The 144,179-nt window shown below is 34.4% G+C and overlaps 5 protein-coding genes and 1 long non-coding RNA gene across 17 annotated transcripts; 2 read left to right on the plus strand and 4 right to left on the minus strand.

The window, feature by feature from the left end:
- Window positions 1-22,889: 22,889 nt before the first annotated feature.
- On the minus strand, window positions 22,890-25,350 carry LOC131621422 (monofunctional riboflavin biosynthesis protein RIBA 3, chloroplastic-like). The gene is made up of 6 exons (XM_058892467.1): window positions 24,954-25,350; window positions 24,628-24,849; window positions 24,231-24,556; window positions 23,942-24,071; window positions 23,558-23,854; window positions 22,890-23,396 (listed from the first exon to the last, which is right to left on the minus strand). Exons 1-6 carry the CDS (start codon window positions 25,296-25,298, stop codon window positions 23,205-23,207), a joined length of 1,512 nt encoding a protein of 503 aa, XP_058748450.1. The 5' UTR covers window positions 25,299-25,350; the 3' UTR covers window positions 22,890-23,204.
- Window positions 25,300-30,463, minus strand: LOC131621421 (pentatricopeptide repeat-containing protein At1g12300, mitochondrial-like). Of its 3 annotated transcripts, none has more exons than XM_058892466.1 (3): window positions 30,332-30,463; window positions 28,698-30,253; window positions 25,300-27,752 (listed from the first exon to the last, which is right to left on the minus strand). In XM_058892466.1, exons 1-2 carry the CDS (start codon window positions 30,349-30,351, stop codon window positions 28,708-28,710), a joined length of 1,566 nt encoding a protein of 521 aa, XP_058748449.1. In that variant the 5' UTR covers window positions 30,352-30,463; the 3' UTR covers window positions 25,300-27,752; window positions 28,698-28,707. The 3 variants fall into 3 exon arrangements, 2 of the variants coding, with proteins under 2 accessions (XP_058748449.1, XP_058748448.1); XR_009289564.1 differs by having other exon boundaries at window positions 25,302-26,715; window positions 27,639-27,752; window positions 28,698-30,424; XM_058892465.1 differs by having other exon boundaries at window positions 28,698-30,424.
- A 7,126-nt stretch (window positions 30,464-37,589) lies between these two features.
- Window positions 37,590-45,045, plus strand: LOC131621423 (UDP-galactose/UDP-glucose transporter 5-like). Its single transcript, XM_058892468.1, has 11 exons — window positions 37,590-37,885; window positions 38,731-38,844; window positions 38,977-39,069; window positions 39,177-39,242; window positions 40,256-40,354; window positions 41,500-41,579; window positions 42,069-42,181; window positions 43,362-43,450; window positions 43,647-43,733; window positions 43,809-43,877; window positions 44,100-45,045. The coding sequence occupies exons 1-11, from the start codon at window positions 37,772-37,774 to the stop codon at window positions 44,241-44,243; spliced, it is 1,068 nt and encodes a 355-aa protein (XP_058748451.1). The 5' UTR covers window positions 37,590-37,771; the 3' UTR covers window positions 44,244-45,045.
- Window positions 45,046-46,351: 1,306 nt separating this feature from the next.
- LOC131621424 (nodulin homeobox-like) lies at window positions 46,352-56,317 on the minus strand. The gene is made up of 20 exons (XM_058892469.1): window positions 56,165-56,317; window positions 56,010-56,072; window positions 53,720-53,781; window positions 53,483-53,608; window positions 53,243-53,401; window positions 52,713-52,796; window positions 52,507-52,635; window positions 51,437-51,655; window positions 50,762-50,887; window positions 50,561-50,656; window positions 50,078-50,233; window positions 49,520-49,808; window positions 49,283-49,408; window positions 49,128-49,197; window positions 48,679-48,742; window positions 48,481-48,555; window positions 47,718-48,257; window positions 47,606-47,640; window positions 47,130-47,263; window positions 46,352-47,015 (listed from the first exon to the last, which is right to left on the minus strand). Exons 3-20 carry the CDS (start codon window positions 53,759-53,761, stop codon window positions 46,744-46,746), a joined length of 2,742 nt encoding a protein of 913 aa, XP_058748452.1. The 5' UTR covers window positions 53,762-53,781; window positions 56,010-56,072; window positions 56,165-56,317; the 3' UTR covers window positions 46,352-46,743.
- Window positions 56,318-62,830: 6,513 nt separating this feature from the next.
- LOC131621425 (uncharacterized) lies at window positions 62,831-109,745 on the minus strand. Of its 9 annotated transcripts, none has more exons than XR_009289572.1 (4): window positions 109,396-109,745; window positions 91,977-92,545; window positions 87,535-91,368; window positions 62,831-63,877 (listed from the first exon to the last, which is right to left on the minus strand). XR_009289572.1 is itself a non-coding variant. In XM_058892470.1 (3 exons), the coding sequence occupies exons 1-3, from the start codon at window positions 109,548-109,550 to the stop codon at window positions 92,274-92,276; spliced, it is 321 nt and encodes a 106-aa protein (XP_058748453.1). In that variant the 5' UTR covers window positions 109,551-109,745; the 3' UTR covers window positions 91,376-92,273. The 9 variants fall into 9 exon arrangements, 1 of the variants encoding a protein (XP_058748453.1); XR_009289571.1 differs by lacking the exon at window positions 62,831-63,877 and adding an exon at window positions 76,455-77,799; XR_009289569.1 differs by lacking the exon at window positions 62,831-63,877 and having other exon boundaries at window positions 77,806-91,368; window positions 91,977-92,390; window positions 92,500-92,545.
- On the plus strand, window positions 107,119-108,855 carry LOC131621427 (uncharacterized). Of its 2 annotated transcripts, XR_009289574.1 has the most exons (3): window positions 107,121-107,596; window positions 107,931-108,097; window positions 108,441-108,855. It is a non-coding gene; the product is annotated as an uncharacterized LOC131621427 (long non-coding RNA). The 2 variants fall into 2 exon arrangements; XR_009289573.1 differs by having other exon boundaries at window positions 107,119-108,097.
- Window positions 109,746-144,179: the final 34,434 nt, after the last annotated feature.

A 144,179-nucleotide genomic window follows, 5' to 3' on the forward strand; every position in this document is an offset into this window, starting at 1 on the left:
GCAATATTGGATGTAAAGCGTGATAACAAAATAACCTATAGGAAGGCTCCTTGAGTTAGGATAGTTCTAAGTTCTTTACCCAAAAAATCCCCTCACAAGGTTAGCTCTAAAGTTTTTGGATATAACGGTTCCTAGAGGCACCCAAGCATGATCAGAATTTCATCATGCGACAGGTAAACCGTCTTATAACGAACTTCATGAATATGCAACCTCTAGGCGAGGTTATTGTATCAATCAGACAAGGAGTGCACCTTGGGGATCGATACATAACTTCTTTAGATGGAACGGGTTCTAAAGGTCCTTGGAGTTAACGGCCAAATCAGATTTTCGCCATGCGACAGGCGAACCGTCTTATGACAAATCTCATGAATGGGCCTCCTCCAAGTGGGGTTTTCGTATTAGCCATTCAAGGTGTTCACCCTGGGGACTAGCACTACACAACCACCTCCTAACTTATGTTTTTTCTCTTGTTTTTCAAAAGCTCGGGTTGAGAGCTTCACTCAAGCATCATTCCCATTCCCACAGATGAATATATATATAGCAATATAAATACAAGTAATAAAGCAAGAGTAAAGAAACATAAATAATACAAGAGTAAACATAAATAACACATGAGCACAAGAATAAGCATAAAGAACATAATTATAAACATAAAGAACGTAAGAGTAAGCAAACAAAGGCAAACACTTAAACATAAACTAAACTAGACTAGGGTTGACTCTCTTAAGATTTCTACTTTTCCCCAGCAGAGTCGCCAATTCTGTAGCGCTAAAAAATACTCAAGGTGTATACACACTCGAAAAGAACAGAGTCGCCACCGATCTTTATTTATTCCAAAATGGAAAGGGAAAATGTCGAATAAAACCCACGATTAAAAAGAAATGGATAAGATGGTCATCGTAACCAAATTAGGGTTCGGGAGTCGGTTAAGCAAGGGGAAGGTATTAGCACCCCTCACCTCCATCGTACTCGATGGGACCCATTTAGTTAGTTTTATGAATGAGTGTTTGCGTAATGTTTGCGTTCTTTAGTTTATTAATCAAGAAAAAATAAAAGAAAGGATTTTTAGGTTTTTTTTTATTATTGTGAAAGAAAAGGAAAGATTTTTTTTTATTATTATGCTCGCCAAGACATTTGTATCTTGTGCCTACGTATTCCCTCGTGCAATGGGAAAGTCAGAGCAATCGTAGTTCGGGCAAAAAACTACGAGTTGGTTGGTTAATTTTATGAAGGATGTTTAACGTTTGGTTCAAAGGATCAAAGGTATTCAAGAGGTGTGCACCCCTTGTCACTTAATCACTTCGATTTAATTAAGAAAGATTTTTTTAAGTTTGATTCAAAGGATCAAAGGTATTCAAGAGGTGTGCACCCCTTGTCACTCGATCACTTCGATTTAATTAAGAAAGAAGATTATCCAAAGGATCAAAGGTATTCAGGAGGTGTGCACCCCTTGTCACTCGATCACTTCGATTTAATTAAGAAAGAATTTTAATATCTGATTCAAAGGATCAAAGGTATTCAAGAGGTGTGCACCCCTTGTCACTTAATCACTTTGATTTAATTAAGAAATAATTTTAATATTTGATTCAAAGGATCAAAGGTATTCAAGAGGTGTGCACCCCTTGTCACTCGATCACTTCGATTTAATTAAAAAGGTTTAAAAACTTAATTAGCACGTTTTAGTCCAAAAGATCAAGGTATTTAAGAGGTGTTCACCCCTTATCACTCGATATTTCGGTATGATTAAGAAAGGAGATTTTTGTGATAAGATTTAAAATGGACTCAACATTGGATCGAGTAAATTTTTATTTAAACGAAAACTTATTCTTTTGGATTTTTAAATAATAAAGATGAGATCTAAACATAAAAACATATTTTTTGTATCTTTAGTTAATATTGGAAATTAAAACAAACATTATAATAAAATCTAAGATTAAAAATAAGAAGGATTAAATAAGAAAGAAAATAAAACATGGGGGTGCATTTGAAAATCAGTGGTGGTGATGTAATTAAAAAACGCATAGGCTTTAATGGTTTGAGCCCAAAAGCTGGAAGCTGTCCCTAAAACCAAAAGCTATTGGGTCGGGTCTAACCCGAAACCCTTAACCAAAATTTTGAAACGGGTTAGAAAACCCTAGGGACCAAACATCTGCCCCTTTCACGAAATCAGAAAACATCCTCTTCCCCTCATCTCTCTCGATTTGAAACAAACGCAACAACGACGAAAGAACCCTCCGCCTCTCTCATTATCGTACTCTCCGTCTCTTGCTCTATTCTTTCAGTTCTCTCGCATGAACAAATGACAACACATAAACCATCTCGAGCTCACCTCTCGATTCAACTCTTTCTCGATATGAATATGTTTCACTCGATCTCTCTCGCGGTACCCTCTCAAATATGCATTCACGATTATCTCTCACATCTCAGACCATAGCAACAACAAATTTCGACCTAACCTCTCTTCAATCGCTCTTAATCGATTTGCTTTCCTCTCTCAGTTCGATACTCTCTTTTTCTCGCTGCGATTCAACAACAACAGAAAGAAACGTTACTCGCATCTCTCTCGATTTCATATAAACAAGATCAACGCAGCAACAACCAATCAATAACGAGTTCAAACAAACAAAACCTTAACCCTTGCAACCCAATACCCCTATTGATTTCAATCAGATCGTTTACAGATACGAGCAAGAGCAACAAGAAAAATAATCAGAAGTTTGAAGTGAGATAAGGGATAACCTAAACAAGTATGAGTCAAAAGCGACAGGGATCCATCAAGCTTGAACTTCAATGGCTATTTTCGAGTAAGTTTCTGAATCTCTTATTCCTTGCCTTCGTCTTCATCTGTTCGATTTGTTTTGTCTGATTCGTCTATCCTTCTGTACCTCGTGTTGCTATGTGCCACGGTTTGGTGATTGTGTATGTTTGTGAGTATTTGTCGTGATCATGGAGTTGTTGGTTTGTGAGTGTAGTTTGTGTTTATGAGTGTATGGTTGATGAAGGTTGAGGGAAGTTGAGCAGAAGTGAGATGGATGGAGGTTCGGTTTAGGGTGATATGAAATTGAGTGAGATTTTGAGTGTATCGAAGGGTTTGTGATGGTGAGGTCTGATTTGAGTGAGGTTGAAAGGTGGGGTTGAGGTTTGAGGGTCTGTATTTGGAGGTTCTGTGTGAAGCTTTTGGGAAGATCATAAGAGTTGTGAGGAAGTTTCCAAGGGTTTGTGGATGAGTGGTTTAGCAGAGTTTTTTTTGAGTTTTCGTTCTATGGTGTTTGAGTTGTTATCTGGGAGTTTGAGTGGATTTTGCAGGTTGTGAACCGAAGGTTATGAGTTGAGTGTGAGGATTAGGCAGAAGTTTTGGTTTTGTTTCTTGGTGGCTGCCCCCTTTTGCTGTCTGTTTGTTCTGTTTTATAGGTAAATCAATGATAAAATGGGGGGAAAATTGGTGGTAATTTGAACTGATTAGGTATACTGATTCATGGCTTTTTGATGCAGGTTTCTGTTGTGCCATTTTAGTGCAATGTTTGGACCTATGTGCTGCAGAATTTTACAGAGCAGGAGCAGCAGCAAGGTTGGAATTTTGTGCAGGCTGCGGTATGAAGTGGACCGCAGAGCTGATGGACAAAGAGCTGGGTTTTTGTTGTCTTGTACAGGGAAGTGAATGATCAGTGATGCGCAAGAATGAAGGATGGGCAAGAAGCTGATCAATTTTAATTTTTGTTTTTTTTATGTAATGGGCCTCCTTTGTTTGTAATAATAATAGAAAGAAAGAAAGATGTAACAAATATTTTATTATATGGTTTCTCTTTTAATTCTAATTCAAATTTGCAATAATAATTAAATAAATGATTTAATCATTAAGCCTATCTAAAAAGAATTTCAAAAGAGGACAAATGCAAGCTAATCTATTAAAAAGTGAATAAAATATGCAATGGTGACGTTGAATTCAAAAAAATCAAACTCAATATGTAAAAATGTCATTGTGAATGATTTTAATACCAAAAATTAAAAGATCATTAATTGACACGATGATAAAATCATTGTGAATCTCGTACCAATTAGAAACGCAACATGTGAAGTTGAAACCTATTCTAGATGCAGATGAATTGGTATGCTAATGCAAATGGATCAGATAAAAAAAACTTAGGTCAAAATTTAGGGTGCGACAACTAGTTGTCACGCTATGCCTTTTGTTCCATATATATTCATGTTGCCAAGACATTCATCCTTCGTACCACCTAGTTGCATGAGAAGGTAGATGATTGCCTAAGCAAACTCATCTTGTGTGAGCTCTATGAGTCATTGGAGTTAGCGGCTAGAGACCTTAATGAGAGAACTAACCCTAAAAAGCCTTTAAATAGGTGGTCATGTTTGGATCTTACATATGTGGCTCGATGCCACTTTTGAAACCTCGATGGGAACCAACATTCCCCATGACCCAGAGGCTCGTGTCGAAGGTCCTAGGATCGCCTAACTCGGTCTTGATGATGGTAAATCTGCTTCTTAAGAGTTTTTGGTACTTACTTCGACGTATTTTATAAATGCAAGACCTTTATTTCGACCATGGATCCCTTTGTCAATCGCCAGTGTGGGCCTGATTGGTTCAGGAAACCATGTCCCCGTCCCTATCGCAGAGAAGAGGGGGAAATTGAAAACATCTTAATCGAATGCTTCCAACCAACTGCATTGTGGAAAAGACTTTGTTCTGCAAAATTTGGGCTAAAAGAAGCTGTTTACCAGCCTAACTTGGTGGCTAGGAAATTTGGTCTAAGTCAACTAATGCCCAAATCCTTTATTCCTGTGTATGATATCGTCTTCTTATCGACTGATGCCGATAGTGAGACTTGGCTTAAGAATGTCATGGAATTTAGCAGGAGAAAGAGAATGAGTCGCATTCCCCTCCAGTATTCCTTCTCCTATCACTACATTAAAGAGTTCAAGGATTGGTGGACTCTCTATTTTAATGGAGTGCATAATGCTCACCTTACGGCGCAACGATTGACGGGCGCTTTTTCCCTTATGTCCGAAGTAAACAAGAAAGGAAAAGGCGAGCATTATCGACATTGTCATGATTCTCTCCTATTTTCTTAGGTAACTAATTTATTTTGTCAACCTGCCTCAGGCATTTCACAAGATCTGAAATCAATAGATACAAACCCTTAAGACACAAGCAACCTAGGAGGGAGGTCTGAATCGACTCAAGAGGCTTCAAAGGTGACATTTTTTCAGAAACTCCACCTTTTTCATTTATCGGCATATCAAGAAAAGATGCTAACCTTTGGTTTGTTCTTTCATGTTCAAAAGAAATGTAGAACTTCATCTGTTGCGGGGCCTTCAAAGAAGAAACCCGAAAAAACCAAGACCATCAAAGCTTCTGCTAGTGGTGAAACCCTAATTCGTACTATTCTCTAGATCTTACTGTTTGAATTTACTTCAATTTTAATTGACGTTTGTTAACCGATACTAGTCCCCACGGAAAGAGTCAACGTTTAATATCAGTGAGGAAGGCTCACAATCTCCTCCACATATCCCTCCAAAGTACCCAATGAGCACTGCGGCTCGATTTAATGGCATTAAATTTGTTGACTGGGAAACAAGGGAAAATCCCTCATTATCTGGTGCGGAAATTGAACACTAGGGAACCTCTTATTCAGTTTGCCTAAAAATCTTGAGTTATTTTATGGGAAGTAGAAGGTGTAACTAGGATGGTTGTGTGGAGGGCTTAAAGAATGTTCTGCATAGTTTGTAGAGGCAGTGATGTAGATAGCGTGAGGGTGTCATAAGGGAAAATGTGATCAAAGAACTTGACATGTCTAGTTGTGTATACTCAATGAGAAATCAGATTTAAACATAAGTAACTATACCACGATTCAACATATCCTATAAAAACTCATGGTTTGAGTTTTGGTTGAAGTTTATAAGAAACATAATGACATAAGCAAGGAAAACATAAGCAACCACAACAACAACAACTAAGCCTTATCCCATCCGGTGAGGTCGGCTACAAGCTACATGGATAAACTTTTACCATAATGTTCTATCAAAAACCATACTTCTATCCAAATCATTAATCTAAAAAATTTTCTTAATAATTTCTCTTATATTTTTTCTAGGTCTTCCTTTTATACTCTCCTTACTACAAAATCCATAGGTCTTCTCTCTACATGCCCAAACCACCTAAGTCTATTTTTCACCATCTTCTTTATTATAGACGCTACCCTGACACTCTCTCTAATATTTTTATTTCTAAATTTATCTCGTCGAGTCTTGCCACACATCCACCGCAACATCTTCATATCTGCTACACCTACTTTATTCTCGTATTGATTCTTAACCGCCCAACATTCAGTCAAGTACAAAATTGCAGGTCTTATTGCAGCCTGATAAAACTTTCTCTTTAATTTGAGCAGTACATTTGCATCACATAAAACACCTGATGTCTTTCTCCATTTCAACAATCCAGTTTGAATTCGATGATTTACATCCCCTTCTATTTCTCTATCATTTTGTATTACAGATTCATGATACTTAAAAACATTTTTAAAGCTCTAAGGTAGAAACAATTGTTGAACTTACATTTCATGTACTCCGTCTTGCTTCTGCTTAGGCGAAAATCACGTGTTTCTAAAGCTTGTTTCCAACCTCTCATTTAACTCCTCCTTTGACTCTCCAAGAAGGATTATATCATCTGCAAAAAAACATGCATCTCGGTACTAGCTATTGGATGTGTTCCGCAAGTACATTCAAAATTAATGTAAAAAGGAAGGGGCTTACGGTTGAACTTTGATGCAAACCAATTGTAATGGAAAAATCGTCTGTCTCTCTACCCTATGTCCGAACACTAGTCGATACTCCTTCATACATATCTTAGATAACTCGAATATATGCAATCCTAACCCCTTTCCTTTATAGGGCTCCCACACAATCTCTTTAGGCACTCTATCATATGTCTTCTCCAAGTCAATAAAGATTAAGTGCAAGTCTTGTTGGTCTATCCGATACTGCTCCCACACATGTCGTAATAGATAAATTGCTTCCATGGTCGACCTTCCTGACATAAAGCCAAATTGATTCTCGGTGACTTGAGTCTCTTTTCTTAATCTCCGTTCAGTCACTATTTCCCATAACTTCATGGTATGTGACTCATAAGTTTAATTTCCCTATAATTTGCACAATTTTATATGTCCTCTTGTTTTTATAGATTGGAACTAAAGTGCTTCTTTTTCATTCATCCGACGTTCTTATAGATTGAAAAACATAAATGAAAATGAAAATAAATTGGATATTTATTATTTAGAGCCTGAAAAGGAGATTTCATGTTAAGGATTGGGTTGGCAACCTGTTTATCAAGTATAGTACTGTTGTTTTCAAAGCAAAACGCCAATATTCTTTGAAAGTCTCTCAACTAAAGAGCTCTTCTAATTTTTACTATATGTCTATGACGTCTCTCAACTGTAGCATTAAGCTGGTGTATATGGCAGTATGGTGAAGTGAGTACCGTGATTGGCGAGGACAGATTTAAGTTTGATGAATTCACCACCGTTGCATACGTAAAGACAATATAGAAACAATTGTGGGAAGAATTTCTGGTGTGGATTCATCCCTCAGGAGATAATTCTCAAAGTCAGAGAGTAAATCATGTAGATCATCAAACCCTATGGAATTTGATCTAGTTTCCAGTGCAACTATGACTCAACATGTGGGTGACCGAATCCACTTCATCTAATGAAGAGTTGATGATGATCAATTCATCAGATAAAGCTTTGTTGGTGGTATTCTAGAGGTGGTATGTTATAAATTATAGTGTTGCAGAATTCTGCAAAGGAAAACTGGTTTTTGACACTTTTTGCACTATACTTCCACTGGTGAAAGATATGCTTTAAAACTGCACCAGACACTTTTCTCACTATACTTCCACTGGTGGAAGATATGCTTTAAAACTGCTATTTTATTGAATTCACCACCAACTGCTCTGTCTTTCTTAACATTACAAATCCTTTATATAAGCTTGAATCAAAACTGACTTAGAAGACAATAAGATGATAATTAAGATGAGGACTCTTTGGTTCTCTCAATCTTAATGATACAATTCTAACATAAAGACAATCATTATAATGTGATGGTTACACTTCTTTCATAATGCTCACTAATAGTGGTGGTTACAACACATTAATTTTAACACTCCCCCTTTATGTGTTGCTCTTTAACTCCCGTTGCTTCTTTAAGTTGCTGAAATCTTCCTCTTGGTAGTGTTTTAGTAAAAATGTCTGCAAGCTGCTCTTCTGAATTGCAGAACACTAACTGCACATCACCATCTTCGATCACACTTCGAATGAAGTGGTGCTTTATATTAATATGTCTTGTTCGACTGTGGAAAACAGGATTCTTCGCCATGGCTATTGCTGATTTATTGTCACAGTGAAGCAGCAGACTTTCTTCTTGCTTTTCTCCGATATATTCAAGTATTCTTCTCAACCACAATGATTGTTGTGTAGCCAAACCAGCTGCCATATATTCTTCTTCAGCTGAAGATTGCGCTACAGTGTCTTGTTTCTTCGAACACTAAGAAATTACTCTTGAACCCAGGCTGAACACATAACCAGAAGTGCTTTTCATGTCATCAACACTTCCAGCCTAATCACTGTCACAGTAGCCTTTAATTTTGAGTTTAAAACTCTTTTCAAACCTGATTCCATGCTCCATGGTTCCCATGACATACCTTAGAACTCTTTTTGCTGCTCCAAGGTGTAAGTGACTCGGTTTACTCATGAACCTTGAGAGTAAACTAGGAGCAAACATTAAATCGGGTCGTGTAGCTGTTAGATAAAACAAACTTCCAACCAAACTTCTATACATGCTTGCATCTACTAATCTTTCACCATCTTCCTTTTTTAATTTTTCATTCACCACTAAAGGAATATCAACAGGTTTGCAGCCATTCATGCCAAACTTTTTCAAAATATTTTCAGCATATCTTCTTTGACAAATAAAAACTCCATATTTATCTTGGTAAACCTCAATACCAAGAAAATGATGCAGCAAGCCAAGATCACTCATCTCATATTTTTTCATCATTTCTATTTTAAAATTTTCAACCATTTTCTTGTTGTTACTCGTATACACCAAATCATCAACATAAAGGGAAACAAGAAGGATATCATCTTTACCTTGATGCTTCATGTTAGAACAAGATTTGTTCTGATCAATTATCTTAGTTTTGATGATAACAATAATATGAATTTTGCTTAAGATAATATGGTACTCTAATCCATTGCAATTTCCTTTTCAGGAAATATATATAAAGAGTACGCATAATTCAGCGCTCAGAAGCTTTGTCTCAAAGGGTTCAGCATGCAACATCAGAACATGGTCTGGAAAGACATCAGAAGATGGTCGAAGCAGAATCAGAACATGGGTCTATGGAAGCATCAGAAGAACAAGAGAACAGAAGCACTGAAGTTCTGATGGTATCACGCTCAGAAGCACTTCAAGGTCAGAAGATCAGAAGATGCTATGCACCAAGCTGTTTGACTCTGATGATATTCAAACGTTGTATTCACAAACATCAGATCAGAAGGAAGTACAAGTGGCTAGCTACGCTGACTGACAAAAGGAACGTTAAAAGCTATTCTAGGCTACGTCAGTAGACACAGCGTGAACAAGGCTCGAGGTAGTTGACAAAAGCGTATAACATTAAATGCGATGCTGTACGGAACACGCAAAGCATTAAATGCACTCAACGGTCATCTTCTCCAACGCCTATAAATATGAAGTTCTGATGAGAAGCAAGGTTAACGATCCTGAACAATACAATTCAAATTAACTTGCTGAAACTCTGTTCAAATCCAAAACTCAGAATCTTCATCTTCATCAAAGCTCACTACATTGCTGTTGTAATATATTAGTGAGATTAAGCTTAAACGTTAAGAGAAATATCACAGTTTGTGATTATCGCTTTCAAGAAGCAATTGTAATACTCTTAGAATTGATTACATTAAGTTGTAAGGAACTAGAGTGATCGTGTGGATCAGAATACTCTAGGAAGTCTTAGAGGTTATCTAAGCAGGTTGTAACTAGAGTGATCGTGTGGATCAGTAGACTCTAGAAAAGTCTTAGAGGGTATCTAAGCAGTTGTTCCTGGAGTGATCAGTGTGTGATCAGAAGACTCTGGAAGACTTAGTTGCTGACTAAGTGGAAAACCATTGTAATCCGTGCGATTAGTGGATTAAATCCTCAGTTGAGGTAAATCATCTCTGCGGGGGTGGACTGGAGTAGTTTAGTTAACAACGAACCAGGATAAAAATAACTGTGCAATTTATTTTTATCTGTCAAGTTTTTAAAGCTACACTTATTCAAACCCCCCCCCCCTTTCTAAGTGTTTTTCTATCCTTCAATTGGCATCAGAGCGCCGGTTCTAAGGTGCAAGCACTTAACCGTGTTTAGAAAAGATTCAGGAAGAGAAAAACGCTTCAGTAAAAGATGGTTGATGAAAGTGAAAAGTCTACACCTACACCTGCATCTACATCTGGCTCTGCTGAGCAATACAATGGTAACAATGGTTATACTAGACCGCCGGTATTTGATGGTGAAAACTTTGAATACTGGAAAGATAAACTGGAAAGTTACTTTCTTGGTCTAGATGGTGATCTATGGGATCTTCTGATGGATGGTTACAAACATCCAGTAAATGCCAGTGGCGTAAAGCTGACAAGGCAAGAAATGAATGATGATCAGAAAAAGCTTTTCAGAAATCATCATAAATGCAGAACTGTTTTGCTGAATGCTATCTCTCATGCTGAGTATGAGAAGATATCTAACAGGGAAACGGCCTATGACATATATGAGTCCTTGAAAATGACTCATGAAGGAAATGCTCAAGTCAAGGAGACTAAAGCTCTAGCTTTAATCCAGAAGTATGAAGCCTTCAAGATGGAGGATGATGAAGACATTGAAAAGATGTTTTCAAGATTTCAAACTCTTACTGCTGGATTGAGAGTTCTTGACAAGGGATACACCAAGGCTGATCACGTAAAGAAGATCATCAGAAGCTTACCCAGAAGATGGGGTCCTATGGTGACTGCATTCAAGATTGCAAAGAATCTGAATGAAGTTTCTCTGGAAGAGCTTATCAGTGCCTTGAGAAGTCATGAAATAGAGCTGGACGCAAATGAGCCTCAAAAGAAAGGTAAGTCTATTGCATTAAAATCAAATATCAAGAAATGCACTAACGCTTTTCAGGCTAGAGAAGAAGATCCTGAAGAATCAGAATCTGAAGAAGAAGATGAACTGTCTTTGATCTCCAGAAGGCTAAATCAACTCTGGAAGACCAAGCAAAGGAAGTTCAGAGGCTTCAGAAGTTCAAAGAAATTTGAACGTGGAGAATCTTCTGATGACAGAAGATTTGACAAGAAGAAGGTCATGTGCTATGAATGCAATGAGCCTGGACACTACAAGAATGAATGTCCAAATCTTCAGAAGGAAAATCCCAAGAAGAAGTTTCATAAGAAGAAAGGTCTTATGGCAACCTGGGATGAGTCAGAAGATGATTCAGACTCTGAAGATGAGCAGGCTAACTGTGCGCTGATGGCGACAGAAGATGACGGATCAGAATCTACATCAGAATCAGATTCTGAAGAGGTATTTTCTGAACTTACTAGAGATGAGTTAGTTTCCGGTCTAACTGAACTTCTGGAACTCAAGTCTCAGATTAGTCTCAAATACAAAAAGCTGAAAAAGCTATTTGAATTTGAAACAAAGAAACTTGAGTTGGAAAATTCTGAATTAAAAGAAAAACTTTTAAAATTATCCAATAATGTTGGATCTCCTTCTGATTCAGAAAAATCCACTCCTAGTCTAAACCATATTCTGAAAGAATATGATTTAAGTTTCAGGAAGTTCTTATCTAGAAGTATTGGCAGAAGTCAGCTAGCTTCTATGATATATGCTGTGTCTGGAAACAAAAGAGTAGGCATTGGTTTTGAGGGTGAAACCCCATACAAACTTGAACCTGTTGATGAAATGAAATTCACATACAAGCCATTGTATGATCAGTTCAAGTATGGCCACTCCCATGATATTAGGCACACTTCACATGCTCAAAGTTTTCACATAACACACACCAAAAAGCATGTGACACAACCTAGGAAATATCATGAAACTCACATTAAAAATTATCATGCTGTTCCTCCTATTGCTTACAATGTTAAACCCAAGTTCAATCAGAACTTGAGAAAATCTAACAAGAAAGGACCCAAAAAGATGTGGGTACCTAAGGATAAGATTATTCCTATTGCAGATATCCTTGACTGCAAAAAGGACAAAGCACAACATGTCATGGTACCTGGACTCTGGATGCTCACGACACATGACAGGAAGAAGGTCTATGTTCCAAGACCTGGTGCTTAAGTCTGGAGGAGAAGTCAAGTTTGGAGGAGATCAGAAGGGCAAGATAATTGGCTCTGGAACTATAAAGTCTGGTAACTCTCCTTCCATTTCTAATGTACTTCTTGTAGAAGGATTAACACATAACCTCTTATCTATCAGTCAATTGAGTGACAATGGTTATGATATAATCTTTAATCAAGAGTCTTGCAAGGCTGTAAATCAGAAGGATGGCTCAATCCTATTTACAGGCAAGAGGAAGAACAACATTTATAAGACAGATCTGCAAGATCTTATGAGTCAGAAGGTGACGTGTCTTATGTCTGTTTCTGAAGAGCAGTGGGTCTGGCACAGAAGATTAGGTCATGCTAGTTTGAGAAAGATTTCTCAGATTAACAAACTGAATCTTGTCAGAGGACTCCCTAATCTGAAATTCAAATCAGATGCTCTTTGTGAAGCATGTCAGAAGGGCAAGTTCTCCAAACCTGCATTCAAGTCCAAGAATGTTGTTTCTACCTCAAGGCCATTAGAACTCTTGCACATTGATCTGTTTGGCCCAGTCAAAACAGCATCTGTCAGAGGGAAGAAATATGGATTAGTCATCGTAGATGATTATAGCCGCTGGACATGGGTAAAATTCTTGAAACACAAGGATGAGACTCATTCAGTGTTCTTTGATTTCTGCATTCAGATTCAATCTGAAAAAGAGTGTAAAATCATAAAGGTCAGAAGTGATCATGGTGGTGAATTTGAGAACAGATCCTTTGAAGAATTCTTCAAAGAAAATGGTATTGCCCATGATTTCTCTTGTCCTAGAACTCCACAGCAAAATGGAGTTGTAGAACGAAAGAATAGGACTCTACAAGAAATGGCCAGAACCATGATCAATGAAACCAATATGGCTAAGCATTTCTGGGCAGAAGCAATAAACACTGCATGCTATATTCAGAATAGAATCTCTATCAGACCTATTCTAAATAAGACTCCCTATGAATTGTGGAAGAATAGAAAGCCCAACATTTCATATTTCCATCCTTTTGGATGTGTATGCTTTATTCTGAACACTAAAGATCATCTTGGTAAGTTTGATTCCAAAGCACAAAAATGTTTCCTTCTTGGATATTCTGAACGCTCAAAAGGCTACAGAGTATACAATACTGAAACATTGATTGTAGAAGAATCAATCAATATCAGGTTTGATGATAAGCTTGGTTCTGAAAAACCAAAGCAGTTTGATAATTTTGCAGATTGGGATATTGATATATCAGAAGTTGTTGAGCCAAGAAGCAACGCATCAGAAGCAGAGCTTCTCAGAAGCAAAGAATCTGAAGATCAAGTATCAGCTTCTCTGGAGAATCTAAGCATTTCTGAAGAACCATCTGTCAGAAGATCATCCAGACTCATCTCTGGTCATTCAGAAGATGTCATTCTTGGAAAGAAGGATGATCCAATCAGAACAAGAGCATTCCTTAAGAACAATGCAGATTGTCAATTAGGTCTTGTATCTTTGATCGAGCCAACTTCTGTTGATCATGCTCTAGAAGATCCAGACTGGATAATTGCTATGCAAGAAGAACTAAATCAGTTTACAAGGAATGATGTTTGGGATCTTGTTCCTAGACCAGATGGATTCAATATAATAGGTACAAAATGGGTCTTCAGAAACAAGCTCAGTGAGAAAGGTGAAGTGGTAAGAAACAAAGCCAGACTGGTGGCTCAGGGTTATAGTCAGCAAGAAGGGATTGACTATACAGAAACCTTTGCACCAGTGGCCAGGTTAGAATTTATTCGTCTATTAATTTCATTTGCCACTCAACATAACATCACTCTCTATCAGATGGATGTTAAGAGTGCCTTCTTAAATGGTTATATAGATGAAGAAGTTTATGTCCATCAACCTCCTGGTTTTGAAGACTCTATGTCTCCTAATCATGTTTTTAAATTAAAGAAATCGTTATATGGATTGAAACAAGCTCCCAGAGCTTGGTATGAACGCTTAAGTTCTTTCCTTCTGGATAATGGTTTCACTAGAGGAAAAGTGGACACTACTCTCTTTTGTAAAACCTTTAAAAGGGATATTTTAATTTGTCAAATATACGTAGATGATATTATTTTTGGAACATCTAATGCTACACTTGGAAAGGAGTTTGCTGAGTCTATGCAGGCTGAGTTTGAAATGAGCATGATGGGAGAACTCAAGTATTTCCTTGGAATACAAATAAATCAAACATCAGAAGGAACGTATGTTCACCAAACCAAGTATGTGAAGGAACTTCTGAAGAAGTTTAATCTTCTAGACTGCAAAGAAGCCAAAACTCCTATGCATCCAACATGCATCCTAGGTAAGGATGAGGTAAGTAAGAAGGTAGATCAGAAGTTATACAGAGGTATGATCGGATCTCTTCTATATCTGACTGCTTCTAGACCTGACATTCTGTTCAGTGTTTGTTTGTGTGCTAGATTCCAATCAGATCCTAGAGAATCTCATTTAACTGCTGTTAAGAGAATTCTAAGGTATCTGAAAGGTACTACTAATGTTGGCTTAGTTTACAGAAAATCTAAAGAATACAACTTAGTAGGATTCTGCGATGCTGACTATGCTGGAGACAGAATTGAAAGAAAAAGTACTTCAGGAAGTTGCCAATTTCTTGGAAGTCATTTGATCTCTTGGTATAGCAAGAAGCAAGCAACTATTGCTCTATCCACAACAGAAGCAGAATATGTCGCTGCTGCTGGTTGCAGTACACAGATGCTCTGGATGAAGAGTCAGCTAGAAGATTATCAGATATTTGAGAGTAACATTCCTATATTCTGTGATAATACTTCTGCTATATGTTTATCTAAGAATCCTATTCTTCATTCAAAAGCTAAACATATTGAGATTAAACATCATTTCATAAGGGACTATGTTCAGAAGGGTGTTATATCTTTAAACTTTGTTGATACAGACCATCAATGGGCTGATATCTTTACAAAACCCCTGGCTGAAGATAGGTTTAAGTTCATTCTGAAGAACATCAGTATGGATTTATGCCCAGAATGAGAAGATGAGAAGTTCTTATGTATGAGTATCTTCTGAAGTGAAAATGGACTATTTTTTTTAATCAGAAGTTCTGATTGAAATCTTTTAGAAAGTATGTTTCGGTTATTACTAACGTTTCATTATCTAAGTTGATTCAGAACCTCTTTTAAAGCAAAACAGCTGTAACGTTTTATCTCGGGATGGTAAACCTGTCGTTACTGTTCATGGATAAGCGCGCGTGCAGTTGAAGGGACGCCGACCATAGGTAACTGTGCTAGTCACCTCATTTGTCTTTATTATCTCTCCTCACGTCACGTAACATTAAATGCTTTTCATCATTTACTCTCTTTCAGTTTTTCTTTATATTCTTCAAACATTTTTCCTTCCCTCTCATATTTTCTCTATTCACTCTATCTTTTTGCATTCATATCAAACCCTACCCGTTCATTATCTGCAAATCCATCATGAACTCCTCATCAAGCCCAGGAAACCATGGTAAAGATCAAAACAACAAGAGGAAAGCTGTTGAAACATCTCCCTCCAAACCCAAAAAGATAAAGATCACCTATGACCCTCTCAAGGTGAATCCATTCGAAGCAATGCTTTCTGGAAACTATTCTAGACGTGTGTTTCATCCCCCTGGTGAAAGCCCTCCATCATCTCCATCTTCTTCCTCATCTTGTTTCCTTCTAGACTCAACTTCCTCTTCATCTAACCTTTCCTCTCCCTCAACCCATTCCGAAGAAATCTCTTCATCTTCACCTGCTGAGAATGTTGTCTCTGATAAAGATTGTGGAAGATCTGCATCAGAACCAAGTCTCCCTGACCCCTCGCCTGGAAGTCCAAGAAACAGTCAATGATGCGCTTCACTCCTTCATGGCATGCTGGCACAGATTTTGTCTTAGCTAGGGTCTTAGGCTTTGGTCTTAGTAGTTTTTCGTTTCCTTGTTGCATCTGCTTGTTAAACATCTTCATGTAATATCTTTTGGTTATCAATAAAAAGTTTCCTTGATTTACATTCCAGTGATTTTATTTGTCGTTTTATTCATCTGAATCTTTTGAATTATTCTTTTTGATGTTATGACAAAAAGGGGGAGAAGATAAATGATAAATGATTTGATTAAATCTATCAGTTGCTGGGCAAAGCTCCCACACATTCACTAACAAGAACTGCAAGTTCTATATGGTTTAAGTGTTTTGCAGGTATAAAGAAGTGAAGAGAATCTTCAAAGCAAACACAAGAAGCAAAACCATGGAAACTGAAGCAAGCTGAGTGCTGTCAAGCTTCAGAAATCAGAAGCAAGAAAGAAGATAGAATTTGATCCATATTTGTCTATTTTGATCTGACAAAATTCTATTTGCTCTGATACATTATTTTAGCCTATATGGCTCTGATACATATTATGTGTTCAAATATACATTTTATGTTCTGACTCGTTCATGCTGACTTTTGTCGTTTAGCTTTTGTTCTGTAACATTTCAGGATGTAGAGATGCTCAGATGATGCTCTGGTACATTCAACAATGTTCTGATACAAATCTAGCATGAAGTGATGTTGGTAGAAATTCAAAGCTCTGAAGCTATCCGAGGGAAGCAGAAATCAGTAGCTGCGAATGTTCTAAAGATCCAGAAAACTCAAGTTCTGAAGCTGTCCTAAATGGAAGCAGAAATCAGAAGCTGTGAATGTTCAGAAGATCAAAGAAATTCAAGTTCTGAAGCTGTCCTAGATGGAAGCAGAAGTTAGAAGCTGTGAATGTTCAGAAGATCAAAGAAATTCAAGTTCTGAAGCTGTCCTAGATGGAAGCAGGAATCAGAAGCTGTGAGTGTTCTAGGGATCTAAGGAAATTCTAGTTCTGAAGCTGTCCAATGGAAGCAGAAGTCAGAAGCTATGAATTCTCTAAAGACAGAAGCTTATATGATCGTCTCTACCGAAATAATCAGGGAAGTTTTTTTATTAAAGTTCTTCGAGTATTTATTTCAGGGGGAGATTATTTATCTCAGGGGGAGACATATTCATATGCTTATGCTATAGCTGTGTAATTTGTCTTTTGCCGTCTGTCCTTTCTGATCGCAAATTCATATCATTTATATATGTTTTTGTCATCATCAAAAAGGGGGAGATTGTTAGAACAAGATTTGTTCTGATCAATTATCTTAGTTTTGATGATAACAATAATATGAATTTTGCTTAAGATAATATGGTACTCTAATCCATTGCAATTTCCTTTTCAGGAAATATATATAAAGAGTACGCATAATTCAGCGCTCAGAAGCTTTGTCTCAAAGGGTTCAGCATGCAACATCAGAACATGGTCTGGCAAGACATCAGAAGATGGTCGAAGCAGAATCAGAACATGGGTCTATGGAAGCATCAGAAGAACAAGAGAACAGAAGCACTGAAGTTCTGATGGTATCACGCTCAGAAGCACTTCAAGGTCAGAAGATCAGAAGATGCTATGCACCAAGCTGTTTGACTCTGATGATATTCAAACGTTGTATTCACAAACATCAGATCAGAAGGAAGTACAAGTGGCTAGCTACGCTGACTGACAAAAGGAACGTTAAAAGCTATTCTAGGCTACGTCAGTAGACACAGCGTGAACAAGGCTCGAGGTAGTTGACAAAAGCGTATAACATTAAATGCGATGCTGTACGGAACACGCAAAGCATTAAATGCACTCAACGGTCATCTTCTCCAACGCCTATAAATATGAAGTTCTGATGAGAAGCAAGGTTAACGATCCTGAACAATACAATTCAAATTAACTTGCTGAAACTCTGTTCAAATCCAAAACTCAGAATCTTCATCTTCATCAAAGCTCACTACATTGCTGTTGTAATATATTAGTGAGATTAAGCTTAAACGTTAAGAGAAATATCACAGTTTGTGATTATCGCTTTCAAGAAGCAATTGTAATACTCTTAGAATTGATTACATTAAGTTGTAAGGAACTAGAGTGATCGTGTGGATCAGAATACTCTAGGAAGTCTTAGAGGTTATCTAAGCAGGTTGTAACTAGAGTGATCGTGTGGATCAGTAGACTCTAGAAAAGTCTTAGAGGGTATCTAAGCAGTTGTTCCTGGAGTGATCAGTGTGTGATCAGAAGACTCTGGAAGACTTAGTTGCTGACTAAGTGGAAAACCATTGTAATCCGTGCGATTAGTGGATTAAATCCTCAGTTGAGGTAAATCATCTCTGCGGGGGTGGACTGGAGTAGTTTAGTTAACAACGAACCAGGATAAAAATAACTGTGCAATTTATTTTTATCTGTCAAGTTTTTAAAGCTACACTTATTCAAACCCCCCCTTTCTAAGTGTTTTTCTATCCTTCACTTCACATACAAGGTATTCTCACTCTGACTTCTTTGAAATCCTTGTTGAATGAAGTAGCTGTCAATTTCACTATACCATGCTCTAGGGGCTTGTTTCAACCCATAGAGAGCTTTCTTCAAGTTGTAAACTTTTTCTTCTTGGCCTTTAGTCACAAAGCCTTGAGGTTGCTGCACATATACCTCTTCTTTTAATTCTTCATTCAGGAAAGCTGACTTCACATCAAGTTGGTACAGGTTCCACCCTTTTTGAGCTGCTAATGCAATAACTGTTCGTACATTATCCAATCTTGCAACTGAGGAAAAATTTTCACTATAGTCAATTCCAGGCTATTGTGCATAGCCTTTTACTACCAATCTAGCCTTGGCTCTTTAAATTGACCCATCTGGATTATGCTTTAATTTGTACACCCACTTTACTCCAATAGCTTCTTTGTCATCTGGCTTTTCAACTAGCTGCCATGTTTTGTTTTTCTCAATGGCATTTATCTCTTCTTGCATCGCATTCCTCCAAACATCTTCTTTGATTGCTTCATCAAAGTTTTCTGGTTCCACAACACAATAGTTGCATCTTGCATAAATATCACTCAAATCCTTCAATTTTATTGGAGTTGAGTTGGGAGATGATGAACTTGAACTTGGTGAACTTGGATAGGATGAGGAACTTGGTGTACATGGGGCAGGTTGCTCATTCTCAGTTGCTGAATTTTGTTGTTGTAATATGATTACAGGGACTGTTTTCTCCTTCATTTTGTCTACTTCCCAATTTCAAGAAGCATTCTCATCAAATACAACATCCCGACTAATGATCACCTTGTTTGTCTTCAAGTTGTAAAGTCTATAGCCCTTTGACATGGAACTATAGCCAATAAATACAAATCTTTCATTTGTTTCTTCCAGCTTTGTTCTCTTTTGTTTTGGAATTTGAGCATAGCAAACCCATCCAAAAATTTTAAGATGGTTCACCGACGGTGTTCTTCCACTCCAAGCTTCAAATGGAGTCTTTTTCCACACGGCCTTTGTTGGACACCTGTTCATCAAATACACAGCAGTGTTAACGACCTCGGGCCAAAAGGTTTTAGGTAAACCTTTCTCAAGTAGCATAGATTTCGCCATCTCCATCACAGTTTGGTTCTTTCTTTCAGATACACCATTTTGCTGAGGTGTATAGCCAACAGTGAGCTGTCTTTCAACACCTTCATCTTCACAAAATTTGTGAAATTCATTTGAGGTGCACTCCTTTCCTCGATCACTTCTCAGCATCTTTATAAATCTGCCACTTTGTTTTTCAACTAATGCTTTAAACTTCTTAAAGATTACAAACGCTTCAGATTTTTGTCTCATGAAATATACCCAAGTCATGCGGGTAAAGTCGTCAATAAACAAGATAAAGTACCTGTTTTTGCCATGAGACAAAGTATTCATAGGACCACACACATCTGTGTGTACAAGTTCCAACACTTGTTTGGCTCTCCATGCACTTTCCTTTGGAAATGGTTGCCGGTGGTGTTTGCCTAGGACACATCCTTCACACACACCAGATTTTTCTTCAATTCTTGGTAGCCCATACACCATCTTCTTTTGATAGAGTAACTTGAGACTTTCATAATTCAAATGCCCAAGTCTCCTGTGCCATAAACACGAGTCATTCTCTTCTCTGGCCATCATGCTTACATTTTTCTCATAGTTGAAAGATAGTGGAAAGCTCCTGTTGCTAGTCATCTTCACAACGACAACACTTCTTCTTTCTGAGTCAAAAATCCTGCACTCTCTATTCTCAAAGTTTAGAGAATAGCCGTGCTCCAGAAGTTGTCCAATGCTAAGCAAATTTTCGTCTAATTCTGGCACATAAAGCGTGTCATGCATGACTTTGCTTCCTTGCTTTGTGGTGACTCCAATGCTTCCTTTCCCTTTCACTTCGACATGTTCTCCATTGCCCAATTTAACTTTTGAGCCAAATGAAAAATCAATGTTTATAAATGCTTCCTTCTGTCCGGTCATATGGTTGCTACAGCCGCTGTCCAAATACCAAACATTTTTACCTTCTTCATGCAATGCTTTTTGACAAGCAAAACACAAATTTCCTTCATCAGATTCTCCTTCTGCGTACGAAGCATGTTGCTGATTTGCAAGACGACAATCCTTTTGAAGGTGCCCGAATCTCTTGCAATTGTGACATTGCGGTTTTCCTTTGTTCCAACAGTCCTTCTCGTCATGAGTGCCGCTGTTACAAATTCTGCACCATTTGTTTGATGCTTCATTCCATCTTCCGCCATTTGCGCCTCTTCCAAATCTGCCACGTTGGTTTCGACCTCTGCCTCTGCCTCTTCCAAATCTGCCACCTCTAGTTTGTATTTGGGGCTTATTTTCACCATTGTTGGACTGAATGTTGAGTTTAGATTGAAAGGCACTCTCAATTGATTTTTCAGAATGTCGTAACATCCTTTGCTCGTAGGATCTCAAAGACCCCATCAACCCTTGAACAGTCAAGGTTGATAGATCCTTGGTTTCTTCTATCACACCCACCATTGGGTCAAATCTTGCTGTCAAACTAATCAGAATTTTGTCAACAATTCTGCGATCTTCTATCGTATCACCATGCGACTTCATCTGATTCACCAACTTGGAGAGTCTGTTGAAGTACTCATTCAGGCTCTCGTTCTCCTTCATCCTTTCATTTTCGTAATCTCTCTTAAGAGATTGAAGCTTCACCGTTCGCACCTTTGAGTCTCCTTCGAACTCTTGTTGTAGGATACTCCAGGCTTCTTTCGATGTTTTAGCTCTCATAATCCTTGGGAAAATGGATAGAGAGACTCCTCTTTGAATCATTCCGAGAACTCCAGCATCTGTGATCTTCTTCTTCTTCAACTCTTCAAGTCGTTGGCTTGATTCTTCAGCTTTTTCTTTTGATTTTTCAGCCTCCGTTGGTGCCGGTTCTTCATATCCGGTTTTGACATACTCTAGAACATCCAAAGATGTGAATAGAGTCTCCATTTTAACAGCCCAAAAATCATAGTTATCTCCTTCAAATAGAGGAACTTTGACATTGCTGTAAGTTGCAGAAGGGTTGTTAGTAAAAGCCATAACTTTTGTTGTTTTTGTTGGGGCTGCAAGGATCTGCAGCTCTGATACCACTCTGTTGGTGGTATTCTAGAGGTGGTATGTTATAAATTATAGTATTGCAGAATTCTGCAGAGGAAAACTGTTTTTTGACACTTTTTGCACTATACTTCCACTGGTGGAAGATATGCTTTAAAACTGCACCGGACACTTTTCTCACTATACTTCCACTGGTGGAAGATATGCTTTAAAACTGCTATTTTATTGAATTCATCACCAACTGCTCTGTCTTTCTTAACATTACAAAGCCTTTATATAGGCTTGAATCAAAACGGACTTAGAAGACAATAAGATGATAATTAAGATGAGGACTCTTTGGTTCTCTCAATCTTAATGATACAATTCTAACATAAAGTCAATCATTATAATGTGATGGTTACACTTCTTTCATAATGCTCACTAATAGTGGTGATTACAACACATTAATTTTAACAAGCTTTAATATAATGAAACTATTGAGAGATGGATTTCGATCCTTTGAAAAAAGCGGGGAAGATGTTCCATAAGATGCATGATATGCACATGTCCCTTGCTTGCAAACATCTTGGTGAAAACATCCGTAGCTTGCTTTTAGAGGTTTTGACATTTCCCAGCATTATGATAAGACTAAGATCTATTGATGACATGATATCATAGAGAACCAATTTATCATGTCTTGTCTAGCGTGTATAACCGCATTGGTGGTGGCTGGACATGTCATGGTACCATCAAAATAGCTACGAGATCACACTCTACAAGTAAAGCATTAAATTGGACATGACATTGACATGCAGGGAAGTTGGAGCCATTCAGTTTGAGGAAGGCATATGAGTGTTTAAGGCCACAACTGAGTTTACATTAGAAGTGATGAGAATTTCAGATGTGGTAGAGAAAGATATGGCTAAGGCAGATTGTATTGCTTTTAGGCAAACACTACTGATATCATATAAAATATCGTGATGAATGGTTTATTGCATTGCTTTACAAAAGATTGAGTACACTTATATATAGAAAATACATAGCCTTACTGTACCACAGAATCAAATTGCATAAAATCATCCTAAACATTAGCTATAACAATTGGTACTGTTATCCATTAAGTAGCAATACATTTAGTAAACTGAATACAATTTCCACAAATAAATTTCATCCTTTGAATATATTTTTAACAGTATGAAAACTTATTATTCTTTCGTATTTATGTGCGACAGTGCATGTGTTTGAAACTGCGACTCTGTAGAATTTTAGTATGGTAGCTTATGTGTTTTCAGGGTGAAAATGTCGTTTGGACTCGAGAAATGGCTTCCAAACGCAGTTCCAAAGACATGTGAATTTCGATTATTTACAATTGAATCATTGAGTTTCTGTAATGATCCTTATATATCAGACCCATAAATATGACCCATTTTGGTCCTTTTTGTTTCTAAGTACCGCTTATTTTGTTCTGTGATTGGTGTTAACACAGGAACACGCCCTATCACAGCCAAACCATATCCTTTAAGACCAACAAACTTTGCCGGATTGTTGGTCATTAGCCTCATAGTTCGAACTCCAATATCCCTCAAAATCTGCACATTCATTATGATTTAGTTAATCATTTTTCAAGCAAAAGCTATGAAGTACTGATGACACAGACACTATACATGACACAGACACTGATACGTGTCAGACACGCCTTAGTTCAAAGGAGTTGTTACTATAGAAAGTGAAAGTGATTGATAAGTCTAACCTGAGCACCGATTCCATACTCACGAGCATCAACAGCTAAGCCCAAATCTATATTTGCTTGGACTGTATCACGACCTTGATCCTGCAAATTATAGGCTTGAAGTTTGTGGCCTAACCCAATGCCTCTTCCTTCATGACCTCTAAGATAAACTAGTACTCCTCTTTCAGCTTCTTCAATTAACTCCATTGCCAAATCTAGTTGGTTTCCACAGTCGCACCGAGCTGATCCAAATATGTCTCCAGTTAAACATTCCGAATGTACTCGTACTAGAACATCTTGACCATCTCCTATGTTTCCCTATGTAATAAAAAAGAAACTATAATCGAGAAAATATGGTTGTGTTTTGCATCACAACAAACCATTTTTGTAAAGAACTTTGTTTACCTTTACAACAGCCACATGCTCAGTTCCATCTAACTTTGAACTATAACAATAGGCTTGAAATAGACCCCATTTTGTTGGAACATCAGATACGTAAGTTCTTTCAACTAGTTTCTCTCGCTTTCTCCGATACCTTGACATAAACAATTATTGCAAATTACTAATTAGTATTCATATTAATTATGATCAATTCTTATTAAACACAATTCATCTGATAAAAGCGGATCCTCTCCGGTGACCCGATGGTCTAGAGTGGATACCGCGTGCAAGACTAGTTTCCAAGATTGCTTACCTTATCAAATCAGTTATTGAGACAATTGGTAAGTTATATTCCAATGCTAAGCTTTTCAAATTAGGCAAAGATGCCATATTTCCATCTTCAACATCAATAACAGCGGTGAGAACAGAAAATGGAGGCAATCCAGCCAATATAACTAAATCCACAGAAGCCTCAGTATGACCGGCTCTTCTAAGAACTCCGCCATTTCTATACTTAAGAGGAAAAACATGACCTGGTTTTCTCAAATCCTCTGATTTAGACTCCGGAGATGATAGAACACGTATCGTTTTTGCTCTATCAGCAGCCGAAACACCAGTGGAAGTTCCATATTTTGCATCCTACAATAACAATTAAATGAGCTACAAAATAGACACAATAATATAAAATGTGATAGTTTAATACTAGTTACCACTGTGATAGTAAAAGTAGGGGCAGACGAATCCTCTTCTTCAGTCTCTGGTGACATAAGAGGAAGATTCAATCTTTGAAGATCTTCTTCTTTCATGCCAACAGAAATTATTCCTGATCCATGCTTAATCATAAAAGCCACATCCTTGGTACTAATAAGAGATGCAGCCTTTATAAGATTTCCTTCAACATTATTGTTTTCATCATCAACAACTACTACAAACTGAAAACAGAAAAAATGCTCTCAAGTAGTCAAGTTACTACATATATTTCAAGACATATATGTTGCCGTGTCAGTATCATGTCTATAACAAACTTCTAACTAACCTTTCCTTCGCGCAATGCATTAAGAGCATGCTCGATGGACGAGTATCCCTTAGAAGGACAATCTGGATCACCTTCGGCTTCGCTCACAAAGAAATCATTAGTTTCTTGTGTTATGTAACTATCAAAAGCTCCCGAGATTGATCCATTTTCATTTCTCTTCAAATCACTATCATCAAACATGTCTTCATTTCCAGCTTTAGAGAATCCAACAGCACAAAAAGCCAAGTTTCTCACGTTGTTCTTCCATAGACCAAATCTTGCACTATGATGAGTAGTGCATGAACGATGCAAGCTATTGGTGATGACGTTGGAAATCAAAGGACGAGGGAATGAAGCAGAGTCCATAGGTAGAGGACTATAAATTTTTGTTCTTAGAAATTTGAGGGAAAAATTGTGGTGTTAATTATTTAATGTCACACATAATATTTATAAAAATGGAAAAATAAGTACACCTCTTGTTATGGATGTGATTCCAGCACGAAGCATTATCCATTAGTCAATGTTTATTTTTCTGGTTATACTTTAGTAACACGTAAGAACTAAGAACCACATTCTTTTGTACTTTAGTTAAGCTTAATAACAAGTGGCGTTGCATGATATAACGGAAACAGTTATGATTAATTAATTTTTGGGTCCTCCTTTGTTACCCTACTAAAAATATTAGGTAACTTTATCGAATTTTTGAGTCCTACTTACTAAAAATATTAAGTAATGTTTCGTGTACCTGTTTAATGTGTTCCTAAATGACTCTTTTAATTCAAAGAAAAACAAACCTTTATTTATAATGTGACAACCATGTTTCATTCACATATTTAACCAATAAAAAAATATAAACACAAACCGTCTCAAAGTGTTTGACATGTTCGACAAACTCAGTTTTTATATTTGAATACATGATGCTATTTCATAGATCCATGCACATTCTTGTCTTTCTGATTTGAGGTACTCTTTACTTTTCATGTTCTTGTCTTTTTATTTTGTTTTATCCTTATGTTGTAGCTATTTGTTAATAGCAACTCATACTCTACAATAATTAATTAAGTAATCAGGTGAAGAAAAAGCAGAAAAAATACATGCATTCTGACAGTAGAAAATTGTTAAACTATTATTTCATGGAAGCAAAGTATTAGAAAAGTACATCAACAATTAACTAGAAATTTTAAATAGAACATTATAATCTCTTTGGCCTGGTGGTCCTATATAACATATCAGACACAATCTCATAGTACTAGTTGTTTTACAGGACCCAACACAACATCAAATCCCCTTTTCTGAAAGGCCTTAGCACAGTGTCACCATTTTATACAAGCACTTGAGGAAGTTTAGGCCATACTAGTTAACTTGCGATTTTAAAAGGAAAAGATGATAAATTGCCCTGATGAACTAGTCTTTACTTTTTTGAATAAGCAAAATCATTCATAAAACATGAGTCAGGCTCAAGATAAGCCAAGAACTCTCAGTCTAATATACACAATGCTTCTTTCACTAAATTTCACATTTTACTACTATGCTACACTTACCCCTCAACATATGTTGCTTTTTTCTAAACATACACAGCAATGCATCATTCATTTATAGCCATACTGAAATAGCTATACCACCAAAGCAAGCCACAATGCCAATATGGTCTTGATGGGCAAACACCACATGTCAATCATGCTGATGCGAATATAATCTTGATGGGCGAACACCACCTGTCCATGAAGCTGATGCGGAGTTAACTGATAAATAGCATCTACCATGAGCCCTTGAGATCCACGACCTTCAATATCACACTCAATAGCTTATCATGCACTTAAATTTTAAGAGCACTGAATGCATATGTACACTGTGTTTATGACTTAAAACCACATGTATTAAAAAGACATACTTCGTTTAAGCAAAATTTTAATCATGTCAAATAATTCTTCCAAGAATCTAATTAAACATCAAAATCAGCAATTTTACAGAAAATATAATCAAGCTTCTTACAAGCATGCAAGTTCTAAATTCTAAACCATATTCCAATAGTCAATACTTCGTTCCGATGCATAATAAGTAGATTATGAAGCTGTACTGGGACCTTTGTAACACATTATGCAGCATTTTAATTTAGCCATACAAACACACTAAGTCATTTTTAGCGTGTTTCAATTAAACTCCAAGCTTGTGTATGTTGTTTACAAGGTTTTGGAGTTTCAAGCTTGTGCATGTCGTGTGCAATGTTTTTCAAACCATTCTTCTACTAAACTACCTCTTAATAATTTCAATTATTATCATTGATCAAGAAATTATGCAGCAAAACAGATTTTCCATGCATCCTTGCGCTCTAGTGCCACTAGTTTACTTCTAATTCTCAATAGTATTTACAACTTAAGTACATATTCAATCATGAAATTGCAATGAAAACCCATGAATTAACCTGAATTATTTCTTGCATTGAAAACCCATGAACTAAACCTCAAAAAACTAGAGCATCAAGTTCCCTTGTGAAAAAGATAGTGGTTGATGATAAGGTAGATATCAAAGGTATTGATGAGAAACTTTGCTAAGATATGTGACAACCTCGGATTGTTTTTTTTTTCTTTTTCTTTCGGCATCTTTAAGTATACCGGATGTGAGAACTAAGAAAATTAAGATTAGTAAAGGATGTCTATTCTAATGTAAAGCAGGGTGAAATTATCAGTAAGTTTTCAAAATTGAAACCTCTCATTCTTTGAATTCATTCATGATGTGGCAGGTTAGCAGCAATGAGGAAGCAGATGATAGAGAAACGTTTTTTGCCATCTTAATGAACTTGAACATACACATCAAGAAGATCTGCAGAGCAAAATGTCAGACTTAATCAAACAATTAACTAAGGGGAAATGATAACTCTGACAACAATTTTTTGAGGTAAGCAATATGTTCTGCTCCAGTAGACTGACATTCCTAATTTTGTTTCTATAAAAGGAATTATAGCCATTTTGTTTCTATGTATGACTATCAAACTACGCACTTGTTGTATTTGCAGCAAACACAGTTATCTCTATACAACAACATTCTTTCTAGTTGCATTCATATGTGACATTAACTATAAGTAGTAATATGGTGTCTGAAAAATTAATGATGAATTGTTAATTGTCCTTTGATTACTTAAACAACGTTTGAAACAAGCCATACCAGTTCACCTTTTTTATTAGGATCCAAAAAATGATATTTCTACATTTTAAATTTTAAATTAAAATCAGGGAATGTTCAGACAAACCTCATTTTCAACATGCTTCTAAACCTATATCAAAATTAAATGGTGTACAGCATTTAATGGATAAGGGATCAAAAGAACTGTTGAAAAAAATAACCTATGGGATCCTATACAAAAGCCTATGTTTCCTCATCAGTGCATACACTCCTTAGGGAAGATATCCCCTCCTTGGAAAAAGCTTATGAAAAATGTCGTAAACTGTTTTCATAATTTCTCTCAAACAATCTCGCAAAACTTATGGCAGTAGATAAGCTTAAATAAGTCGATCGAAACAGGCCCTTAGTTACAAACTCAACCCAACAACACTCCTAAGACAACAAGTATAATATTCTACCAAATTTTATCAATTTTGAACTCACCAATCTATCGGCCTGTGAAGTATAACTACATTTATCAAAAGAAACAACAATAACAAAAGTCCTTTTCCAATTAGGAGAAGCAGCTACATAAATGAAATGATGAAATAAAAATGAAACATAAACTCAAAATAATAACAATGTATAGGTAGAAAAGCATCTTACATATTCGGCATTACAGTAGACCTCTCGTAATCATTTCTCTAAGAAGTTTCTCTGCTTTGTCATTTTCATTTTCTTCAAAGAGAGAAGCAATAAGTATTTCGTAAGTTATAGGATCTGGAATACAACCCTTGTTTTTCATTTTTGCCAGTGTGGTCAATGCTTCATCAAACAAGCCCTTGTTGCAAAATCCATTGATCATAGTGTTATAAGTATAGACGTCTAGAGTGTATCCTTTGACCAAAAGATCTTCAAAAACTTTTTGTGCATCCTCTAGTCTTCCACCTTTGCATAGTCCATTAATAAGAATATTATATGAGACCATATCTAGTTGAATACCCTTCTCTTTAATTTTTGTTAGTAACGCAATTGCCTTGTCAAGATGATTATTTTTGCATAAAGCATCCAATATAGAATTGTACGTAACTATACTAGGTGGTTGACATCTATCCTGCATCTCATTGACAAGCTCTAAAGCATATGATATTCTCCCAATCTTGCACAAACCATCAATAAGAGAATTGTAGGTTATTGTATTAGGAATAATATTTTTGTGATGCATTTCTTGAAAGAGATTCATGGCTTCATCAACCATTTTAATCTTACGAAATCCATTAATCATGACGGTGTAGCTGTAAACATTAGAAGTCACGCCCATTTGGGCCATACCTTTGAACATATCATTGGCCTTCCATACATCATTTACCAAACAATATCCATCCATTAAAGAGTTAAAAGTAAAAACATCAGGCCGGACGCCCTTTCTCATCATCGCAGCCAACACTTCCTTACCTTCTTTCAACTTTCCTTCCTTACAAAACGCATCAACCAAAATATTAAACGTATACACATCAGGGTCCATGTTTTCCAATATAATCTTATTGAACAAACCAATTGCATCTTTCAATTGACCCATAACGCATAAGCCACAAATTAAAGTATTATAAGTGACAACAGTAGGATAAATCCTCTTAGCAAGCATTTCAGAATATAAATCAAAAGCCTCCTTAACAAGTCTATCTTTACACAGACCATCAATGATTGTAGTGTACATTACCGCGTCAGGCCGAACCAACTTCCCATCAACTCGTCTCAGCAACTGCAAGGCTGCTCTTGTTTGTCCAGCCTTGCATAACCCATTAATCAATATCCCATAACAAACTTGATCCAAATGAAATCCCTGTGCTACCACCTTGTCATGAAAGTGCAATGCTTCATGGAGCTCACCTTTGAGACAGTGACCCTTCATGAGTGTAGTCAAAGTTACAACACTTGGCTGATAACCCTTCTTGAGAATGTTTGCAAATACAGAAAATGAAAGAGAGTTATAACCCAATTGACAAAAGCAATTAATCAAGATATTCAAAGTGACTAAATTAGACTTAATTCCGGTGTTGAATTCCAACATTCGATGAAGTGAAACAACAGTGGAGTAATGATTGGCTTTGACAAGGGAACCTAAAATCTTGGAAAATTCGATGATGGATGGAGTGGGATTCTGATTGAGCATGAAATTGAATGAGGAAACGAGATTGTCATGGAATTGAGAGTATAGACGCCTTGAAAGGAAGCATGGAATGAATTTATTAGGGTTTTGAAGTTGAAAATTGGGAATGAATAGAGAGACAATAACGTACCTAGCCTTCGAAAACGACATTGATATGAAATGGAAGCTTCTTAACTCACGACAAGTTTTTGAAATACTGAGATTCGTGATTCTGTAAGTACTACTTTAGTTCAAAAATGAAACTAAATTAATCAACTTTTTGTTCACTTTTTTATGCAAAAACTAATTACTAGCATGATTACATTATTACCCAACTAAAGTCTTATTAGAAGGCTAATTTAATATCTCTAGTTGTAAGTACTGTTTCATTAACTTTCTAATTCAAATTACTTTTGAATGCTTTGAATATTCAAATCATATTATTAACCATAAATTACTATGTTCTGATATTTAGAGAAACTCTACTAAAGTTACTATAATCCCAATAAAACTATCTACATTTTAAAGTAAATAAATATAAATAAATACAAGGGATGTTAATCTTTTCATTTCTATCTAAAGCGTCACAAATTTTTAAGGGATAGACAGAAAAACCAGATTCAGCAAGGTAAAGTGTTTTCTATCATCTAATTGAAATTCGTTAATGGTATTGTTGTTCTTCCTCTTCGCCATAGTTAAAAGTTTGTTGGCCATTACATTGTTCTTACCTATTTTCAAAATATTCATGGCATTTGCAGCTTTCTGTTCATTCAATTGTTATTTCAATCAATTTCTTTAGGTTATGTGCAGAACTTTGAGAAACCAAAATCAACTATCCAACACATGTTAACTGTTCAGAACTTCAGTTTTCGTTCTTCATCTTCTTTCACAAGATCATTATTTAGCTTTGTTATGACTTATGATTTTTACCATATCTATCTCAAAATCATATTACATCTTACCCATTATAACTAAGAATTATATCAATTGAAGTCATGTGACTTTTTTTCATTTTGACTAAATCATTCTCAAAATCATGTCTATTTCAAATTTTTTACAACTATCTTAAACTTTATATTATTGTCAACTTTATCTTTTTATTGATTATAATTGATTGACATCTCATCTCAATACTATTTCAAATAATATCATTTAAACATGCTAGCAATTTGCACTTGTCTTTAATGTTATGGGACACCATAAGTTAGATCCAAGCAACAAAACATGCATAAATGTTAATTTGCATTTGATAAAGTGACACGTAGATCTAGACAAAAAGACATACATAAATTGACCCTTTCAAGGATGAAATATTTTAAATATTAATATATATTCCAATCTTTTCATTGTAATATTATTGAAGAACGAGTTCATTTTTATCTCAAGATAATTTATTATTTAGTAGGTGTTGAATTATCACTCATTTGCACTTGTTTTTAATGTTAAAAATATGAATGGAATAATTTATGAAGTGTCATGGGACACAATCAATTAGATTCTAAGCAGCTAAATAAAAATAAACCTAACTCTCAATTTACAGTAAAATTTTACACTACTATATGATTTTTACACGTGCGGACACACATGTATATTACTAGTTTTTTTGAAAAATGAAAATTATATTTACTAATTATTAATGATAACAATTGTCTACTATCAATATATCTACTACCGATATATAAAAACTAATTACTTACATAATTATATTATTACCCAACTAAAGTCTTATTAGAAGACTAATTTAATGCCTCTGTAATTAATGTTTCATTAACTTTCTGAATTCAAAATACTTTGAATATTCAAATCATTTTATTAACCATAAATTACTATGCTCTCATACTTAGAAAACTCTACTAAAGTTACTATCTTCCCCATAAAACTCTCTACATTCTGAAGCAAATAAATATAAGGGATGTTAATATTTTCATTTATATCAGAAGCGTCACGAATTTTTAAGGGATAGACAGAAAAGCTAGATTCAGCAAGGTAAAGTGTTTCCTATAATCTAATTGAAATTAATTTGTTAATGGTGTTGTTATTCTTCCTCTTCGCCATAGTTAAAAGTTTGTCGGCCATTATATTGTTCTTACTTCTTACCTATCTTCAAAATATTCATGGCATTTGCAGCTTTCTATTCATTCAAATGTTTCATATTTCAATCAATTTCTTTAGTTTATGTGCAGAACTTTGGGAAACCAAAATCAACTATCCAAACCATGTTAAATGTTCATAACTTCAGTTTTCGTTCTTCATCTTCTTCCACGAGCTTCATTTTCCATTCGCTCCAATCTTGGTTTTCCACTTGCGGCGCTTACGGAATCTTTTGGTATTGCTTCGTATTCTTCTTCTTTTTTTGGATTTGGATCAGTTTTTTGTTACTTTTTCCGAATCGATTTTTGTGATTGAGAAATCTGAAGTGTTATTTTTATTTGATTTTTGAAGTTTGTTGTTGAACACAAAGACGAATGAATTGGTTGTTGTTAAGAAGATAATGAATGCTTTCGATAATCACATGGATGCAAAGCGTACTTTGCGTGAGATTAAGCTTCTTAGGTATTTACATCATGAAAATGTGAGTTATCTTTCTCTTCTACTGTTAATATATAAAAACTAATTACCTATATAATTACATTATTACCCAACTAAAATCTTATTTGAGGGTTAATTTTACGTCCCTAATTGTAATTATCGTTTCATTAGCTTTGTGAATTCAAACTACTTTGAATACTTTAAATATTCAAATCATTTTATTAACTGTAACTATTATAATTACGGTTATGCTCTAATACCTAAAGAAACTCTACTAAAGTCATTATCTTTCCAATAAAACACTACATTCCAAAGTAAATAAATGCAAAGGATGTTAATCTTTTCATTTCTATCAAAAGCGTCACAATTTCTCAAAGGACGGAAAGAAAAAACAGATTCAGCAAGGTAAAGTATTTTCTATTGAAATTTGTTAATGATGTTGTTGTTCTTCCTCAATAATGAATGAAAATGATAATTTCTGAAATATTGTTTCTTTGTGATTATGCATAGTAACAGTGAGTCTAAGGTATGATATATGGGATTGAGACCCAGTACTAAAAATCTCGGGGTGCTTTTGCAGACGCTTTGTTTGTGCGACTACAAAATCAATTTCCCAAAGCACACACTAAGAAGTTCAGTGGTGTGTCACTAAATTTTTTCTCGTGCAACTATAACAATTAATTCCCCACAACACAAATCACACATTAAGAAGTTTATGGGATATAATGGCCCATCCCCTAGAAATATCTATCTATGCTTTTCTCGTGCAAATATATCAATCAAATCCCCACGGGATATAATGGCCCATCCCCTGGAAAATAGCCACTTCACAGGCCGCAGTGGGTTGACCACACGTCTACCTCAAACCAGGTTTTCACCTTAAAGAGGAAAGAGGAACCGACCCTTGACCCAAAATAACTCCAGTTAAGTCCAATAAACTTCGATGCAAGATATCGTAAGTTTGCATGGAATCTAGAGCTCTGCATCCAGGATCACATAGATACGCCTCACGCAGGTAAAAATAAGCATCTCAATTCAGAAAAGAAAATATATACTTGTATATTCTTCCATTATAAAGTACTATGCATATAATACATAAAGTAAAGAGTGGCCGGCATGGCTACTCCAACAAAGAGACGCCCTCCCCATTTTATAGCATTTGATTTCGACGAATTTTCTCCCTCGAGATAAGCAAAGGACGGTAAAAGTGCTCCACTTGTTGCAAGGCATTCTCAAGGGGACAAATCTCTAAGCCTTACTTGTAGCCCTAAAACATGTCTATTTTTACTCTGAAAAACCTTTATGGTTGTAGCTTGTTACCTCTAACAAGCTATTCTAGTGAGTATATCTATCCTACCATTTACAACCATTTTTATCATGAAATCTGTTTGTCGTTGGATCTCTCACAACAACAAACTTTTATCTATTTCTAAGTTGATCAATCAAATAAAAAGATTTATAACAAGTTAACAAATGACAAAACCAAGGCATAAAAAACACATCACTTCATATAAAGACTACATTAAACCAACTATTCACGACTTAACAAACAAGTTTTTAGCTCATAATGAGCAGAGTACAGACTATCACGCTGGTTCTTAAGCTAGACATTCTTAAATACAAAGTAAAAAAAGAAAAACAACCTAAGAGCAAATTTTTTTCTTCTTGCAACAAATAATCAATAAGTGACTACTTCTGTCGCCCCAATTCAACAGAATGCTCATGAGGTGGTGAGAAGAAGATACTCTCTGTTTTCACTCAACTTTTTCCTTCACTGGTGTTATTTTCTGTGTATTTCTCTAACAAATGCTAAACTCTTTCCTGAATCTTCAAGTGTTGCTTTTATAGGTGCAAAAACTAGGTCTTTTTTACCATTTTATTGGATCATGGGCTTGAGAATAAATCAAATAAGACTCAAGGTTAAAAGACAACAAATTCCCTCACTTTCCTTCTCCTCTGTACACAATCAGAATCAGGTACAGACATTGGTGTGGGACAAAGTGTAGCATGGCAGACTGTAACAACATAGGTGTAGGCGGCGCTTGTCTTTTTCTGCATGGCGCGCTCTCAGTGGGTGTATTATGTACTGCCTTTTGTCCTCTAGTGCAATTGATCTTAGCCATTCAATTCAAATACTCTTCTATTGCAACTTCAAGCATTCCTCCAATTCAGATTTCTTCAATGCATGCCCTAGGAATCCAGTTAATTGTTTCTCTATTTCTCTTAGCTATTTCTAGCTTTAAGCTTTCTTTTTGACTGCCAGTTGTTGTCACCGACTGTCTTGCCTCAACTCATCATAATTAACCTTGCAACAAGAAATAAACATATAAAAACTATAAAAGAAAGCACCTATTGTGCTATGTGTAAATTACTATATAAATAACAAAAACGCAATAAATTAAACTAACAACTAACAAATCAACAAGCTAAGACAACTAATCATGACTTATAATAACTCATGAAATGTGGGTTGTCATGAATTTTCTATTTTTAAGTCTTCACTATCATGTCGTCAATGTACACTTCTAAGTTGTGCGCTATCTGCTTTGAGAACATCGTGTCCATGGGTCTTAGGTAGGCAGTGCCTTCATTCTTAAGTCTAAAGGGCATGATGTAATAAATATTATCATGATTGGAAATAAATGTTATATTGGGTGCATACGTGAGATGCATCTTAATATGATTCTATCTTAAGTAGAAGTCCATGAAACTCAATGCTTTTTAGCCTAAAGCATCATCAATTAGGCGATCTATGTTGGGTAATGGATATAAAAATTTCGGACATGCAGCGTTAAGGACAGTGAAATTGATGCACATGCGCCATTTGTTTGATTCTTTCCTTACCAATACCATATTAGCTAACCAAGATAGGTATTTTACCTCTATTATGAAATCGACATTTGTCAGCTTTTGCACTTCCTTATCAGTAATTTCTCTTTTCTCTTTGTCAACCTTGTGTTTCCTTTGAGACACTAGTTTCACAGTGGGATCAATGACGAGCCTATGACACCCCACTCTGGTATCTATTCCTAGCATATCCAAGGGTTCTCAGGCAAACAAATCAATGTTCCTTACGAGTAAGGCGACTAACACCCCTTCTTTAGATTAAGGTAAAGAGGTACCCAAACTGGTGACTTAGTGGTTCAAGGGCCCAATATAGACTTCTTTTAGGTTTTCTGTTGAAGTGAGACTTTCGTTTTAGGTCCCTAATCTAGGGTCCCAGCCCGCTACATTTGGGTCCCTAATAAGTTGAGAGCATTTTTCCGAGAATAATGTTGTAGGGAGACAAATCGTCCACCACAAGATACTTCACTTTAATTAATTTGGTGCTTGCCTCTGGATCAAACATTATTCTGAGTGTTATGTGGACCTTTACCTGTACCTTGTTCACTTGGAATGCTCCGATGTTGTCTGGGTCGAGTCGGAGCCTTTGGAAAGCACTCCAAAATAAGATATTTGTTGTGCTAATAGGATCGATCATCACTCACTTCAAATGCCAATTATCATACTGATCTATGATAACCACGATATCATTGTTGCGGAGAAGAACACCAATAACATCTTCATTCGAGAAAGTGGTTATGGATTCTCACTTTCTACCTAGGTTTTGGTAGTGTTGGCAAGTACAATGTTTGCTGCTAAAACCTGTGTGTCCTACTTTCTTCGAGAGGAACTAAATTCTCCCCCGTCGACGAAACTCCCTTGCAACACTGTTAACATTGATATAAGAGTTTTGCTTAAAATTCATCGTGAGAAGATGGGGGAAACAACAATGAGTGTGACCCAAGTCAGTTTTATCGGGCCCCCACGGTGGGCGCCAATTGTACTTGCTAAAAGCACAATACGTGACAACCCTTAATGATTAAGGGCTGTCAGAGGCTTTAGAGTATTTTGTAGGGTTTAGAGCTAACACACGTAGGGAGGTGAGAAGATCTAAGTCTCTAGTATTTATATGAATATGTGATTGTCCTTCTCAACTTCATGGTTGAGATATTTATAGCAATATTGTGCAAGGATCCCAAACTTCTTGAGAATAGCAACCACTTTTGAGTGAATGTGAGAGTTGATAATTAATCCCATATTATTTAGGATATCGTGGTTAAATTCCCCATGACTTCTTCCACACCGTTAAAGGCCAGAGACACATAACTTCCTCCATTTTCCCACATCAGGCGAGATATCTCAGAGATAGATAATGCAATTAATCAACAGACGATCAATCTACAAAACAAACAATCATAAGACTTTATAGACGAAATGATGCATTAGTAGTCTCCAAGTCACCCCTCATGCTCAATCCTAATATACCAATACAAAATAGATAATCAAAACCTAATTGAAGTTATAATTGAAGTTATTTTTATATGATTACAAATTTGAAGTAAATTTTTGTTTAAAGGATACAAATAACCTTAAATTTCATATCATTCTGTTTTTAGTTTTGGTTTTCATGACTCAACTCAATAACTGTTCTAGAAGTGCTAACATATGAGTAACACACAACAATCCCTTTTTTGGTTAACAATTAATTATTTAAGTTTAATTTATATGTACTGACAGTGTAAAATTATTTTATACTTTTATCTCATAGAAAACTAATAAAGTGTCTTGTTATTAAAAATAATTTTAAATGAAAGTGTGATTTATTCTAATACAAGTTGTGACTGGTTGATAGTTACACTGTCAATATATTAACCTTTTTCTCTAATTATTTACCTAATATTCCATTTCTCTAAAATAAATCACATTGTAATTAACACATATAAAATGTCATTTCATTCAACCTTCTCACTAACCATATAATTAATAATTAATTGATATAATAAAATTAAAGTAATTAACATTTTCCTTAATTATGTAGAATACAAATATGAGTTAAAATCTAAGATGGCGTAGAAAGCCATGCGCATGATAATGAGGTGGTGAACTCACTCTTCCTCTCTTTCCCTTTTTAACATAACAGAAATACACACAGACACAAAACTTGGTCTAAGAGTGGGTCCCACTGTCGCTACACTCAATCCATCAATCCGACGCCGTTTATGTTCTTCGAGTTCCACCTATGGCGGAATCACCATCTTCTTCCACCACTGTTAGCTTCAGAGATAATTTATGGAAAGGCATTTTCGCTGTTTCCGGAATCATGCTTACGCTCGTTACCTATGGCCTCTTACAGGTTTTCGTTTTGCGATCTCCATTTATTCTTCAATCTTATTCTCACCTTAATTATCGCACTAATGCATATTATTTATGGCTTAAGCATCGTGTATTGTTAATTTGAATGTGCTAACTATTATTACTATTAATTAATTGGTTTCTGTTACACACATACACACAGAAACAGTATTATTAGTGGCTAATCTTTGTTTAGCGTTTAGTTTATTGTAAAATCAAGAGAAGCATTAGCAACAAAACATGATTGGTTGATAAATTGGTAGTGATACCCTTGGTTTAAGTATTCCCTAATTTCATGCTTAGTTAGCTCTATAATTTGCATGCATTATTACTAGATATAGCTCTCTAGCACCCACCCCTGTCCGATTCCGCCACAAATACTCGTGATTATGTTTAATTTATTCATTTTTTAATTGTTGACGTGTCGGTGTATGTGCTTCACAGTTAGATAGAATTATTTTTAGAATTTAGGGTGGGCACCTAAGGTGTGTTAGGTTTGAGGAGAATGGAGGTGAGGGATAATCTACTTGTTAGGTGATGACTGATGATTGCCTCTACTTATAAATATACTGTCGATCAGAAACTCTTAACAATTAATAGGCTGATACAAAATTACTTCATAATATGTTTTGATTTAGGGTTTTGGAGGATTAAGTATACTTTTTTATTTATTTATTTATTTATTTATATATTTGAGATATTTTTTTAAAAAATTGAAAGAATGACATGATAGATGGTCATATAACATTTTAATCGCACTTAATTCGTTTTTATAAACATTTTATAGCTTTTTTTAGAAAAGAAAACAAGATTTGTTTAGTGAGTTATAGATATTTGTTCCTGCAGGAAAAGATCATGAGAATACCATATGGAGCAGAAAAGGAGTATTTCAAGTATTCACTCTTTCTTGTTTTCTGCAACCGGATCATGACGTCTGCTGTTTCGGCTGGTTCTTTGCTGGCAAGTATATACATTTTATGCATCCTAAAATACTCACATCTTTACATGTAGTTTACATGTTTTGCAGTATTTGAATTGGGACACATCTTTGTTGTGGCTTCATTTAATCATAATCTTCAACATTTGTTATAGGCAAGTAAAAAAGCATTAGATCCAGTGGCTCCCATTTACAAGTATTCCCTTGTGTCAGTATCAAACATACTAACCACAACTTGTCAGTATGAGGTATGAGACATAGTTTTGTGTGCCTGTTAATTTATAAGAAATTGGTAACGTTAATGGATATAACTTGCATCCCATATATACTGAAATCACCATTTTTCTTACTCCAGGCCCTCAAATATGTTAGTTTTCCTGTTCAGACTCTTGCGAAGTGTGCGAAAATGATACCGGTTATGGTAGGTCAAACTTTCATGCTGCTCCCAGTTATGTAAATTTTGTTTACAATAATGACTGCGTAATTTCTATATACATTACCCCTTCTCTTTTATTTATCTTATTCCATTATCTGTAGCTTATTTTTCACCTTGCCAGTCACTACTGCTTCTGTTGACTAATAATAATAATAATAATAATTATTATTATTATTTATGTTGTTGTTGAAAAATGAATGTTCATGCTGTCTCTTTGTATGCGTGTGCGTCCTCAATGTTGTGTAATATCTGTTATTATTGTGCTCTTTCTTAACTAAATAAATGGGGAAAGGGAAAAAAGTTGTAAAGGCTAAAAAGTGTCAAGTAGATACTAGAATGTTTTTTTTACCTCACAATCTTGCAATCATTCAATGATCTCAAAAATTGAATATAGTTCTTGAATTGGTGTCAAATACTTGGCCTGATTCTCCCTCTCTCACCATCTTTATTTTACAGATTAAACAAGGGAAGGAGAAATATTTCTAAGCATTGAATATTCACATAATATAAATTCACCATGACATGAAAGAATCATGTATATGCTCCAGATTCTAGACTGTGATGTTAAATACGATACATAAAATTGATCGATTAATTTATTTTCAAAGTTGACGCAGTCTATCCATGAAATAGAGAATTCGGTGAGGCAAGGAGTTGTGTTGTGGGGGTTGTAAAGATGTCTAAGAGATTACTGTACATGTTTCAAGAATTATAGAGGATATTTTACTTGTTGTACAAGTTGTTTATTAATGTAAAAGGATATTTTATGTACAGATTGTAGTATAACTTGTATTTTTGGTTTGAACATTTATTCCAAGGACTTCCTGTATTTTCTTATGAGTTCTACAGTAGCAGAGTTTTTTCATAGTGGAGTCGGTGTAGGTTTTAATTTATCTTTCTTACATCATATGTCAAATTCCATGAATCTTGTTCCATGTTTTTGCAAAGATTGACTTATATACCTTTAATCTGTATTCTTTCTTTTGTATCTTATGCAGGTCTGGGGTACAATTATCATGCAGAAGAGGTACAAGGGACCTGACTATTTGTTGGCTTTTTTAGTTACCCTTGGCTGCTCAGTATTTATCCTATATCCGGTAATTGTTGGACCTTTGATCCTAAGAATTTTCTGTTGCTTTACTAGCATTCTTCTATATGTGTCTATGTGGCTGAGGTAGCATAGGTTAAGATTTAAAAGGAAAATATTTTCACGAAATTAAGTGTTTAGTAGTTTAATATCTGAAACAAGAAAAGTTTTAACTCTCCCTCTCACTCGTGATAGCAAGAGGGCCAGCAATAGCGGCTGAAGGACTGGCACCATTGATGTCATAATAGCACTACCACAATAGCCGAGTGACTCAAGCAACGAAAGAGGACTCCAATCATTGGTCTAATCTTGTCGAAAGGGATTTGGGTTCCTGATCCCAATAAGGAAGACCCACAATGGTCGATGATCAGTTATTATAAAAGTAGCCATCAACAGATATTGCATTGCATACAGTGTTAACCCCCTATGTTGAAATCTAACAAAGTAAGCATCGTTGTAAAAATGCAACTATGGAGGGCTTACATGGACAATGGCTGTTCACAATGTTAATATTTCAAGCACTTTTCACGTCCAAGCATCATATTTGGTTGGGGCGTTGGGTAGCTCAGCTAGTTTGAGCTAATGGTTAAAAGAGTTGAAAGAGTTAAATGACTGGGGTTCAAATTCTTTGGTGAAGGAGAAAATACCAACAAGGTTCAAACTCTTTGGTGAAGGAGAAAATACCAACAAAACAACTGCTAATATACAATCATTTGCATATCCAAAAAAACAACCTTGGTTTAATACTCATAAATTAGGACCATTTCTTGGTTTACTTCTCACAAACACCCATAAGAAAAAAATGTTTCTAAATATAAACCTCCTTTGAAATTACTAGATGTCTTTATTATTGTTTTTTTCCCAGATATAACCCTAATCAATATACTAATTTGTGTTAGAATATTAAAAGTCTAAATACATTTATACACAAGATAATTTAGTAATATTCTCACACAAAATGGCCACATTAACTACACTACCACCTTTTCTTAATATATGTGAAACTTGCAATGGGAGCTTATAGTTAGGGATGGAGGAAGTATTACTTTCTTACTATCGAGTCTTGATTCATTATATAGTCACTGATGCATTATCACCTAATATGCTGGCAACATTCTTTAATAAGCTAAAGAAATTATCGTGCTTTTATTGTAGGCAGGAACAGACCTAAGTCCATACAGCAGAGGAAGGGAAAATACAGTTTGGGGCGTTCTTCTAATGGGTGGCTATCTTGGGTATCACCGCTAAACTTAAAATCTCTTCCTATGATTAGTGATTATATGTATTATTATATACTGTATGGGAAAAAAGTCCAAAAATTAATTCTACCTTCATTCATTGTGGACACTGAATATATTTTATTTGTCTAACTGTTTTCTCTGCTGGCAAAACATAATGAAAGTACATTGTCGCCATAAAACTTTGAATAAGTTCCCATGTATAATTTTACTTCTCCATCTTAAAAAGTGTAAAATTATTATGGGCAAATATAGTCATTGTGAACCGTATTTGTTGGTTTGAGCTGTACTGGTTATTTGAAGCTGCATTTTATAGTTAAAACTTAAAACCTCCTTTTATACTTAAAACTTAAATCCCCCTTTTATAGTAATCTGCATTTTGAACTTTCTTCCAGGCTCTTGAGTGCATGCTTATTTCAACTTATTTTAAGAATTTATATGGTTCATAAACAAGTCCTCCATTGTATCTCTTTTTTTTTGTTATAGGTTTGATGGCTTTACAAGCACATTCCAAGATAAGATGTTTAGAGGCTATGACATGGAGATCCATAATCAGATATTTTATACGACATTGTGTTCTTGTATTCTTAGTCTGACAGGTTGGTTTAAGAAGTTCAGTGAATTTTTGTATTGAACATTATATTTTGTCAAATTTTCATTCATATCTGATAGGAGTCCTACATTGGATGAGATTTGGTATTAAAATGTGTTTATATGTGGAGGTAGTTTTCAACTTATAAGTTTGTTTCATAAAATTGAGTTAGGTCCAATCCAAAATTTAATACGGTATTAGAGTCTATTCAAAATTCATTTCATTGGGCCACCTTCTATTAGGTTACTGCTATCAAACCACTCGGTTCACGCTCCATATGTCTGTCTAGTCTAGAGCGTGAGGGGTGTGTTAAGACTCACATTAGATGAGATATGGCTTGAACATGTGTTTATAATGGAGAACAACCTTCGCCTTACAAGTTGGTTTTGTAAGAATGAGTTAGATCCAACGCAAATGAAATGAAACTAAATAAAATGAAACTGTGACTAAATTGGAGCAAGCTCCTCAAAAGATGGATAGAAATGAAAGAAAGCTATCCTGGACTGAAAGATAGCCAACCTCACTCCCCGGTAACCACCACACACCAATTTCCTCAATTACAAGATGCCCTCTCCAAGTCTGTTACGCCCTCTAATAAACTCCCTCTGATTCCCGTTCACTTCCTGCCCACTCCCCTTATGCCACCAGTCTCATTCATTTATATTGCAACCCATTTCTAGCGAGTATTTTCAAAATTTTGCATCCTATCCTCCTAGTGTTTTTGAGTCTAACATATCTTACTCGGTAAAGCAACGATTCATTTGCTGGAGTACTTGAGGGCAAATGTTTGCGATGGATAAAAAATTCTAAAAGTCTTGGATGGTCTGCTCAAACTACAGTATATAACTTACAACTGAAGACTAGAAGTTATTAAATACAATAATGTTTGACCCTGGCAACCTTTGCAGTGTCGTTTCTTTTATTTTTTAGCCTTGCTTTCTCTTCTTCTACATGCTTACAGTTCTCCAACAAATACTCCCCCCAGTCCCAACTGCTAAAGAACTACTAACTAGTAACTATCGTGATTCGTGACAACCATTATTCTTAGTTTTATAAACTATCTAGACTTATTCAATTCAAATAGTATTTTTTTCTTTCTGAAATGTGGGTTCTCATACATTTTGGTTTAGCTTTGTTTCTCTTCAAGCTTCAATGCTAATCTAGTGATATTTGATATTTTTTTGTAGGTCTTATTGTACAAGGACACATGATACTAGCAGTAGAGTTTGTATATCGGCATCATGATTGTTTCTTTGACATAGCATTACTTTCGACTGTAAGTAAATGACATCTGTTTTAATTTTATATTGCATTCTCGTTTTCTGTTTGTTTTAAGATATTTTTTTAAACCTGTAGCAATATACCTAAATAAAAAATTTTCTTCTTTTTTGGCTTCAAAAGCAAAAACAAGAAGATTTCCCCCTTTTTAGCATTTATTTCATTGGAGTTTGTTTTATTATTGGATTACACAGGTTGCAACAATTAGCCAATTTTTCATTTCCTACACAATTCGCACTTTTGGTGCTCTGACATTTGCTACCATAATGACCACAAGACAGGTAAATGTAACTCTCATTTTCCCTATAATTGTGTAATATTTCAATGTTTGTAATTTTTTATTCGAAATGTTGCAGTTGGTGAGCATTATGCTGTCGTGTGTTTGGTTTTCTCATCCTCTTAGCTGGGAGCAGTGGATTGGAGCAGTAAGACTTTCTTATATTTTCTGAATATTATAACGAATTGAGTTATGTTGCACTTGCACTCCAAGATCACACCATTTCTTTATCCTTGCTTGCACTTAATTTGATTAAAATTGAAAAACTGACCCTGTATATTGATCAAAGCTTACACTTGAATGTGTGATCCAATGATACCAACCATTTCCTAATTTAATGATAAGCATTGTAACGCCATTACATTGTCAGGTCATTGTCTTCGGCTCCCTATATGCAAAAAGTTTCTGGAAGAAAGTACCTCAGAAGACAGCATCCCCAAAATCATCCGCAGTAGAGCTTGTTCAAAATGAGGAATCGAATGATTTGAAGGATGATTTGAAGGACAACCCGTGACTGAGATAGAGGCAAAGCATACTGACCTTACACCTGACAATGTCTGAAGGGATTCAATTTAAAGTTCAAGAGATACACATTCAGTATTACAGATGTGGTTTGACTTAAATTCAGACAGCACCAAATGCAGCTAGATTCCTGGATTTTGACAATAGAGAACTTGAAAAGGATGTTGTTAACCCTACAATTTTCCACAGGGGAGATCAATTATGGACCTTACTAAAGCCAAAAGATGTTTAATGATCGAGATATGTATAATGCTTTGCTCAAGCAAAGTTGTTTTTGTTCAGTTTTTTAGATGTGTTTGAGGGAAAGATGGGAGGTTTGTAGTAATTTTGGGGGTCAATTATTTACTTAATTTAACATCATTATTGGCAATTTATTTTATGATAGCATAATCTATAAACTAAGTGTGCAAAAATATAACTTGCATATATTATCGCAAAACTATAACATGCATTACTGAATGGATTTTTCAATCATACAAAACATCTTGACAACTGTGGGCATGCTTTTTTTCCCTACATTACCCTCTGTTTCTAACATGTGTCTTTTAATATTGTTCTGCACTTTAAAAAAAAAAGAAGCTTTGAGTAATAAGCAAAATTCAAATGTATCCTCATTTTTCATTGAGCTACTCGTTCATTTACTCCCCTAGTTATAGAAAAAAAAGTAGTTAATATAACTGAAACTCGAAGCAATGATAGTTACAAAAATAGTATTGGGGCCGACGGACGTCGTGGATTGGAAGCAATCAATGGAGAAGATGGTGTACCCGTAGACACTCTGATGTTAAAGTAAGTATCGATTGTAGAGGCACAAGGTTTAGGGTTAGAAAAACGAATACCTCACCCTTCTATAGAGAAGGGTATTTATAGGGAACCCTTCTGCAGGGCCAATGGACTCCATTATGGGCTGAAAGTCCAAGTCCATAATGGATGACCACCAGGATTTCCACGTGCACGCGGGGTTGAGCAGCACGTGCTCACCATCCTGCGTCAACTGTTCTGTGATCTTCGGAGGCGTGGGCGGAGGCGAAGCTACCTGTTACGGGAGGCAAAACCGTCTTGCTTGCCACACAAGACATGGGAGGCAGTTGATGACGTGTCCTTGGTGAGGAGCACGTGGGAAACGTGCTCTTCATTGGCCCTAGCGGATTGGGCCAGTGTATTGGGCCATCCTCGACGCGGATGTGGATTGGACTCTGCTCGACGGTGGACTAGCTTCGCGCCTAGTCCAGAACAAATACTAAAATCAAACACATCTCTTCATTGGCCCTAGCGGATTGGGCCAGTGTATTGGGCCATCCTCGACGCGGATGTGGAATGGACTCTGCTCAACGGTGGACCAGCTTCGCGCCTAGTCCAGAACAAATACTAAAATCAAACACATATATTTTTAAAAATTTATAAAATCCAAATTAAATGCTAAAATCAAGCTTATATTTAAAATAAATAAAAAACTATAAAAAGACTTATGAACAATGACATAATTCTATTAAAGTTTTTCAAAACAATAGTTTCATAATTTTTTTTATGTCATTAGGTAAACTTAATTAACTCAATCCAAACAAATTCTTAGTCTCATTTATCTTTTATTCTATCCAAACATAAATTAAATCATTTATTTAAGTAGGTTGAAATAAATAAATTTGTAAATAGATTAACGTGTCAATAAGTCTATGAAATAACAAACTAAATTTGCCAAAGCATAAAAGAATTACTTATATATCTTAATAATGACTACCACACCCTTGTAAAAAAAAAAAAATCCAAAATACTCTCTAATTTTAAAGATGTATCTCAGAACATATTCAATTTTAAGTGTGACTTAGTTTTAACGTTTTGAGTGGAGATGCATTTTTGAAATCCGATAGACAAATTTATTCAGCCCATTCTCACTCCTCATTATGGTATCCTTTAAAAAACAAAAACAAATTTGAGTCAACTCTGAACTCAAATTTATTTTCTTCTATTTTTGTCAAACCGACTTTAAGATTGGTTTTTCATTTGATTTCCATCTTTTGCTCACTCATGATTGATTTTCTTGAAAAAAAATTAATCCTTTTCAAGCAATTCATTTAAACAAGTAACCCTAAGATACAAATGAAATCTTAACATAAAACTATTACTTCTAACATAAAATGGGCTAGATTTGTAAAGGTAATTTACAGTGAATTTACATCCACTATTTCCTTCCAAAAACACCACTATAAGACCCTAGCAAACATTTTTGTAACCGGCTATGCCCCTTCTACTTTCTACAAGTCCCTTCTCTATTCAGCATGATTGTTTCTTTTTGGTAAGTTTGCTATTCTCAGCTAATGTCTGTCTATGGAAATATAAGACATAAATACATGGATTTGGAACTTTCTCAGCTAACTTCTATGGAAATAGAAGAAATATAAACACAGGGATTTGGAACTGCATGGAATATTGATAATTACAGCAGGCAGCAAAGGAACAACTGCAGGCGCTGAAGCATCACGAACTCAGACTGATCACAACGCCATCATTTTGTTCGTAGGCCATATTACTCTCATGACACCAAACTTTGTATGAGCCTCAGCAAATGTTGAGCCAATGGCTTCTGACGTGAAGGGTAGCTGCAACCCTTTATCAACCCTGAGCTCACAAACATCCACAACACAGACTCCGAATCCATCTACGGCGTTCCCATCTAAGGCCTTCCCATACCACTCACCCTGCACCTGAAATACCTTTCCTCTGCCAATCTCCTCTCCTTGCTGGCCGACAAGCATAACATATTGACCTGCATAACAACGACCAAATTATGGACATCTACCATTTACAAATTCAGAAAATGAGGCCTAGGTTGATCTAGTTTCACACGACTAAAGATATTTTCTTCCATGTGATGCATTACCTGGACTAATAGGTGAGTCACGGGATCCAAGTACTGCCCCTTTCTGCCTGTCTGAGACTGGATTGTCAACATCAGCTGTTGCTGGTCGAACATCCTTAGCTGTGCGAGCTAGCCTAGCTTTTCGATTATTCAACCTGATATGGCAGAAATGACATTCTATTACAACCATTGCTTAATATTCAGTATCCAAATAACATTTCAGACACCAAAAAATATAATTGTATAATAGTATTCAGAGACCATGCTTCATATATTGACACCTTAATTGATAATAGATCAGCTTCAGATAAGATATTAAACAAAGACTCAGTAGAGTTTTGGTCAAGAAACTTTATATATAAATTGATTCTAGATATTTCATTATCTGATTCTGTATAGCAAATAGGTCATGTATCAGTTCCTGAACAGAGAAGCATGTAGTGCAATGAGAACAATAACTTAAACAAACTAGTATATGACAAGCTAATAAGGCATACCAATTTTTAAGCTGCGACGATGTAACCTCAGAGCCCTGAAAAACATGCAAGAAAGTCTCAGCAAAACATGTCAATGAAAATCTACTGAATGGCTGAGTCACATTTAACATACATTCGAACTTAATTTATCAGCCCATGATTGAAGTAAAGCTGCATTTCGCTGCATATCGGGTTCATCCAAGAGTGCCCTCTCTATCGTTAACACCTGTTCTTCATTCATAATAGTTCGCTTTCGTTTTTTCCTCTGTGCGAGCTCAATCTTTTCATCTTCTGGATTTTCAGCTGCAAATTTTTTAAGACGCTCATTTGATTTTGAAAGTTCGCCCTTATCCATATGAACAGCAACACTCTTTCCTTTTGCAGAACTGGCATCTGAACCACTTGTTTCAATTCTATGAGCATCCTTGTCAGTATCTCTTGCTCCTCCTGATGCTGTTTTACCAGATATGCCTTTATTTTCTACATGACTTTGTCGATTTAAGCCATTGCCTTGAATTTTGTCTTCAGCTTTGGAGTTATGTTGTTGCAAGTTTGGATATGAAGAATTCTCCGACATTCCTTCCTTGATTTTACCACCCTTCTTATCAAGATCAGCAGGCTGCTTACCAGTTAAAGTTAAAGGCAATGAGCGTCCCCCAGCACTTTGAGCCTCCTACAGGAAATCAAACTTCTCAGATCACTTTGTGAAGACAAACTACATGGTAACCATATAATCCAATAATCCAATTCGAAAATTGGATTATTTGTTTATTTAACAGTTTAAGGCATTCTGTAGCCCTAAAGCGGGATTATATTTAATTACACTTTTGAACATTCAGCTAGACAATGTTTATCATTTAATGTGTTAAGCCGAAAATAAAAATCATTGCAAATACCTGATACCACTCATTGATGTTGAGTTTAGAAAACTTATCCCAAGATGATTTGTCAAATTTGCTATCTTGAGTTTTCTGGTAGAATGGTTGGGCACATTTATACATCAATTAAGAAAGGCAATCAATGACCAGAGGAGAAAAAGAGATTGAACAGAAAAAGACAATATTGACAGTTTGAACTTAAGTACGAGGATTTACCTGAGCCTGATTTTTCCCAGATCCATTTGAAGTAAATCGTGATTGCAATTCGCCAAAAAACACCCTACAAAAGTTCACAGGTAGAAGTTGTTTACTTACCGGTGAAATTATAAATTATAATGCTGCAACTTCAGGAGTAAAATGATTGGCAGAAAAATGTTTCATGCGCTAACGGGGAGTTGAAGTTTGGGAAGGAGATGACAAAGAACAAAGTCATCATTATCCTTGAAAATACTTATTTAAAATAAAACAATTAAGGAACTCTTCCAAACCTCTTTCAATTTTAATCAAGTGGCATAAGGACTTGACATATTGCTCATGCATGAAGTAATGTATTGAATATATGACTCATGCATGAATAATTATGCAAATAACATTTTAAAATCAGCCATGCTAAAGTAATAGGGCAAAGTGCTACAGCGACATTTCTGAGAAGGACAAGTAGTAACCTTAAAAGTTGTATATCCTCCACATTTAAGAAGTTCGGAATCAGAGATTCTGCATGACTTAACAACGAGCCTACAAAAAAAGGTTAATCGTAAGAAAGTATAGATATGTTGCTCATATTTCTGCAAGAATAATTATATAGGAGAACAATCATTACGGAGGTTCCTGCTAGCAGTGGCAGCTCTAGGAGCATCAGAATCAAAAGAAAACTCCGGCAGCAAGTTAGATAGATCCATGTTTAAGCACTCGAGGACTTTGAGCACAAAAAGGTTCCTTTCTTGCTCTGTAGATTGAAATTACCAAAAAAAAAGGTTTATTTATATGAGGAAATACATCTTTCTATACAACAATAATATTTGACCAAAAATGTATGGAGTGTTGACAAGGAACCAACCTTCACAAACATTGGGAACAAAACAATGAAGATTTGCAAAGAACTTGATAAATAATGATGTCCTATTATGTGCATAAGAAGCTTTAAGCATGCTGTTTGGGGTTAGGTTGAATTCCAAATCTGTGGCTTCCTTTACATCCGGCGAAGTATTATGTAAAACCCATCCAACTGCAGCAAATATATCATATTCAAGATTTGCGTCCTCCTCGGTGTCAGGAAGGTTTGATGAGCACCAACAGGATAAAAAATCTCCATGGGGGAGTGAAATTATTGCTGTCAGAACTTCAGTCTGGAATCACATGCAAAGAAACAGTCAAATTACAACCACAAAATGCACATATGACAAATCGAAGGAGATGCGTATATATTAGACAATAGACATTGTCTTGGATAGAACATTATGGAAGAATTTGATTCATGTAGCCGACCCCACTTAGTGGGATAAGGCTTGGTTGTTGTAGTTTTACAAACAAAACATAATGATGCTTGCTAGTTGCTACTACCAAGTCTATAATACTAAAACAGGTTAACTCTATTGTCTTTAAAGGATCGACTTACAAAACACTGTATCATGTAAGATCGAAAATTTGAATCATCGGAGAAAATGTCAGCTAGACGCATTGCATTGAGCTGTACAAATCCCATTGGTTGACTTCTGTCAGCAGTGAGTTTCCCGGGATTTCTTCCAAAGTCTTTCTTCAACAAGTCAAAAACCTATATCATGAGAACCATATTAAAAAGCAAAAACCTGATAATAAAGAAATCAAAGTGCTAAATGGCACAAACACGTACAACAGACAACCATAGAACAATGCTAATTTAAAGATTTTCTGAAGAACTCGTACTTTCACTCAGAAATTCCATCCCAGATGACGAGCAACATGCCCATAGATAATAATGAAATGATGAGAGTGGCAGAAAAATTCAATAAGGTAAATTATCCCGCTATAACTTTTGCAAGCCAACTATCAGCTAAATTCCACTAAAACAGTGCAAATTATCTTCAACAGATCAAATTATTGCCATTTGCCAAAAACTAACCTCTAATGCAACAGATTTTGACAATTCTAAACTCTTTGCTGAGCTAGCTACTTCGTCAAGATAAGATATGTTTTCTGCTTCACACAAACTCAGCAACTGAGAAATGAAAGCAGCGAAAGTATTGTTAATGATATGCATAAATTAATAAGTAGATTAAAGATAAAAGTAGGGATTTATAGCAAACTTTTCCATTTGACTTACAATAGAAAGTATTTTAGCTTTAAGCCTAGAAATAGCTGCTGTGATTCTATTCGATGCATGCGGTTGAATGTGTAACTTCAAGATGGATTGGGCAAGCAAAAGAATGCCCCCTTTTTCACACAAGTCCTGTAATTAAATGAAAATCATGTATTAAGCACAACTTTTCCGATCAATAAAAAAATCAATTCATAAGATTAAGCACCATATGTAAAATAGTTTATAAAGAATGAGCACACATTACAAACTGATGTTGTGGGATTGGGTTAGGCTCAACCAACTAAAAAAAAACCAAAAATCAACTGAAACAAACAAAACCATAATATAAAAGAGCTATCCAATTCCTCCACAGACCTAAATTACATTCCTAAAAGGTAAAGCACCACAATGAGTCAAAAAGGTATAAATTGGTGGTGAGAGAAAAGGTGGTGTAGAAGATAGTAAATGATATAAACATATAATGGCTTCCTTTATTGAGACAACATATATAACTACTCGAATTTTTACTAGAAAAGGTATTTAGTGGGATTTATTTATTGAGCTTTCCAATTTTAATAAACTGTATTGCAACTGAGAGACAAAGGATGTAAATGGGCATCCAATTTCATACTGCTCTCATCTCAAAAAAAAAGTTTAGATAGACTGCTCAAATTTATGTAGTAAGTTTAGTTTGGAAACCTTATTCTTAAGAAGGCGTTCTTTAAACATTTTTTGCTGACATAATGACTGAAGAAACTGTAAAGAAGCTTCACACTGCTGGCAGAGATGATAAACTCTTCTTTCTGCTGTCAGATTTGATTCCATGGAAATATCCTTATTATAAGCTACAAGTGTAGTCTCAAGAGACCTAACAACCACACGAACTGATACAAAAGCCGCATCTATAAATATGTCAACCTGTCATAGAATTCACGATTATCCATAGCAAAAGTATCATCAGCTAATAAATAAATAATATTGACTTCCAGAAAATGTAGTAAGAAATACAATTTGTTGAGAGAAGTGAGTTTCAGAATGTATCAAATCATTCAAGAGCTTTCACCCAACAACTTAAGCTTTTAGGGGGAGTTGGTTCATAACAGAGATTATACATAAAAAATAATTTAGCTGATTAAAAAAAAAAGATGTTTGCAACAAACACATTGAAAGATATGCTACTTGGAATGGTATTTTCAGTTAAAAATTAATCTTTGGCATAAAAAGTTCCTTATTATCAGTGTTAGGAAAATATAAATTTGACAAAGTTATCGAACAAGATTTTGAGGTCTAAGAGCATGCAAATGTTTGGAGACAAAGTATAAGTAAAGAACAAACATGATGCACAAAATCACGCGAATTATAAGGGGATTCAACTCGTAAGTCATATAGGAAACTTTGTGAGTATAAATAATGGAGAGATTAAGACAACGACACAACAGAAAATCAATTTAGTTTGTCAAGGATACCGACCATAGAACCTATATACTTACTATGGAAACTAACTGAGATATTGGAATAATGAAAAAGAGGCTTACACATGGTTTTTATGATTTGATAGGATATTGTAGCCAATCCTACTCTATAGAATACGGCTTGGCCATTACCTTGTTTTTTAGTTTGATATGTAATAGTTAAGAAAAAAGGATTTGAAATAGTTACAATAATATAAAAAAAGTATCTCTTTTTTAACCAGTTACCACAAATTGGCACAAACAAAATACTGTTTTTGTAACAAGCATCTAAACCACGAGGTGGAAGTGATTTTGTACCTTGGGGTGTGCAAGCAATACATGCACAATATCTCTCCACTGTGTTGAAATAAACCCGGTTATTAGATATAAATTGCATGCTACGAGAGTTGAATGCATAATGTGCACATCACTAAAAGCATGGTCTTCCTGCAACATACATGCAAAGCTCAATATGGAATGACAACACAGAAGATCAACATTTAAAAAGCAGAACTGAGAAAGACCTGTCTATAACCAGCAAGAACAGTTAGCATGAAGAAAACCACTTCAATTAGTTGTCCCGCCACTTTTACATCATCTAGAAAAATCTGCATTCATATTCTAAAACAGTAAACAAAAATAGGAACCACGGTTTAATACTCAAATTAGGAAAATGAATATCCATAGGACACCGGTAAAGGTTATATTCTGCAAGCAAACAAAATGTATAGGATTGTGAATACAACGTTAGTCTTTCTTTGCCGAAATATGACTACAAATTGGTGAGAACAGTAATGTAACTTGGGTGTTCATAGTAAAATCAAGTCAGCCTCTCTCTCTCTATAGTCACACTGTCAATTTAGTACACTAAAAAGAGTCCAGCGCTGACCAGCAAAGCATTATTTAGTACACTAAATGCTGTTCAAACTTTTGAATTTTTTTGTTAAATATCATTCTTCAACATTCTGATAACATGTCTTTTCCTTACAATGAAAAGTAATACACAACCACAAGAGAGGCAGAATACAATAAATGTGAGTTAAAAAATACGAACCTGCTCAAATTTAGAGTTACGGGAAGATAAATCACACAAGGTATGCAATAGTCGAACACCACATAACAAATATCTGAACAAGCTCTCATCTCTTTTGGATGATATTAGCGTCGAAGCAAGGTGCGCTGGAAGCAATCCCGCAAGCTTTTCCAAGTCAAGCTATACACACCACAAGCAGAAATAAGAGTCTGATAAAACACAAGATGTAAAATCGCATTATAATACTAAGTATGAAACAACCTTCAGCAACAATCCTGTTTCAGTACGGTAGTTGATAGTTAAATTTTCGGAATCCTTCAATAAATTGTTAAAATCCTGAGAGGTAACACCATGTAATTGCTTCACTGATGGTGTCAATTTTAACACCTGTTCAAGTAAGTAAATTTATATATAATTCATGCTTCAGCCATTGAGAAGGATAAAGGGGGACAAAAGAGCATTGTGGATCCAAGTTATATTTAAGTGGTGAACACTTACCTGTACATCATTGCTTGATGCCTCTTCCTCTGCAGTCTTCATTCTTGAAAATTAATCGGAAACTGAGGAAGCATATGTTAGCGCGACACATATATATAGCACAAGCAATCAGTATGCACGGGCATAACTTCTAGGCGTTAAAACATCGCTAATGTAATGTTTCATTTTGAAAGAACAGTAGACAGTTCACGCCAACCATACTATAAAGACTGATGGCAAAAAGTTTGTGGAGCTAGAACTATTGTGATTATTGATGGGACCAAAACTTATATAGCAAGCATAGCTAGAGAAGACGAAGGCTCATAACCAACAAAAAGTATTAGAATTTGAATTGAAACTACCGGGATTGATGTCATGGACTAAAACTAGGGTGGGGGTGGGAAACAAATTCTGATGAAAGCAGTTACTGCAGATGAATGCATCATGTCCAAATTTAATATACACTTGTGACTTGACAATGTATTATCTCTGCCCCCATAGCCTCGAAGCCGGAACGACCACCAGAGCAATCAGTAGTATACAGTATATGTAGAGTGTATGTTATATTTCTATCATGCATGTTGTATCATTTGAAAGGCTTATATCACAGCCTGTTTGATTAGGCGATTTAGCATCATCAGAGTAAAAATATAGGTTTATAAATGGGGGAAATCCTCAAGTTGATTTTGTAGGGATGAGTTAAACCCAACCCACACATTCTAATAAAAATATACTATGAGATTTTCTGAGTAAATCTTAAGTGTTAGCAGAATGAGATATATACCAAAATACAGTTTACCAGAAGAATAGAGAGGGGTCATAGATAGGTTTTGGACAGTCTTGTTAAATAGCGGTTCTATAACATAGCAGAATTTGAACAAATCACTCTTGTTCCCCAATACGTTTAGTACAAAATATTGTCAAATAACAGCTATAACAGCACTATAAATCTAGCCTAGTTTTTTCTTTTCAGAGCCAAAGTTAGTAGTCAAAATTGTTAGAAAGTGGGTGGGGATCAAATCCAGCATCTTATACTTCCTAACCCCCGAATCCCTCACCCATTACCACCTTATGACTACTGGAACTATAGTACTGTTAAGTATTTGACAACAAAATCTTCCATTTCTTTCCTAGATTCTGATCCTCCAGTTCTGTCATAATTCAAAAGCTATTATGCTAATGACCATTGATAGGCCACCCCATGAAACAATTGGATAAAAGTAATTAGATTCAAATCTTATAAATAAACTCAATAAATTGTATTATTTAATGAACTGTTTTTCTAGAAACATATCCACCACCCATGAATCTATGGATTCTTGATGGTATGATTGATGATGGTTTGCCCTAGGCATTAAAAAGCGAGAGCCTCGCTCCATCTATATTTTATTGAGCACCAAAAACAACTCTTCAAATTTATGAAATTTAATTGGATCTCAGATTTAAGAAAGCAATTTAAATCAACAAAATCTCATTTAATTCCAAATCTTACAATATTAGTGGAACACCAGCAACAATTATAAACCAAAGTAAGTTAGAAATTGTCAATGCCCAGCCCTAGTTTTACAGTTTCTCTCTAAATTTTCTTCTTCATTCAAGAGAGAGGGGTGGTTTGGGTCATTTTATGGCCTCGAAACACCCCTCTCCGTCATTTCCCCCTCATCTCATCTAAATAAGTGGTTTCCAATAGATCTGAGTTTTTTCTTTCGTGATCTGTGTCGTCTGAGTGCAGTGTTGTTTTGTTCGTCGTTTTATTACAGCCTTGTTTAATTCTCCATCTTGTTGCAATGTTCGTGTTGGTTCTGATAAACAGATCAACGATTACAAATCATATTCAATCAACAATTTTCCCGTCAACTCACAGATCCAGAGACATGAGCATTCCGTTCACTATAAGCATTCCAATTTCACCATTTTATGTTATTAATTTGGTATTCCGAGTTTGTTCGCAAATTCATCCTTTCTAGTGACGTCGAATTTAAGTTATTATCAATAAAATCAACCAATTTAATTTCAATATATGAATACATTTTTGTCTTAGTAAAAAAAAAAAAATCCAGTCCACAACAAAACACAGCATATTTTCTTTCATTTAAGCCTATTCCTATAATAAATTCAAGCCTAGTTAGATTCTAACATTAATAAGCCATGAAAATGATCAATTGCAAATTAACATTAAATCAGCGGGAACAACGAAATTATGAAATGATTAAATGATAATAATGCATAACAAAAAAAAGCATTTATGAAACAACAGAATCGTAACTAACGTGATGAAAAATTGCAGAGAACGAAATTGAAGAAAACGAACCTGGAAGAGCAACAAAGCAAGTAGATTGAAGAACCTTTGGCTGGGTAGAAATGCAAGCTACAACTAGAAGAGGAAAAATTTCAGTAAAAACAGTTACATAAGAAAATGAAATTACTCGTTAAGAAGAGAAAGAAAGTTGAAAAGAGAGAGAGAACCTGGAAGTAGAATTGTAGAAGAACGATGTTAGAGTGTGACGGAGGAGTGTGAGTGTTACGAGTATATATAATATGTAATAAAATCATTTATTGAAACGAAAAGGAAAGTAGAAAAGTGAAAGATTACAATGAACTGAAGCTGGTTTTATGCAAACGGACACCAGATTAATTGTGTTTTTGTTTTTTCATTAAAAAACTTCTAAATGAATCTACTGAGAAATTAAAAAATTTAATTGAGTAATAAATTTAATTATAAAAATCTGATTTTATTAACAAGTTTTCTACTTTATTCTTCTTAAAATAATGAACAAATTTGACCAATTTATATAAATTAGGAAATATATAAATAAAAAAGAGAAAATTGAATTTTTAAAAAACTATCAGTTATAATTATTTTAAAAAATAAAACTGAGGTATTTTTTATGATTTTCTCTTATTTATAATATAATTATTAATATTCGATTCGTTTTTATCAATTTGGGGCTGATTTGAAAATTCTATGTATAGAGACATAGATTTTCCCTTATAAGATTATTGATCTTTTATTGAAATCAGTCGTTATTTATTATGATGTGGTCTTGCAATATTAGATTTTTTTAAAAAACTTTTTTTATTTTTCTGAAAGTCAGGTGACTTCTCATAGACAATTATGCTAACTCATGTGACCGTTTATTTTCTTAACATAAATAAATATTATATTTTATGATTAATTTCTACCTAAAAAAGTTTTTAAAATATCAAAATCTTTTTTATTTTTTTCTACTCAAAACTCGTATAATTCAAAGAACTACTATGTCACTTCCAACTCATGTTTTCACTCAAACCCATAAAATTACATCATCATCATTATTCAACAGCTTGAAATAATTTATGACTCAATTTTTTTGAAATTTAAGATTTTAAAATTTTAAAATTTCAAAGATAAATTCAAAATTTCTATATTTTCATAATCGAAATTTTAGGAAAATCTCATATTTTCCTAATTCCAGATTTTTAAAATCTTATCTTCTAAAAATCTATTTACTCTTCGTGTTTTTTTTCTTCCCTAATCAAAATCGATTTTTCATAGACACATTAGAGCTCTACCGTCTTCAAATACATAAATTATTGTTAGGAGTGTTCATGGGTGCGGTCGACTAATCAACTCAAATGGAACTAACTTATAAATTATTCGAACATCGCTTATTTATGGATATATTCAATCCAACCCGTATAGTTTTGAATTAGATATGGGTTTGAGTTTCTCAACCGATAGACTCAACTTGTTGATGTGACATTAATGATTTCTTATTTTTTTACTATTATTTTAAATTAAAATATAAAATTAATATATCACTACAAATTACAATTTTGCCAAAAAAATTATTCACCACCAATACTACTACTAGTCCAATAAATTTACATAAATTTAAGATTAAGTGTTGTTTCTCATTTATTTTATAGAAATGATCAACTTTATGGAGTTTTCGACTATTATTAAGTGTTATGACATATGGATAAATTTTATTAGACATTATATAATGTGTTTCATTTTTTATTTTTTTGGAATCAAATATATTTTGATTAACCAAAACAATTAAGTACACAAGCGATCCAATATATCTAGCCCAGAGAACAAAGCAATGAAAATAATCAACACTTAGCTAAGCTACATCATCAATCTACCAATATGAGCTCTAATCTTAGGTTGATGCCGAGCTAAATACACAAGAAGGGGGGTTGAATTGTGTTCTTGATAACTTATGCTCTTTTTAAAACCAGTTTCAGAATCTTGTGAGTGCACTTGTCCAATAGATGTTTTGCATGAAGTCAAAATTTAGGAAATTATTAGCATTTATGTTCATTGAACGGTATCTCTGAGTCATTATGTGCGCCTAAGCATTAGGGATCTTAGAATGCATCCAAAACATGTTTGAGAAAGGTATCATGCATTAAAAATGGATTACATTGCATCAAAAATCAGTTTCAGGCTTGAAAAATCATTTTTCACTCAAAAAGCAAGTGTATAGGTCGACACATACAAGGTATAGGTCGAAACATGTACTGCTGCATTGAAGCCCAGGGTTTCTGGAAACATGTGTTGACACATGCTGCATTTGAGGTCGACACATCCTGAAGAAATTCCTTTCATGTGTTGACACATACGATTTTCAGGTCGACACATGTTCTGCAATTTTTAAAACCTGAAGTTTCTGTAATTTTGTGTCGACTAATAACCTGCTACAAGTAGACGCATGTGTTAACACATACTGTTGTTTTTCAGAAAACTTGCATTTTTTCACATTTTTGGATCTCCCTTTTGCATCTAACTTGCACTGCTATAAATACATCATACATCCATCTTTCCAATTTGATGAAACTATAAACATAAGATTTTTCATCATCTTCAAACTCTATGTATATACACAAACAAAGTATACATAATCATTCATTGTTTGGGTGCCATCTAGACTTTGTTGATAACGTTTAACTTAGGTTGGTTATAACGTAAGATTGAATTGAGAATCATATGTGGTTCCATCGGAAAAACTGTGAGGGTTTTTACCTCTAAGATCAAAGTGTGGATTTGGTTGGTTTCGACAAGATTTACGCAATTAGATTCGATTGAGTGAAGAGATTTGAAGAACGGGTGGTTCTTGCAAAAAAGTAGCGTGAGGCGGTGAATCAATTGGTAATCTTGGGACAACAACTCACAATTTGGATTCGACCGAGTGAAGGATTTGAAGAACGATGGTTCTTGCAAAGGAGTAGCGCGAGACGGTGAATCAATTGGTGTTTGTTGGGTGACTTGATCAGACTCAGATCAAGGGAAGATAAGTGCAAGGATCAACATCAAACATAGGGTTTGTAGGGCTGGATCGCTTGACATCTCTTGTAAATAATTTTTTTGCATAGTAAGATTGATATCTCAATTCCAAATTAGAATTGGGGGAAGACGTAACTGTAGCAAGGAAGGACGATCAATGAATTGCCTAAACAAATCCTCGTGTCCTCTCTCTCTCTCTCTCTCTATCTATCTATCTCTTTATTTCTCTTACATTTAAATTTCCATTATCAAATTGCTAAACATATTGATTGAGCGATTGATTCGTAGTAAAATTTTGAATTTTTTTTTATAATTGTTGGGTTATTGATATTCTTGTAATCACTTTGATTGTAAGAGGATTTGAGTATTAACAAACTTGAAAGAAATTTCTGAAAAATCAATCGCACACCAAGTGTTTGATAATTTGACACTGTATTGTTTTGTGTTTAAATTGGTTGGAAATTGATTAGCTTATGGATACTTGAACACTTAATTTGAGAATTCCATTGTTAACATTGATGGTCTCATTATCATACCATCTACGGTAGCGCATATCCGAGTTCCAATAACTTGTTCAGTTTAGACAATTTTCGATCTAAACGCGAAACTTCTGCTGGCCAAATTTTATACTCTTTTTAAAAATCTTAAAACTTGTAATTTTGAATTAGGGGATTTATTCACCCCTCTATATAAGGTATCGTCGTCTAACAAATCTAACCAAGTTTAGATTCTAAACTGGAGTATGCAACATCGGAATATTTAAAGTACAGAAGCAGTAAGTAAATCACACACAATAATTATCCTGGTTCCTCCCAAACTGAGAGTAGTCCAGTCCCCTTGCCACGCAAGAGCTTTTTCATTCAACCAAAACCTGATTACAATTTGCATAGGCACACCCGTCCAAGTTGATTACCTGATTACCTGTCGAGCTGGAGATATGCCCCTTCCGAGCTGGAGAGTATGAGTCGGCCGGCTAGTAGGCGATCTGCCGATTTGAGGGTCTTCGAGGTCAATCCTAGTTCTTATTCGTCCTATACTCTGTCTACCCTTCTATCTTGTGTTGGCTTGCCTTATTGGCCTAAATATTTCAAATATGTATAGGGGACATCTCTTAGCCTGAGATTTTCGACTAAGCCTTTTTTTTACATAAATGCGAGATACGAGGTGAATATAAATACTAAGTGTAGGTAGCTAAGTTATGTTGTCAAAACGAAGTTGCAAATTTGATAAGTGGAGTTTTCGACATATATTATTAGATAACTTGAATACATTTTCGACAATGGTAACGATTTGAAGCAGTTCAAGAATCAAAGACATGTGGAAACACATCAGAAGACAAAAACCCGTGTAGCAAGAAACATGTCAAATTCTGGAGAGATAACTGTTGTTGACAGCTATTGATGTACATAATATATAAGTAGATTTTGACTATTTGAGAAGGTTCCCATTTCATTTTGTTTTCTTTATAATTTACGCATCGATCCAAGTCACAGAGATAAAGAATTTGTGAGAAATGTATGAATTTGCGTCCCACTCTTAATTCAAACATTTTTTATCCAATTGCTTTAGTATTTTTCTTTATTTAATTTATCCATTTAATCACTTTTGCATTTACTTTCTGGAATCTTTACATTGAAACCCTTTTAACATTATCATATTTTTTCAAAATGTTTAACACAAAATGTCATATAAGATTTCCAAAGTTGATCTTGCTAGTAAATTAAAATTTGTGATTGTTTACTAATAACACCAATAAGCACTATTATACATTATGTACTAACTTGATATTCTCTCAATTTTTTATTGTATGTTCTTTTAAAAAAACATTTGTATCAAATTATAAGTATTTTTGAAATATACTAAATAATTAGTGCTATTTTTATTATATTATTTATTATTTATTATTTTTCTTTCAATATTTTTAATTTATCATCTTCATATTTTTATTGAAGAATAAGTTTGTAAAATTAATCTTTCATAATTTTACATAGACTTAGACGGGAAAAAACAAATCATGTTCATGTTGAATAAGAGAAGAAATATTTCCACAACTTATTGTTCATTTGAATTCTGAAGCCTTTAAAGAAATATCTGAAAAGACAAAGAAAATAGAGCATCTAAAGTTGGCGGCTGCAACTACGCAGCAGGAAATATTAGTGTTGCTGAAGTCGCTAGAAGGATGGTAAATTTATTTATTTATAATTAACTTATCATTTAGATTTTAGATTAATTATAACTAATGATTTTTTTAATTTATTTTTTAATTTAATATAATTAGCCTGAAGAGTTGGGAAGAACTCCGCTTCTTAATGAGATCCATGTGGAGACTCATCTCAAGAGAAATGAAGAGTTTGTTGATGACCGCTCAAGAATCACTCAAGTAAGTTTCTTTTTTATATTAAGTTATTTTATTTATTTCTTTTATGCACCTGCCTTATTTAAATCATGATAACATTTAATTATTTTATAGGAGGAGTATGATAAACACTTGCCTTTAACTTGTCAGAGCATCTTGAAATACCTGGACCGCCACCGGGATATCCTACTAACCCTAGTGTGGGGTTTCGAACTTGATATGATGTATTAGGCGGAAAGAAGAAAAATGGGAAAGTGTTTGGTTCTGGAGGGTACGTCAAAACTATCAAGCGACGTGATATGTGTTTTAGAATGAGACTGAATGATAGAAAAACACTTAGAAAGGGGGGGTTGAATAAGTGTAACTCAAAAACTTGGCAGATAAAAATATTGAACACAATGATTTTTATCCTGGTTCGTTGTTAACCAAACTACTCCAGTCCACCCCTTTAGAGTTATTTACCTCAACTGAGGATTTAATCCACTAATCCAACTGATTACAATGGTTTTCCACTTAGATACCCTCTAAGTCTTCTAGAGTCTACAGATCACAACTTGATCACTCTAGGAAATCCTTTTACAATCAATGTAAAATAAATGTTTACAAGAGTATAACTTGCTTCTAATAAAGCTGTAATCACAAAGTGATATTTCTCTTAAGTTCTATTTCTTAACACTCACTAAGATATTACAAGGTTGTGAGGTTGAAGATGAAGTTCTTTTTGCTTTTCAGTTTGACAGCGTTTCTGTTCTTTTGTGCAAGAGAGATGTATGCTGCTTCTGAATGGAACTTCTATACATAGGCGTTGAGAGGAAATGACCGTTGGGAGCATTTAATGCTTTGCGTGAATAGTACAACGCTGCATTTAATGTTTCACACTTTTGTCAACTACCTCGAGCCATGCTTTTGTTGCTTTTACTGACTTTGCCTTTTGTAGCTTCTAACATTTCTTTTATCAGTCAGAGATTTGACGTTATAGCCTTTTCATCTTGTACTTTATTCTGGACTTAGAATGTGTAGATAACAACATTTGAAATTCAGAGTCTTCAGATTTGGTGCAGATGCAACTTCTATCTTCAGACTTTGAAGTGCTGTGAGCGTGATACCATCAGAGCTTTAGAGCTTGTACTTTTGACTACCATCTTCTGATGCTTTCCAGATCATGTTCTGATTCTGTAGGACCATCTTCTGATGTCTTGCCAGGCCATGTTCTGATGAAGCCATCCAGAACTTTTGGGTCAGTGCTTCTGAATGCTGATTTGTGCATACTCATTTATACTTTTCCTGAAATGGAAAACGTAAAGGATTAGAGTACCATATTGTCTTATACAAAATTCATACTTAATGTTATCATCAAAACTAAGAATATTGATTAGAACATTTCTTGTTCTAACAATCTCCCCCTTTTTGATGATGACAAAAACATACAGAATTGATATGAATCTGTATCTAGAATATCAGATGAACAAAGACAATACACAGATATAACATATAAGCATATAATTCAGAGTGTGTGAATATGTCTCCCCCTGAGATTAACAATCTCCCCCTGAAATTAATACTAGAAGAATTTATAAATAAAGAACTTTATTTTTCCATTTCAGTTGAGACTTTCACGTTGAATTTTGAACTTCAGATCATTCAGAGCTTCTCTTCAGAGATTCCATTGGGCAGCTTCAGAGCTTTGAATTTCTCTTTGAGATCACTTGTATCAGAGCTCTAACTTCAGTCTTCTATTGGAGCATCAAGAAGGCTTGATTGTGTTAGGGCTATCAGATCTTGAGACTTTTTGTATCAGAGCTTTAGGCTTAACAAAGCATTGCTTGCTTATGATCTTGAAGCTTCAGAGCACTAAGCTTGCTTCAATTCTTTATTACATTCCTGTAAAACTATCAAAGACAGAAAAACTGGAAATATAATTGTTAGGAATGTTGAGACTTAAGTCCAGCAACTGATATTATAAATCAATTCAATTATCACGTTTCTCCCCCTTTTTGTCATAACATCAAAAAGTATAAAAGATTCAGATGAAAGACACACAAAGTGAAGAAAGAAAAATATATTTCATTAATAAGCAGAACAGAGTATAAAGTAGGTGCAATAAAAACAGATGCAAAAAACAAAGAAAAAAACAACTAAGACACAAGACAGACTACGACTGGCTAAACTTAGAAGCTAAGGCGGCCAGAAGGTTCTTAATCTCAGAGGTGTCTTCAGCTTGCTTCTTGGAAGTTTCTTCTTGTTTCTTCATCCAAGTTCTGATTTCCTCGTTGGTGTCATCTTGCATGTCCAGACGACTAGCCAAGGTAGCCTGATTCTGTTGGAGTTCCTTCAGAGTGTTCATCAGACTTTGAAGTGCTTTGAGCGTGATACCATCAGAGCTTCAAAACTTGTACTTCTAACTGCCATCTTCTGATGCTTTTCAGATCATGTTCTGATTCTGCAGGACCATCTTCTGATGTCTTGCCAGGCCATGTTCTGATGAAGCCATCCAGAACTTATGGGTCAGTGCTTCTGAACGCTGATTTGTGCATACTCTTTTATACTTTTCCTGAAATGGAAAACGTAAAGGATTAGAGTACCACATTGTCTTATACAAAATTCATACTTAATGTTATCATCAAAACTAAGAATATTGATCAGAACATTTCTTGTTCTAACAGAGACTTGATGATGGTGAAGGAACATCAACTCCACTTATGTTAACGGCTGAAATGCTTGCACTACTACATTTTTGGCCTACGGCCACGCTAAATTTTTCCACAGCCCTGGAACTGTGGCTAAATACACGCTTTTGCCATGGTTTTCAAATCGTAGAAATATGTTTTAAAATATTGAATCCGGAGTGTGAAACTGTGGCCTTTACCTCAGTTGCCACGGTTATGTAATAGTAGATATTTTAAGCCGCAATCAAAAAAACGCAGCCTTATAATTTTCAGTTCAAACTATGGCCAAAGCCCAAAAAAAAACCCCTCCAAAAGTTCCCTTTTTTTTTTCCGTTTCCCTCTATATTATTTTATTTTCTTTTCTATTTTTTTTAATTAAAAAAATAAAACAAATCGAAAGAACTATCCTAATACTCCATCTATCTCGTTGCGCCACAAAAATAGAAAAGAAAAGAAGAAGACGAGACCCTAGATATCCATCTCCATCTCCGCTGCTGCTGCCACCTCCATCTCCGCTTACAGGTTAGTTCATCACCTTCATCTCTACTTCACCTTCATCTCTGCTTCAAGATTTCATCGAAACCCTAGTTTATGCTTCAAGGTCGAACCCTAACTTTCATCCCAAATCTTCATCCCAGATTTCACCGAAAATCTAACTCTCTTCATCCCTTCATCCCAAATCTTCTTCAAGATTTCACTGAAACCCTAGTTTGTGGTTCGATCTGATTCTAATGCCATTGTTTTGCTTTTATTAGATGATAGTAATTTAACTTAATCACTAAGTAGGACGGTTCAGTATATTTGAATTCATGTTTGTTTCTATCCTTAGATTCTGTTGAGCAGTGATGGATATATTTGAATTGCATTTGTCTGCAAACGCTATTGTCTGCTAACTACTATGCTCTCTATATTTATATGTAATTGAGTAATTTCTTTTTGCTTTGCATGGGTTGTATTGGATCGGGCCTTTGATGAATCTAGTTAATTTGTCACATGCAGGAAACCGCAATTTTTTTAAAGTTTGAAGACCTGTTGAATATTTTCTCTTGCCCCTCCTGATTTGCAGGTATTTGAATGATTTTTTTTTTAATTCCCTCAAACTTTTGTATTTTTTTCTTCCCCTCTGGTTGTTTGAGTGTAACAACAAGCAACATAGGTTGGTATTTAATGTAAGAGGGACTAGATATATGTTTTTTTGTCTGTTGTGTGCTGATATGTGTTTACAAATTGATGTTAATGGCTGAATGGACTTGTAAAACAGTCTGGATATGTTATCAGCAGTTCCATTTCCTATCATCAGTTAAGACTATCACTTGCTTTAATTGGCCCTGGGCTTGTCCAGCATTGTAGTTCATCTTTTGTGAATCCATCTTTTATGAAAAAGTTGAGTTATAAACTAAATGAATATGAAATAAAGATTAAGTGTTGTTTGTACTTTGTATGTTTATGATGTTTATTTCTCAATGTCAATTGGAGTTTAAATAGTTTCTCAAATCATTGCATTATTCAACACGTGTACAATTTGAGATTCACTATTTGCTCCTTCATATACGTTTTCACAAGAGAATATGTCGTATGCTACTATTCTTAGAAAAAACTTAGGCACTTAATTGGTCAAAAATTGCATGTATGTGGAGGAGATTTATTGATCATAACTCTCATCACTTTCCTTAATTAGCTCTTATGGATAAATTTCTTATCGACTAATTATTATAGAGAAATTTAAATTTCATGTTATGGCTGAAATCAGTGGTACAAAACTGTATTCACTAAAAGTAAAGATGGTCAAAATTTATTTTTCTACCTATCAAATTCGATTTTAATAAAAATGTAGATGTTCTGTAAATTTGAATGAAGGTTAATTTAATCTCTAAGTATATCACTTCAATTAGGAGTAATTAAGATAAGATTAGGTTAGATTGAATAACTTTAGTGTAAACAATATTGAAACAAATTACATATTAATTTTTTTAGATAAATGCTAATATCCCGATTCATTGTGCATGTTAGATGGTTAGGTTTTAGGTATTGATCATAACTAGTTTGACTTATTTATATTTTATTTGTGGAGTGTTGATCAAAGATAGTTTTAAAGATAAAAGTTTTAAGTATTATGAGTTTGAGAAATATGTTAGGCGATCTAACAAATGGCCTAGCAATTCAAGTGAGGGAGCTTGGAATTTTTGAAGAGTATATTTGCTAGGCAAGCATATGCATCGCCTAGGGAATTATGGAGGATAGGGACTAGAAAATACTTAACCATTATAGGCTCTGTTTTCATTTTTGAACATTGGCAGGTACCAAACTTGTAATATACATACTGGTTCTGTTTTTCACTATTAGACACAGAAGATGCCATAACTTATGTGGGTGGCTTCAATACATTTTACATGTTGAGATGCATGTTAATAGTTTCTTTTTCTAAATTTCTATATAAAATTGGCTTTGCTCTAATTTCCATGCATCACATGTATAGAATATTGCGTGCTTAACATAAAAAATGAAGTAATTGTTTGTTTTGTCTTTCATAGATTTGCTTGGACAAAGGATCACACGGCAAGAAGATTGATTTTTCTGAGCAGGTTTTAACTCCTCTTTTATTTTTGGCTTAATTTTGGTTGATGATTTTGAAACTGTAATCATTTCACCTAAAGCAATAAATAAATGCACTTTTTACTTGTTATTGTTTATCTGCATACTACAGTAATCAGTAATCATGTTAGTGCTTTTGTTACCTAATTAGTTGTAAATTAGGTATAATGTATATACAATAATTCTTGCAGATAGCCATTCTGGTTCCAATACAAAACCAGTTATTGCATTAGCATTCTATATTTGATGGGAAAGATGGAAGCAGATTCGGGATATCAAAATAAACTTGGCAGCCTCCCTTAAGCTGCTTGCCATGACTAGCCAACAAATGAGCACAACCATTTGATTCATGATTATGTTGCACAACCATGACTAGTAATTCTATTGATTTTGTTCCAAGTACACTTATAAATTCTAAATAATATAGAATGCTGGACAAGTACACTTATAAATTCTATTGATTTTGTTCCAAGTACACTTATGAATTCTGATATACTTGTTTATTATGAATCCATTAAATGAGCCTCTAAAGTTGTAATATGCTGAATGATGTTTGGAATGATGTTTATTTCAGAATGGAGATGAAGAAGATTGTGATGAAGATATGGAAGAAGCTTGTGATCATGAAGATGTGGAAGAAGGTTGTCCTGAAGATGTGGAAGAAGAACAAGGAGAAGTTCAAGAAGAATATTAAGAAGTTGTGTTTTATATTATCTAGCTAGCTAGTTCTTAGAACTTTTTTTGTTATTTTGGGATGACTCTTTGAGAGAAAATTGTATTTAATTTAGCTCTTGTTTTGAATCCCATGGTTGTTTTGAATTTGGGATGACATCAAAACTTAGTATCCAACTTATTAGTGGCACTACAAAAAAAACTTACTTTTGACGTTAATGTTAATTTGCATGTAATTAATTAGATTCTAATCATCAATATTATTGTTAATTTTATATATATATATATATATATATATATATATATATATATATATATATATAATGACATATTTATGTAATGATACAGATATATATATATATATATATATATATATATATATATATATATATATATATATATATATATAAAATGACATATTTATGTAATGATATAGATATATATATAAAATGACATATTTATGTAATGATACAGAAATAAACCGTGGCAAGATAAATGGTTTAGAATGCATAACATATAACAACGGTTTTAAATCTGTGGTCATAACCAAACCGTGGCTATATCTTGAACCAAAAATGTATGTTAAACGTTAAATTGAAACCGTGGCTTTACCATATGGCCACAGTTTTGTAATCATGGCAAATATAAACCGCGGCCTTAATCAAACTACCTAAACCGTGGCCTATAAAAGCCACGGTGGTCAAAAAAACGTGGTATATACCAATAAACCGTGGACTATACTTTAGGCCACGGCCGCATATCCCACAGTTGGATTTTCGTGGCCAAACTGTAGCCTCAACGTTACGCCACGGTTATTTTCCATATAGCATCGGTTTCTTGGGCGTGGCAGAAGACCTTTTTTCTTGTAGTGTTGAAACTGTGATAAACTTAGCGAATACCAAGGCAACACGCCAAGTAACATCAAGGAATGGAAAAATGGAAGAAATGAAGATAAAACAAATAGAGATGTAGGAAGAAATGAAGAGAAGAGAAACAGAGATGCGAGAAGACATGAGGAGGCAAACAATGGAGTATCAAGAAGCAATGCAGATTGCAAATGAGCGGGCACAAATAATTGATCAATTTTTTGCCTCACAAAATGCTGGTGGTGGATATGGTAAAGTTAGTGGATATAGAGGAGTTGTTGGGAGGAAGATGAACGAGAAGATGAAGATAATGTTTGAATACGATAATTTGTATTTTTAAGTTTATTTCAAATTTATTTTAATTTGCATGGACAAGTTTATTTTAACTATGTTAGATTTAATTTTTAATTTATTTTAATTTTAATCATGTTCGATTTAATTTTATAAAATTTTAAATTATATATTTATTTATTATATTAATGTCAGGGAGGTCTGTCGGAAAAAAATTCTTGCAATTTGCTAGGGGGTTAATCTCAAGTCAATGAAAAGCGCTTGCAATTTGTCAGGGGATTAATCCCTAGCTAAATGTTGACATAATACAACACCACACTAAAGCAATTGCACCACCCTGTACCACTACTCTGGGTCTATGCCTACACGACAACAAGGTGATTGCATTTTGCAAAAGGAGAAATCCCAAACAAAATAGCTAGGTGACAAACCCCTCGCAAATGATTTGCAATGATCTATTTAACTAGAGAACCTTTTCCCTCGCAAAATTCTATTTGAAGAGTTTTTTTTTTTTGGCTTAATGAGAGGTTAAACCCCTGACTACTCAAAAATTTTCTTGTACGGATGATAATCATTACATTTTTTAATATATATAAAATTATCAAAATAATTTATAATATAAAAGAAATACTATATAGTAGTAACTTCCATATTCTCAGCCTCTATTCCATGTTTATAAATATTTTATGTTTAATTAATGTTTACATTCAGAAGACAATACAATTATGTAGGGGTGATCAAAACCAAACCAACCCAATAGAACACCGCAAACCAAACCAAATCAAACCGAAACCGCAAAAAACCGCATTTGATTCGGATTAGTTTGGGTCATTTTTTAACAAAACCGCACAGTTCGGTTCGGTTTGCGGTTTGTATTTTGTAAACCGAACCAAACCGAATCAAACCGCATTATGTTACAACCTAAATTTTACTTAACTCACATCCAACGCAAACTTAAACCTAATATACATTAGCCTTATGATTACGAACAATTTTTTCATCCTTACACATATAATTTCAGTCCCGATCTTCTCAAATCTCTAATAACATTATCGCACCTTTTTTGCCACATACATCTTCCCTCCTCTTCTATAATCTCTACTCTCTTATATTCTTTCTTTTTCACTTTCTCATTTTTATGTAAATGTTTCGTATTTCAGTTTCATTTTTATCGCACATCTTCTTCTCTAATCTCTCAACATTTTTTTTTCTTTTTCACTTTCACTAATCTTTCGTCTCTTTTATTTTTTGTTTCATTATAATAACTTTTATATTATTTTATGATATTATTTTAAGTTTAATATTCCACTTTTGTTTAATTTAATTTTTATATATTAAATGGAAAATTGTTGTCAAAATATGACGAGTTTTGTTGTTATTTGATAGTGTATGAATGTCTAAATATAAAATTATGTTGTCATCTATATGTGTATGTATGGCTCAATAAAATATTTGTAAAAAACCGAACCAACCGAACCGAACCAAACCGCATTAGTTTGGTTTGGTTAGGAATTTTTTTAAAAGCCAACCGAACCAAACCAAACCGCACTATTTTTTCTCTTGCGGTTCGGATGATTTTTTTCGTCAAAACCGCCCAAACCGCACCGCAAGCACCTCTACAATTATGTCGTAAAGAATGACAATGTTAGTGTAAAATTGAGGAAAAAATTACCGAGACAATAAAATAAAAATATGATAAATATGATGATTCAAATTATTCATAAAAAATCGCTGAATTGAGAAACTGGAGAACACAAAATGCAAATAAAAAAAAATAAAAAACTATATTAAACCTTATTGAATAAGCAAAACAAAATTAGACTGCACTAGCAGTCGCAACAAAATTGAGAGACTAGTTCACTTTTACCAAATCAAAACCAAACCGCGTGTAATTAATTTCATTCCACCGTCTCTTTCTAAAAATACTCTTTCATAGTACATACTTAGAAACCATCAAACATACTGTAAGTGTAATGTAGACGAGAAGAAAAAGTCGGAAGCTGGATTTCATTTTCTGTACTAAATTTTGGTACAATGATTAAAATTCCCCTAGCTATATAAATTTACTCTTTATGACTACTAGTAAATGTGTACATAGAATAATGATGATTGATGCATGACCTAGCTTAATTGCCATCGAAATTTCCAGATCCAAAATAATCTATGTAGGAAATGTGTACATGGAATAATGAGGCATGACCTAGCTTACATAACTCAATTTTGCTATGAAGATTCATCATTGTTGGTTTAGAATAACACAAATATTAAATAAATAATAATATGATAAATTTATTGCTATTTATAGTCTTAACTTAATGCATGCTTCTTTTTCTCAAATTTAACCATGCAAACACTTTTTTATATTGTATTATTTTTTCTTCTACGATGATAGGGAAATTAGCACACTTAATTTAAAACTAAAATCCATAATGCATTTCAATCACTCGGTTGTTCTAAATTAAGAAAATTATGTTGGCAATATCTGAACCTACTACCGCGTCTGTTGTCTTTATTCCCCACAAGCTGACAAAATTAAGTTCCCACCTCAATCAATTTCAAGTGTTTCCACTTCTATAAATACCCCTCACCCTCAAACTCCAAACTAGCTAGAATCACTTTTTACAAAAAATCAACTTAAAACTTCACCATACACATTAACTACAAACAAACAAACCCTTCAAATGCCAAAACCTAGAAGCTTCTTTTTCTTCAAACCCCCACCACCCAAATCACCACCACCACAATTGCCACCTTCCTCACCTCAGAACCAAACCTTCTCCGATGCAATAGTTGACGAAAACATTGAAACCGCTCACTCTCTCATAACCAAATGGAACTCCATTTCAACATCTTCTAACTATTCTCTTTTCACAAACTCTCCTCAAGAAGCCAAACAGTATCTTAACGCTGTTAAGAGGCTACAATACGCTATGATGTACCTCATCGCACGTGATTCCACCTCTCAGAAACTCATCAAAGCACAGTCGTTAATGAAACTCGCCATGAAGAAACTAGAAACAGAATTTTACAGAATATTATCACATAACAGAAACCGTTACGGCTCGAAATCACTCTCAGTTGAATCCACCGTCGATCGTCAGAGAAGTTTTAACAGTTTTAACTTCTCCGACATCGACGATGAATTCTCTGATGAGGACTCATCATCACTAACAACTGTCGAATCGAATTTGAAAGCTATTGCAGAATGTATGATCTTCACCGGTTACAGCAAAGAGTGTGCAAATGTTTACGTAATTGTGAGAAAATCGATTATGGATGAAGCTTTGTATAATCTCGGAGTTGAGAAACTGAGTTTCTCTCAGGTTCAGAAAATGGATTGGGAATTTCTTGAATGGAAGATCAAGTGTTGGATAAACACCGTTAAAGTTGCCGTTAACACTCTCTTTCCCGGTGAGAGAATACTCTGCAATTACATTTTCGATATGCCGGAGACGGCGGAGAGGAATATTGCATATTCATGTTTCACTGAGATTTGTAAAGAAGGCGCTATAATGCTGTTTGGATTCCCGGAGAACGTTGCAAAGTGTAAGAACACACCGGAGAAAATGTTCAGAATTCTTGATTTGTATGAAGCAATCTCTGATAATGTTCTGCAAATTGAATCGTTATTTGCATCGGATTCAACCTCGCCGATTAGTGCTCAGGTGATCGCTTCAGAGTTGAGACTCGGTGAATCCGTTAGAACAATGCTGACTGATTTTGAATCGGCGATTCAGAAGGAAACTTCAAAGATTCCGGTACCAGGCGGAGGGATTCATCCTCTCACGCGCTACGTCATGAACTACATTTCACTTCTCAACGATTACAGCGACGCGCTCTCCGATATCTTCTCCGATTGGCCACAAACCCCGTTACCGGAATCTTACTACAAAAGTCCATCTCACGACGAGGATAATCCACCGTCGGAGATTTCAAAGCGTCTCTCATGGTTGATCCTCTCGGTTCTCTGCAAACTCGACGGAAAATCGGAACTATACAAAGACATTGCACTGTCTTATCTCTTTCTCGCGAATAACATGCAATACGTCGTCGTTAAAGTGCGAAACTCGAATCTAGGGTTTATTCTCGGCGAGGATTGGTTAATCAAGCATGAGATGAAGGTGAAGGAGTATGTTTCCAAATACGAGCGCATGGCGTGGAGTAAAGTCCTATCGTCGATTCCGGAAAATCCAACGGCGGAGAATGCGTCAGTTATTTTCCAGAATTTCAATGTGGCGTTTGAAGAAGCGTGCAAAACACAGTGTTTGTGGGTCGTACCCGACCCGGGAATGCGAGACGAAATAAAAGCGTCGTTGGAGTTGAAGGTTGTTGATAAGTATAGGGAGTTTTACATGAAATATCGGGTCGGGTTGGATTTGGTGGTTAGATATTCGCCCGAAGATTTGAAGCACTATCTATCGGAGATTTTGTGTGGTAGCGTTTTGTCGCATTCTCGTGACCACTTCAAGTTCAAAGTTTGGTGAAGTTGGAAGAGCTGCAGGCAATGTATGGGCCCACCTTGTGATTAAGACAAGAAAATGAGCCTAGTATCCAACGACAACAATGACATAGTGTTAATATGCTGCTACTATTGTGCATGGTTAGAACTTAGATGTAGACATATAGTTCTTAACAAAAAAACAATTTTGTAATATGAAAATACTTTAGGTAGGAACTGTCCTAAGTATAGTATTTGAAATATTCTTTTTTTAATATAAAATAGTGAAATTCTTTTACACTAATTACTTAATGAAATCTTCAATTTTTCTCGATTTTGTAATTTATTTATGTTATTGCCTTTTAACATTTCGGGTTTTATTTTATGGTTTCAACATTTTTTATCACATGTTACACCAAAATGTGTATAAATGCGATGTGAATTGATTCTTTTTAGAGAATATTTAAAAAAAAAAATCAAACTCAAACCTCTAAAATTATATCAAACGCGTGCACGCCCACAAAGCACACCAACACATAGTAGATTTTAATAAATGATTTTATCTTGACATATTTGTTATTGCTCACAAGATTAGAATTTCTTTTATAATTAATCATTTTAATCACATATTTGATTAAGTGTATTTGAGTGAATTGATGGTATAAAATTGATTTGATTAAAAAGTAATTTATATTTGAATTTATTTATATAAAAGTTAATTTAACAAATAATTTAATGCAAAAATCATAATTAAATTAAAAAATTATAAATTATTCTTTTAAGTAACATCAATTCAAAAGACAAAATCAATTCTCCATTATAAGAATCAAATACATCAAAAATCAATTTGTACATAATGGATTATCTAGTTGACCCCTCCCTTGAGCATCTCGCATCATTTGGATTTCATGTTTGTGGGTTGCGCACATCCGAAAAAAATTGCAATGGTTAGATTACCAGGATGATTCCTCCCTTAAGCATCTCGTCCCATTTGGGCCTCATGCACAGGGTTGTGTACATCCCGAGATATTTCCGTGGTTGGCTTGCCCGACCATTCAGAGGAATTGAGTTAGAACAAGTTATAACTGTAAATAGACCACAACCCATTTTCGAGTTTGAGCACGATGATGACCACACTTAGCGAGATAACCGAGCATTTATGGACATTTATCATATGAAGTCAGTGTATCTGAACATGTTTCATCAATGCCATAATGATCAAATAAGTGGCTATCAAAGCCATTTATGATGATTAAATGCATTTATATCTCCTTTCTCTTATCAGGCTTAGGGGAATCAATATAAAAGAAATGTACGTCAACCAAAATAGAAGACTCAACTCTCAGATAAACCTTACCTATTACGACTCTTACCGACCAACATGAGTAGAGTTACCAACTAGTGTTCTTGCATGAACATTTGACGCCCACTGTGGGGCTCTGGTAAAACGTGTATGGGCAATACAAAAACATTTCAAACTATTTTTCTCGTCCTTCCCCCATGACGAAAGCAAACCCCAACGATCAAGGATCACACGCAACCGTGAAGGAATTACTAACCGTCGTGGAAGACATGCGTCATCAGAACGATCTATTGTAGAGCAACGTGCACGCCCTGCAGCAAAATCAACATCAAACTCCACCAAAAGCGAAGAATTGAAGGATTCGGTCGACCCACAACCTCTTACATTGGAAATTTAAGACGATCAAATTCTGGATAATTTGAAGCGACCTACCTCCATTGGCCACTTTTGATGGCAAAAGTGACTCTCAACATATCATAACAGTAAACACTCAGATAGAAATCATTGAAGCTCCTAACTCACTGAAATACAAGATGATGACAGGTACATTTAAGGATGTTGTCTTATGCTGGTACACAAGCCTTCTCAGGTTAACCAGCTACCAAGATTCAACTAGGAAAATGATACATCAGTTTTCTATCACGAAACACATAAACTTATTTACCACAAGTATTTTTAATGTTCGCCAAGGGTAGAGTGCATCGCTCTGAGAATACATGACTTGTTTTAATGAAGAAACTATTAAAGTCGAACATTCTAATGAAGAAATGTTTGTTGGGGATTTTTAGATTAACCTTAAAGCTAGGCATTTCAACGAGTCCCTAACCCAGAATTCGACGATAATAATGGTGAAGATAATGGCACAGGCATATTGTTACATTAAAGGGAATGAGAGTAATGCAAAGAAGAGGACAAGGGATGTGAAAGAGAAGGAAGCGTCAAAATCAGAAACCAATGGGCAAAGAAGATATCGAGATCAAGTACCCCCGCAGGAGAAATCAACATTCAAGACCAATAGGAGGTCGTATCAATATTTCACCGTGTTGAACACAAAACTTGAAAGAATTTTGCAAGAGATCTTCCATACAAAGATCATTCATAATTTGAACCGCCCGAAGGCAATATTATGTGGACGGATACCGACAAATGGCGCAAATACCACATAGTACATGGTCACCACACTGACAACCGTCACCACTTTAAGTAGGAGGTTGAGAAATTGACATAGAGAAGTCACCTTCAAAAAATTATGCAGAAGGTCCATCGACGCGTAAATAGAAGAAGGTCTCCATAAATTAAAGTCCAAGGAAAAAACTTATCCAATTAAGAGGGCCCGAAGTATGCAGGAGGAGCGGGGACAGAGTGCAACATGCTATATGTTAAGTACAATAATAGGTGGATTTTAATATGGAGGTGAATCCAATTCATCCAGAAAGAAGTATGCTTGGCAGGTGATGCATGTTTCCAGTGTTCCTCCCACCGAGTAAAGATCCTCAGTCTTGACAGTCAGTTTCTGTTATAGATATATTGAAGGTATAATTCCACATAAAGACGATTTGATGGTGATTAATCTCCAAATTCATGATTGGAATGTGAAAAGAGTACTGATTGATTTTACGAATTCGACAAATGTTCTTTATTGGGAATCTTTCCAAGAATTTAAGTTAGACCCGTAACTCCTCCAACCATTCCAAGGATCATTAGTAGGATTCTCAAACGAGTAAGTACAAGTCATGGGTTACATCACCATCAAGACCACCTTCGGGATGAATGGGAATGCGAAAGCGATAAAAGTAATATACATGGTGATAAACACCCCTTCACCTTACAACATGATCATAGGCAGACCGACTTTCAACGCTGTAGAGATTATACTGTCGCTACTATATATAACCATGAAGTACCCACTATGCAATGGGCGAGTTGGAGTAGTTAAAGAAAACCATGAATTATCGAGGCGGTGCTGCAAAGACAGTCTGGAGTTGAAGAAAAAATTCAACGAGGAGTCCATCCCTAATAAACATATAATACACTATGTGGACCTAGATCCACGTGGAGACATCCAGAAGAAAGTCTAACTTCCATGGATGAACTAAAAACTATTTACATAGGCATTGAAGATACCAAATTACCCAGATTAAGATGATGCTTCCAGAATATGAAGAAGTGGAGATTGTGAAGCTATTGCGGGAGAATGTAAACCTTTTTGCATGGGCGCTCACACATATGCCTGGGATAGACCCTGATGTGGTTTGGCATTTACTATCCATAAAGCTCAGGGTAAAACCTGTTTCCTATAGGAAGCAAAAGGAAGGTGAAGAAAAAAAGGTTAGCTACAACGACAAAAGAGGTAAAAAAGTTGTTGGTGGCGAGGTTCATCTAGGAAATCAAGTACCCAACATGGTTGGTTAACATAGTGATGGTGAAGAAGAATTCGAGAAAGTGGCGAATGTGCATGGATTTCACAAATCTGAACAAAGTATGCCATAAAGACCCTTATCCATTATCCAGCATTAACAAACTTATTAATGGTGCTTTAGGTTTCAAAACTTTAAGCTTCATTGATTCCTATCCTAGTTACAATTAGATTAGGATGAGCCCCAATGATGCCCCGAAAATAACTTTCATTAGAAGAAAAAATCTTATATAAAATTCAGGAATAAAATTTATGAGCAAAGCTTTAAACGAGAAAAAATAGGCTATTCAGGCTCATACATCATGATTTATCAATACGAAACCAAATAAAATTACTAAAATATTTTTAGTACCTAAAAAATTTAAAGAACTAGCAGACCCTACCAACAAAAAGATTAGGACATTAAAGACTCATAGGCCTCAGGAGTAGACTCAACAACCATCTCGCCTTGTGGATCTTGCATCACTACGACATTAGACTCATCATGTATCTAAATAGGGGCGACAAATTGAGTCTTTGGGGAAGCATTTTAATTAGTATTTAGATATGGATTAACTTCATCCACTATACAATTATCTACCACAACCTCGAAGTAGTCCATCTCGCCTTCGTTGAGATTGGGGTAAAGGCAGAGAGCCCGAGATTTGGCCTTCTCAAAACCTTGATCCTCACACATTAGACCAGTCATATGATCCTCCTCAAGGTATTTACTAAGCTTCTCAACAATTACTTTGAATGAAGCTGCTTCTTGGTGGACATGAGAGAGTTTATCGTAATGAGACTTACAATTGGTCTTAAGAGACTCTTTCAGCTCCTTGAATAAGTCACACTCTTTTTGGGTAGACTTTATATACCTTTCAAGACCAATGATTACGTTGTTAGCCGAGGACATCAAAGTTTTACAAACAACTTGAGCACTTTTCATTTTGGAAAGCTCAAGCCTTAACTCATCTGCTTGTTGGCCAGATGAATCAGCGACCTCAAACATAGCTCACCATAGGATAACACCCTTCATAAGATAGGTGCTCAAATGTTGGAGCAACTTTTAGAAACCCGGGAGCGCGAATTATTGTGACAGGGACAACCTTAATCACGACGCCTCATGGTACATTTTTTTATTTTCTTGGTAACTCGAGTCTGAAGACCATTCGAATCACTATGATGCACGGTAAGTGGGCTTTGGCTTGATCCATAAACACTTTCTTCTCAGCCACCGTAATGTGTGTCACCTTCATTGCATAAAAAATGTTGAATAAGTTAGAAGCAAGATAAAGGAATAACAAATAGAATGACAGAAAAGCTGTTATATCGAGGAAATCACCCAATTTATATAGGTTACCTTCATACTTGAACAAGTCACACACTCTCATGACACAAAATTTCTTGAAGAGATCACCAAACTCTCTCTCAATGGCACTCAACTTGTATGGGTCATAACTCATAATAGAGATAGGGTCACTAGTTTAATTAAAGGGAAACTGGTATGTCTTGTCCTCATCATATACAACTTCGAGACAATGGGCATTACCTGTAACTTAGAGGAATGGTCCATCCATGCATAGCACTCATGGGAAATCAACCTCCTTTATACACGTCTTTCGCCTATTATAAAGAAATAAAATACCAATAGTCGGCATGATATTAAGACCCCAACAAACAACCTCGAATTCCCGGGAAAAGGCCTAGCTATTATGATAAGGTTGAGAATGGGAGACATTCAGAGCTTTTAGAACTTCAGACTAGAAAATGACAAACGGGATACCCTTACCGAAGTCATCAATGACACCCGGGTAAAAATAGAAATACTCGTTAGACACGTCAGGAGGCCACCGCTTGCATACTTTCTCACCAGCGTAGTGTTAGAACAAGATTTGTTCTGATCAATATTCTTAGTTTTGATGATAACAAGGATATGAATTTTGTGTGAGATAATGTGGTACTCTAATACATTGCAATTTCCCTTTCAGGAAATATATAAAGAGTATGCACAAATCAGCGCTCAGAAGCTTTGTCTCAGAAGGTTCAGCATGCAACATCAGAACATGGTCTGGCAAGACATCAGAAGATGGTCAAGGCAGAATCAGAACATGGGTCTATGAAAGCATCAGAAGAACTTGAGATCAGAAGCAGTAGCACTGAAGTTCTGATGGTATCACGCTCAAAAGCACTTCAAGGTCAGAAGACAAGAAGATGCTTTGCACCAAGCTGTTTGACTCTGATGATATTCAAATATTTTATTCACAAACATCAGATCAGAAGAAAGTACAAGTGGTAGGCTACGCTGACTGACAAAAGGAACGTTGGAAGCTATTAAAGGCAACGTCAGTAGACACAGCGTGAACAAGGCTCGAGGTAGTTGACAAAAGCGTGAAACATTAAATGCAATGCTATACGGAATACGCAAAGCATTAAATGCGCCCAACGGTCATCTTCTCAAACGCCTATTAATATGAAGTTCTGATGAAAAGCAAGGTTACCAATTCTGAACGAAATTATTCTGAAAGACTTGCTGAAACGCTGTTCAAACTCAAAGCTCATAAACTTCATCTTCATCAAAGCTCACTACATTGCTGTTGTAATATATTAGTGAGATTAAGCTTAAACGTTAAGAGAAATATCACTGTTGTGATTATAGCTTTTAAGAAGCATTGTAATACTCTTAGAATTGATTACATTAATTTGTAAGTAACTAGAGTGATCAAGTGTTGATCAGGATACTCTAGGAAGTCTTAGCTTGTGTCTAAGCAGTTGTAATTAGAGTGATCACGTGGTGGTCAGGATACTCTAAGAAAGTCTTAGCTTGTGTCTAAGCATTTGTTCCTAGAGTGATCAGGTTGTGATCAGGATACTCTAGAAGACTTAGTCGCGGACTAAGTGGAAAACCATTGTAATCTGTTGCGATTAGTGGATTAAATCCTCAGGTGAGGTAAATCACTCCGTGGGGGTGGACTGGAGTAGTTTAGTTAACAACGAACCAGGATAAAAATAACTGTGCATATTGTTTTTATCGTTCAAGTTTTTAGAATACACTTATTCAAACCCCCCCTTTCTAAGTGTTTTTCTATCCTTCAATTGGTATCAGAGCGCCGGTTCTAAGGTGCAAGCACTTAACCGTGTTTAGAAAAGATTCAGGAAGAGAAAAACGCTTCAGTAAAAGATGGCTGGTGAAGTTCCAACAAATCCAGCTGCATCTACATCTGGCTCTGCTGAGCAATACAACGGTAACAATGGTTATACTAGACCACCAGTATTTGATGGTGAAAACTTTGAATACTGGAAAGATAAACTGGAAAGTTACTTTCTTGGTCTAGATGCTGATCTATGGGATCTTCTGTTGGATGGTTACAAACATCCTGTTAAAGCTACTGGTGTAAGGCTCACGAGAAGCGAAATGACTGATGATCAAAAGAAAGATTTCAAAAATCATCACAAATGCAGGACTGTTTTGCTGAATGCTATCTCTCATGCTGAGTATGAGAAGATATCTAACAGGGAAACTGCCCATGATATATATGAGTCATTGAAAATGACCCATGAGGGAAATGCTCAAGTCAAGGAGACTAAAGCTCTTGCTCTAATCCAGAAATATGAAGCCTTCAAGATGGAGGATGATGAAGACATTGAGAAGATGTTTTCAAGATTTCAAACTCTGACTGCTGGATTAAGAGTTCTCGACAAAGGCTACACCAAGGCTGGTCATGTAAAGAAGATCATCAGAAGTTTGCCCAGAAGATGGGGCCCAATGGTGACTGCATTCAAGATTGCGAAGAATCTGAATGAAGTTTCTTTGGAAGAGCTGATCAGTGCCCTGAGGAGTCATGAGATTGAACTTGACGCTAATGAACCTCAGAAGAAAGGTAAGTCTATTGCCTTAAAATCTAATGTTAAAAAATGCACTAACGCTTTTCAGGCTAGAGAAGAAGATCCTGAAGAATCAGAATCTGAAGAAGAAGATGAACTGTCCATGATCTCCAGAAGGGTAAACCAACTCTGGAAGAGCAAGCAAAGGAAGTTCAGAGGCTTCAGAAGTTCAAAGAAATTTGAACGAGGAGAATCTTCTGGTGACAGAAGATCTGACAAGAAGAAGGCTGTCTGCTATGAGTGCAATGAGCCTGGACATTACAAGAATGAGTGTCCGAAACTTCAGAAGGAGAATCCCAAGAAGAAGTTTCATAAGAAGAAAGGTCTTATGGCAACATGGGATGATTCTGAATCAGAATCAGGATCAGACTCTGAAGGAGAGCAGGCAAACTTTGCGCTGATGGCGACAGAAGATGATGGATCAGAATCTACATCAGAATCAGATTCTGAAGAGGTATTTTCTGAACTATCTAGAGAAAAGTTAGTTTCCAGTCTAACAGAGCTTCTTGAATTAAAAGCTCATCTTAGTATCAAATACAAAAAGCTGAAAAAGCAATTTGAATTTGAAACTAAGAAGCTTGAGTTGGAAAATTCTGAATTAAAAGAAAAAGTTTTAAAATTATCCAATAATGTTGGATCTCCTTCTGATTCAGAAAAATCCACTCCCAGTCTGAATCATATTCTGAAAGAATATGATTTAAGTTTCAGGAAGTTCTTATCTAGAAGTATTGGCAGAAGTCAGCTAGCTTCTATGATATATGCTGTGTCTGGGAACAAGAGAGTTGGCATTGGTTATGAGGGTGAAATCCCATACAAGCTTGAATCTGTGGATGATATGAAAATATCATACAAGCCTCTGTATAACCAATTTAAATTTGGCCACTCCCATGATATTAAGCACACATCACATGCACAAAGTTTTCACATAACACACACCAAGAAGCATGTGACACAACCTAAGAAATATCATGGAACTCAGAATAAGAAGTATCATACTGTTCCTCCTGCTAAATATTTTGCTAAACCCAAGTTCAATCAGAACTTGAGGAGAACTAACAAGAAAGGACCCAAGAAATTGTGGGTACCTAAGGAGAAGATAATTTCTGTTGCAGATATCCTTGGCGGCAAAGAGGACAGAAAGCAAAATGTCATGGTACCTGGACTCTGGGTGCTCGCGACACATGACGGGAAGAAGGTCTACATTCCAAGACCTGGTGCTTAAACCAGGTGGAGAAGTCAAGTTTGGAGGAGATCAGAAGGGCAAAATCATTGGCTCTGGAACCATAAGTCTTGGTATCTCTCCTTCCATAACTAATGTACTTCTTGTAGAAGGATTAAAGCATAACTTATTGTCCATAAGTCAATTAAGTGACAATGGTTATGATATAATCTTCAATCAAAAGTCTTGCAAGGCTGTAAGTCAGAAGGATGGCTCAATCCTATTTACAGGCAAGAGGAAGAACAATATTTATAAGATTGATCTTTCTGATCTTGAGAAGCTGAAGGTGACTTGTCTTATGTCTGTTTCTGAAGAGCAATGGGTCTGGCACAGAAGATTAGGACATGCTAGTTTGAGAAAGATTTCTCAGATTAACAAACTAAATCTAGTCAGAGGACTCTCAAATCTGAAATACAAATCAGATGCTCTTTGTGAAGCATGTCAGAAGGGCAAGTTCTCCAGACCTGCATTCAAGTCTAAGAATGTTGTTTCTACCTCAAGGCCGTTAGAGCTCTTGCACATTGATCTGTTTGGCCCAGTCAAAACAGCATCTGTCAGAGGGAAGAAATATGGATTAGTCATCGTTGATGATTATAGCCGCTGGACATGGGTAAAGTTCTTGAAACACAAGGATGAGTCTCATTCAGTGTTCTTTGAATTCTGCACTCAGATCCAATCTGAGAAGGAGTGCAAAATCATAAAGGTCAGAAGTGATCATGGTGGTGAATTTGAGAACAAATTCTTTGAGGAGTTCTTCAAAGAAAATGGTATTTCCCATGATTTCTCTTGCCCTAGAACTCCACAACAAAATGGAGTTGTAGAGCGAAAGAATAGGACTCTATAAGAAATGGCCAGAACCATGATCAATGAAACCAATATGGCTAAGCATTTCTGGGCAGAAGCAATAAACACTGCGTGTTATATTCAGAATAGAATCTCTATCAGACCTATTCTAAATAAGACTCCTTATGAATTGTGGAAGAACAGAAAGCCCAACATTTCTTATTTCCATCCTTTTGGATGTGTATGTTTTATTCTGAATACTAAAGATCATCTTGGTAAGTTTGATTCCAAAGCACAAAAATGTTTCCTTCTTGGATATTCTGAACGCTCTAAAGGCTACAGAGTATACAATACTGAAACATTGATTGTAGAAGAATCAATCAATATCAGGTTTGATGATAAGCTTGGTCTTGAAAAACCAAAGCAGTTTGAGAATTTTGCAGATATAGATATTGATATATCAGAAGTTGAAGAATCAAGAAGCAAAGCTGCAGAAGCTGGCAGTCTCAGAAGCAATGGATCAGAAGATCAAGCTGCTGCATCTTTAGAGAATCTGAGAATCTCTGAAGAACCTACAGTCAGAAGATCACCTAGACTTGCTTCAGCTCATTCAGAAGATGTGATTCTTGGGAAGAAAGATGATCCTATCAGAACCAGATCATTTCTTAAGAATGACAATCAGAAGCAGTGATCAGAATCAAAAGGCGTAAAGTCTATTCATTTTTTTTACAGCTGTCATCCATTATCTGATGGTGAACACGTGTCTGTACGGTTAGTACAAAGCGTGCAGTTGAAAAGACGCCGACCTAGGTAACTGTGTTAAATCATTTCATTTACAATGTTCTCTCTCCTAATGTCATTTCTCATTAAATGCATAATGATTTCTTTATTTTCAAATCATTTAAATAACCCGCTTCATCTTCATTCCTTCTTTTTCCCTCTTTCTCTCTCTCTTGTGCATCCCCTTCGTTGCATTTTTTTAACCCTAGTTTTTGATTTGATCTCAAAGCATAATCATCATGAACTCATCTTCTTGTTCATCGAACTCAAAAGAAAGGCTCACTTCTACACAGATCCTTCTACGCAAATATGAGTATGCTCCATTGAAAACATGCTTAATACCCACGAAAGAACTGGAAGTTCTATGTGAATCTGTTGTGGACATCAACAACTTAAAAGCAAATGGCTTTAAATGTGATGCAAGAATCTTTGAGCAAGGATGGTCTAAGTATCTTGATAGATTGGTTGGTCCAATTTATCCTGAACTTGTGAAGGATTTCTGGGTACATGCAACGGTTACCCCAATTGCCATCATTTCATTCGTGCTAGGGCATGAAGTGGTTATCACTGAAAAGCTCATCAGGAAGCTGTACAATCTGAATGATGAAGAAGGTTGGTCTGGTTTTCGACATGCATCAGTTGATTGGTCTAAAGTTGAACATCAAATCTCTCAGACTTTTGGAATTGACTCTAATAACACAGGCACCTTAAGGCCGTTTTATAAAGTATGGGCTGAGATTATTCTGGGTTCCCTTCACCATAGAAAAAGGATGCTCTCCTCCTCCTACATCAGTCCAGATCACAAGTACACTCTTTTCTGCATTGGCAAAAAGACTGAGATCAACATCTCTCATATTCTGTTTGAGAATCTGAAGACTTCTATCTTTGAGTCAAGAGAAGACGAAAGGGCGAAGTACCCTCATATTCCAAGAACGACTATTCCTTTTGGAAGAATGATTTCAGACATTCTGATTGAAAGCAAAGTGCTGGACTCCATCAGAAAACTCAATGCGTCCCATTTTCTTGGAGTAGTTCAAGGTCCCATTTTCAATGGCGTGGATTTGTTCAGACTGGAACTCAGTCAAAATGTACCTTCTGTGTGCACAAGCTTTCCTGACATTCTGTCAAGAAGAGTTGCTGTTGAAGATTTTGCCTATTTGTTTCAAAAAGAACTGCATCAGGTTGTCAAGCTTTACCTGGAAGATTGTGTTAGGAAGCAATCAGATATTGATCCTGCTTGGATCCGTGGCAGAGTACTTCCGTCCAAGGCTGATCTTCTGAAGAAGGATCAGAAGGAACTAAAGGCTAGGCTAAAAAGAAAAGCCCGAGAAGATGAGGCTGAGAAAGCCAAGAAGTTGAGGGTCACCTATGATCCTGACAAGGTGGACTCTGACGAACGAAGGGATAAAAGGATCAGAGATTCCTTTCGCAGAACCAGATCTTCTTCTTCTGTACAAACCTCCAGGCAGGTTTTTACTCCACCTCCTTCTGTCCCTAAACCATCTTTCCAATCACCTCCATCTGAACCAAAAATAAACTTCACCTTACCAAATCCTTCTCCATCATCCTTCTCCTCTCCCATTCTAAACCCCACACCTTTAAGTATTCTTCCCCCAACTCCTTCTGATAAATCTTTCTCACCAATTCCCTTTACAAATACTCCATCCTCTTCTCAATCTATCATTTCTGATATTCCATCCTCATCAATCATTCTCTCAGATATCCCTTCTTCCTCATCCACCGCACCTCCACCTTCTATATCCCATCCCTTACCTACCAGAAAATCCAAACCTTACTGTCTTCTCTACCCTGACTACAAATTCACCTTCAATCCGCCTGAACCTGAACCCTATACCTACCTGGAACTTTTCAGACATGAGGTGATTAGCAGTCTAGACCTTCTGAAGGATGCATTTCTAAATGGTCTGGATGATGTTTCTACAAGAAATCTCTGGAGAAGATTTCGCAAGGATTTTCAAGTAGAAGCAATGGGAGTACAGAAAAGACTAGTGGCTGCTGCCCCTGGTTACCCTGGTTACCTTCTGGAGGATGATAATGGTATATACTACCATCCTCTCAGAAATTGTGTTGCTGCTGAGGAGAAGCCCTTTGTGGATGAATTGGAAGTAGCAAGACTTGCTGCTGCATTGGAAGCCAATCCTTGCAGGGAGATTGTGGTCTGGATACCTCAATATCCTGTTCTACTTGGGGATTTCAAGACCCTCTTTGACTTTCTGAGGGAAAACCCTTCTAAGGAAGACCCAAGCTTGGTCATTCCAGAAGTTGTTGACCCACCAGAAGTTGAAGGTCCTTCTGCCCCCAGGAATCTTGCTGCCATTCTTCAGGCACTTGAGAATGGAGATTCTGAGATTCCAGCTGCAGATTATGGAGATGCTTCTATGCAAGAAGCAGATGTAGAAGATCATGTTGCTGAATCAGTTCCTGTTGAGGAAATCCCTGCAAATGATCTATCTATGGAAGCTACAGATCACAATGCTATTCCTGTGGTTAGAAGCGGTGAAGCTTCTTCTGATGAATCTTCTCGTCTTGCAAGGACTCTGGAAGATATTCAGAAGAAACAGGATGAGCAAAGCTCAGTCAATGCTGAGTTTAGAGCCTTCATGGAGAGGCAAGATGGATACAACAATGTGGTTCAAGAGATGCTGGTTAAGATCCTGTCAAGGCTAGGGTCGTATTAGATTGAGTCCTTGTTGTTTTGTTTTTGCCTTTTGCTGCATCTGTTTTTGTGCATCTTGTCTTCCTTCTCTTTGTGTACTTCTGTACTTGTCTGGTTGAACTTCAATGAAAATCATCCTTTTTCTTCCGTGTGTTTCTTTTTGTTTTTTATCTGAATCTTTTATGTTTTTGATGATATGACAAAAAGGGGGAGAAATATGTGATAAATGATTTGATTTAATCAGTTGCTTTACTAACAGAACTTGCAAAGTTCTATGTTTTTAAGTTGTGTTGTTGCAGGAATCGAAGATTCAAGATCAACATAAGAAGCAACGAGATGATGAAGCTGTAGCAACCTGCCCTAAAAATTAATATTTAGAGTCGCCACCTATTCTACCAAGGCGAATAGGAAACCTACGCAGTTAAGAGATCAGGGTAAGATACTATATTCAGGTCGAGGGAAGGTGTTATGCACCCTCAACCCTTTCCTATTGGCTTTGAATCTAAGGTAAAGGTTTATAGCAAAATTACAGAGGTTAATAGCTAAGGAAATGAGAAGGGGAAAAATTGAGATTTTTGGGAAGGAGACTCGCCTTGTTGCCAAGTGCCTACGTACCTCCTTATGGAGGATCAGAGTCTACGTAGTTCGGGTACAGGGTTGTACGCCTTAGAATTGATTATGGAAGTGTTTAAAGGCTTTTTGAATGGCCTATCGTAGTTTGGAAATGCAAATGTTCGCAAGGTATTTTGAATTACCTTATCGTAGTTTGAACATCGCAGTATTGAAGAGATGAAAATCTGTAGTTTGAAGGAGTGTTTTAAGATTTGGGCGTACAACCCTGGTTTAATATGTTACCGCTAGTTGCGATGATCAATAGGTTTGATCACCATAGTTAACGGATTAATAGGAATTGCTAATTATTCTAATCGAAAGATTCGATTATCACCATTAGCAAATTGATGTGTTTTAACAGATTATTTGAATTGTTCCGGGAATTGAATTATTTTATTATTAACCATCGCAACCAATTAGTTTGATTAAAACGATTAATAAATTGACTCTAACCTAAATTAAATTAGATTAAATTGTCCATAAACCAAATAAAATCTTTTTTTGGTTAAACTAACTAATTAAATAAATCAAATGGAACCAATGAAGAGATAAATCCAATAAAATCTCACCACCGATATCATGACACATGTTCCGTTAAAAATAAAACAACAAAATGATAAAACAACTTAAGAAACTAAAACAAACCAAGGATGCTCTTCTAATTTTTCTCCATATCTCACGTTTCTTCCAAATTAAAAAGAGAAACCCAATCATTCGGTGACACATGGCATGTAGTAGTAATTAAAATAGAAAAACATAGCTATCAATACCAGTAACGATACAACACAACAATGACACCACTTCCTCTCTCACACATAATATCGTTAGATGGCAAATCTTAAAAAAACAATAGTAATACTTATAACGCAAAAAGAAGAAAAAACAATCCGTAAAGTTATCTTCTTCCTTTTATCACCTTCTTTCTCTCAAATTAACCATTATAAATTTCTCAAAAATCAAGCCCAGATCAAAGTCAACATAATAACAAACACAATAGCTAACCGACGGAAAATGAGAAACATACAAACTCACCATATCAAGGATTCCATGGTGGTGGACTGAGGATCTAAAACGTCAAAGGGAGGCTGCCTCGAAGGTTGGCTCGGTTGTGTGTTGCGAGATCGATTTCGCCGGAAAAGGTACTTCGTGGATCTGCGTCGGAGAGCAGTGTGGTGGTTGGTGCGCATAGAAACTGAGGGTACGATTTGGGTCTTAGGCACGGTTCAGATTAGCGAAGTAACATGCTGTGGTGATTTATGTGATAGCATGTAAAAATTAAGGGGTTTTCTCATGAAAATTAAGGGTTTCTCTTGAATGTTAAGGGTGAGTATGTACGTGAATAGTGTGTAAAATAAGGATCAGAGAATTGTCTCCCCCCCCTCAAAATAGGGTTGTTAGTTGTGTATTTATAATAAAAATTAGGGTAAGGAACGGGCTTGGATCTATTATATTTTCACTATTTTAAATCTAATAAAACTATAAATCTAATAAATCTACAAATAAATAAAACTATAAATTAAAACTAATACTAATATAAATTTAAAAATGAAAATATAAAGAACTATATTTTTGTGATTTTTTTCTGAATAAATAAATAAATAAAAAGAGGTTAGAAACAAACATTATAAAAATAAAAGAAGAAAAGTTAGAAGTGAGATTCGAACCCGGGACCTCTCGATCGCACACTCTTATCCTTAAATTCTTACAGACTGCACCATATCAATTATTCGAAATAAAATGACATAGACAATTTTAAGAGGGCAAATTTTGGGGTATGACAGCTGCCCCTGTTCAATTTTCTTAAACCTGAAGAGTTAGATAGGCACGTCTGCCTATCGTGATCTAAAGGTAGAAGATGATTGAACACTGAAATGCCCCGAAATTTGCATTTGTTGGGATGAAGTTCCATGGGAGATGGGCTCCAAGATGCCATCCAAGGTAAATTCCCCTTTCTTTCAGAATGTGAAGCAAATGCTTCTTGGAAGGAACCACGTGTTTTGATTGTAGCATGGCCTGAAAAGGAAACCTTAATTTTATGCAATGTCATGATGCATGTGATGTATGATGCAGTGAGCTTCTCAAAATAAATGAGAGCAATGTATGTATATGCATTATGTATGAATGAGGTATGTAATTGAATGATGCATGACTGTTAGCTATGTTATTTGAAGCATGTTAGTAACTTTGAAAAAGAAAGATAAGACCTTTGCTTGTTATTGGTGAAGTTTTGAAGAAGATCACTGCCGAGGGACTAACGTGATGAATAACCGTAGCTAGCAATAGCGAGGGTTCGCCGTTTGCTGTGTAGAAGATAATCAGCTTGCTATAGCGCTAACAAGCTTTGCAGTTTGTAGGTAACCCACTTACTATAGTTCTAGTAAGTCGTCGCAGTTGGTATACCCATTCACTATCGTAGTTTCAGTAAGTTTATCGTAGATGGTGTAGCCCACTTACTATAGTTCTAATAAGTCGTCGCAGTTAGCCATACCTACTTACCAAGCTCACCTGCACCAATGGGATCCACCTGCCCCGGTTCGGACAAGTTTACCTGCATAGAAGATTGTTTGTTATGGTTCTAGCAAGTTCGTCTGCATGAAAAAAGATTCACTTGCTTGGAGACTCGCAACTCGAGGGTTGGAAACTAGGCTTTTTGTAGTATGTGAATGCGCTAGATGATATGTATATGCTAATGCGTATGTATATGTTTTATGAATGAAATGAACAACAAGGTTGCTATCATCGGTAAGGTTACCAGGATACATCAATCAGGTGATTGGGGGTAAACAAGCAGTAAGGTTACTGTCATCGGTAAGGTTACCGGGATACATCAATCAGGTGATTGTAAAGTAAACAATCAGTAAGGTTACTGACATCGGTAAGGTTACCGGAAATCATCAATCAGGTGATTGGGAAGAATACCTCAGTAAGGTTATTGGCATCGGTAAGGTTACCGGAAATCATCAATCAGGTGATTGGGAAGAATACCTCAGTAAGGTTACTGGCATCGGTAAGGTTACCGGAAAGCATCAATCAAGTGATTGGGAAGAATATCTCAATAAGGTTATTGGCATCGGTAAGGTTACCGAAAGGCAGGTGGACAATGTGGTTTTGCACCAGAGTAATGACTTGGATGTTTTGATGTATGGGATAATGCTTGTGCTCATGCATATGTTGATTGATGTAGTGAGTGGAACGAGATAATGTCTTCTATAAGACTACCTAAGAAAGGTTTCCGGAATGGATATGAACATTTGTCTTAAAGAAGACTACCTGAAAAGGTTCTTAGCAAAGGATGAGGAATGTCTCAAAGAAGACTACCTGGAAAGGCTGAAAAATGTCTTACAAAGACTACCTAAAAAGGTTCTTGGAAAGGACAATGAATGTCTTAGAAAGGACTACCTAAAAAGGTTTGTAGAATGTCTTAAAGAAGACTACCTGAAGAGGTTCCTGAAAAGGATGACAATTTGTCTTAAAGAAGACTACCTGAAAAGGTTCCTGGAAAGGACAATGAATGTCTTAGAAAAGACTACCTAAAAAGGTTTGTAGAATGTCTTGAAGAAGACTACCTGAAGAGGTTCCTGAAAGGATGATAAATTGTCTTAAAGAAGACTACCTGAAAAGGTATTTAGAAAAAGAATGTCTTGGAGAAGACTACCTGAAAAGGTACTTAGAAAAAGAATGTCTTGGAGAAGACTACCCTAAAAGGTACTTAGAAAAAGAATGTCTTGAAGAAGACTACCCTAAAAGGTACTTAGGAAAAGAATGTCTTGAAGAAGACTACCTAAAAAGGTTCTTGGAAATGACGATGATTGTCTTAAAGAAGATTGCCTAGAAATGTTCTTAGAATGTCTTAAAGAAGACTACCTAAAAAGGTTCTTAGAAAAAGAATGTCTTAAAGAAGACTACCTAAAAAGGTGTGGTATAATGCATCAACCAATGTATGTAATGCATGATTTATATGTATTTGTATGATGCCCCAATGATAGGTTGTTGATAACCAAAAGCGTGTATGGTTCGTTGATGTTGTAAGGTTGTTAGATGAGGTGGGGTGTGATGCTAGCGCTGTCATACCCTAAATTTGTCCTACCCCTAACTTATTTCTAACTGGCTTCGACTTTGCATCCATGTACATACCTTCCATTAGGTCATCTAGCATAACTCATGCATTCATTAATCAATAAACTTGACAGGAGATCAAGGTCATTGATAAAGCGGGGGTGTTGCGTGGTTTGGAGTTCTTATCTCTGGCAGACTCGTTTCTATTAAGGTTTTCAATTGAACCATGGATTGAGGTTTACTTCCTTATGCTTGGAATTATCAAAGACATCCTGAGTGTATACGAGTTTGACTCACTTGATTACCGGAAGTACAAATCATTGACTTTGAATTTTAAGCAAGAGTTCAGTATGGAGCATGTTGGAACTTATGAATCATTTCAAGATGAAGGACATTTGGTATAACTTTTAGATTTGGTCAAAGTCAATCATGAAAAGTTAACCTTTTGACCAAAATCCATACAAATCTACTTTGGCTTTCTTCATCTTATCATGATGCCATCTGATTCAAGTATTGTGAGAGTAAAGTGATGATTTGACAGTTCATTTGAGTACATGGAGAGAACAAATGTGTTTCAAGTCTTATTTGAAAAAGGAAATTACCACTGCATTATCAATTATTCCATCAATTAGAGTGCTTAAACACCTTCATTACACTTTCTCATGTCTCAAAATACGATACAGTCGGCATTACATACATACATTACATTCATCAAAAAATAACAATACAATTCATCATAAAATGGCATTACAAAAGACCACAGCTTCCACACAATTCGAGACCGTTGCTACCCGCGTCTTTAAACCAGCCCTGTATATGAAAACAAAAGAAAAACAAAGCATTCAGTTCAACCATATAAACCCAAACATATGCATACCATACATCCATCAAGAACCATACATGAAATCCAATCCACCCTGCATTAAAAGACCGAGTAAACCGGTTCGGAAAAAGATTACAATTCTCTGCATTCAACATACAAAACTAAAGGCTAACTCTGTACAAAACCAGACAGCATCATTCAAATCACCAAACACTTGCATTCATCACCATGGTATTCCATTAACTGTCCTAACAATAATCAAATAAACAAACTTATCACTATCCTAGTTACATAGTCATGCATCCATTCTTTTAACTCATTCAGATTTTGAACAATTAAACCACCAGCATCACTATCATACCATATGCTACTAACTCCTGCACAATCCAGAAAAGTTTCTAACAGTTCAGTCCTCACCGCGAGTTCATAACAGTACATATGTTCATACAGTCAAACAGTTTACACTTCCAACAAGCCAAAGCAAATTTCATCAGCCATATAAACTCATACATCAACCATCACAGTCCTAATCCTACCATCAATACTCAAAAACAGTGTGTAACCATTAGCACCATACTTTAAAACCAATACATACCTCAAAACAGTCTTAGCTCAGCCCTTCATGTCAACTTCTGGCTGTACCGAAACCTTCGTCTACCTCTCCGCGACCTAGTCCCCGTCTTTTACATTGCAGCCCATCAACCTGTCACCATCTGCAAAGGAAACCGCCTTGCATCCATAATCATAAGGCAGCCCCTGCAACATTCAAATCCACACACTCAACAAGGTAAATGCCATACCATAAATTCTGCAAAACCAAAACTAATTCAAAAATTCAGTTTATACCTGTACCAAGTCAGTTCAATGCAAGCTCAGCTTCTGAGACCCTTAATTAGCTCAATGTAAACCCTGCTCCCAAAGTTTGCAAAGCCTTAAACAATCCGGTTCCTATCGGTGCTCCTTCCAAGCCATTGAAGAATTTGGTCCCTGCATAATTCACCATCGCCACCTACATCAATTCAAACAAAGTCAGCCTCAAAGAAATATCACACCAACATTTCTCCACCAAGATTCACGCAACCCGCAAGTGTGGTTCAAAATAGCAAACCAGTTCGTACAGAGTATGCCAACCCACTGCAGCCATCACTTTTGAAGGTATCAAACCTGCTACAAAGCAAAACAGAACTCAGCTCATAAACCTTCAAAACAAAACCTGCAAATTCCCAGTTTTGATTCAATACAAAAAAGAACCATCCTAAATAACTAACAGGAAACCAGAAAAATCAAAAGAAACATATTAGTCCCACATTCAAGGAATTGAAAACTATGCTGCAATCATATCAGTCCCACATTCAAGAAATTGAAAAAAACCTTACAAGCTATGATCCTGAGTCCCACATCTAAGAGCTCATACTGATTGCCCAATCATTGCCCTATAAAATCAACTTCACCCACCTAGAAGTCGACACCTAAGCACTATCAGCTTTCATCATTGTCTCGCTTGCAGACTTTGAAGAAAAAGTGAAAAGCTTCAGTTCAAACACTCTCACTGCCACCCTCACCACCACCATACGCTCAAAACAACAACTCTTAGAGCTTCAACATCTGGAGCTCTAAGCAGCGAGCTAAACCTCCATCACACCTTCAATCATCATCTCTCAGCTCTCATTCACTCACAGCACAGAAATTACAAAAAAGGAGAAGAAAAGCAAAAGAAGAAACGGAAAGCACGAAAAGGGAAACAATCAAGAATCACCTGAAGAATTTATCATCTTCCTCAACTGCGTTTTCACCAAAGCAAAGAGCCTTCCCTCTGGTGTTCTCGGTGCTTCATTGTCAGCCTTCATTTTAGGTAAATCTTCAGTATCCTTCAAACCTTATGCGCTTTCAATGCTTCATTGTTGTTAAGGTTCAATTTTCCTTTGTATCTACTTCAATGGCTGAATTTGTGAGTTTTCCTACTTTAGGGTTCGTCTTCCCCTTTTTTTTCGATTCGTACATACGCGGTTTCCTCCCAAGAAATTGACGGTAGATTCGGACTCAGAGCGGGTTTTTAGGTGTAGCTTATGTTTAGGTCTTGTTGATTGAGAGGGCGGAGACGGTGGTTCACGGAGGGGGATACCGACGCCGTTTCTGTGTGAGGATGGGGATGAACGAGTAATCTCAATAGTCATAACAATAAAACCCCAATTTCCCCTTTATTTGTTAATTAAAAATGATAAAGTCTGGTATCAATACTGAACAATGTCCTTGGGCCATATTACTCACGGCACCCCCCACTGAGCCCAAAATCATCTTTCTTTGGCCAAACAAATTATGCAGCTACCAAAAAGCGCCCTTGGGCCTGGTTCTGGATGGGCCACGCGCCCGTTGCTTATCACACCCCTGGAATTCAGTTTACACCCTCTCTTTCTTTATTCTTGTTATGGATTCTTCTTGTGTTTTAATTAGGTTTTTTACTATTTCTCTTTTAGATAATAAACACTAATTTTTACCATAACTCTTAGACTTTAACGCCATTATTTTGACATAAAAAAAAATAATAATCACAAAATATTTTGGACTATTTTTGGTTTGATTTCTTTTGCTCAATTCAAATTCTTTCACAAAAATGATCATTTAAAAATACTGGTTTTAGGCTACTTTGTTTTAGTCTCTTACTTGCAATAGTTCTTTCATAAAAATCAATATAAAAAGATAATAGTACTTTTAATTCACTTTTGTGCTATATTTTGATTTGTTCTTTTTCATGCTATTTTCAATATTCTACTTTGTGACTTAAATTTGCATGCTTCTTTTACTCCTAACCTTAGGTAGAAACCATGATAACATTAGGTTTAGAAGTTAAGCTAGTCCCCTACTTTTTCATCCTTTTTTCTTTCACAACCATAAAACATCTAAAAATACTTGAATACAAATCCCATAAAAAATACCAAGAAAACGCATAAAAAAATGACTAATAAATACTTTGACTAATAAAAAGGGAATGATAGCTTGTAACTTCCCTTGCTTAAGGGATGTTCGAGTGCTTGGAGCTCCCTTGCTTAAGGGTTCCATTCAGGCGTAAGTTCCCAACCTTTAAAAAACACAAACCAAAGAGTAATTCGAGTTTCCCTTGCTTAAGGGATCTCCTCGAAACACTCAAACTCTCTCTCTCTTCTCTCGCTTTCTTAAGGGCACCGTTATTTCCGCTCCGTTGCATCCTAGGCTGTCCCCTTGTGCAAGAGTGCGAACGTTAACGCCGCCCAACTAAAAAACACAAAAACAAACAGAAACTTGTGAGCCGAACTACGGCGCTCTGATTCCTGAAAAGGATACGTAGGCATCAAGTCGCGGGGCTTGAACGAGCACACTTGTAAATAGTCCCTTCTTTTCCCCGTATTTCTTTTACATGCATTCACATTTAGACATAGACATAGACACACCCTTTAGATAGAAACAAACATAGGTGGATACCAACGAGTACGATGGGCGCGAGGGGTGCTAATACCTTCCCCTTGCGTAACCGACTCCCGTACCTTGATTCTCTGGTCGCAAGACCCTGTTCTTTCCTTTGTTAGGTTTCCTGGTATTCCTTTCCCTTATGGGATAAATATATTGGTGGCGACTCTGTTCATTTTTCGCGAGCGTGCGACAAGCGCGACTTCCCAATACCTGTTTTTTGAACTTTGTAGTTAGGAGAAAGATTGATACGAGGTTGTAAAGCATGAAGACGCCTTTTCCTTTTGTTGTGCGTCTTATGGATTTGGTATCCATTGCCCCAATATTTTCGTGGAAAAAGATGCTTATGAGGGAAATGCCCCAGGAAATAACCTTGTCATATGTTTTGACGTTTAGATTGAAAGGTATGCTCTTGATCTCCAGGATATGGAGGGTTATCCATAGTGTTATATCCTTTTGAATTTGAATTCTTCCCATGTTTGACATGCCCCTGTTTGTTATTGCTTTGAGGTGTGCCCCAAGTCGATTGAACTTTAGGAAGAGTGCCCCTAGTTAATAGGATGTTCGATTGCAATGCCCCTATGATCCTTGAAATTTTGCCCCTGTTTAGGAGAACCCTCTAGATGTGGTTCCCCCGTGCAAGCGTCTTTATTAGAAATGGTAGCCTTTGTGCTAAGTGTATATTCGTGGATGGCGTTGTACCCTTTGAAAAGTAACTCCAGTGCGATGCGTATGCAAGTTTGAAATCGAAGTCCATTATGAATTAGGACTAGATGATTAGAAATGAATGCTTGAAGAAGCGTAGTGATTAGAAATAGTTTTAACAAACATAGGAGTCAGTATAACTGAATCCTGCTTAATATGCTTTCGTGGTTAACCTTGCCTCAATTAGGACTTTTAAATGCTGTAACTTGGCCTGGTTCATGTTTTAAAAAACAATGGATATAAGGCTCAAAATTTTATTTAACCCATCCCTTTCTCCTTGATGTTCTCCAGATCCTAAAGTTCGCCTAATCCAATGGATGTGCTTTGTTTGTAAGAGAATTGTTTCAGTTTCGATGTTAAGCAGAAGCCTTAGTAGAGATCCAAGCATTGATGAAAATGTTGTAGAGATCCAAGCATTGATGGGAAGCTTCGATGATTTAGCAGTCACAAGTTTATCCTTTGTATTTCACCTTTGTTTTGTTTTATCCCTTATTTTTGCATGAACCCATTCCTTTGAATTTGATCCATCGGGATGCCCTAAATTTTGCCTAAGTCATTTTTGTTTTCTCTTTATGGGATTTTTCATTTTGACTTAGCAGGCGTTTTTTTCTTTTGAATTCTCCTTTGGAAATATTAATCCTTGGATTTTGAATATTGTGACTGCCATGTTGAATTTGATTTGTAAGCTTCGAATTTGATACTTCCTCGATCTTGAATGATGTATTAAGGAAGAAGATTGTTGTGAATGTTATCTCCATTGCTTCCTCAATCTTGGATGAATGCAAGGAAGAAGATATGCTTGAACCATTGCTTTGCTCTGTGCTTGAATCCTTTGCTTGGATTGATTGATTCTCTTGACAACAAAAAATACACCATTGAATTAATTGAAATCTACCCTTCCCCTGGTTAAAATCAAGGTTTTTTTGAAAAAGTAGAAACAAACTCCAACTCCTGGCTCGAGGGGGTGACGAGGGATTAACATCCTTATATCTCCACTGTTTGGGATTTGAAACAATGCCTGTACATCTCGGCTCGGTCTTACCTTGAAAGCATACGTTTGCGAGACTTAGTTATTTGTATTCGTCATTCTCCCTCAAGTTTGTTAATAATTGAAAGTCGAAATTGAAATAGAATAGAAGGGTGCGAGTGGAAAGTCGTAGTAGTGCAAAAGCAGAGTGAAAGAATTGATTTCAAAACATGCATGATTATTTTATTGAATTACTATTCGAAAGGTACAACGTTTTACATCAAATAGCTTTTTGTGATTGTAGGAATTACAACTAGAAAGATAAACCTATTAATCCTAAGGGAAATCTCCTTTGTGAGTCCGTTGACCTTGCTTTACTCCTTAGTTCCTAGACTTGTAGAAGTAAAAGGGTAATCTCGAATTCTCCTTGGGCACGTCAAACCTGTCGGAAATAATTGTAAGCGGTGGGTTTTCATCGTATCGGAACTTCATGAGTTTCCTTTGACTGAACCTCTTTTGCCTTTTTTCTAAGAACCATTTGCAGCCTTCAAAGTTTGTAGATTGATAGAAAAACCTATGGCCTTTTTGCCCCTTGGTATGGAGTTGGCATATGTCGCATTCCCTCCATCGTAGTCACGCATTTTTGTTCAGGGTATTGCCCTAGTTGGATTAATCCTTGCCCCCAGGTTATCGTAGAGCGTCCTTGTAAGTTTGCTATGTTCGTAGATGAACCCCTTTATGGCTAGATACCCCTTGAGTGTATCTATGAGGAAACTTCTTTGTTGAACTAATCCTTGCTCGAGGATAACCTATGTTGTATTTACAAACTTGTTACGAAAAGGCATGGACATGTAGCTGTCATGGCAAAAGACATCCTTCTTTTTTCCTTAGCAAGACGAAGATCTCTTATCCTCCTTTCTCCATAGTTTTTTTTTATCCTTTGATTTTTTCACGAGTCTCGGGAAACCGGCTAGCATGGTAAGTATAGATGCGGGCGAAGATAGAAATGTAAATGTATGAATGCATGAAAATGCAAATGCGGGTGTATGCAAAAGACTCCTTTATTTTTTGTTATTACTCCTTGTATGTAATGCAATGCAGACGTTCGATAGATATAATCCTAAGGATAGCCTATGCGGATTTAGGGATGACATTAGACTCTAATGAAATATTTGCGAGCTAGAGGTTATAATACGCCAATGGGAATCCCTCAGATTAAGGGGTACGCGGAAAGTAGCAGATGATGACCGTTCAGGACAGTCACCAAGTCTCATGACCTTCGCGAGGTCGTTCGACGTGTACTTACGAAGTTGTCCCTCGTGGGAAGGTTCTCTATGCGGAACACAACCTATCTAAGGACGATATAAGACGAAGTGAAATCCCTACAGGCTAGGGAATGCATAGATATAAGCACATGGTGACCGTTCAAGACAGTTACCAGCTCTCATGGCCATCGTGAAGCCAATCGACGTGCGTTAATAAGGACGTCCCTCAGGAGAAGGACACATTATTGTAGAAACACACGAACGTAAAAGAAAATCCCTATTGGCTAGGGGGTTCGTAGAAGCAAGCGCAGAGTGACCGTTCGAGACAATCACTATATCTCATGGCCATCGAGAGGCCAATCGACGTGCGTTAATGGAAATGTCCTTTGTGGGAAGGACACGTAGCTACAGAAATTCAAGGATATAAAAGTAAAATCCCTACAAGCTATGGGATGCATAGGCGGTGATATCCTTCGTGGGAAAGACGTGGTCTTTAGAAATTAGAGTCCCTACAGGCTAGGGACCATGTAGGGATACCTGCAAATCGAAACGCATAGATATTCGAAGTATATAAATTGCAAACATATAAAGAGCACAGAAGCACAAAAGTCCTAGGTTCATAGGTTCGACGTAGCGGCTCTAGGGAGCCTACCTTTTTATGGGTGGTTCTAGAAGGTCTCATGGGGTCGTTCGTAGCCTCTGAGACTTTTTGTCTCTTCGGATTTTAGAACAACTCATTTTATCCATGAGGTTCGAATTCTTGGGGTAGGTTCTCGGAGAGATCAGCCAAGCATCCAGTCCTGCCCTCAACAAAGTCAAGCCTCGTTTTGGACATTTCCGAATACTCAACCCACTCCGAGTGGAGTTATCAATGAGACTCGTAGGCGATTCATGTCCCCTATTGATCTCAAAGTTAACTCCCACACTTAGGGTTTAACACAACATAAAAAACAACAATGCAAATAATAATATAGGTAAACATCTTAAGGCAGATAAATAAACATTTAAGAAAAAACAAAAAACAAATAAATGAAAAAAATAATTTAATATTTATTAAAAGATGAACCTCCCCCAAACCCTAAAAATGGCAAGTTTGCCAAACCCTAAAAAAACTTGCCAAACCTAAACCCTGCCAAAACCTATAGGAGCATAGTATTCACTATTAAGTTTTCCCCAGCAGAGTCGCCAGCTGTAGCAACCTGCCCTAAAAATTAATATTTAGAGTCGCCACCTATTCTACCAAGGCGAATAGGAAACCTACGCAGTTAAGAGATCAGGGTAAGATACTATATTCAGGTCGAGGGAAGGTGTTATGCACCCTCAACCTTTTCCTATTGGCTTTGAATCTAAGGTAAAGGTTTATAGCAAAATTACAGAGGTTAATAGCTAAGGAAATGAGAAGGGGAAAAATTGAGATTTTTGGGAAGGGGACTCGCCTTGTTGCCAAGTGCCTACGTACCTCCTTATGGAGGATCAGAGTCTACGTAGTTCGGGTACAGGGTTGTACGCCTTAGAATTGATTATGGAAGTGTTTAAAGGCTTTTTGAATGGCCTATCGTAGTTTGGAAATGCAAATGTTCGCAAGGTATTTTGAATTACCTTATCGTAGTTTGAACATCGCAGTATTGAAGAGATGAAAATTTGTAGTTTGAAGGAGTGTTTTAAGATTTGGGCGTACAACCCTGGTTTAATATGTTACCGCTAGTTGCTGATAACACGAAAATGTATCGTTTATTTGGCTCGATTTATATCAATTATTTCCTTATTTTATCTTAATTATGTTATTTTATGTTGGTTTTATGCTGGTATTTCTATTGTTTAAGGTTTTACGCTCATATTGAGACTATTTGTGAAAAGGAAAGAAATTGAGCTAAAATCACTACTATTTGTGCCTAAAATATGGAAAAGAGGTACTGTAGTGAAGTGGAGGTGCAAATGGAATGAATCAAATGTGAAGGGTGAAAATACGATGGATCAAGTGTGGAAGCCCAGCCCACGAAGGAGCTGAAGCTCCCACTATGAAGAAGCTGAGACGCCCGTCTAAGGGCCCAATTGCATGGAGACGCCCGTCTCCAAAGTTCTAGGGCCACGTCATCAAAGGAGACGTCCGTCTCCCAAGCTCACCCACGTTCATAGGCCACATCACATGAAGGAGACGTCCGTCTCCAACAATCCAGCCACTTTGAGACCCACGTCTCAAGACTCGTTCAAAGATAGTTTAAATTTGAAGGCCCACGTCTCCGTTCTATACTCCACCAACCAAGTCTTCCTATATTTTCTCAACTTCCCACTCCACTATCTCCACTACTTCTCACGTGATGCTGAATGTAACTTCCATTGCCATTCACTATATAAAGGGTCTTAGCATTCATTTGAAGGCATCCAAGTTTTAGGCGCGGAAGCGCTGATCATAGTTTTAGGCATATATTATCACTTTGTAAAAGTGGTAGTTTCTCACATTGAGGAACTACCACACCATTAGTTTTCGGCCTACAATTTATGTACTCTTGGATCACAATCTTGCCGACATTATTTCAAAGCTTCATTCAAGTTTCAAGATTTGTTTTGTTCGCAATTTAATTCAAGTTTATTTCGTCTGCTTTACTTCCAGGTTTATTTATTTGCAATTATTTTAGTTTTACGTTCTTATAATATTGTTTTATCATTATTATTATAATATGGTTAGTAATTATAATTTCATGTTTAATAATTATAATTCCATGTTTAATAATTATAATTTCATGTTTGTTTCTTTAAGTATGTCTGGCTAATTTATTTAGATGTCGGTATGTAAAGTATTCTAACCAAAGGGATCCGAAATAAATTGGCTTAATTATGTTTTATTAAATATCACTTGTTTTTGGTTTGTATGTCTAATTTAATTAGTAAGTCTTAAAACCAATAGAGCGAAAGTTTGAGGTCTTAAGACGGTCAAAGGTTAAAATCAATAGAGCGAAAGTTTGAGATCTTTAACTGGATAGTAGACATAGGACATTAGTTTTAAGGATGGCGAAAGCGTATTAAAATAATTAGAACTTATTTATTTTCAAAAAGTGTTTTTACACCCGCGCGGGATGGCGAAAGCGTACGTTAGGGATATTAGCATGTTCCGAGTCAACAGAGCGAGAGTTTGAGATTAGGAGATTTAAGTAGATAACGACTTCATAAAATAAGCATTTTATTAATTACGTTGTTTTCAAAAAGCGTTTCTAAATCTGGTGGGATGGCGAAAGCGTACATTAAGAGTTAGGATCGTAGTCTGAATCAATAGAGCGAGAGTTTGAGAGGAGGACTTTTAATCAATAGAATTAATAAAGATCTTTAATTGAATTAACACCATAGCCAATGGACCTTCGGATCACCTAAGTTAGATGAAATACATACTGATATCCGTTTGTTATTATATTTTATCTAGATTTAGGATTTTAGTTTCCCAATTTATAAAAAAACTCAAATATCATTAGCCTTAGCTTTACATAGTAACTTTAGATAACGGTAGGTCGATTTATAGTCCCTGTGGATTCGATATCTTTTAAAACTACACGACACGACTGTGCACTTGCAGTTATCCCGACTAATAGACACGCAAAGTCGCGATCAAGTTTTTGGCGCCGTTGCCGGGGACTATTCAAGTCGATATCGTAACTCTTTTAGTTACACCGTAGAGACTAAGGCATTTTTTTTCTTTCTTTTCATTTACTACTATGTATCACCCAAACTTTTTCTATAACCCCCACTCCCAGTATTTCGAGGAATCACCTGGATCCTATAAATCCGATCTCGAAATACTATTGGAGAATTTCAATGCTGCGCCACCAATTCATTCTCACCCAAATTACCTCTGCAACTCCCAATCTCAACATTTCGAGGAACCACAAGAAACCTACAATCCAAACCTCGAAACATTAATTGGGGATTACAATTCGAAACTAGCTTATCCTCAACCGAATTCCCTCTACAATCACCAATCCCAACATTTTGAGGAACCACAAGAATTTTATAATCCCAACCATACCCATCCTCAACCGAATTTCCTCTACGATCACCATAATCAATATTTTGAGGAGTCTCCAGAACCCCATAAATCCGACCTCGAAATGATAATGGAAAATTTTAATGAAACATCTATGATGACAAGGAACTTTGTGGAAACACAAAATGCGACGCTAACCTACTTCGAGGAACCACAAGAATCCTATAACTCTAACCTTGAAGCATCAATAGAGGATTTCAATACAACGCAAACTTATCATCAACCGAATTTCCTCTACGATCACCACGCCCAACATTTCGAGGAGTCGCAAGATTATCATAAATCCAACCTCGAGATCTTAATGGAGGAATTCATTGAAGCACAAACTCTCTCTAGGCTAGAATCTATGATGACGGAGCACTTTGAGGAAACGAAAAATGCAACGCTAGCTCCCTTTGAAGAACCTCAAGAATCCCATAATTTTAACTTCGAAACATCAATGGAGGATTCCGACGAGATGCTAACTCACTCTAGATTAGAAGCCATGATGGATCACTTTGTAGAGACACAAACCGTCCAAAACCAAGAGTTTATCAAACAAAATCTTCAAAACAATGAAACCCTTAGGCAACTGACCACTATGGTTGAGTCCCTCGTGACTCACAACATGGCATTAGAGACTCAAATCGCTCAACTTGAACAAAAGACACTAGGAGACTTACTTGAGGAGTATATTGACATAACCATTAGTGAAGAACAAATTGAAATTCCTGAGGAGAGTGATAATAAGATTGAGGAGAGTGATTATGAGATTGAGGAGAGTGATAATGTGGTTGAAGAGATTTCTAGTGAGAAAAGAGTGGAGATTGAGAAAAATCCACCAACACCATTTGAAAGGGAGGTTGTAGAAGAGGTAGAGAGGGAAACACCTATTGTTATTCCTCTTCCCTATACCCCACCGATTTCTTTCCCGCAAAGTTTTGTGGAAGCTAAGGTAGACTCCAAATCCATAATGTATGTGAAGGTATTGGAAAATATCAACACTAATGCACCCTTATTTGAAGTCTTGCATAAAAAGAGAAATTTAGACGACCATGAAACTAAGGATATCATTAGTGATAAGAGGGTAAGGTTAACCTTTGAGGTGGTGGATAATATCACTGAGCCTGAACTCGAAAAACTGATACTTAGGATAGATCCAGAACCGCCACCACGATTTCAAAAGAATGAACCACCCCACAGAAGAAAGAAAAGAAAAGGTGAGGGATATGTGAGATGGCTTGATAAGTGGCCATGGAAAACGAGGTTTGCTAAAATTTCAATCGAGGAGTCATTCTCGAGAGAACCACCTTGAGTGCTTGCACTCTTAAGCCGTCGAGCTATCGACGTTAAACAAAGCGTTATGTGGGAGGCAACCCACGAGTTTTCAGTTTAATGTTTTCCTTTTATTGTTTGAACTTGCAGATAATAAAGATATGGATCGCCTGTCACGTCTCGATCATATCTAGGCGAAAAACCTATAGATGATCATCTCAAAGATGAGAGGGTCTCCATGCACATTCCTACGAGTGTTGCTGCTGGTGGTGACACAAATTGATGAGTATGATAGGAGAAGGTATTTCCTCTGGACGCGGAGTGGATTTGGTCGTGATAGCCCGCCGGTAGCATCCATACAGGTTCTGTTTTTCCTTTTTCACCTTTTATCAAAACATTGAGGACAATGTTTGGTTTAAGTGTGGGGGAGAAGCTTTACCGCTTTCATTTTTTACTTTATTTATTGTCTTCTAGTTGTGTTGTCGAGTCTTTATATGTGATTTTCAGTTGCTATTGAATTTCCCCTGAAATTTAAAAATTTTAACCTCCAACCAAAAATTTGAATTTTGACGCATGGCATACACACTCTGAAAGTATAGAGGTTGTCACACTTTAGGCATTGTTAGAAAAACTTGGAGATGTTTCAACAACATCGATACCGTCCTGACACCCTAAACCCCCTCTTTATGTGATATCAATCTGGATGCCCATTATGTCGAGACCTTAGGCTCAAGTTTTTAAAGTAGCTCTTAAGTAGTTTATATTAGCAGTCGGCACCATCTTAAGCACAAACTACGTAGGGAGTCGATGAATATAAGTGAATGATCCTGTTTTTAAATGATTTAATTAAAGAATAGCCTTCTAAGTTAGGTGACCCTCACCCGGTCATTTAGCCCAACGGTTGTTAAGCCAATAAGGATTTAATAATTAGAACCCACTGTTGGTTGGCCTAGAGGTCACTGGTACTGGGCTTGGTAGGGTGGACTACGGTCCGATCCCCCACAACCGCAGTTGGGAAAGATGGGGCTTCGCCATTTAAAAAAACCAGAACCCCGTGCTAAAGAAAAGAAAAGGATCATAGTCGCTAACCGATTTCCCTACTATGTGCGTGTACAGATAACGGGCTTAATGTGATTGCGCTTGAATGAAAAGAGTGAAATGAAAAACGAGAGATATAGGTTAAGTTATAATGGCATAATTCGAATTGGTTTGTATAAGGAGGGAGTTTTTGAACATTGTGTCGTTACGATATCCTTAGTGTTGATATCTATTACCTATCGATGTAACATTTGCCTAACACAAATATGATTAGGAGTCGTGTCATGCCCTTGTTTCGAATCGAGCTTAATTATTTCTTTTACCGTGTGGTTGATTGCTTGAGGACAAGCAATGGTTTAAGTGTGGGGATATTTGATAACACGAAAATGTATCGTTTATTTGGCTCGATTTATATCAATTATTTCCTTATTTTATCTTAATTATGTTATTTTATGTTGGTTTTATGCTGGTATTTCTATTGTTTCAGGTTTTACGCTCATATTGAGACTATTTGTGAAAAGGAAAGAAATTGAGCTAAAATCACTACTATTTGTGCCTAAAATATGGAAAAGAGGTACTGTAGTGAAGTGGAGGTGCAAATGGAATGAATCAAATGTGAAGGGTGAAAATACGATGGATCAAGTGTGGAAGCCCAGCCCACGAAGGAGCTGAAGCTCCCACTATGAAGAAGCTGAGACGCCCGTCTAAGGGCCCAATTGCATGGAGACGCCCGTCTCCAAAGTTCTAGGGCCACGTCATCAAAGGAGACGCCCGTCTCCCAAGCTCACCCACGTTCATAGGCCACATCACATGAAGGAGACGTCCGTCTCCAACAATCCAGCCACTTTGAGACCCACGTCTCAAGACTCGTTCAAAGATAGTTTAAATTTGAAGGCCCACGTCTCCGTTCTATACTCCACCAACCAAGTCTTCCTATATTTTCTCAACTTCCCACTCCACTATCTCCACTACTTCTCACGTGATGCTGAATGTAACTTCCATTGCCATTCACTATATAAAGGGTCTTAGCATTCATTTGAAGGCATCCAAGTTTTAGGCGCGGAAGTGCTGTTCATAGTTTTAGGCATATATTATCACTTTGTAAAAGTGGTAGTTTCTCACATTGAGGAACTACCACACCATTAGTTTTAGGCCTACAATTTATGTACTCTTGGATCACAATCTTGCCGACATTATTTCAAAGCTTCATTCAAGTTTCAAGATTTGTTTTGTTCGCAATTTAATTCAAGTTTATTTCGTCTGCTTTACTTCCAGGTTTATTTATTTGCAATTACTTTAGTTTTACGTTCTTATAATATTGTTTTATCATTATTATTATAATATGGTTAGTAATTATAATTTCATGTTTAATAATTATAATTCCATGTTTAATAATTATAATTTCATGTTTGTTTCTTTAAGTATGTCTGGCTAATTTATTTAGATGTCGGTATGTAAAGTATTCTAACCAAAGGGATCCGAAATAAATTGGCTTAATTATGTTTTATTAAATATCACTTGTTTTTGGTTTGTATGTCTAATTTAATTAGTAAGTCTTAAAACCAATAGAGCGAAAGTTTGAGGTCTTAAGACGGTCAAAGGTTAAAATCAATAGAGCGAAAGTTTGAGATCTTTAACTGGATAGTAGACATAGGACATTAGTTTTAAGGATGGCGAAAGCGTATTAAAACTAATTAGAACTTATTTATTTTCAAAAAGTGTTTTTACACCCGCGCGGGATGGCGAAAGCGTACGTTAGGGATATTAGCATGTTCCGAGTCAACAGAGCGAGAGTTTGAGATTAGGAGATTTAAGTAGATAACGACTTCATAAAATAAGCATTTTATTAATTACGTTGTTTTCAAAAAGCGTTTCTAAATCTGGTGGGATGGCGAAAGCGTACATTAAGAGTTAGGATCGTAGTCTGAATCAATAGAGCGAGAGTTTGAGAGGAGGACTTTTAATCAATAGAATTAATAAAGATCTTTAATTGAATTAACACCATAGCCAATGGACCTTCGGATCACCTAAGTTAGATGAAATACATACTGATATCCGTTTGTTATTATATTTTATCTAGATTTAGGATTTTAGTTTCCCAATTTATAAAAAAACCCAAATATCATTAGCCTTAGCTTTACATAGTAAGCTTTAGATAACGGTAGGTCGATTTATAGTCCCTGTGGATTTGATATCTTTTAAAACTACACGACACGACTGTGCACTTGCAGTTATCCCGACTAATAGACACGCAAAGTCGCGATCAATTGCGACGATCAATAGGTTTGATCACCACAGTTAACAGATTAATAGGAATTGCTAATTATTCTAATCGATAGATTCGATTATCACCATTAGCAAATTGATGTGTTTTAATAGATTATTTGAATTGTTCTGGGAATTGAATTATTTTATTATTAACCATCGCAACCAATTAGTTTGATTAAAACGATTAATAAATTGACTCTAACCTAAATTAAATTAGATTAAATTGTCCATAAACCAAATAAAATCTTTTTTTTGTTAAACTAACTAATTAAATAAATCAAATGGAACCAATGAAGAGATAAATCCAATAAAATCTCACCACCGATATCATGACACATGTTCCGTTAAAAATAAAACAACAAAATGATAAAACAACTTAAGAAACTAAAACAAACCAAGGATGCTCTTCTAATTTTTCTCCATATCTCACGTTTCTTCCAAATTAAAAAGAGAAACCCAATCATTCGGTGACACATGGCATGTAGTAGTAATTAAAATAGAAAAACATAGCTATCAATACCAGTAACGATACAACACAACAATGACACCACTTCCTCTCTCACACATAATATCGTTAGATGGCAAATCTTAAAAAAACAATAGTAATACTTATAAGGCTTAATACATCCTTTAGTCCCTTAGTTTAATTTTAGGTTTCACTTTAGTCCCTTATCTAATAAACGTTCCTTCTAACTCCCTTAAATATCATTCCGTTAGTCATTCTGGTCCTCTCTGTTAAATTTTGTCAAATTCCGTTAACTTATGTGTGTGTGGCACTCCAGTTGGCATTGATTTGATGACATGGAATTATATTATTTCTTATTTTAAAAACCATAAAAAAAACTCATTCACCAAAATGTAGACATTCTCTTAAACGAGTTTTCTCTTCTTGCCCTCAAACCCTAGCACTCTATCGCCCTTTTCTCTGTCCTATCTCCGACCACCATATCTTTCAATGAAAACCCAAAGCAATATTCAAACTCCTTATTTATCCCATGGCCTTCCTAATGAATCGATTGAATTTCTATTTCGGAGAACATCACCGTAGGCCACCCTATCGTCATGTCCGGCCTTGCAATTTCAAACGAAGAAAATGGACCATCTTGGAGTCTCTTTGTGCGTAAGATCTTCGAGAAACCAAACCGGGACAGATTCGAGTTCCATTTCTTCGTATTCTTCCAACTCTGCCAGTGACCACCACACCGGATTTGTTTAGGTAGCTGCGAGTTTCATCCCTTCCTAGAGTGAGTGTCATATGTTCTTAAAATTCTGATTTTGTGCTCTATTGTTGAAAAGAATCATGTTGTGTTAAAACCCTAATTCCTCTTTTTCTCAAATTATGATTGAAGAAGTAATTAGTATGTTATAACCACTTATGATTGAGCATAATTATTTGTTTTAGTTTTCTGACACTTTTTTGTGTTGGTTGTAGAAACGGTGTTTATATATTTTTCTGAAGTCATGTTTGAAATCCAATACAGTGTGAAAAGGATTGTTTTCACATCTTCTATAAGTACTATTACTGCTAAAGACATCAATGGAAAGTTGAAATCCTTGAGTTTTGTTTTGTGGTGACAGGTTTATGCACTTTCAAAGCTTCTCACAGAATAAGTGGCATTTAAATTCGCAAAAGAGAACGGTATCGATCTTGTTTCAGTTATAACAACCACTGTTGCAGGCCCTTTCTTCATTGCTAATGTACCGGCAAGTGCTAAAGTTCTACAGTCACCACTAACAAGTAACAGGTGATTTCATCATCAATTATGCATGTCATACTTACATTCAGAGTCATTAGTGTAAGTATATTGCTATCATAGCTAACCTGTCTAGTAGTAATGTCAAATAGAGGCAATACTAGCACTACTGTGTAGAGTGTGATTCTGATTTAAGTGTATGTTTTTGTTGAATTCATTATTGTTTAGTGAAATGTTTAATAACATGAGAATATGATCTTAATGTATAGTGCATTGATGAATATTTTCTTTGGGGGTTGAAAAGTATTTGTGACTTCTTTTCTCTTGTTGTATGCTGATTCTCATGTGGTTGAAGAGGAAAACTCAATTTTCAAGTATATGTTTTTTATGACAGATTTGATTTCTACTTGCATTTTTGTTCAATCTGTTTATAACAACGAAAGGAAGAAGAAGAAGAAAGGAAGAGAAAAAAGTGTTGGTTCTGTTCTTTTGAAGGAATGAATATAGAGTGAATGTGTCACTAAGGGAAAAGGAATTAATATACATGGTAGAAGCTACTGAATTGAAGTCATTGTGGTTCATTGTGATTGTTCTATTTTGGCAGGTATTTTGGGATAAAGATGACAAGAGAAAGGGAAAATACAATGATTAGTGGACACCATATAATGTGTATTGAATATTAGAAGGATTTATAGTGTAATGATATATGTAGTGAATTCTTGTTTCTTATTCATGGTATTAGTGTTTTATAGTGTGATATGATTATAAAGTTTTTGTAGCTTATATTAATGGCTCAATTGTGGTGTTTATGTCCAGGATTTACAAAAATTTTAGTAGTAAAGTGACCTCTTATTTTTTTTAGAAAAGCTTATCCGAGAAAAGTTGCTGTATTTTTTTTTTACATATTATTAATAATTTGCGGGGGTTTTTAACCTCCCAAAACAAAGTTTTCGTAGTTTAAAAAAATTAATTTTTTAATACATATGCTGAGTCACAAATAAGCCTTGTTGTCATGCCAGATCATCCAATTTAACGCTTTCACATTTAAATTAACAGAATGGATCAATTTGGGTAACGGAAGTTTTGTTAAGGGACTTAGTTGTAACGTTTATTATATAAGGGACCAAAATGAAACCTGAAATTAAGTTATGGGACTTCAGGACTAAATAAGCCTACTTATAACGCAAAAAGAAGAAAAAACAATCCGTAAAGTTATCTTCTTCCTTTTATCACCTTCTTTCTCTCAAATTAACCATTATAAATTTCTCAAAAATCAAGCCCAGATCAAAGTCAACATAATAACAAACACAATAGCTAACCGACGGAAAATGAGAAACATACAAACTCACCATATCAAGGATTCCATGGTGGTGGACTGAGGATCTAAAACGTCAAAGGGAGGCTGCCTCGAAGGTTGGCTCGGTTGTGTGTTGCGAGATCGATTTCGCCGGAAAAGGTACTTCGTGGATCTGCGTCGGAGAGCAGTGTGGTGGTTGGTGCGCATAGAAACTGAGGGTGCGATTTGGGTCTTAGGCACGGTTCAGATTAGCGAAGTAACATGCTGTGGTGATTTATGTGATAGCATGTAAAAATTAAGGGGTTTTCTCATGAAAATTAAGGGTTTCTCTTGAATGTTAAGGGTGACTATGTACGTGAATAGTGTGTAAAATAAGGATCAGAGAATTGTCTCCCCCCTCAAAATAGGGTTGTTAGTTGTGTATTTATAATAAAAATTAGGGTAAGGAACGGGCTTGGATCTATTATATTTTCACTATTTTAAATCTAATAAAACTATAAATCTAATAAATCTACAAATAAATAAAACTATAAATTAAAACTAATACTAATATAAATTTAAAAATGAAAACATAAAGAACTATATTTTTGTGATTTTTTTCTGAATAAATAAATAAATAAAAAGAGGTTAGAAACAAACATTATAAAAATAAAAGAAGAAAAGTTAGAAGTGGGATTCGAACCCGGGACCTCTCGATCGCACACTCTTATCCTTAAATTCTTACCGACTGCACCATATCAATTATTCAAAATAAAATGACATAGACAATTTTAAGAGGGCAAATTTTGGGGTATGACAGAAGCAACTCTTTAGAGAATCAAGCTCTTGGATTCTTGAAGCAAGCTGAGTGCTAGGAAGCTTCAGAATCAGAAGCAAGAAGGAAGAATGATCAGAAATTCTGATAATAGAATATGATCCAAATCATTGTCTATTTGCTCTGATACATTGTCTATTGGATCTGATATATTCTATATGGCTTATATGGCTCTGATACATATTTTGTGTTCTGATACACATTTTATGTTCTAACTCATTCATGCTGACTTTTGTCGTTTAGTTTTGTTCTGTAACATTTCAGGATGTAGAGATGCTCTGATGAAGCTCTGGTACATTCAACAATGTTCTGATACAATCTAGCATGAAGTGATGTAAGAAGAAATTCAAAGCTCTGAAGCTATCCGAGGGAAGCAGAAATCAGAAGCTGTGAATGTTCTAAAAGATCCAGAAAACTCAAGTTCTGAAGCTGTCCTAAATGGAAGCATGAATCAGAAGCTGTGAATGTTCTGAAGATCAAAGAAATTCAAGTTCTGAAGCTGTCCTAAATGGAAGCAGGAATCAGAAGCTGTGAATGTTCTGAAGATCAAAGAAATTCAAGTTCTGAAGCTGTCCTAAATGGAAGCAGGAATCAGAAGCTGTGAGTGTTCTAGGGATCTAAAGAAATTCAAGTTCTGAAGCTGTCCAATGGAAGCAGAAGTCAGAAGCTATGAATTATCAGAAGACAGAAGCTTATGTGATAGTCTCTACCGAAATAATCAGGGAAGTCTTTTATTATTAAAGTTCTTCGAGTATTTATTTCAGGGGGAGATTATTCATCTCAGGGGGAGATTGTTAATCTCAGGGGGAGACATATTCACATGCTTATGCTATAGTTGTGTAATTTGTCTTTAGCCGTTTGCTCTTTCTGATCGCAAATTCATATCATTTATATATGTTTTTGTCATCATAAAAAAGGGGGAGATTGTTAGAACAAGATTTGTTCTGATCAATATTCTTAGTTTTGATGATAACAAGGATATGAATTTTGTGTGAGATAATGTGGTACTCTAATACATTGCAATTTCCCTTTCAGGAAATATATAAAGAGTATGCACAAATCAGCGCTCAGAAGCTTTGTCTCAGAAGGTTCAGCATGCAACATCAGAACATGGTCTGGCAAGACATCAGAAGATGGTCAAGGCAGAATCAGAACATGGGTCTATGAAAGCATCAGAAGAACTTGAGATCAGAAGCAGTAGCACTGAAGTTCTGATGGTATCACGCTCAGAAGCACTTCAAGGTCAGAAGACAAGAAGATGCTTTGCACCAAGCTGTTTGACTCTGATGATATTCAAATATTTTATTCACAAACATCAGATCAGAAGAAAGTACAAGTGGCAGGCTACGCTGACTGACAAAAGGAACGTTGGAAGCTATTAAAGGCAACGTCAGTAGACACAGCGTGAACAAGGCTCGAGGTAGTTGACAAAAGCGTGAAACATTAAATGCAATGCTATACGGAATACGCAAAGCATTAAATGCGCCCAACGGTCATCTTCTCAAACGCCTATAAATATGAAGTTCTGATGAAAAGCAAGGTTACCAATTCTGAACGAAATTATTCTGAAAGACTTGCTGAAACGCTGTTCAAACTCAAAGCTCATAAACTTCATCTTCATCAAAGCTCACTACATTGCTGTTGTAATATATTAGTGAGATTAAGCTTAAACGTTAAGAGAAATATCACTGTTGTGATTATAGCTTTTAAGAAGCATTGTAATACTCTTAGAATTGATTACATTAATTTGTAAGTAACTAGAGTGATCAAGTGTTGATCAGGATACTCTAGGAAGTCTTAGCTTGTGTCTAAGCAGTTGTAATTAGAGTGATCACGTGGTGGTCAGGATACTCTAAGAAAGTCTTAGCTTGTGTCTAAGCATTTGTTCCTAGAGTGATCAGGTTGTGATCAGGATACTCTAGAAGACTTAGTCGCGGACTAAGTGGAAAACCATTGTAATCTGTTGCGATTAGTGGATTAAATCCTCAGGTGAGGTAAATCACTCCGTGGGGGTGGACTGGAGTAGTTTAGTTAACAACGAACCAGGATAAAAATAACTGTGCATATTGTTTTTATCGTTCAAGTTTTTAGACTACACTTATTCAAACCCCCCCTTTCTAAGTGTTTTTCTATCCTTCACGTAGTAGGTCTCCAAAATAATATGAGCCTAGTTATCGGTATTAGATAATACCATCTTGTGAAGACAAGTTTCTTATAAAGATATTTTGATGAAGACAAATTTATATAAAAAGGAAAAGATTCAACAATGGACTAAGAGTTTCAAGACAAGTTTTAAGTCTCTTAGCAAGGATGATTCAACGGTATGGTTTAACAGAATTAATTTGATTAAGCTATGTAATTTGGAATTTAATCAAGATAAGTTAAGGTACACTATGTTTTGATGGTATAAACCTTAGATGCTCAAAGAAAAAGTTTCAAAATCATTTTATGCATTATTTTCAAAATGGAAAAATATGGCACCGTTAAACTTTGAAATTTTCTAAGTCCACGCGAAGCTAATAGATTAACCCATTCCAGTGTAATCGATTAACAATGCTTCTGTTTGATGAGAACTTGAATTTTCTATAAGGTTAATCGATTAAACCCTTGTTAAAGACATCAAGATAATTATTCACCATTCCATTTCCACATATTTTTGAATGTTAAAGCTAGGGTAACTGATTAACTCATATTGTTAATTGATTAAACTCTGTTTCAAGTGGAAAAATACTGAATCATTGCATTGTTTTTTACCTCTCTTCATCTCTAAACATTTTCATAATCATGATGATTATTCATAATCATTTTCCAAAAATTGCTTTTTGAAAATCAAAAGGTGCATGGATAATTATAGATAGAGGAAGTTTTAAATTCAAAATTACGTCTTTCCTGATATATTTTTACCTTGTTCAAAATATTTTAATAGAATTTTTTTTTCTACTGCATAATTTCATATCAGATAAAAAGTTTCATTCTCTTCTTTGAGCACTTAAGTTTACATATCATTTGATCGTATTGTTTATGGAAAGGGAAGAATATTTTTACAAGTGTTTGAAAAGTGATCAAACAATCAAATGTACACAAAATATATTACATTTGTATCAGTCTGTTGTAAACTTGTTTATCAAGTTGTGAAAACAAGTGTGTAAAAGACGAAGTAGGGTTCTTTCTCTTAGATTTTAAAACCATAGAAAGTGGAATGCTTTCTTAATTGTGTTAGAATTATGTAAGAGAGTATAATGTTGACTATAAAAAGAATTCTAACATAGTGAAATCTTTCATAGGGTGTGAGGGGACTGGAGTACTCTTGTTTGGAAAGATTAACTAGGATAAACCAGTAAAAGTAAACTAGTAAATTCTCAAGGAAAAAGTTTGTTGCTTTCTGAATAAAATTTCTAAAAATCTAATTCACCCCCTCTTAGATGCACTAAATACTTATATCTGGCATCAGAGCAAGTTATATGTAACATGTTCCTAAGATCCAAAGAATGGCTTCTGCAAATCCAATTTTTAGAGACAATAGTAGCAACAATAATCCTCATTTGTTCTATGATGAATATTATGATTTTTGGAATATCCGTATACATTCAAAACGTGAAGCACAAGGAGAAGCAGTTTGGAATGTTTGTAGAAAATGATCCTTTCATTCCCACAAGTGTTGTCAGTGGCATTGGTACACCCAATATTAAAAGTTCGTGGGATGAAGATAATAAGAAGAAATTTCTCTATGACAAGAAAGCAAAGATTCTTCTTCAAGTAGCACTAAGCATGGATAAATTCTTTCGTGTTTCTCAATGCACAACAATGAAGCAAATATGGAATACGTTAGAAGTCACTTGTGAAGGAACCGTGAAAGTGAAAAGATCAAAATTGAACACATTATCTCAAGAGTATGAAATGTTCAAGATGTAGCTCGAAGAATAAATTCTTAACTTGCATAAAAGATTATCACACTTGAAAAATAACTTGGCGGCGCTTGCTAAGACTTTTTCTAATGATAAACTTAATCTTAAAACTCACAGATCATTAACCAGGGCATGGCAACCGAAAGTGACGGTGATATCGAGAAAGAAGAGCCCATCAAAAATGATGTCGCAACATTATTCATAAAACTTAAAGAGCATGAGATTGAACTTGGAAGCCTAGAGAAACATGAGAATCAAAAGAAGAAATGCAAAAGTATTGCTTCAAAAGTTGATTCAAGGGAATAATTGGAAGAAGACTTATCGAATGAAGATGAGAACTTCATTCATTTTGTAAAAAGGTTAGACAAGTTCCTCAATAATGATAAATCTTTAAACTTTGCAAAAAGGAATAAATTTTTCAAGAAGAAGGAAGCTTCTACGTCAATCCAAAATTTTACTTGCTTTGAATGTGGAAAGCAAGGACACGTGAAGGATGATTGTCCAAAATTTGCTAAGAAAAGTGGTCATAAAGGGAAAAAGGAATAAAAAATAGCCTACATAGCATGGGAAGATAATGAGGTGAGTTCATCCTCTGATTTATAAAATGAAGAATTGATGAAGAACATGAGATTAGTAACAAAAAAATTCTTATGATTGTCGCGGCAGAAAAATTGAGATTAAGCATTCCTTTCCCTTTGGATTTAGCCCCAAGAAGCAACAAGCAAGCAAAGCAATATGATCAGATGAATCCAAAGCCTTAGATGAACCAAGCATCAGATGAAATTCAAGACCCCAAGTGTATCTGATGAACATTAAGATCACAAAGCATCAGATGAATCCTAAGTTCAAAAGTTCAACTATTTATCAGGACAGTGCCAAGTTCTCAGATGAAAAGTCCAAGGTCTAGATGAATTCTTAAGTTCTCAGATACAAAAATCTCCAAGCAAAGGAAAAGTATAACCTAAGTCCAACAAGTCCAAACTCCTCAAGCATGGGATAATAATACCAAGTTCACACAAAATTATTAAGAGTTTTTAGGGTTTTGTCATATTTAGATGTTTTTGGTCTTTTGGCAAGCAAAGAGAAAACAATAAAGACAAGATGCATAAACATAGTGACAATAAATAAGTGACATGAAATGTAAATGGCAAATGATAAAAGATATTAAAGTAAAGGTGCATAAAAGTAAAGTTAGCACAATTAATTTTTTTTATTAATATATGTGGTATCCAACCAGTCAGATCGACTAATCCACATAGCGGGCTTTCATCCTGCGTAACCCTTGAGGATTTGGGATTTTTTGGTCCCAGGCACCATCAAACTCGAGAAGTTAGCACAATTAATAGTCAATGTTAGTATTAATTATCAATTAACCGATTCGGGACAATTTAACGCTATGTTAAGCAATTGTAAGTGTACTTATATAGAAGTAGCACCTATATGAGGCCGCTCAATAGCAATTTATGTGTCATACATGTTAGAGAAATGATAGAAATCATCCTCCTAAAATAATGTAGCACAAGTCAAAACAAAAGAAATGAAAGAAGAAGAAGAAAAGTGATCAAGCAATAAGGCAAGGGCATGAGATCATTACTTCAATCAAACTTCTTCATAATACAATGAGATGAAACTTATCATTAATCCAAAGTACTAAAAATGATCAAATAATTATTTAATGATATGTTTGAAATGATGAAAGTTAATTCAATCAAAGTATCAATTCAAAGTCCAAATGAACAAGATGAAACATCAATCAATCACAATTGATCAAAGTCAACAAAAGGTCAGAAGCAAAAACAAATTAAAATAATAAAGAAATCAATAAAAGGTTTTTGAAAATGGTTTTAATATGGAAATGAAAAAGAAAATACTAAAGAGTTATCAAAACATCATATAAATGTTCCAAAAAATTTGAGAAAATCACAAATAAAATAAGTATTCAGACCTCAAAAGAAGGGATAAAAAATGCTTCAAAAAGATGGAGAAATATATGTTTACAATTAATTAAAAAGAAAATAAGAGAAAAATAATAAAAAATATTAAAAATCATTTTTAAATTCTGAAAAAACATATATGATATAAAATATTTTTTTATGAAATTAAGGAAAAAAGAAGATATTAAAAAGCTCTTAGGAGCTATTTTTATAATTTTTGAAAGAAAAGGAAAATAAATGAATTAAAAAAGAAAATAAAATGTTAACGACTAGGTGAAGTGGTACGCGCTGATTGGCCAGAGGATTCAAATTTTGGTACCAATGCGCGTGAAGCATCGTCTTCAACCCCCGTCCAAGTGATTTTTGCAGAACATGAATTAGTTGTTTTAAGCTTAAACTTCACATGTTTTAGCTTCAACTAACACCATCGTTCATGTCTCTTTGCTGATGAACAATTTATTTGTTCTGAGTCAAGATAATTTTGCAGAAAACATGAAGAACTCTAGTTCTTCAAAGTAAAATTAAATGACAAATATGATAAATAAATTTTAGTTATGTGAGGGCTTTTGATCAATGAAACAAGACAAAGACAATGATAACTCGTTTGAGTAGTATAAGAACTCAATACTGGATGATTTTGAGATTCACCTGGTACTAGAGGAGTATCGCCAGGAGCTCGCTCATGTACACTAGGCATATGTTGAAGGCTACATGACATGGTTCTATAGGGTGTCACACCCTATCATGATGCTCGTCGCTCTTGAAGAACCACCTAGGCAAGCTAACCAGGAGGTATTTGAGGTTTAGGATGAACATGCAGAGAGTATGACGGTCGTATATCGGTGGGTTGTAGAGGTGGGTAGCGGAGCCATAGAGGCATGACGCTTTGAGGATGGTTCTTCTCTGTTGGTCATCGTGGAGACTGTGGTTGCCATGTTATGGAATGATGTGCAGTACAGGCAGCGGAGGAGGCAGGCGGTTAGACATATCTAGTAGTTATATTGGGATGTATTATTTTTCGGTATTTTCAAATGTATTTTCGGATAAATGTTATGTATGAATTTTTTTGACTTTTTTTTTTTATTAATGTATGAATTTTTAACCTCCTTTAACTTTAATGTTACTTTGATTTTGCTTTAATATAAGTTAGTCTCACAAAAATCGAATGTTTAGACAATGATGCTGATATGATGTGAATCAGGGAGGATTCTGGAGATGTATATCTGAAATAGTTCCCATGTATTTACCATGCTATCGAAAAATTTCAGGGGACATTTCAGAGATGTTTATCCGAATACACCAAAATACCATACGAAAATGTATTTCCGAACTATATTTTGTTCAAAATTGTGATGGATCTTAGAATAGCGGGTTGTGATTTGGGTGCGTCCGAAGATACATCTCCATACTCACGAAAAATAATTTTAAATTTTAAAGAGTGTGATATGCTTACACGAGGGTCTATTGAGCAATTTCCTTCAATGAATAAAAATGGGCTCATTTAAAAGAAAGTCCGGTATATATACGCCATTTGAAAACATATTTAGAGGAGAATCTATTTGATACCCCACGTCCCTCCTACACTTCTCATTGTCTAAAAAATACTTTAATTTTATTTTACCACTTATAATATACACATTTGAAAATTTACTAGTTTGATAAAAAAATTGTATTTTTTTTCTTTTGATGGATAAAAATGTAGAATGCTCGGTAAAAATTTAAAATAATAATTCAAATTTTACATATTAAAATTCGCTACCGCACATTTCATGTTTTCAAAATTTCAGAATAAATAAAAATGTTTTTCAAATGATTGAATATTAAGAACGTACTTATCATTTTAGATATTTGACTATCATAAAATATGCAGAAAAACCATACCGTATGTATGTAAAAGGAAAATATGTGAAACCAAAAGTTAAGTTTCAAATACATTGAACATTAAAATAAAGATCCACTATTACAAAAAGTTTTATACCATAAAAAAGGAATAACTTTTGTGCAAAAATTTAAAAATATTTAGTGAAGAGAAAAAGGTTCATACACTGACAGTGTAAAATAATTTTATACTATCAATCAATCACAATCTTGTATCAGAATAAATCACATTTTAATTTAAAAGTTCTTTTAATGATAAGGCACTTTATTAGTTTTCTATTGGATGATAGCGTAAAATAATTTTACGCATATAAATTAAACTCTTTAGTGAAATAGTTGTATGCATTTTTTCAATTTTTAATTAAATTTTCAGATTTTAATTTTTATTGGTAAAAAAACAGTATATGTTATAGTAATAAATAGATATAAAAAGGTTGAAAATCAAAATTCATGGGGATGTAGCTTAGATGGTAGAGCGCTCGCTTAGCATGCGAAAGGTATGGGGATCGATACCCCGCATCTCCATATTTTTATTTATTTTGTTACTTTTAAATTGAACAATCAAATTAATAAGAAATGAAGTACTTATTGATCCTTTCGAGAGCTTGTTTTTTTACCCCCTGTAATATGAGCGTGTTTTGGTTTACCCCCTACTGTTGCCAAAGCCAGGTTTTGCCAACGGTTTTTTCGAAAAAACCGTTGCCAAAAGGTAGGGAGGGGGGAAAAGTAAAATTCGCTAATATTACAGGGGATGAACTACTATTAACCCAAAATTTTATCATGGAATTAAAAAATACTCCCTCCATTACTTTTTATAAGCAAATTTGACTTTTTAAGTTCATTCAATAAATAATATATTTAGTTCTGATGAATAGTAGCAAAACGCTTCAGAAGCATCTGAAGTTATCACTCTGATACGAAGTCTGAAGAAACTAATCTGATGACTAAGTGCTGAAAGACTCTGAAGACGCAATTCTGAAGACTCTGAAGACTTGAAGCTCTGAAGATTCATGTTTTTAAAGACAAAGGGCACTGAAGACCAAGTGCTGAAGACTCTGAAGACTGTGAAAACTCTGAAGACTTGAAGCTCTGAAGATCCAAAAGCTTATTTTCTTTCTTCCAACTCATGTTGTCAGCCTCTGAAAGTTCAAGAAGAATAGAAGATAATATTATGTAGTACGAGGTACAAGGTACAGACGAATGTTTTGTTCCACTACTGAGAAAGGACGGACGTTGCATACTATCTTGTCTCCCACTACGATCAAGCCGCCAAACTTCTGGAAGTTCCAGAACTGCCCTCCAACAGATATATTATTATATTGGCTATATAAAGGGCTTGAAGACTCAAGAGAAAGCTGCTAATTCACGATCATATCTAATCTTGAAAGACTGTTCATAGCTTTATACTCTTAAGTCTAGAATTTAAAATATATTGTTTACACTTAGCTTGTGTAGAAGCATTTATACCGTAAACAAACTCTGATTCAAACATTTGTTTGATTGTGCCCCAAGAGACCTGTTGGTCTGAAGTCTTGGGAAGTTTAGGACTAGAGAGTCTTAAAGGTTGTTAGTCACTTGTTGTTGCTTGTGCAGGATTGTTAGTCACTTGCGGTTGCTTGTGCAGGGTTGTTAGTCACTTGCGGATAGCTTATGCATTGTATTGTTAGTCACTTGCGGGTAGCTTGTGCAGTGTTAGTCATCGGCGGTTGTCAATGCATTTGTAATCAGTTTGGTTATAGTGGATTAAGACCTCGATTGAGAGAGGCAAAATCACCTTAGCGGGTGGACTAGACTAGCTTAGGAATTTCTCAACTGAACTAGTATAAACATACATTGTTCTTTCCTTCTTTCACTTTATAGTTATTATCAAGAATAAAGAGTTTGTTGAGGGGAGTTGTTTTTTATCAAAGTTTTATTTGTTAAAAATCCTATTCAAATTCTCCCTTTTTAATGTTTTTCACACCTTCAAGTATTATACAATTTTTTACATAAGATAAATTGATTTCTAAAGTCATTATGGTGGATAGAGTTATTGTCTTGATGAATGCAAATGAAACTCTTTCTTAACTATGACAAAACTTAGAAGTTGGTGTGTACTGAAAATTATTCTCAATCAATTGAATTTGAAAATTTCTTTACCCACCTCCCTACGGGGTCACCCCAGCGAAAACCTCACTTTACCCCTGCTTTGGAAATGCATTTTCGAAATATTTTTTTTTCTAAATTTTCCCAGACTTCGGAAGTGTATTTCCGAAAAAATCCCAAAAATTGAGATTTTGATTAATTCGGAGATGCATCTCCGAAAAAACAAAAAAAAAATCTAAAAATCCCAAAAATTAATTTTAGGATATTAATTAATTCATATATCATAAATTTGATATAATTTATGAGTAATGAATAATAATAATTATATATTTTGATATAATTTATGAGTTATGAATAATAATTATTATATATTTTTATTCTGATTCATATTTTAAAATTTAAAATAATTTTAATTAAAAAAACTAAAATAATTTCACTTACAAAATGAGTTATAATTTTTTATTTATATATTTATAATAATTATTATGTATTTACAAAAAAAATTAAAAAAATGAGTGTTTTAATTTATATATTTATATAATAATTATAATAATTATTATATATTTATAAAAATTATTATATATTTATATATTTATATATTATATAATTATATATTTCACTTATAAAATTAATAATTATTATTATATATTTATATATTTCTATTCTGATTCATAATTAAAAATGAGTTATAATTTTTTATTTAGTTTAAAAAAATTAAAAAATATTTTGTCAATTGATGAATAAATTTTATATTTAACTCTATATAATTCAAAATGTACTTATGAAATTAAAATATTTTGTAAAATAATTTTAAACTTTAAAATTGTTTAGAAAATTTTGATTCACCTTGATTTTATTGATTCACCTTATTTTATTGATTCACCTTGATTTTATACCTATTAATTGTATTGATTAACCTTGATTTTAATTTTTTAATAATTATTGAATTCTTTCGGAAGTGTATATCCGAAACATTCCAAGACCAATTTGGTCTTGGAATATTTCGGATATGCATCTCCGAAGACACCCCTCTCCAAAAAAAGATATTTTCGGAAATGCATCTCCGAAAACTCAAAAAAGGGGTGTTTTCGGAAATGCATCTCCGAAAACTAAAAAAAGGGGGTGTTTTCGGAAATGCATCTCCGAAAACAACATTTTTTTGTGTTTTCGGAAGTGCATTTCCGAAATAAGACAAATTTTGAAAAAAAAAAAAAGCGTTTTGGAAATGCATTTTCAAAGTAAGGATATTTTGGGTTTTTCACTGAGGTGATCAAGAAGATAGAGAGGTGGGTAAAGAAATAATTACACTCATCTTCATCTTCAAGAATGCGAAAATGTAAAGACAATGATCACTATATTTCATTATCATAAAGCCAAAACACATTCATCTTCAAAATGGTGAAAACGTAAAGACAATAATCACTATATTTCATTGTCATGAAGCCAAAGGATCAACTGAGTTGGAAGTAACGTTGGTCAAATCTACACATGTCATTTTAACAACATCGAAGAGACTATGGAACGTCTTGTTGAACTTGATGAAAGTACAACTGGTTTAACTCAACCATAATTTATATCAAAGATGTTTATATTGTGTTGAGGTTGCTTATGTTGTTTGTTGTGTCAAAGTTATTTGACTATTAAAATAATACAAATATATAGCAAAAGTAAGCTAAAAATAGTGTGGAAAGCAAATGACTTAAGTAATAGATAAAGTTAAAATATGTCAAAAATAACTTAAGTAAAAAAGTATAATAAGAAACAACTAGGTTAGACATAAGACATAAAAACAATATGATACACAAATAAGATATAGAATGATCAATACACAAATAAGATCCAGAATGATCAATCTTGTGTAATGTCTCCTGTAGATTTAAGAAAACTAGTTACAACTAAATATACCAAAACATCCTTTAAGTCATTTTTCTAAATGATTTCACATTAGTATTTTTAAGACTATATTTGACATTACAATCATGGTTTAATATAAATTATTTTAATAATAAATATAACTCTTTGTTAGGTTAAAGTAACCTTTATAATAATTATTATATAAAAATCACATAAAATAATATATTTTCTCTCTTCCCAACAAGTAAGCTTCATCTCACTCTACTATCAATTTAAACAAAAATCTTCATACTGGAAATATTATTAATATATGACAAATATTTGTCAGAGATAATTATATAATAAAAGAAAATTTTTGTTAATATATTTTCTCCCTTCCAACAAATAAGCTTTATCCGGTTTTATTAATAATTTAAATAAAATATTTTTAAAAAATATTTATAACTCCGGCGCCGGATCATCCTCGCGTAGCTCAGCAGATGGCACCGAAGATTCTACAACATCCGTCAGTGGAACATAAACAGATGTAGAAGAACTGCCCCGTCGACGTCTACGAGCGGCGGACATCTCTGAGGAACCCTCCGCATCATCGCGAGGCCTCCATGATGCAGTAGTAGATGGAGTAACCCTCTCAACTGGAACAGACGGAGAAGGCCCGTTATGAAGACGACCTGACTAGAACAGGTGTAGCAGGTACATCGGGTGTATCAGGTATCTGTCCTAGAACGGTAGCTTCATCCGTCACATGTGATTCTACACGCATCCGTTCACGCTGAACGGATGCGTGTTGTGCAGTCCTCCCATGTATAATTCTGTCAGGATGGTCGGACATAATGTCTGCATCATCATTTAATAAAATCGAGTAAGTTACTAGGTACTTATAACAAGAAAAAGAAAGGAAAAAAAATCAGCACAGAACCTTCCGTAGATGCATCTACGGAAGCGTCTTACATTCGAAAAAATGGGTTTCTTCCGTAGGTGCATCTACGGAAGGACCCAACGTTCCACTCTTCCGTATATGCATCTACAGAAGATTCTAAAACCTTCAAAACGCAATAATGGCGTATGGTCACTGTTGCAGAAGGTTCAAAACCCCTTTTTAATGGATTGATCGTCCATTTTACACTTGGAACAAGACCTACATTATAGCTAAACCTTATTTCTAACACTACTCAATCATTCCTACACCTAAAAATCGAATTCAATCTCTACTTTAAAAAACTCTAAAATAACTCGAAACCTAAAAAACTTACCGATTAAATGTAGTTTGGAACTTGTTGGAATGTGTTGGTAGTTTACCTTGACGTTTCCGACCGAACTCGAGAGGAAAAAATGAACTTGTTTGGAAGTTTGTTTTTTGAGTTTGAGAGAAAGTGAGGTTTTAGAAATGAGAAAGTGAAGAATGAGGAAGAGGAAGAGTCTGACGCGAATATAACATCAAATACTTCTGTAGATGCATTTACGAAAGCTTCCGTATGTACATCTACGAAACAAAACAACGTTAAACAAAAAAAATGATGCTTCCGGAGGTACATTTACGAAAATAGAATAATTTTGTCAAATGACTGGTGTGTGACAGATCTAAGGGGTGAGATGAGAAATTCTCATTTAAAAACACATGAGATTTTTATTTATTTATACATAAAAATCATGGAACAAATATACGTCATTGAATTAATTTTTTTTATAAAAAAAGCTCTCTTTAAAAAAGTGAGCTTCACTTGGATGCAAGTTTGCCTGCCAATATAAAAAATATAATTTTTTTTTATCAATGATTGTTATTAAACATGTATTTGCCACTAATACACAAAAATATATAACAAATATTTATATTGTTACATAAAAATTTGTGAGATAAATATTTGTTATTGATTACTATAAAATAACACAAGACAAATATTCTTCAATGCTACATTAAAAAAAAAAAAATTAGGACAAGCAATTGCTATAAATAAATATTTAAATTAAATTCAGTTTAGATTAACAAATTTTAGTTGCCTGCGTTTTGTCTTTCTAAAATGAAATATAAACAGGGCCGGCCCAACACATATTGTGGCCTGAGGCGAATCTTAAAATGAGGCCTTTTAAATTAAAATTAATTTTTAATTAAAATTTTATTTTACGAGCTTTTTGAGATGCAAAATCATTTATTAAATTATTGTAATCGATTTCATTTAGTATTTCCTTTTCAATCGATAATAAAGCCAATCCATTTAATCTTTGTTGAGACATTGTTGATCTTAAATAAGATTTTATTAACTTTAATTTTGAAAAACTTCTCTCGGCAGATGCAACAGTTATAGGAATTGTTAACATTATTCTGTAAGCAATATACGCATTTGGAAAAGAATCAAGTCTCTTTATATAATTAAGTATATCAATTGGTGTATCATTTTCTACTTTTATTATATCTTTTAAAATTTGTAGTTCTATAAATAAATCTAATCCATCAATATCAATTTTGTCATTATGCTTTAATGATCGTTCAAGGTTGAAACAATTCTCTTTTAAATTTTTAACTTCAATGGATTTTAACATCTTAATACTAAATAGAAAACCAAAAATATCACTATATATTTTAAATTGTTCGAATCTACTTTGAAATGAAGTGATTGCTTGATCTATTATATATAAGAAGTAGTCAGTTTTAAATGATTCTTCAGGAGATTTTACAACTTCATTGTTAATAATTTCATCAAATTGTTTCTTTCTACGAATAATACGTTTTTCACGAAATTTTGGTTCTATATCCATTTCAAAAGCAATTTCTTTTGCAGAAATCATAGCATTTTCAAACCCATTTTCCCTATATTTTTCAAAAAATAAAATAAGCCCTTTTAATTGTTCTATAGCAACATCAATACGCATATCTTTTGATTGCATATTTTTACTAATAGAGTTTACTGCAAATAATATATCATACCAAATAATCATGCCTAATAAAAATTCAAAATTTTCAAGCTCATAAGTTGCTAAACATTCTGCTTCACTTTTTATTTTAGGTTCATCGATAATTTCACATAATTTCAACAAAGCATCTCTTATTTGTAAAGTTTGAAATCTCAAGGCTTTCACACTTTCAATACGACTTTCCCAACGTGTTTGTGACAATGATTTAAGTGTTAGGCTAGGGATATGATCTTGTAAAATTTTCCATCTTTTAGTAGACGAAGAAAATAGTGTGTATATACGTTGCAACACTCCAAAAAAAGATGTAGCTTTTGGACAACAATTAGCCATGTCACAAAGTAATAAATTTAAACCATGACAACCACATGGAGTATAAAATGATCTAGGATTAATGTCTAAAAATCTTTTTTGCACTCCTTGATGTTTTCCTTTCATATTAGACCCATTATCATAACCTTGTCCTCTTAGGTTATTAATATCAAGGCCAATAATATTTAGGCTAAATTACAGTTTTGGTCCCTTTGTTTTGGGTTTTCCACGATTTTGGTCCCCCTATTTTATTTTTAAACAGTTTTGGTCCCCCATCCCAATTTTGATGCAACTGTTCATGCACTGTTCAAGTACGGACATGTACTGTTCATGTACGGACATGTACTGTTCATAGACAAAATTGGGATGGGGGACCAAAACTGTTTAAAAAGAAAATAGGGGGACCAAAATCGTGAAAAATCTAAAACAGGGGGATCAAAACTGTAATTTGGCCTAATATTTATCTCATTTATAATTGCATCAAAAAGACCTTTTCCAGTTGTATCATTTACTATTAAAAATTCTAAAAAATGTTCACAAATTTGTACCAGAGTAGAAGAAATATCAACACATCGTAAGACAAAAGTCATTTGTTCTTGATGACTTATATCAGGAGTGCAATCAAGTATAATTGAAAAATACTTTGCATTTTTAATTTTTTGAATAATTTTTGTTTTAATTTCATTTGCTATTAAACTTATTAATTCATTTTGTATCTTATGCCCAAGGTAATGGTTATGAATTTCTTTATCTTTAATTCGACGAATGTGCTCTTGCATTATAGGATCAAATTCAACAATCATTTCAATAAAACTTAAGAAATTTCCATTATGTTCTTGATAAATCTTTTCATTTGTTCCACGAAAGGCTAAATTATTTTTTCCAAGAGTTTTAACAACTGCAATTATTCTAAATAAAACATTTCTCCAATGTTCTCTATCTCTATTTATTTGTTCTTGAACATGAATGTCAATTGTTTTATTTTTTAACAATATTGTTTATAAATCAACCCATGAACTCATATTATCGATGTGTTCATTACTCATCTCATGAGTCGTCAACTTAGAGTTCATATTTTTCCAATCCTTAATACCACAACTTGCTAATTTGCTTGTACTAGAAAGAGTATTAAATAATTTACAACAAAAACAAAATACTTTATCCAAATCTTGAGAATATATTAGCCATCTTCTTTCACGTTTTCCAAATCTTGAGAATATATTAGTCAATTTACTATTTTTCTTCCTCGTTTTATATTAAAAAATTATCAAACGGAGATAAACGTGAAAGAAGATGGCTAATATATTCTCAAGATTTGGATAAAGTATTTTGTTTTTGTTGTAAATTAATTAATACTCTTTCTAGTACAAGCAAATTAGCAAGTTGTGGTATTAAGGATTGGAAAAATATGAGCTTTAAGTTGAGGACTCATGAGATGAGTAATGAACACATCGTTAATATGAGTTCATGGGTTGATTTAGAAACAAGATTGTTAAAAAATAAAACAATTGACATTCATGTTCAAGAACAAATAAATAGAGATAGAGAACATTGGATAAATGTTTTATTTAGAATAATTGCAGTTGTTAAAACTCTTGGAAAAAATAATTTAGCCTTTCGTGGAACAAATGAAAAGATTTATCAAGAACATAATGGAAATTTCTTAAGTTTTATTGAAATGATTGCTGAATTTGATCCTATAATGCAAGAGCACATTCGTCGAATTAAAGATAAAGAAATTCATAACCATTACCTTGGGCATAAGATACAAAATGAATTAATAAGTTTAATAGCAAATGAAATTAAAACAAAAATTATTCAAAAAATTAAAAATGCAAAGTATTTTTCAATTATACTTGATTGCACTCCTGATATAAGTCATCAAGAACAAATGACTTTTGTCTTACGATGTGTTGATATTTCTTCTACTCTGGTACAAATTTGTGAACATTTTTTAGAATTTTTAATAGTAAATGATACAACTGGAAAAGGTCTTTTTGATGCAATTATAAATGAGATAAATATTATTGGCCTTGATATTAATAACCTAAGAGGACAAGGTTATGATAATGGGTCTAATATGAAAGGAAAACATCAAGGAGTGCAAAAAAGATTTTTAGACATTAATCCTAGATCATTTTATACTCCATGTGGTTGTCATAGTTTAAATTTATTACTTTGTGACATGGCTAATTGTTGTCCAAAAGCTACATCTTTTTTTTGGAGTGTTGCAACGTATATATACACTATTTTCTTCGTCTACTAAAAGATGGAAAATTTTACAAGATCATATCCCTAGCCTAACACTTAAATCATTGTCACAAACACGTTGGGAAAGTCGTATTGAAAGTGTGAAAGCCTTAAGATTTCAAACTTTACAAATAAGAGATGCTTTGTTGAAATTATGTGAAATTATCGATGAACCTAAAATAAAAAGTGAAGCATAATGTTTAGCAACTTATGAGCTTGAAAATTTTGAATTTTTATTATGCATGATTATTTGGTATGATATATTATTTGCAGTAAACTCTATTAGTAAAAATATGCAATCAAAAGATATGCGTATTGATGTTGCTATATAACAATTAAAAGGGCTTATTTTATTTTTTGAAAAATATAGGAAAAATGGGTTTGAAAATGCTATGATTTCTGCAAAAGAAATTGCTTTTGAAATGGATATAGAACCAAAATTTCGTGAAAAACGTATTATTCGTAGAAAGAAACAATTTGATGAAATTATTAACAATGAAGTTGTAAAATCTCCTGAAGAATCATTTAAAACTGACTACTTCTTATATATAATAGATCAAGCAATCACTTCATTTCAAAGTAGATTCGAACAATTTAAAATATATAGTGATATTTTTGGTTTTCTATTTAGCATTAAGATGTTAAAATCCATTGAAGTTAAAAATTTAAAAGAGAATTGTTTCAACCTTGAACGATCATTAAAGCATAATGACAAAATTGATATTGATGGATTAGATTTATTTATGGAACTACAAATTTTAAAAGATATAATAAAAGTAGAAAATGATACACCAATTGATATACTTAATTATATAAAGAGACTTGATTCTTTTTCAAATGCGTATATTGCTTACAGAATAATGTTAACAATTCCTATAACTGTTGCATCTGCCGAGAGAAGTTTTTCAAAATTAAAGTTAATAAAATCTTATTTAAGATCAACAATGTCTCAACAAAGATTAAATGGATTGGCTTTATTATCGATTGAAAAGGAAATACTAAATGAAATCGATTACAATAATTTAATAAATGATTTTGCATCTCAAAAAGCTCGTAAAATAAAATTTTAATTAAAAATTAATTTTAATTTAAAAGGCCTCATTTTAAGATTCGCCTCAGGCCACAATATGTGTTGGGCCGACCCTGGTCTTGAGGATTCATCCTTAGGAAAATCTATATCGATAATTTTAAGGGGGCCTTTTTCTACTAATAAATCTCTCAAATTCGTACTAATATTTGTCCATTGACTTGGATCACGTATATTTTTAGCGGTGTCTACTCTATCAAGTTCTTCTATTAATAAATCACTATTTGTATTTTCATCATTGTTTAAGTTGTCAACTTCATCTATATTGTTAAGTTCTTCTTCAAATTTACCTTTTTTGTTTGTTTTGATAAATTTATCTAATGCTCATTTTTGTGATTCAACTAACGATTCAATTCTTTTTTTTTCTTCAATTTTGAACTTCCTGATTCAAATTTTCGAGTTGACATTCTCCTATTCTAAAGTAAAATAATAATATTTTATCTTACACACTAATATAAAACAAATAAAATTCACAATAATAAAATTAAAACAAATAAAATTAAAAAATAAAATATGAAATAAATAAAACCTGTTTTTATAATGCTTCTCTAAACTTGGCAAAACTAGAATGAGAGATGAGAGACAACCAAAACTAATATGAAAATGATGTGGGAGGGATGAAAGTATAAAATGAGGAAGAAGCAATGGAGTAGTCACGTACAGTAAAAAAAAATCGGCATCCATTAGTATTTAATATAAATTGATTTGAGAGAGAGAAACTAGTATTAAATGAATGAAATCATTACATTAAAAAGAGACTACTGCCTACTAGTGTATTGCTAAAGTGCAGTGTATATATTAAAGAGGCTTTTTACCTTCTCTATGCGTGGCAACGGTACTGTTAAAGATTAATCATTCATGGCAACAGTATAATGTACACTAGTAAAAATTAATTTTTTTTAGGCCCTAGGCAAAGGCCTCACTTGCCTAACCTATGGGCGGCCCTGAATATAAAACAAATATTTGTCAATGATTATTATAAAAAAAATACGGACACATATTTATCAATGTTAATTATAAAAAATGAAACATATATTTGTCACTTAAGTATATAAAGTATGTGAAATATATATTTTTATTTATCACACACACACATAATAGCAAAAAAAAAAAAACATTTATCACATATTAATTTGAAAGAGCACATAACTAATATTTGTCAATAATACATAAGAAAGATATCTAAAAAGTATTCATTAATAATATGTTTAATTGATATGTATTTTCAATCTAAAATTCACAGAATTTAAATTAATCCTCACAATTTTTTTTTTTTGAATTTAACTATGACTAGATTGTCACAAGCCAAAATTGTTTCTTATTTGGAATCGCATCCAAAACTTTTAAACAATATCTTAAATTTTTACCACTAGACTAATAAACATTCATGACAAATAATTTCAATAATTTCTAGTAATTTTAAATAATTCTAAATTTAAAATAAAAAATACAATTTTTTTATCAATGGGGTGTCAAACATAAGTCCGTTAAATAATAACCACGTTACAACTAGACAAATCAATTTCTATTAATATTTCTAATGATGAATACTTAACTTAATAATTTAAAACAAACATTTACTTGTTTCAAATAACACACAAATAAATAATTACTAATTTTAAATAATACACAAATTTAAAAATGAAGTTAATAAAATGTAAATCCTCAATATATTTAATGAAATAAAAATAAATTAAATAATATTTAATTTAAATTAAATAACACACAAATAGATATTTATTCATTTAAAAAAAATTCGTATTAAATAATAATTAATTATTTTAATAGGAAATCAATTAATTGTTAAAATATTTAATCAATTTAAATTAACTAATTAATTAATTTTTAAAATTATTTAGTTAATTCAAACTAAATAGTGATCAATTAGTTTAATATTAATTCAAATAAATATTAATTTATTTCTATTTGATAAATTATATTTAAAATTTATATTTTATTAATTTTATTTTTAAATTTATGTATTATTTCAAATTAGTAAATATTTGTTAGTGTGTTATTTGAAATAAATAAATGTTTGTTCTAAATTATTAAGTTAAATATTCATCATTAGGAATACTAACAATATAAATTGATTTGTTTAGTTGTAAAGTGACTATCATTAAACTTGAACGAATTTAGGTTTGAGACCTATCGATACAAATTTTGTATTTTTTGTTTTAAATTCATAATTATCTTTTTTTTGAAGGACTAATTTAAATTGTGTAATTTTGTAAGAGACTAAAATGAGTCTTCACTAAAAAGTTTTAAACCATCAATGCATTATAATTATTTAAATTTATTATTTTATAAGAAGTTAAAATAAAAGAAAAACATTTTAAATAAATAAGCCGCTGTGATTAAACGACAATGTAAAATACCTTTAAGACGTCATCAATGCATTTCAATTAAATTCTTAATAATACATATAAAAAAATTAACTCTTCATACAATCCAAATCCACTCAGTGCGCTGCATCATGGAAATTCTGAGCAGGGCGAGGATAATAGCTTTTGGAATTTTTCTATAAATAGAGAACTTAAGCCATGTAGTAAAGATTCCATTTTCAGTTTTCTTATTTCAATATCATTGAAATAGCTTAAGTAGGAGAGAGGAAGTAAGGAAGAGGAGCTGAATATGCATCAAGAGTCGAGATATCATCGTTGATACTCGTTCATCTCAATTCTTCCATTGTGCATCAAGCTGTCATGAGTAGCTAAATCCCTCTCTTGTTGGGATCGGTTGTAGTTCATCGAAAAAGTATGTATTTTCTTTGATCAGGTGTTATATGCAATTTATGTATGAATCATTATTGATGTTATCTTTGTTTCATCGTTTATTTCATGAATTGAATTGATATTGACAAATATGATTCTAATCTTGATCCAAGATAATCATCTATTAAACTCTAAATGCTATACATGGATTTAGGTTTAATATCCACCTTAAGGTATCGTATGTTTATGTTAGCGTATTGTTTAATAGGATGAGAAATCATCGATTAAACCATAAGGTAGAAATCTCATCTGATGTTTAGATATAAACGCCGTTTGTGAGCGATACGTGATGATATTGAAACATGTTTACATGATTTATAGATTGTTAGCATGAATTTGAATCTTGTTTTTATTACAAAATCATGTTATGTCGCATTTTGTAAGAACATACTTTCTTGCTTAAATCATGTAGCAAAAACTGGAAATGTGAGGAGAACTTCCATTGTGCACTGAAAATGATTTAAATGGATGATAATCCTTGATTGAAACTCGTTCAATTCATGTTTAATTTGGAAATTTTCCTTGAAATTCTTGTGGAGCATAAAGAAGATCAAGGCAATTTTTTGTGTTGAGCAAAACTACTCAGCCAAATAGCCTCATCATACTTTGTTAGTGAGTGAGCATTTGTGAACCCTTTGAACCTGAAAAACCAAGGAATGGATCAGTTTTGAATATTACACAAATCACTAAGAAAACCACTTAGTGAACTTGTGATGTCTACTTAAAATGAAAAGAAGAATGCATTATCAATCCATTCCATCTTATTTGAAAACACAACTAGAACAACATTTATGAGAGAAAATCATGATTAAAAGAGCTGCACTCATGAAAAGAAGTAAGTTAGGGAGAAATTGCTCATTGTACAAAATAGAAAAAGAAAAGATGCAAAGTAACAGAAGAGAAAGAAAGAACGATACGAAGATGGAAAAAAAAGAAGAGAGAAAAAGAAATGCAAGAACAAACTATTGCATCATATAAAAATTATGGGGTGAAAAAGAAAAATGGAAAATATCAAGGTATGAACAAATGAGTGATGCTCTTCAATAGCATATACAAATTTGAACTCAATAGCCTTAGGAAAATCACCTACCATTTGAACCTTGGCTAAGATACAACCATAGCAAGCCCTTAGTGATTTATGCTCTCAAGAATTTTTCAAAACATAAATTGCTCAAACGAATACATGAATTGATCAAGATTTTGACAAGGTTATTGGATGAGAGTACCCACTTACCATAAAGTTGAAAAATTCAGAGTCTTCATCCCTTTTATGAAGAAGAGTGATAGGTTGATTCAAGTGAATTAGTGTTATTGCTTTTTGAGGACATGATGTGATCTTTGTAGGAAAGAACTTTCACCAAGTATGATGCAAGAAAATCAATCTTACAATTGATAAGAGTCCTTTGTTTTGAAAGCTTCATGCTCTTGATTGAGTGCAGACAAGAGTTCAAGTTGGGGAGAATTTGATAAGTGGTCAAGAATGAGTACTAGACGACCATATCTTAACACTTAAAAGTTCCATTAATACGAATTCTTTGACAAAAAACCATTGTTTTAATTAGAAATTGAAACTTGGTAATGTAATGGTTACTTGTTGATCTTTGATTTGAATTAATGCAGGAAAAATCACTCAATGCAAGTCCAGAAAGCAAAACAAGAGGACTGACTCGCTACAAGCTCACTGCAGCACAAAATAACGAACAAGAGAATCAAAACACGAGCAGGATGCTACAAGTGCGCTGCAACACGCTTTAGGAATTTCAAAAACAGCAAAAATACAGTGAGGTCTCGCTGCCAACACGCACGTAGCGCAAGTGCGCTACAACACACTTTTCTGAGCAGAGCGCACTAAGGCGGCAAGACTCCAAAAGGAGGTTTAAGAATCCTTCAAGGCTAAGAAATAATGGTGCACTGTAGCATGGAAATTCTGAGCAGGGCGAGGATAATAACTTTTGAAATTTTTCTATAAATACAGAACTTAAGCCATGTAGTAAAGATTCCATTTTCAGCTTTTTTTTATTTCAATATCATTGTAATAGCTTAAGTAGGAGAGAGAAAGTAAGGAAGAGGAGCTAGATATGCATCAAGAGTCGAGATATCTTCGTTGATGCTTGTTCATAAATGAAACTCGCTTTTGCTTACTTGCCAAACAATGTGAATACTTTCTCAACTTTGCATCGGAAACACCATACAACACATTCTTCTTAGCCAAAATACTCAAACATTTTTCACTCATATGACCCAAAAGCTTGTGCCATAATTCGGATGCGCTATCATTGTCACAAGTGTTGATGTAGCACTTCAAAATCCCAAGTTGGAGGACATACAAGTTCGAATTCCTTTTTCCTTTAGCAATCACCATTGAGCCTTTCTTTAACTTCCATTCATTGCCCGAAAAAGAATTATCATATCATTCATTATCCAACTTTCCAACGAATAAAATATTGAATCAAAGCTCCAAAATGTGTTTCATACCTTTGAGAACTAGAGTAGTCTCATTGCTAGTTTCGACACAAATATCTCCCATTCCGATGACATTAGCTTTCCCATTATTTCCCATATGAACAACCCTAAAGTCACCGATCTCGTAAGTTGAAAAAAGATCACGTCTCGAGGTTACATGATATATACCACCCAATCCATCTCATCACATGATAGATTGACATTCTCGACACAACTATCACAAACAATAAAGAAATCATCAACAATATCAATTTCTTCATTATTGTTACCTTCCTTTTTGTCGTTGTTGTAGTTCATCTTCTTGTTTTCCCCTTTTCAACTTACGACAATACCTCTTTATATGTCCCTTTTCCCCATAATGATGACTCTCAATATGAGAGAATCTATTAGAGCCTCCTTGTGATTTACCACGTGAAGTACCACAATTACTTAAACCTCTACTTTGATGTCTCCCCCTTGATTCGGTAACCAACACCTCAGAATATGAAGAAGAACCTTATGACTTACGCCTCAACTCCTCATTCAACATACTACTTTTAGCCAACTCCATCGAGATGATACAATTCGGAGAGGAGTTAGACAAAGATGTCCTAAAAGTCTCCCAAGAATTAGGCAAAGTATCAAGAAGCCACAAACCTTTTCATCATCAAAAGTAAGATTCATCTTCGACAATTGATTTAGAATCCCTTGAAAAGTGTTCAAGTGATCGATCATTGGTGAACCATCATTATACCTCAATGACATCAATTGCTTGAACAAGAGCAACTTATTATTTCCCGTCTTTATTGCATACAACTCCTCAAGTTTGGTCCAAAGAGAGCGAGCATGAGTCATCGAGCTCACATGATTCAAAACATTATCATCCACCCATTGGCGAATATAACCACAAACTTGTCTATGCAACAAAGTCCATTCTTCATCACTCTTTCCATCGAGTTTTTCATTTGAGAAAACCGGTAAGTGAAAACCTTTCACATAAAGCACATATTCCATTTTTCTTTTCTAAACATTATAGTTGGAACCATTCAAACTCACCATCCGAGATGTGTTAGTCTCCATTGTTACACAAATCAAACCACGGCTCTGGATACCACTTGTTGGAAGGAAATCACAAACGCAACGAAATAATTCAACAATACCAACTTTCCCAAATATCAATGCAACTTAGAGACAATCAACAAAAATACATCAAACAACACAACACAATTTTAGCGTGGAAAAATCTCCGTTAACTAGGAGTAAAAAACCATGGGACCCATATGCCACTTGAAATCTCCACTATAATCAATAATGAGTACAAACAAGGTTCTCTCTAACACTAGTTAGAGGCATACATAAACATAATCAAGATTTACAATTAATCTTGGAATACAACAAGAATCAAGAGAGACAAAACAGCCTAAAAACACCAAAAATTCCGACCTCAAAGATGGACTCGACAGACTGACTTAGAAAACTCCGAATTCAATGAAAATCGTTCAAAATATGCTCCTATGAGTCATGAATGTTATGTCAAAATTTCAGGACGATTTGACCGTTGGATTTTGCGCAAGCTCCGATTTAGTGGAACTGCTCTGTGCTGCAATAGGACTGCGGAATTTCACTCTTCTCTTTACTTTTCTTGTTTTCTCTCTCACTCAATAAATAAATAAATAAATAAATAAATAAGCTAATCCTCTTTGTTGAATGATAACAAAGGCTTATACACATGAGTCACTGACCCACATCTAATAGGACCTTTCCAAATAGGAGGGAAAGCCCAGCATCAAAGTCCATGTTCTCTCAATCTCTAAAATTCCCATCATAGCTTCATCCTCCACCTATAAAAAATAAATAAAATTTATCCATTATAAATGAATTTTTTTAAAACTGACGAAATTTAACTTTAGCTTTTGTTGACAAATACAGAGGTTACTATTTTTACTAGTTTCTAATAATCCGTAATAAAAGTGTTGCTGTTAGTAAGAAAAAATCATTTCACATGTATTTTTATTTTCTTGAACAATCTATATTATTGTTAAATTTTTTTAGATTTAGTGTTATATATATATATATATATATATATATATATATATATATATATATATATATATATATATATATATATATATATATATATATATATATATATATATATATATATATATATATATATATATATATATATAATAACAACTTCATGAGATTATTATTGCCAAACACAAATTGCATAAGATAAGATGTGCTAATGTTTTCCTAGCTGTAAAACAACATTTTTAGGTAGAAATGTTTCAGACTGGGACATACTAAAAACAAAAAAGATATTTTAATTCCAACACAATTGTTTATACACAGTTTGAAGAAACGAAACAGGGAAAAATAAATAATCAAGCGAAATGATCAGAGCAACCAGGGTAGCTCAAACATTAACACACAGCTATCAATTGTGAAAAACAATTAGCCTCCATCAAAGACAGCTGAGCAACCAGATGCAACTTGCAACAATAATACATATATGAGCTACTATAAGGAGAAAACACAAATATTAACAAAGGAGGAGAATACACATCAAAGTCTACACAAGCTGTTGCGGAGAAAATTGTCAGTAAAACTTGGAAATTATTTCACGTATCATTATATTTGTGATTATTTAAAAACTATTAAATTTAGTTGTGGTTTTTGCATTTTGTAGGATTCTCTAATTGAAGAAGCTGAAAAGGTATCTTTGTTACACATGAACGTAAGATATCTTAACAGCAGCCCTTGGAACATCTGAGCATGGCGGCCGTGTTCGTGGTGTTGGAAAACACCATAAACAAAGCACTTACTTTGGAAGGTCGTCTTCACGTCAAGGACAACATATAGATGTAAATGAACAACTTGAACAACTTTCATCAAAATTGGAAGCAAAACTTAGAGCTGATTTTGATCAAAAGTGGGTTGAAGAGCGTAAGGCGTTGGAACAATTTTTTATGGAGACACTTAAGTCTATGGGTTTGTCGCAAAGCACTGATAATGCTAAATGCATTGAAAAAATGGAATTAGTCGAAGCAAGCGGAAAAGGAAGTTGTTCAGCTGCAAAAGGAAGCACAAAAGATGTTGAAGTTGACGATGTTCAGAGATTGTTACTCATGGTTGTGAAAATGACTGACAACCACTTGGAAATGGATTTAAGTCATTGTAACTCTGCCATTAATTTTTATATATTAGCTAAGTGTATCAGAGAGTTGTTGATGGGTTTTCATTGGCTTGACGTGTCTACTCTGCAAGTTTGGAGCACGTAAATACATTTTCTTCTTTTATTACTTTCAATAGGTTATATCTCCCATCACTTTGAATCTAATGTTTATTTTAAAATTATTCAGGTATATTCATCGTCTATGTATTGATAATTCCACATCAGAAGTGTATGGAATTATGGACCCTGCTAGGTGTATGTATTATGATGATGTGCCGAAATCTTTAGTAGATGTTAGGCAATACGTACAAGATAAGTTGATGTCGCAAAACAAAGTTTGCTACTTACTACCACTTGTTCATGGGTAAGTTTTTATGAAATTCTGTTTTCTATTTTTTAATTTTGATAACATAGATATTTTATTTGACTTTTGTATTTTCATACACATGTACAGACAACATTGACAATTATTTGTCTTGTGTCCAAGAGAGAATACTGTGGTCTTCTTTTGTTCACTTAATTGGGATATTGATAAAAACACGAAGAAAATTATTTCAACGTAAGTTTATATATCTTTTATGTGAATTTTGTTATAATATAGTATATATCATATATATACATAACTTGTTACAAAAGTAATTTCATATTTTATGTGGCTGAATATGGATTTTTATTTGAATCAGTGCTTTTGAGGTTCATCAAATTTCAAATGGCAATAGAAAAAAGGCTATTACATGGCTTAAGCCCAATGTAAGTGTGATGTAAATTATAATTTTATATTTAATTTTATGATAATTATTCATTAATTATGTCTTTCATTTTGTAGACAAAGAAACAACATAACACTAATGATTGAGGATACTATGTGATGAAAAATATGTTGGATATTGTCTCTGTCAATATAACTGAATCTTGGATGCAGGTAATAAAATAACTCTAATTTGTTATTTACTTTGCGTTTTGCAACTTAATGTGAATTTTCAAAGAATAACTCTATATTGTTTTCTATTTTTTAATTTTGATAACATAGATATTTTATTTGACTTTTGTATTTTCATACACATGTACAGACAACATTGACAATTATTTGTCTTGTGTCCAAGAGAGAATACTGTGGTCTTCTTTTGTTCACTTAATTGAGATATTGATAAAAACACGAAGAAAATTATTTCAACGTAAGTTTATATATCTTTTATGTGAATTTTGTTATAATATAGTATATATCATATATATACATAACTTGTTACAAAAGTAATTTCATATTTTATGTGGCTGAATATGGATTTTTATTTGAATCAGTGCTTTTGAGGTTCATCAAATTTCAAATGGCAATAGAAAAAAAGGCTATTACATGGCTTAAGCCCAATGTAAGTGTGATGTAAATTATAATTCTATATTTAATTTTATGATAATTATTCATTAATTATGTCTTTCATTTTGTAGACAAAGAAACAACATAACACTAATGATTGTGGATACTATGTGATGAAAAATATGTTGGATATTGTCTCTGTCAATATAACTGAATCTTGGATGCAGGTAATAAAATAACTCTAATTTGTTATTTACTTTGCGTTTTGCAACTTAATGTGAATTTTCAAAGAATAACTCTATATTGTTTTTTTTTTACGTATTGTAGGTATTTAATGATCCTACAGAATTGACACAAGAAGATTTGTATGATTTGCGACTCCGTTGGGCAAAATGTTTCTTTGAGTTATATAAAGAATAACTTTATGTTTCTCGTGGATGCGTGTTGGTTTTTCAAGTGCGCGAAATGACTTTATGTTTCTTTGAGATAATTATCTTGTAGTAGAAAACCGTGTGTAAACCTTTCTTATCATTTTGAACACTTGTGTATTCTAGATTAATATTTTTGTATATTTTGACGAATATATATATGCATCTTAGCTATTTGGTCTGTAAGCTGTGAGTAAAAAATATATAACGACCTCTTTGGTCTGTGTGGTATTTGAATCTTATATCAAAAATTAGGTACAGAAAAAATTACAGGTTAAAATGGAAAAATAGGAAAAACAGCCATTATGTGGTAAAAAACAGAAAACATTTTAGATCGGGCTTTGTTAAAACCGATGTAAAAAGCGCTTTATTACATCGGCCTAGGGTTATATCCGATGTAAAATGTGGCTTATGTTTTTTAAATAAAAAATTGCAATATTTTTCACATCAGACCTATTCACTAAACCGATGTGGTATGGTAGTGTATTACATCGGCCACGCTTAAAAACCGATGTAAAAGATTGCGTATATTTTTTTGATAAAAAATTTCATTGTTTTTCACATCAGACATATGAACTCAACCGATGTGGTATGATAATTTTCACATCGGGCTTTGGTCCGATGTAAAATGTCTCAGACTTATTATATCGCCTGTCTTTACATCGGGCCTAGAACCGATGTAAAAAGTATTTTTCGCCCGATGTAAAAAGTATTTTCTGCACTAGTGTGAGTTTCAATTTTTGAATAAAAAGTGGATGAAGAAATTGAAATTTAAGAATATTGTCTTTTACGAATATTTTAGATGTCAAAAGAATAGTGAAACGCATTCAATTCTTTGAATAAAAAATATTGAATTTTGTTTCATTTTAATTAGTTTTAACATTAATTATAGTGTCAAAACGGGTTATAAGTTGTTGATGAACGCTCAAACTAGTTTGAGCTGAAGAGTAGAAGGAGATTGAAGTAGTTTGTGGAATATCTTAGTGCCGCTTAGAGATAAACATCAGGTTTGGAGGATTTGTTGTGGTTGCCTTTCAACGTAGATTAGACTCCGTCACATCATATTATGTGTCTTGAAATTTGTCAATTGTGTGAATGTAGGGGGAAACAACATATTCCCTCGGCGCCATGTTTTAATTTTTTATAAAAATAAAAACAACACATTCCTTTAGTTTTTAGTAAAAAAACGAGGGAAAAAAATAAATCAGGACATGCTTCAAATCCTACTTAAGGATGTTTATGTTTTTATTTGTTTACAAGTGAATCCTAAATGATCTAACCCTTTGATTTCCTTAAAAATAGAGGGATGACATAATCATATTTTACTATAAAAGCACTTGTTAAACAAACTTTATCTTAATCATAACTTATATGTTGCCGCCGCAAACTAGTACGCATCATTCTTTGAGATGGATTGCTAGACAGAAAAATCTTCAATGTTCTTTTATTGTTGAGCAAAATATTTTTTCCGCCCTTGCAATTTATCTCACATAATGGTGTTGATGTTGTATTTTTGGAACAACTCTTTGTTAAAGAATGTTAGAAAAGTTCTCTATGATAGATTGCAAGTGCAGAAAATCATTCATGCTTCCAAGTTAAACAAAGAAGGCTATTCAACCTTTGAAAAAATATATGCAACAAAATATGAAATTGCAGCGATGATGATGAATCTGAATTTTTTTAATATTTTGTATAAACAATATAATGTTTTAAAAAATTAGATATTATTCAACTCGATTTTATTCTAAAACCGAGAGACTTACTTATTTTATTTTTTTATTTAAAATAGAAAATACGTTTCCCCTAAGTATTTTTAACAACCGAGGAAATATGTTACACAGCTACAACAACGAATCTCTACCCTACATTCTTAAAGGAACAACACTCAAGATATTGTCAAGATATTAATCCACGACAAACTATCTACATCCACCACTATATATCTTTCTTGTAAAAGTCTTTGCCTTGATAACATTTGCTCAAGATAATGATATTTTGGAGCTTAATTTTTTTTGAAAAAGCTCTCAATGATGGATTGAAAGTGCAGAAAAAATATTTCCAATGTTTGGAACTGATATTTTCTTACTTGGAGCAGATAATTTTTTAAAATTTGATTGCATGCAGTCCATAGAACTTTAAAATAATGAACACAAAGTGTATCCAACATGATCTGGATTAGAGCAAATACGTGTTGTTCTATAAGAACAACAATTACTATGATAACACACATTTATTGTAATAATATAATTTAATATTCTGTGTTAATAATGTAATGTTAAAAAAAAAAAAGCTTATACACCTTTTACCTCGGTTTTTGTCAAAAATTGAGGAAATAATTTTGGCATGATATTTGAGAATATTGATCATTGTCCTTAAACTAATATGTGTCGTCCCTTTTATGAGTATCAATGCTCAAACCACTTTCATTAGTGATCCATGTGAAACCTAGCTGACATCTATGATAAAAGCATTATGAATATCAACATTTGTTAATGAAACATATAACATGAAAACTTTGAAGCATAAAAACCCGGTAAAGTTCTCTACGATGGATTGCAAGAGCAGAAATTAAATTGTGTTTAATGTCTGTGTTCTTCAATAATCAATTTTGTTTGACGTTGTTCTTCAAAAATCATATATCCATTATTTAATTAACCATTTTCTTATTTTACATAAAAAACAAATAAATGCAAAAGAGATCTGGAATATATTGCATTTAACATTTTATCTTCCCCGACATTTCAATGAAATGAGGATCCAACATCTGATTTTCACCAACAGTGATGACGATGAATCAGATGTTAAATGAATTTCGCATCCGAAGTGAAATATGTTTTTTATAGTAATATCTGATGATCAATAAATTGTGTGGCATACTCCAAACATAAGGTGAGTGAAGTATAATATTGATCCGAGGTAAAAAGCACAACTAATAGGGGTGATGTTTTATAGATAGCAGTGGTACGTTTTTTCATGCAGGAATATCTTGGGATTTAGGTCTCCTTTCATAATAGAAGCTGAAACTTTGGTGTTGAAGCTATTCAAGCGTCCATCCATATGCAGTTGAATCACATTATTTTTTTTAGAGTGACATATTTTAGTAAGATCACATAAATTATTGTTACAATTAAATCGTAATTAAGTTAGTCTATTACTAACATAGAATCTTCAAAATTTGATAGAACTCTGAGGTTTGTTTTCACTTTTTTTTAAAAATAATTTATATAGTATTATATAATTTTGTGTAAAATAATTTAAAAATAAAATTTTCATAAAATCTTTAAATTAAAATTTAATTTGAATAACTATTCTAAAAATATTATTTTATTATTGAAAAAAAATTTAGATATCGAAATTTCAAAAACTCCCTTAATTTTGAAATTATTTCTATCTATAAAAATCATTTTTGAGATATAATTTTGGCTAAATTACCTTCTGGGTCCTTTAAGTTATTTTAATTGTAACAAGTTAGTCCTTTATATTTTTTTCGCTACATGTGGGTCCTTTATGTTAACTAACGCCTTCACCGTTGATCTTTTTACTGCTTTATTTTGTTCTATTAATTTTATTTTAACTTCTAAAATTCATATTAAATCCGTTTTTGGTCAAACAATTATGAAAAAATTCCTAAAAGTATTTCTTCTCATTTTACACTTCGTGTAATTTTATGAGAATTTTATTTTTTTGTTATACTATTTTTCTTTAATTTATTCTTTTGCGTGCATTTTAATTAGTTTAAAAATATTTTTATGCACTAAAAAATTATGAAAATTTTATTATATGATCCTATGATGGTCTCTAGTCTATGTTAAGTGACATATCAGTACCATTAGTGTCTATTCAGGGTTTTTGAAAATGATTTGGATAAAAGATCAACGGTGCAAGCGTTAGTTAACATAAAAGACTCATACATAGTAAAAAAAACATAAAGGACTAACTTGTTACAATTAAATTAAAGAATCCTGGAGAACTGCGATTTCGACTATATTTTAATATTTAATAATATATGTTTATGTTATAGAATATTAAAATTAGTCTTTTAATTTAAAAAATAAATAAATATAATTTTTTTTATAATATTTTAAAAAACGTTATAAAATTCAATTTTTAAAATTAAAAAAAATCCATTTTTCTAAAATTAAAATTGCCCTAACTTTAACCTTTATAATCAATTTTTTTTCTTAAAAGTGAACCTAACACACTTCATATTATTAAAGGCCCCGCCCCTAGTTTTATGAGTGATAAAGTCAAAGCAGATTATAAATTATTATACACTCACATGAATATTAGACTGCTCATATGCCTTTAAATTATTATACACTCACATGAATATTAGACTGCTCATATGCCTTTGTCACTGTAATTAAGTCTGACCATAAAAGTGAAAGATATGTTCATGAATCAAGTATTTAAACCTATGAACTCAACTGACTATGTTGTCTCTCAACCCAATCCTTCTCAACTAACTTATAATAGTCAACTTTGTATAGTTGGAGATGCACTAAATCAAAGTTCCTATTCTTCCTAATTATAACAACAAGAGGGGTATAGTATAAGGAGTGACAAATTCAATGCAGCTAGGAAGAAGTCAGAAAACCAATGGATATATATGACAAGACTTGTTTACTGACCTTATTTGATTATTCTTCCACGTCCCTTGTTGACCTACGGTTAATTTCAGTATATTTTGAGGATGGGCAAAACGGTCTACAACACAAAACAACCTTATATTTTCCATGATTAATCTATGTTAAAAAGGGATTTTATATGCATATTCAACATTTAAATATGACTTCTTAAAACAATTTACGATTCAATTGAATTTAACTTTAATTTCTTAAATAGAGTGTCTCAAAAATTTGAGACGACTCTGGTTAATCTAAATTATTTTTACAAATATTTTTTATTATTGCTTTAGAAACACAAGCATGAGAAATGTTGGATCATATTGTGATTTTGAATGATATTTCAAATGTAGGAAATGTATTATAGAGTTTAACAGTTATTGTATGATAATATATAAGATTGTCAAACACCAAAAGGATTTTAATTAAGCGTTTTTCATGTAAAATACTACTAATATATTAAAATACAAGTTTTACTACTTGTGTTGATGAATTATTTTTCATATAAAATATACATCCCTTTCTCATTAATTATTCAAAGTCAGAGTTAGAACTTGCTTCAAGTAAACGAGTCTTGATTTTGATTTAAGACTTCAACCACTGCATGCACTGCCCTAGATTACGACACAATCGTATTAATGCATTAAGTTGTATGAAAAAAAGCACATTGAGTGCATGTATATCTTTAGAGTGATTGATGTATACATGAAACCAAATTGCTGCAATTTTCCATTGAAGACAGACAACGACATGAAAACTTAGAACAAACAAGCAAAACATAGCCATTATCCCATATCCTACTTTTCCACCACCTTATTAATGGGCACACCAACATGTTTGGTAGTTTTGCACTGCTTCTTGATATCCGAGGATACTGCACCAAATTAAAATGATTTAAACTCAGTTATATAAAGATGATAAATAGGATAAACCTTTCAATTAATTACATTTTTAATCTTTCTTACAATGTTATTTTTTGACACTTATTCAATATTTCAATTCATATCATATCATTATACTAAATATATGATCTCAAATATATAAATATTGA

Source organism: Vicia villosa, unplaced genomic scaffold (genome assembly GCF_029867415.1).
Source record: "Vicia villosa cultivar HV-30 ecotype Madison, WI unplaced genomic scaffold, Vvil1.0 ctg.000004F_1_1_1, whole genome shotgun sequence".
Lineage (NCBI taxonomy): Eukaryota > Viridiplantae > Streptophyta > Magnoliopsida > Fabales > Fabaceae > Vicia > Vicia villosa.

Excerpts from the sequence above, each read along its gene's own strand:
- LOC131621422 (XM_058892467.1), bottom strand. The coding sequence starts at position 25,298 with ATGGACTCTGCTTCATTCCCTCGTCCTTTGATTTCCAACGTCATCACC. Across the intron at positions 24,557-24,627 it reads CTACTTTTACTATCACAGTG|GATGCAAAATATGGAACTTC; the intron begins GTAACTAGTATT and ends TTGTTATTGTAG. Across the intron at positions 24,072-24,230 it reads TCAATAACTGATTTGATAAG|GTATCGGAGAAAGCGAGAGA; the intron begins GTAAGCAATCTT and ends GTTTATGTCAAG.
- LOC131621421 (XM_058892465.1), bottom strand. The coding sequence starts at position 30,351 with ATGTCGTTTTCGAAGGCTAGGTACGTTATTGTCTCTCTATTCATTCCC.
- LOC131621423 (XM_058892468.1), top strand. The coding sequence starts at position 37,772 with ATGGCGGAATCACCATCTTCTTCCACCACTGTTAGCTTCAGAGATAAT. Across the intron at positions 40,355-41,499 it reads CAGTATTTATCCTATATCCG|GCAGGAACAGACCTAAGTCC; the intron begins GTAATTGTTGGA and ends CTTTTATTGTAG. Across the intron at positions 42,182-43,361 it reads TTGTATTCTTAGTCTGACAG|GTCTTATTGTACAAGGACAC; the intron begins GTTGGTTTAAGA and ends ATTTTTTTGTAG.
- LOC131621424 (XM_058892469.1), bottom strand. The coding sequence starts at position 53,761 with ATGAAGACTGCAGAGGAAGAGGCATCAAGCAATGATGTACAG. Across the intron at positions 53,402-53,482 it reads AAACAGGATTGTTGCTGAAG|CTTGACTTGGAAAAGCTTGC; the intron begins GTTGTTTCATAC and ends TGGTGTGTATAG. Across the intron at positions 50,888-51,436 it reads AACGCCTTCTTAAGAATAAG|GACTTGTGTGAAAAAGGGGG; the intron begins GTTTCCAAACTA and ends ATTTAATTACAG.
- LOC131621425 (XM_058892470.1), bottom strand. The coding sequence starts at position 109,550 with ATGCGCACCAACCACCACACTGCTCTCCGACGCAGATCCACGAAGTAC. Across the intron at positions 92,549-109,395 it reads ACCATGGAATCCTTGATATG|CAGGTTTGATACCTTCAAAA; the intron begins GTGAGTTTGTAT and ends TTTGCTTTGTAG. Across the intron at positions 92,391-92,499 it reads GCAGTGGGTTGGCATACTCT|GTGGCGATGGTGAATTATGC; the intron begins GTACGAACTGGT and ends GAATTGATGTAG.